The 121,896-nt window shown below is 41.8% G+C and overlaps 9 protein-coding genes across 13 annotated transcripts; 4 read left to right on the top strand and 5 right to left on the bottom strand.

Moving 5' to 3' along the window:
* Positions 1–5,620: 5,620 nt before the first annotated feature.
* Positions 5,621–43,236, bottom strand: traf4a (tnf receptor-associated factor 4a). The gene is made up of 7 exons (XM_041941328.1): positions 42,715–43,236; positions 16,709–16,760; positions 13,138–13,242; positions 12,807–12,968; positions 11,756–11,917; positions 10,249–10,404; positions 5,621–8,938 (listed from the first exon to the last, which is right to left on the bottom strand). The coding sequence occupies exons 1-7, from the start codon at positions 42,855–42,857 to the stop codon at positions 8,306–8,308; spliced, it is 1,413 nt and encodes a 470-aa protein (XP_041797262.1). The 5' UTR covers positions 42,858–43,236; the 3' UTR covers positions 5,621–8,305.
* A 594-nt stretch (positions 43,237–43,830) lies between these two features.
* On the bottom strand, positions 43,831–57,727 carry nek8 (NIMA-related kinase 8). 2 transcript variants are annotated; one of them, XM_041941120.1, is made up of 15 exons: positions 57,657–57,727; positions 55,961–56,166; positions 54,671–54,903; positions 54,427–54,558; positions 53,762–53,970; positions 53,545–53,624; positions 53,263–53,447; positions 52,492–52,639; positions 51,973–52,049; positions 51,077–51,194; positions 50,806–50,956; positions 50,028–50,191; positions 49,517–49,669; positions 47,652–47,810; positions 43,831–45,850 (listed from the first exon to the last, which is right to left on the bottom strand). In XM_041941120.1, exons 1-15 carry the CDS (start codon positions 57,701–57,703, stop codon positions 45,822–45,824), a joined length of 2,091 nt encoding a protein of 696 aa, XP_041797054.1. In that variant the 5' UTR covers positions 57,704–57,727; the 3' UTR covers positions 43,831–45,821. The 2 variants fall into 2 exon arrangements, with proteins under 2 accessions (XP_041797054.1, XP_041797055.1); XM_041941121.1 differs by lacking the exon at positions 43,831–45,850 and having other exon boundaries at positions 47,728–47,810; positions 49,517–49,665.
* Positions 57,728–62,161: 4,434 nt separating this feature from the next.
* Positions 62,162–70,692, top strand: tlcd1 (TLC domain containing 1). Its single transcript, XM_041941234.1, has 4 exons — positions 62,162–62,703; positions 63,819–63,901; positions 66,063–66,145; positions 67,363–70,692. Exons 1-4 carry the CDS (start codon positions 62,498–62,500, stop codon positions 67,765–67,767), a joined length of 777 nt encoding a protein of 258 aa, XP_041797168.1. The 5' UTR covers positions 62,162–62,497; the 3' UTR covers positions 67,768–70,692.
* A 1,506-nt stretch (positions 70,693–72,198) lies between these two features.
* Positions 72,199–78,125, top strand: rab34a (RAB34, member RAS oncogene family a). 3 transcript variants are annotated; one of them, XM_041940395.1, is made up of 11 exons: positions 72,199–72,374; positions 73,722–73,800; positions 73,877–73,968; positions 74,065–74,133; positions 74,743–74,844; positions 74,921–74,985; positions 75,113–75,164; positions 75,252–75,333; positions 76,213–76,303; positions 77,215–77,322; positions 77,404–78,125. In XM_041940395.1, exons 2-11 carry the CDS (start codon positions 73,726–73,728, stop codon positions 77,469–77,471), a joined length of 804 nt encoding a protein of 267 aa, XP_041796329.1. In that variant the 5' UTR covers positions 72,199–72,374; positions 73,722–73,725; the 3' UTR covers positions 77,472–78,125. The 3 variants fall into 3 exon arrangements, with proteins under 3 accessions (XP_041796329.1, XP_041796330.1, XP_041796332.1); XM_041940396.1 differs by having other exon boundaries at positions 74,068–74,133; XM_041940398.1 differs by having other exon boundaries at positions 73,745–73,800.
* On the bottom strand, positions 77,494–80,506 carry zgc:174895 (uncharacterized protein LOC100126024 homolog). Its single transcript, XM_041940875.1, has 6 exons — positions 80,384–80,506; positions 80,105–80,198; positions 79,648–79,794; positions 78,660–78,755; positions 78,444–78,572; positions 77,494–77,699 (listed from the first exon to the last, which is right to left on the bottom strand). Exons 1-6 carry the CDS (start codon positions 80,504–80,506, stop codon positions 77,494–77,496), a joined length of 795 nt encoding a protein of 264 aa, XP_041796809.1.
* Positions 80,507–92,975: 12,469 nt separating this feature from the next.
* LOC121609465 (dehydrogenase/reductase SDR family member 11-like) lies at positions 92,976–96,420 on the bottom strand. The gene is made up of 7 exons (XM_041941109.1): positions 96,267–96,420; positions 95,371–95,580; positions 94,701–94,795; positions 94,277–94,406; positions 93,993–94,085; positions 93,846–93,911; positions 92,976–93,699 (listed from the first exon to the last, which is right to left on the bottom strand). Exons 1-7 carry the CDS (start codon positions 96,396–96,398, stop codon positions 93,658–93,660), a joined length of 768 nt encoding a protein of 255 aa, XP_041797043.1. The 5' UTR covers positions 96,399–96,420; the 3' UTR covers positions 92,976–93,657.
* A 2,844-nt stretch (positions 96,421–99,264) lies between these two features.
* Positions 99,265–103,859, top strand: ca4b (carbonic anhydrase IV b). The gene is made up of 8 exons (XM_041941236.1): positions 99,265–99,346; positions 99,667–99,711; positions 99,798–99,962; positions 100,365–100,510; positions 100,605–100,697; positions 102,561–102,627; positions 102,907–103,070; positions 103,674–103,859. Exons 1-8 carry the CDS (start codon positions 99,286–99,288, stop codon positions 103,857–103,859), a joined length of 927 nt encoding a protein of 308 aa, XP_041797170.1. The 5' UTR covers positions 99,265–99,285.
* A 3,610-nt stretch (positions 103,860–107,469) lies between these two features.
* Positions 107,470–109,907, bottom strand: si:ch211-105f12.2 (RIMS-binding protein 2-like). 2 transcript variants are annotated; one of them, XR_006006989.1, is made up of 6 exons: positions 109,533–109,907; positions 109,013–109,169; positions 108,630–108,751; positions 108,415–108,486; positions 108,209–108,325; positions 107,470–108,120 (listed from the first exon to the last, which is right to left on the bottom strand). XR_006006989.1 is itself a non-coding variant. In XM_041941078.1 (5 exons), the coding sequence occupies exons 1-5, from the start codon at positions 109,752–109,754 to the stop codon at positions 108,260–108,262; spliced, it is 639 nt and encodes a 212-aa protein (XP_041797012.1). In that variant the 5' UTR covers positions 109,755–109,907; the 3' UTR covers positions 107,470–108,259. The 2 variants fall into 2 exon arrangements, 1 of the variants encoding a protein (XP_041797012.1); XM_041941078.1 differs by having other exon boundaries at positions 107,470–108,325.
* A 3,343-nt stretch (positions 109,908–113,250) lies between these two features.
* Positions 113,251–120,147, top strand: ywhag2 (3-monooxygenase/tryptophan 5-monooxygenase activation protein, gamma polypeptide 2). Its single transcript, XM_041940537.1, has 2 exons — positions 113,251–113,466; positions 116,841–120,147. The coding sequence occupies exons 1-2, from the start codon at positions 113,380–113,382 to the stop codon at positions 117,495–117,497; spliced, it is 744 nt and encodes a 247-aa protein (XP_041796471.1). The 5' UTR covers positions 113,251–113,379; the 3' UTR covers positions 117,498–120,147.
* Positions 120,148–121,896: the final 1,749 nt, after the last annotated feature.

Genomic DNA, 121,896 nt, shown 5'->3' on the forward strand with positions numbered 1-121,896 from the left:
GGTCTCCACCAACCTCTGGGGGAAATATCCATCTTTTTAGCTGCTAAATGCTCCACTGCGTTCACCAGCTAGTTGCTAACTGTGTCTGTTGCTGAGAAGGTAGTGTACATGGGTTTTTTTAGAGCCTTTTTTAGAGCTGAAACAGCTGCCTGCTGCGGTCAACAACTTTGTTATGAGAGTGGTGAGAGTGAGCCGAAAAAGTTAAAGTATGAGCTGAAAGTCTCTGTAAAGCTCCCCAAAGCTGAGGGGAGCTGCAGACCCAGGTGATAATTCTTCATCACTATGAAACCAATTGTTTGCACATAATAATAATAACCTGAAAATTTGGTCTATTCAACTCTTTAAAAAAGTATTTCAGTGCGTCTTCCCCACTCCAAATAAGATCACTGTGAGAATAACTTGAGAACAAGAATAAGAGAATAAAATGACAAAAATATTGGCCTAGTTTAGGTCAAGATTCAAACAGAGGGGTTTCCTTTTCACTTTGGATATGACAAACTGAAGATCCGCTTGGGTGGTTGGGGAATTTGAAAAATAATGTAGAGGATAGAGAGCCACAGGGACACACTGTACAGTCAGAGTGACATTCTTCATCTGAGGTTTTGATGTGGATGACCAGGAAGCCTCCAGAGGTTCACACGCTGCTGGGATGATTTGTCATCATGAATGTCGACTCATGTAAGCAGCGGTCAGTGAAGGGCCCTTTCAGGTTCACCGACTCAATCCGCAAACCTCCTGCATGCACTCTGTGCACATGACCATGAAAGTTAAACATGCACTGTTGTATCTAACGAGGTGCTCATTAAAATGCCAAACCCTGGGAGTGAGTTTCATTCTGATGTACAAAATAGGTGAAAAAAAAAAGATTTCACACGCTTCATGGAGGTCATCTAATGCAGTGGGTGACACTGAATGTTTGGCAATGCAAGGGGTAAATGTGCGACCTCTGTTTCGCTTTTTTCATACAAAATATTCCTGCACAGTGCATTGTGCCACACACTTCGCTCGCTGCAATAGTTTGCGAAATGCAGTCAGGGAGAAATACTGTAGCTGGACATCAGGGATTAAAATATCAGGCTCATTAAAAGATGCAAAAAGTTTTTAGCAGTGGAGAACCACCTCTGCAGAAAAGTGATTTGCTGTTTTGGCCTTCAGGCTGCATTAGTGAGCAAACATCACACGCACACCTTACAGTTTCTGTGTTGATCTGTGTAGAGTTGAGGAATCAAGAGAAATCAAGAAACCACGTCTCAAAAGACACTCTCCTGGTTTACAGACAGCTCTCGACAGACTCTCACACCTCTCTGGATGTTTGTATCAGAGCTGTCGGAGGATCCTCGCAGAGGTGTCAAATACTGTCTGTTTTTGCAGTGTGTTCTTAGAAACTGCTGAAAATATCAATGATGAGCAGGGTTGAGTCTGAAATGATTTTGCAGGAGCTTGCAATGTGTCCATGTGCAGTACATCTGTGTGTTTTTAGTGTTTTTTCTTGAACAAGTGAGCCCATTGAACATTAGCCTCGATCCGTATTTCCAGTCGAGGTGAGAACAAATTTGATGTAATAATGCAGCACAGTTTGTCACAGAGTGATGACCCCCTCCCCAGCTTTACCTGACAGAGACTCAGCCTCTCTGGGAGGCTCTTTTTATACCCAATCATGTTACGAACCTGTTGCCAGTTAACCTAATTAGCTGTTGATGTCCCACCAGGTGTTTTCTTTTATCCCAACTTTCTTGAAATGTGTTGCTGGCATCAAATTCTAAATGAGGATATCAGTTTCACAAAACAGAGAAATTTCTGAGTGTCAACATTTGATATGTTTGTGCTATATTCAGTTAAATATGGGATTTTGGTGTTTTGCAAATCAACATATTCTGTTTCTATTTGTGTTTTCATCAGTGTACCAACTTTTTTGGAAATGGGGTTGTGATTTTCCTGTGGTGTGTGTTCTTGTTAATCAGGATTATGTGGGAGTGGATGTTACAGGAACCAATCACATGTTGGATCACTAAAACTAATGTTGAAATTTGGGGAGAAATCATAAAACAGCAGCTGGAGTCTTATGTGTGCTTGAGGTTTCAGCATCTGTGTCTGAATAGTAACAACAAAGCAAATAATATTCCATATTTTACATTATGTTTGAACTTTTGTTGCTGAATTTACTCTGCCCCATAATCCTGTTTAGTGGAATCAACCAGGCAGTATTTGTAGCACATTTATTGTGATCAATCAGAGATTTGTTTGATGTGTATGGGCTAGTTTATGACCTGTGAATGCCTCCAGTTTTCTTCTCCAGGGGTTGGTGTATTATTCCAGTCATCCAGGCCAGTAATTGATCCAGGCCCAGCAGCATGGTACTGCTGGCAGGTCGCCACAACGGGTCTGCCTGACCTTTGGCCCCAGGACACTGCTGCTGGTCTTACTCGACTGGTTTTCAAAAGAGATGAAAACTATCAATCACTCGCTGGGTGGATGCACATCAGAGGGAATGCATAAATCAATACACAGGAGAGGTCTTTTTCTTTCCAAATAACAAGTCATCCTGCTGTACTTTGCCTCTTTTTTTTTGTATTCAGTCCAACTGTTGCATCAGAGAAGCCAGCTGGGTCTGTGAGGACAGTGTGGTCAGACAACCTTATCATAAACAGTCGTGGTCCACAACTCTGTGTCATCCAGGCTGCGATCCAGGAGAAAGGTGCTTGGGAACATTTTGACAGGAGTTTATGGAGAATTAAGAGAAATCAAGCCTCGGGTTATTTGTAATATCTGTAGTCTACAAGCTTTTAATCAAAATAAACACAATGTCTCACGTGGAAAATAACATTTACTGCAGCAGTAGATGCTGCTCAGTGAGAGTATCACACAGTCCTATCATTAAATCAGATGACTCATACATAGCTACGGTCTCAGCTGAGCATTTCAGATATTTTTAATGATTTATGTATGAGATGTGCTTTCAGTACATCCTCTGCACGTCACAATACTCACAAATGATGTACAATCATTTTACACCTTTGCAGCTGCACCAGTTTGTTGCAGATAAGTGGAATTATATCAGTGACTCACAGCTAATGCCTTTTGGTTTGGAGGGATGGGTGGGGTGGAGCTGCCTGTGACTAATGGAAGATTAGATTTTGGATAATCCAAGAGAGAACGTGCAAGAAGGTCATATTTCTTGATAAGGTGATTCTCAAACCTGTCAGATTTCAGTTCACATTCAAAGTGCAACCAGTTCAAATGTGTTATGGATATCATACTTCCTGCATACCTGCAGAGAAAAAAACATGTTCTGTAAGGCAAGAGGTTAGAAGATCAGGAGATAATAACTTTGTAAGACGACCTGCTCACTCTGTAGATACAAAGACCTCAATCTAAGGTAGCAAAAGCACAACGATTCTTACTTTCAGATGATTATAGGCTGATGAAAACATAGCAGTGAATATTGTATTACATTTCTGCCAATAGATCTGCCTAAATCCTACACACTGGACCTTTAACTCAAGCAAGCTTTCAATCACTTCTCAGTCTGTGATTCTTTTGTTGTTTCCAAGGTTAATGCTCAACCAGCGAGCTTCTTTTCCGATGATTTGTCCAACTCATGAGTGAACTCCTGCTGGTTCCCACTCCTGAGAGCTTTTCTCTCTCGCGTTAAGTTCCTGCACTGCGAGGCAGAATTGTTTGACTCCAGCATGGGGGACGACAGCATGGCACCGCTTCACAAACCGCAGCTCCTCTTTGATGTGTTATTTTTTTTATTTTGATGTGTTATTTTTTTTTATGGGAGAGGAAAGCCTCATGGGTGGGGCCTTTCTCCGCCTTCGCAACCACCTCCTCCTCCTCCTTTAACCCAGCTGGCATCTGACTTTCAGCATACACTGACCAAAGGTTGGGTGAGCTCACCAAGCAGGAACTGCTCTGATGTGTGCGCAGTGTGTACAAGAGCGTGGTTGTACCTGCAAATCATTTACAGAGCGAGTGGAGGGCCGAAAGAGAGCAAAGCCAAAGGGCAGCCCTGTACGCCGAGCTGCACGTGACTCCACTCTGCATGGGAAACATGGAGCTTGCTAACATGTAATTAGCTGTTACTATTTTCACTCTGCGTTGCCCTGAAGCAGCACGGGGCTGTTGGTTGTGCACCTCGTGCCAGGAAAGTTTGAGGCTCTCTCCAAACTTCAGCTATGTACTCTCTGTATTGGTCTGGGGAAAGACAGAGGGGACTGTCCTGGACCTGACCAGAGGACCCCTCCCTGAAATGAATGAATGATCACTGTGGGGAAACTTAAAAACAGCTATCCTGAATGAAAAATACGTTCCCTCATGAGGTTTTTTTTTTTCCCAAGGATATTAGCAATATCCTCGAAAAGGAAGATGTTGTACAGAGGTAAAGAAAAGTCAGGCTGTATTCCTAAAACAGATGTTGTTTTCATTCTAAAGAGAAAAAAAAAATAGACTGAGAGAGTCAAGATTATACGTTTTAGGAAGACGTTGGCCAGCTATTGTAAAGTAAGTGGAAAACAGGACTGTCCTCCTGAGGGACCTCTCAGTGACTTTCACGTTAAAAGCTCATTTTCTTCTTCCCTAAATCCTGCTGCACTGAACATCATCCAAACTGCAAGCTAATGCAAACCCCTGGCACGGCTTCAAAGCAAGGCTGGTGTCTGCCTCACTTCCTCTGCCCCCTTCCCTCTGCTCCTTTGCCGCCCTCCATCTCGAGCAGTGTCGGAGCAAAGACTACAAAAAAAAAAAAAGGGCAGGACAGAAACTGCTTTCACCTCTAACCTACATCACTGAGTAGGAGTTGAGATGGAAACAAATTGGCTTCCGAGGATTGTGCAGAAGCAGCGCCTCTTTTTGGACTCACAGCTCTCAGAAATGTTTTTCACTTTTAATAGTCACTACAACAGCACAAACTTCTGCACATCCGACAGGAAAACTGAGTGGATTATTAAGGTGGACTGTGAAGCTGCTTAACAAAACCCTATACATGCTACTACTGACCTAAAGAAGGCAAACAAACACTTTAAAGTAATAACTTGGCTACTCCGCTGGACTGAGCTGAATGTGAATGTTCAGATGAGCTTAATAGCCTTCCAGCATCATTAAGAATTAATCTTGATAATATATTTCATGAATAATTCAATGGTTTTAAGTCCATGCTCATGTTTAAAATGCACTCGGTACTGTCTGAGTGGTCAGTGATGTAGCTAATTCCAGCAACCATGTCTCCTAGAAATTACATTTATATATTGAAAGATGTTAATTTATCAGGCATGAGGGGACGAAAAGACGAAAGAAAGACCATGGGAAACTGCATCATGGGAAGTGTAGGATCCAGGCTTTTTGAATGTTGACTCATTCTAGGGACTAAAAGTCAAGATGTCTCAGTTTTTGCTTTGATTTTGATGACTTTTTTACCTCTTATTCTATGAAACTGGAAAACGTCTGCAGTGATTGGTGTTTTTTTTTCCAGGTCAGATGAACGAATATAAAGCTGGTGCTGCTGTATGAATTTTATGAAGTTTTGGGTATTTAAAAAAGTGAGGACAAGTAACCAACAGTGTGCTGATTTTCTGGCTTCTTTAGAGTCTGCCCTGTGTAAAACACCAAATGTTAAAACAACTATAATATATGGTATTTTATTTCAATTAAGAAATTGACAAGCACTCATCAATCAACATATTAAAACATTTGTGCCGTCTATGCAAACTCACATGACGGCTCCTTAAAATAAATACTTTTAAGAGGAAATAATACAGACAGAGTATGTGAGGCTCAAACCACAAGTACAAACAAATTATCCAAATGTCCAAGAGACGAAAGGGTCTGAAAATTCCCAAAGTCAACCCCGATTCTCCAACGAAAAGTGTTTGTATAAAACAGCTAAGTATTTTTAAAAATACAGAATCTTACAAAAAAGTTTTATCTTCTCACTTCTTTAAATCACTGTAAAATATCAGCTGGTATTATGACAAGAAATCGTGAATTTTTCCATGTATATAACAATAAAAAGACAGAATGTGCTTCTGCATTTTTACATTAGTATTCACATACATCATGAGTGTACTGCATCATCAAAGTCCTCCACCCCTCTGATGGTGCTGCGATGGAGACAGGTGTATCACACCCCTCCAAGTGCTCCTTGTCGCCACATTGTGTGCCGAGCTGAAGATAGACACCGGTGACCATGGTAACAACAAAGGTGCAGTCAGTCCCGAGACACCCACATATTTGCAGGGACCTTGTCATTAACCATCCTTTCAAACAGTACACTGTCCATGCCCAGGCTATGTAAAACAATACACTTCACAGCCAAGTGTTCATTGTCTTTATAGGTTATATTACAGCGTTCACATTTTCTGTATATAAAACAAAACAAAACAAAAAAACGTATAAACGTATTCTTTTCGACAATTTGTCAACTTTCAAATGGTCCAAAAAAAGAGACAAAGTAGCCATCAACAGGAGAGGATTTCAAGAATACAGGTTACAGTACAAAAATGTGGTCCAGGTGGTAGCACATGAAGCATGCAGGTGTTATGTTGCCCTGCTCACCCCTAAAACCCTCATGCGAAGACATACTGTATAAAAAGGCCACATGGCTTTTCCTTCACTATTAAATGGGCGTGCACTCTGACAACTGGCCTCTTTGTCTGCTCTGCTCATCCAACGAAAGACCAAAAAGGTGCTTTTTCTTCCTATTGGTGGACAATCGACACAAAGCCTCATAGGGTCACTATGAGGTGTGTGTTTGGTACATCTGCAGGCTCCTGAAGCTTTTTACGACTGCGTCAAACTACTGATAAACACAAGCTACAGACGGCTCCTGTGACGGGAGCCGTTAGCTGGAAGAGACAGATCTGAAACTACAATGTTTTTTAATGCGGTCTTAAAATCCCAAAAGTTAAGGAATAGCTTGGCATTTTGGGAAATACGCTTATTCCCTTTTTTTTGCTTACAGAGAGAGCTTAGATGAGAATACGGAAACCACTCTCATATCTTTCCATTCAGTGCAAGGCTAGAGCCAGCAGCTAGTTAGCTTAGCCTAGCAAAAAGACTTTAAAAGCATATGCTCACACAGACACAAGTGCTATCCATCTTCTCATCTGACTCTTGGTAAGAAAGCGACAAAGTGTGTTTCCTAATCACATATAACAGTTCTTTTCAACACGAAGCTACAACCAGTTAGCTTAGCCTAGCATAAAGAAAGGAAACAGAAGGAAACATCTAGCCTGGCTCTACCCAAAGGTTAAAATATTGCCGTCCAGCACCTGTAAAGCTCACTAATTAAAAAGTTATACTTCGAATGGTTAATCCGCACAAAAGAAATGTTACAATTAGCCATTTTGGAGCCTGGCAACCAATGAGACTCCAGGAAGTTATAACCACAAAAATCCAGGTACATAACTCTCCTAAAAACAGCAAATTGTCATTAAAAAAAAATTAAACAAAAAAAAAAAAAGATAAAAGGATTTAATTAGTGAACTACAGACGTAATCTTCTACCAGTGAAGGCTAGCTGTTTCCTCCTCTTCTAGCCTGGATTCAAAGCTAAGCTAACAGGCTGCTGTTTGTAGCTTCACATTGATTGGACAGACATGAGAGTCGTATCGATCTTCTCACTGGACTGAACCAAAAACTACTCCCTTAAAACATGAAAATCACTGCGACTTTCTCAATTGAAAACATCGATTTCATGTGTGTACACAAGCCTCACAAGCAGTATCCCACCAAGGGCTCTGTGTTTGTTAAGGGATCAACGGGAGTATACTGTTTGAGCGTGTAAACAAAAGGCAGTTGGGCTTGAGCTTGAGTCTGCTGAGCTCCCCCTTCTTCAGATCACCCCAACGGGACGTCTCTAACCAGCCTCTAACTTTCTGCTCTAAGTGCAGGGGCTTAGCGAAGCCCTTCACCCCTAATTTTATATCTTTTCCATAATCTTTAACATCTGTACTGCAGAAATAACAACAAAAATATAACTTAGGATAAACTCTCTAGGCACTGTTTGATTTCCAAGGCTTTTTGTTGTAGACTGTGATAAAAGGTCAGCAAACAGATAAAAAAATTAATAAAAAGAAACACCAGAGAGTGATGGTTCTGCAGACCAAACACTTTCTCCTCTGTGATATATCAAGGTCCTCCGAGTCAGCTCACACAGCCAAACAGACTCGCTTCAAGCTCTGTGGTGGAGAGGCTGTCAGGGCAGAAAGTATCTAAAGGGTAAGTGAGTAGAAGTTTTCAAGGTTCAGTATCAGTTCCAGTCTTAAACCTATCTTTCTCCTTCATTAAAAGAAAACGAAGGTCGGATCTTAAGCCATTATCTTCTGGGGAATCTCTATAGAAGCCTTGATGAAGATGCAGTTGTCTCGGATGTAGTTCCTCTTCTTGATCTCCTCGTGAGAGATGAACTTGGGGTAGCCGAAGCCCAGGGTGCTCTCGTCCAGCGAGTTGCGGCTGCTGCAGGGCTTCTGGAAGTTCTTCCAGTTGGGGTCAGGGTTGAAGGTCTCGGTGATGTGCTGGGGTTTGGAGAGCGACGGGTCGCTCTGGTCCAGGATGGAGAAAGTCACCTTGTAGGAGAAGGGCCACTCCAGCAGGCTGTCGTACTCTCCCGGCAGCACGCGGATGTAGACGGACAGGTGGGAGCCTTCGCCGCTGCCGTTCCCGTTGAGGAAGGCCGACACCTGCAGCTTGTAGCCGTATCGGTGAGTGTAGAAGGGCGGGCTGAAGAACTCGTGGTTGCTTCGGAGTTTGGCCTCCTGGAGCTTGCGGGAGTAGTCGTTGAGCTTCCAGATGAGGACGCCGTCGTGACTAACGGACAGCTCCTCCATCTCCCTCCGCAGCTCCAGGATCTCCTGCCGCTGACGCCCTACCAGGTTGCACATCATAGTCAGGTGAGACTTAGTGGTGTCTTCCAGGTGACGACCGATAGCCAGTTTGGGGCACTGCCACAGAAACAGCAAAATGGTTTTTTATATAAAAGCTGCCGCACAGTGAGTAAGTACATTTCACACATACACAGCTCCATAAAGTAATGCAAACCTACTATCTGTTTAGATTTATTTCACACAACACTGCATATTTGCTGAATCTAGATTGCTTAACGTAATGTCAAATTGTTTCTGCAACCATTTATACTTATCATATGTCTATGTTGAAGTATAACTGGTCATAAACAGAAAACCATTAACATGTACCTAAATTAATTACATAGTAAACTGGAAAACTGGAGCTAAAAATCTATGTAACAGTTAATGGTCCAGGTGGAAATGAACAGTGTAAATAATGGAAAATACAATTGAATTGGGACATATTGCATGATCTTCCTTGAAAAGCTGGAGTTTTGTCTATAATGGAAGGAGGTCTCTGAATGTAAAGCTGGAGAGACAAAAGCTCTTGCAGCCATTTTGCATGCACTTTTGCGACGATCCCTAACTTCGGCTCCTCAGATACTGTTAAGTCGCACACAGTGCCAGGCTTCAGTATCGGATCATGAGATAAAAATAACATCTGTGCAACATCAGTTTCATCCTCCACTGCATAAATAATCTGGTGAAGACTGATGAAAGTTACAGAGGATTAACCTCTGAATAATATCTGAATACTGACCTTAAAATTGAAAAAAAATCTTTGTGTTCATATTTGGGCACAATGGAAAGTCATGCTGGAAAAATGTGCAATAAATGTGGATGCTGTCCATATCTGTTCAGTTCAGAGCGCATTATCTGGTCATGCATCCCCAGGCTGACAACTGAACCACAGATCAACTTCTATTTATGGGTCTGCCACACGCTGAACATGATAAAGATGCAGACATTAGATTATTATATTTAATGGTCACTCTGCTGTTCTTTCTGCTTTGCATCAGGCCATTTGTAAATGTTACACATCAAGCTTTCCAGATGCTTTGTGACTCTCAACAGAGCGAGGAGTCGACAACGCGGAGCACGATGCTCTTCCTCGAGTGTGTCCACATTTTCTTAAATTGACGTCAGTTTCAAAAATAGACAGAAATGCGCTGTCAGAATATAGAAGTGTTGCTCTCATTAAAATAGACCCTACAGGCAGGCGCAGTACTGTATGTTCAGAATATCATTAGTTTGGACACAGTGGGCAAGGATATGAAGGAAATATCATGAAAACAAGCATGTAAACAAACAAGTAAATTAAAATATATCAGCAGCAGTGTTAACAGAAAGGTTCCTCCTGAGGCAGAACTAGTCTCTTACGGTTGAATCATGCAGGTCAGTCTTACCCTGTGTTTGCAGCCGGCGTCTTTGAAGGGGCAGAGAACGAGTGCGCTGCCGCAGTTGTCCTTCACATGGTTGGCCAGATCCTCTCGGGCGATGTTGGGTGTGCCGCACTGGTTTGGGCACTGGACAGGAAACCGAGGGCAGTGGTACTGGTGGTTCTGCAGAGGAGTCAGGGACAGTGTTACTATGAGTGGTAAGAACACATGCTGCACAGCGGGGTCGCAAATTAATGGTTGCACAGGGAAAAAATGTCCTTGAAAGTTTCAAAAAATACGTGCGGTATTAAAAATGAGCCAGTAAAAATAGACGAGGCCATGAAATAGAAAACAACTAATCGTGCAGCCTGAAGCCACAAATGTTGGGACCAAACTGCCAACAACACACACAAATCAATGCAACTACGCAAATCTTTCAATCAATATAATGAAATACTCAATAACTGAGTGGTAGAAAACAGACTGAAAAATTAAATAATGGACAAATAATCTGATAACTGATTAATTGCTTACGTCACTTTTTGTGGTTTGTTGGTTGCGTTTCCTTTTGTTAAATTCCAGCAGAGTGAATTTCTTTGGGTTTTTGTTTGTTTTTGTTGGTTGGACAACAGAGCCAATATAAAGAAGGTCGGCTTGGGCAATTGAATAAATAAAATGAAAAGATAAAACAGGGCAGGAACTAAGGATTTTTTGAATTATAGCTTAATCTTTTTTTGACTCATCATGTAATCAAATTGTCTATAAAAGTCAGACAATTCTGAAAAATATCCATTCCAGTCTAAGATCATGTTCACAGGTCTTGTTTTGCTGGACCAACAGTCCAAAACCCAGATATATTAAATTTACAATGATATAAAACAGAGAAAAAGATCTAAAATATTTGCTGATAAAGCATTTTTTTTTGCACATTGACTTGAAAATGACCTAAGTAATTATTTTATTATCAAGATATTTCAATTATTTTTTTAACAATCGCTTGATTGACCAAACATTGCAGCTCTCAATAAAAATAACCATCAGTTGCAGCCCTATGAAGAAAGTGACAAGAATGAAATCTGTGTTTATTTACCATCATGCAATGCAAATTATGATCTCATACATTAATAAATCATAAAGAATCCCTTAAGATCATATCATCACCGTCAAACTGAGCAAAGATAAAATGATGAATGGGGAAAAAAAGCAAGCTTGGGTTATTCCATCTTTGCCCCAGAACATGGGGGAGTGGAGCATGACTTTTCAGCCTCTGGCCAGATGTGTTCAGAAGCAGGTGCTTCCACATAAAAGCCCAGACAGCAGCTCGCACTACCATCCAGCTGCCACAGGACAGAGACACCATGGATGACAACATGGAAACCTCCAGTGAGCCACATGCAGGACAGATGACAGGCGCAACGACACTGACAGGAGTCACAATCTGAGAGAAAATATGTCCCGACACAGGCTCCATCACGCCGAATATAAGCCAGTTAGTAACATGTATGTCTGACAGTAAAGAGTGTGTGAAACCGACCTGGATTGTGTCAAAGACAAACTCCTTGCCGCAGTACTTGCAGGGCTGTGTGCGCTTGGGACACTCGGCCATGCCGTGCTGGGACAGCAGGCGACGCATCATCCTCGCCCCACACTTGTTCTCACAGTAAACACTCTCCTGTGGACACACACCCTGGTGGTTCTGGGATAGAAAGGGGACACGTGATTACCATTCAGAGCTGGGTTATTAAATCAACGAAGTGTATATACTGCAGAGTTCATCGTTTGAAAGGGCCTTTAAATAAACAAACTACATAGTTTTTGTGAAAGCATGAGGCTGAGCTGCTGCTGGGAATATAAAGCAAGTAACCGAAAAAAAAAACACCTCCTGATAAGAAAACTGTATTAATAGATTCAAACAAACATTAAAACAAAGCCAGCACGACAAAGGAAATGCCACGTATCAATCTTTTTAACACACCTCTCATCATGTTTTCAAGTTTGATTTGAAATCTTACTGTACAGTTGTTTTATGCTGTAGTTTTTTTAAGGAATGACACTTTTAGTAGAAGATGTATTTATACTGCAAAAAGTAAAGCGTTAACAACAGCATCACTTCAGTGTTGGTATTGAAACTCAAGCAGTGGTGGAAGAATGATACACAGTTCAAACACGACTGTATAATTCCAGTGTGAGAGCCAAAAGGTGGATTAATGCCCCTGTAACTGTGTGCAGAGGGGGGACCATGTGGGCCAGAGTAAACAGAGGGGGCAGCGTGGTAGAGGAGGTGTTAGTGAGGAGACTCTGAGGTCCATCAGCCCGCTCGCTGAGCAAAACACATGGAGTATGAAAGACCCAGTCAAGGCTTTTTCCTTCTGCCAACACACGTGTTATTTCAAACAGACCAACGCGCTCTGAAGCCCGTGCAACACGTGCATCAGTCTCCCCTGCTGCTTCTCACAAAGACGTCTTTCATATATGGGTGGAAATTACGAGGCGGCACTTTGGGTTGTTTACGTCAAGCTCCCGCCGTGTTGCAACAGCAGGAAAAAAAGAAAAGTCATGAAAACAGGTGTGGAGGTGGTGTTTACCTCGTAGGCTTCACCGGTGAACTCGCTGCCACAGAACTCGCACTTGACCTTGCGCTTGGGGCAGTCATGCTGCAGGTGGTCGGGCAAGTCGCGGCGCGTCAGCTTGACGGAGCAGCGGTTGGGGCAGGGTATCACATTGAAGGCGCAGGTGGAGAAGTGGCCCTGAGGGAGGCACGGCGACGGAGAGGCATTAGACACACACACCCACATGTTGGGCGGCCAGCCAGGCCGCTGCCAGACAACAACAAAAGGTGAGGGAGGGCGGCAGCAGGCGCCAGGAGGAGATACAGGAGGAGAGAGTTTGATAGAGAGAGAAGAGCCAGCTTCTCACCTGCAGCTGCTTCATCTGGCCGGTCCAGCGGCAGCCCTCCTCGCTGTGGATGCAGCGGATGGGCAGCGCCAGGATCTGCTGCTCCAGCTCCGGGTCCGGGTAGATCTGAAGAAGAAAAGCAGGACGAGGTCACGAGGTGTTAGACAAGAGGACATGCTGTTATACGCCACTTTCATACAGGACACTGTCCAATGACAACCATGCATCTCCAAGTTTGGTGATTTGGAATTTTTCAGATAAAAATGCAACTCAACTCCTTAAACTAAATAAACCACAAAAAAACTCAGTGGATTATCTGAAAAAAGCAACATTATGAACCTGAGACTACCAATCAGGTTGACCAATCAAGAAGTAGTTTTATATGTCAGCCGGCCAACGATGAGCTGATTCTACTAACAGACTGTGCAACGAAACCCTGATACATCCTCCACACACATTTTTTTCATGAACACAGGAGCTGTACAGACTTTACGGGAGAAAATAGTCCCCAACAAAGACACTCTTCACTCCTGTTTGTGTTAAAACCACAGCTGCTTTAGGAAGTTAATTAGCTTTTTAAGAAAATATATATGATGTATTTGTGAGCTGTTTTTAAAGATGTTAGTCTTCAGTAAATGGACTCGGGGCTGAGAGTCACAAACAGCAGGGAAGTCGGGCTGACTAATGGATTTTTGGTTTTATTCTTTGCATGGGATCCACTGACAATAACAAAAATGGAGCATATCACCAGTCGTATCTTGTAAGTTCTCTCTGTATCACTTGCCTACCAGCTCAAATTGCTTCTGTCCCTTTCCTGCCTTCTCTCAGTCTCTCACATTTTTTAGGAAATGCTTTGATATTTTTGCTTAATGAAAGGAAATGAGTGGGCACCCTGCTTGGGAGGAGGGTCACAGACCTACGACAACACAAGACTGAATGTTGAGCTGTATGAAAAATCCACACACAAACACACACACACACACACCACACACACACCACACACACACACACACACACACACACACACACACACACACACACACACACACAGACAGACAGTCACGCTGATTGTGTTAGAAATCTGCAGCAGTGAGTCGACTCAGCCACTGCAGTGATAATGAGTTAGTTTATGGGTTTCTGGGACCTTTGAGAGACACGCAGAGAGAGAGAGAGATGGCGAGCAGAGGAAAAGATTTATTTTTCCTCGGTCACTGAGAGATGGAGATGAGTCAGTTTTCTGCCCAAAGACCCCAAATCCTCCCCTACAGTATGCATCCTGAGGATTTACAGCTCTGCTCTGCATCTCCATCCCCCCATGCTGTCGCACGAGCAGAGCACTGGTCAAACAAGAAAAGCCACTTCCTCAGAATGTCACAACAGCCCTCTAAACAAATAACAGCTCAGTAACAGCCCGACTGCGCTCACGTGCCTCTGCACAGAAACATGGGAGCCATTTGGAAAATCATCTGCAATAAAACGCGTCCGGTCGTCTCACTCATTGTTCCTAGCTGCTGTGCTGGGAGACAGATAAATAAGTGTATTAAAGCATAACCTTAACCTGTTAAATGTGCTCTGCAGAAGCACACATATATCTAACATTAAAACACATGCTTGACTTGCTGCACTTAAACAGTAGAAGCAGACGTGATTTTTTGGGGGTTTTTTTGCTGCCATGATCACATTCTTTCAGGAGAAGCAAAGAAGGAAAAATCCTCTGAAGCAGACTGAAACACTCTCTCATTGTTCCAGTCTTGGAATCTGCAGGGAGACGGCAATGATGACCTTTTAATAACTTAGTCCCAGGCAGATCGGTGGGGGGGGGGTTAAGCTCCTTGGAGCTCCAACTTGGGGGTTTATTCCGTCTGCTTTAGCCATTGTTAGTCCCACACTACTACTACTACTACAGCAGCACAATCCTTTAATGACTGCAACACTCTTTCTCTGCTGGTTGTGTTTGTGCACGTTTTTGAAGGACAGTCTGCAGCGAGCATTACAATAACCATGACAGTAGACCACCAGGACGGGGTAATTTGCAGGCGACCGGGAGCCTGTGAGGGTAAATAACAACGTCTGACAGGTGTGCCATGAGCACATCCTTCCCGTGGGGAGTCCCTGCTATTACAGGCGCCCTCATCGCTCTCAGCACAGCATGCAGACCTGCACTGCTGCCCCGCTGATCCTGCTGCAGCCGGGTTAATGGCTCGATGGCTAATTCAGGTTAATGCTAACTAACTGCATGGAAACGTTACATACAGTGGTCTACTTTCATTCTATGCTAAAAGCTGCTCAGAAACAGGGGCAATCATTTACTGCTCTCCCATGCATAGCTCAGAATTAAACCCTTATCCTCACTTTACAACAGAGGCATCACGTGGGAGCGAGACATCCTCTGACTTTGAATACAGTTAGTCACTATCTTTCTCCCCTCCGGGCACAATCTGATTAACCGCCTTTAAAAAACAAAGAGAAGAAGAGCTCAGTTGAAATTAAGACACAGCTCTCCTTTTCTGGACTGGGATGGATTTATCTGAGGAAAAAAACGGATTGGTTCAGATCATCTGAGCGCTCTGCTTTCCCACTGTAATGAAAGGAAATGCAACCTCTAAGTCTGGGTTAATTATTATTGCTTATATGCTATCCAGAGATTCACCAGTACAAATGTTCAGTTTTTTATAGTAACATTTTAAAGTCAAAATCACCATCCTGAATGTGCTTTCCTCTTCAAATCTGCCAGTGTGCACCTCATATCTCAGCCACATCTAGATGTTATGTAGCAGGATTATATTTATATCAGCGTCTGAGCTGCTTGTCTCCTCTGATTTGCATTTTTTTCTGGTTGGACCAGTGCACACACACTATTACTATTTACATTTCTGCAGCACCTGTAGTTTGACTATTTTTCATTCTTATATCACTTTTCATCAGATTTCTTTTCCCCTTCTTACAGCGTTTTTGGGTTTTATTTTGTACTTTGCTTCTCATTTGTTTTATATTTTAGCATTTTCAGTCAGGCTAGTGGGTGGATTGCCATAAGATTTTCTCAGACATTCACGATCCCCAGAGGCTGAATCCTACTGACACTGCTATGAAATTTGGTAAAGATATTCACATACTCTTTAAGATTGAGTGCAATAACTTTGCCTTTTGATCTAGCTTCACCATCAGGTCAAAGTTTTAATTTGGTTTATGATTAAATACCTGAAAAGCGAAGTTCAGCTGTACTTTGTGTTTCGCACTAACAGGCAAATGTTTGCATGCTAAAATGCTAAGCTAAGATGCTGATCGTAGCAAGCACCATATCTGCATCACATCAGCAAATTAGCATTGTAATTATGAGTATGTTAGCATGCCGACATTAGCATTTAGCTCAAAACACTGCTGTGCTGAAGTACAGCCTGCTGGCTGTATCATTGTTTACTCTGTTGTTTTACTGTTGTGCACTTTGTAACTCTGTTAGAAAAGTGCTTTATAAATAGGTTTATTATTATCTTATTATAGGAGTAAATGATTGAATTATAGCGCTACTCTAAAGTGACCTATTCTTCAGTTCATGAGGAGTGAATGAAAGTGTGTCATGCGGTGTAACTCATACCTTGGCATAGTCCAGCGGCAGCTGATCCTCCGGACACTTGAAGACACCCTCACTGCAACAAAAGAGCAGAAACGTTTTATTATCGGTGGAATCACTCAGAATAAAAGACAAAAACTGTTTACAAGCATCTCAACCGGGAGAATTGGCCATTTTTAAATCACATTCAGCGTTCAGTGAGATTACCAACTGTGACCCTGAGCGAGAGCAACCCGAGCTAAAAGGCACTTCTTTGACAGTCTGTGAGAGCAGCGCTGCTTTGCCCTCAGTTTTATTCTGTCTCTTCAAACACTCTTAATATGAGAAGTTCTCTGACTCATCACATTGTATGACGTACAAACACACACTCAGATACACGCACACGGCACAATAAAGTCAGATCTTTGAGACACTGGCTTTGAGATAGATTTTTATTACTGCAGAGGACAAAACTACACGTTGGAGCCGGATTTATTTATAATACATAAAGGGATGATTGATGATCCGCTTCCCAGCTGCTTTTTCTGCTTCTCTCACAGCTTAGAGTGAGTGTTTAATTTTTGCTCTTGTTTCGCAGGTAATGTGCTAGTTTCAACAGGCTTCTGTTTCCCTGAGAATAAAGCAGTGCAAACTTCGCCTTCCTGCTCGAGGCTCTTCTTCGATTCGCTGCTTTGCTGGTGCGAGAGTGGGTTTTTGTTCTTTTCCTCCCTTAAGCAGTTTAACCCAAAATAAGACTTGAACTCTCGTTTTACGACAGGCCCCCGCGCAGTTTCTGCGGCGCCACGGAGGAGCCCTCACTGGCCTATTTTAGGGCCAGATGAGCGAGTGCCACAGCTCATTAAGGCAGCCCCCCTCACAACGTCCCTACCCTGATGTCATCATGAAATATTCACACTTGTAAATAATGGAGGCAGCAGCCACTGGAGGTGAACTGCTACACACAGTCGCGCCGCAAACTCATCCGGACGCACAAAGGTTACTTCAAAAAACAGAAAAGGCAATCTGTGGCTGATCTCTCGAGACGTCAGCGGTGTCACGTCTGTCTCGAGCTCCCCTGCTGTGTCTGGATCAGCGATATTCTCATAGACTGTCTTCATTTCCAGGGCTATCATGGATTCTCATTGGTTCCAGGTAATCTGCAGCTTCACTGATACTGAAAATAAGCCCTAACCATCAATATTTACTTTGTTTTTCCACATGAAATCTACTGCTACAGACAACGGGGATGCACAAAAATGTGTTTTGTTCAAACATCACATGCCCTGAAGCTTGATCTGACCTCCCATGCCAAGAGGCCTCTCATACCCCCACCATGCCTGAATTATGTTTAAACTAATTAAGGGACAACAGTGTGCAAACAGTAACTGTTTGCCCCTTGGTGCCTTAATATGTTTGGCTGCAGTGTCACCTGACCGCGGCTCCCAGAGGCACAGGGACATGTGACAGGACGGGAGTGCATGTGCACTTCGTCCCGTCTACCCAGCTGCTATGAAACCAGGGAGTGTGCTGAAGGGGGGGATGGGAGCAGAGGTTAGGCCTGAGAGGGAGGGAGGGTTGATGAAAGGGGGGTGGAGGAGGGAGGTTAATGCATGACGAGACAGCAGTAATTCTCCTCCATTAGGGTCACTGTGTCAGCAGGGAGCTGGAGACCAATTAACAAGCCACAGTGGGCTGTAAAGAGGGTCAATTGATTAGAGGCTAGGAGGACCCAGTCAGCATCTCATGTGCAGTGTGAAGTCATTTACCGTCCTCATCGCCATCGCCGAGGAATCATCTCACGCTGTGGAGGGAGAGGCACAGCGAGCACTGCCTGTCCTACAACCACGCGGCGAGAGGAGATGGGAAGCGACATGCTCTCAGCTCCGGACAGGGGACAGCCAGAGGCCCCCGTCTAGCTCGGGCCCCGTATCTGACGCACAGAGAGGCAGACAGGCGAAAACAGCCTAGTCACAGACTGTCAGGACGATTCCTGCCCTGGTCGCAGAGAAGCTCCCGCAGCCACACATTCATGTGTTCGGCCCCACTGCTGATAATACCGCTCGACTCTCTTGGTCGCCCGTGAGACGAACTCGCTGCCGCTTTGTGACAACGCATTAGCAGTGAAAGGTGGAGCCGATGTGAAGCACAGCTCCTCTTCAGTTTCATCCAGCTTCTGCGACTACCAATTCCTCTGACTACTTTCGAGTTGAAACAAGAGAACAGCAATTGATTGTTTGTACTGAAAGAAAATGTCAGGAATGAGCAGAAAATGCTATTACAGCATCCCAGACCCTCAGGATTCAAATGCCTTGTTTTATCTGACCGATAGTTCAAATGATAAACTACAATTACCGCCTTAAGGTTGTTTGTCTTCGCCAACCAGTCAAGCTGCAGTTTACATCCATGCCAAACTCATAATGCCAAAGGAACTCAATTAAAGGTATTTTGGTAAAATGGAAGTTATGACTATATTGGTATGTATGATTCCAGTATAAACCTGCTGTCTTCACTTAGAGACTATTTTTACAGAGCAGTACAGAGGACTGATAGAGAGCTTCATCACATGGCGCGACTACAATCACCTGAAGCTCAATATCAGCAGAATCAATGAGCTTGTGGTGGAATACAGTGCTTCACACATGGACACTGCTGCAATGAAGCTACAACTTCACAACAACAACTTGTTTAACCCGGCAGAAGGAAAGATGCATGCAATCAGGACAGTTTCAAGGTGGACGCCAAAGAATAGTGTCACCAATTCAGTATCTGACCAAATGGGAAAAATGGTCACAGTCTCCCCTTCTGTTCCCGAGTTATGGTGCTGAATAACGCCCAGAAAAGTGTTTCTGCTGAACATTATGATGTCACAGTGAAGTTGACCTTTTGGATGCAAAATGCCACCACTTCATCATTTTATCCTCTGAGGCATTTGTGTACAATGTTGTAATAATTACCATATGAATTCTTGAGCTGTGTGTGGTCCCATTGACCTTTGACCACCGAAATGAAATCAGTTCACCCTTGAATCCAAGTGAACATTCGCGCCAAGTTTGAAGAAATTCCCTCAAGGCTGTCGTGAGAAATGACATTCACGAGTCAGATTCTGAAAAGTGAGGATTTCCTCTTCAATATGACACAACAAGCACCTGAAGATGTCACCTTGGGCTCTGGATTAATCGTAAGAATAATAGAGAAGTTAATCAGTGGGCATTAATCATTAGTTTGCAGCCCTGATGCAGTCATTAAAGGATAAGCATAACTGTTTCACTAAGCCCAAAGGGAAAACTCCTTTGTTTGCATCATTGCAAGTGGGAACTTGCGCCTCACATTCAGGTTCTTTTAAAACAAGTTTCACACAAATGTTTGTCTACCACTGATCTCTGACCACAGTTCACACCCTCGTCAACGAACATCCGGGCGGAGAGGCTGAAAAACAAGTGTTGCAGAGGAGCAGCTTAAAGACTGGACAGCGTACGGCAGAGTACAACCACCTCATTAAAATTTCATTGCCTCCTTCTGTGAGAGCAGTGGAGGCTCTACAGCTGCTCTGCTGCAGAGACGCTCGTGTCTAAATCACCTCAAATTCACAAAGCTATCACATTGTGTTAGCTTGTGGAAAACATACCCCCCCTAACTAGTCAAACCCATCATCGCCTTGGAGTCTCTCTCGCCTCTTATTGCCCCCTCTCTTCCCTCAAATCTTCTTTTCAGGCTCAGATTAAACAGCCAACCATTCATGCAGCAGATACCACGAGGACCGCCGTCACAACATGCTTCGTCACTCTGCGCACGGCTCCTGACAGGCAGACGGTGAGACTACAAATCCCTCAGGTTTAATCTCACCGGCACGGAGCAGAGGGGTGTTTGTCGAGCGACAGCGAAGGGCCTGCAGGCCGCGCGGAGGGCACATGTTGGTGACGGACACCACAGCGTTACCTTGAAGCCTGCTCTAACTAACACAGACACTAAACAAACCTTCCAGTGCTTGCCACTGTAGCGGGCAGGGCTGTCCAGACACACGGAGCAAACTCAATCTCAAGCACGAGGAGAGTACAAATCTGTGGCACATTAACACTTTAAACAGACCTCTGTCACACGAGGTATTTTCTCATTGGCTCAGATAGCATCGGGAGCCTTGACTGAACTTATCTCCTGCTGGAGCTCAGCGCCAGCTTTCATGTTCATCCTCGCGCTAAACCCTTTGTGTCTTTTCAAGTTATAACCAGGATCAACGTTTATATACACAAACAAAACCTTAGATTCCACCGGTGCCCTCCGTGCAGGCGTTTGGTCTCACAGCTGAAACCGAACTCCCTGCCTCTCCTCTCAGGAAGTTAGAAGAAAACAGGAATTTTGTTTTATCTCAGATTGAGTTCCTATAATCTCCCAAATCCATCTGGATTTGAGTTTGTGTGTATAAGACTGTGTGCAGTCATGACTTCTTTCTTCTGAGCCTCCTATTGTGAACAATAATTAGTACAGTGTGTGACTAATAGTCAATAGTCAATCTGCAACAATTTCATGATTGATCAATCATAAAAATGTACAAATTATCTGCAGATTTTTCCTCAAACATGCAAAGTTTAACTTCTTAATTAGAGGTGTGGATTTTGTTTTGGCAGAGTCAGGCTAGCTGTTTCCCTCCATTTCCAGTCTTTGTGCTAAGCTAAGCTCACAAGCTGTTGGCTGTAGCTTTATATTCACGGTAAAGACATCAATCTTCTTGTCTAACCCTCTGCAAGACAGAAAATGAGCAAGTTTCCTGAAATGTCAAACTATTTCTTTAATGATAATCTTTTGTTGGTGCCTTAAACTACACAGAACCAAAGTATGACTGTCCTGCAAAGAGGAGATGAAGTACTGTGGCTCCACTGCGTTCACTAAATGACATATGATTAAGAGGCAAAGCTGATTAATCAAATCAAACTGAATGCAACTGTGGAAACAGATCTTTGACAGCAGTGTAACCAATTCCACATTTTACTAATACTAAAAAAATACTGCATAAACCCATACTGAATGTTTAAGTATAGTGTATTTAGTCTAGAGGAAATCAACTTAGTAGTTTTGTGCTGACTTTAACATTATGTGTGACTTTGGACGGTTCTTGCACTTTAATTATGGAAACTTCACAAAGAGAAAGCAAAATGTTTTTCCAAAGATTTAATAGTTTATTTTTATGTTTTCCCAGCTGTCTCCGGAGCTGTCTCACCACAACCCACAATTTGTTTTCATTTCTTCCAAATGAGAATTGAGGAACTGCCTGTGAGTAGCACAACATTTCTGGTGCTCAAGCAATTTGGAACAATGGCGCATACCCACTCCAGAATAAAGCTAATTTAGTATGTGTGCTGTCATCTTTCTGTGTAGTTAATTTTGCACAGTATGAACAGACTAAATACTGAAAAACTTGAATTAGTTCTTATGGAATTGGGGCGCAGCTTAAAGGTGTAGCAACCCCTCCCAGCAGCCCCTGCAGGCTCTCAAACCGCCTGACAATCCCTCTTCAAAACAACTTGCTCTCACTGCCTCAACCATGACGCTGCAGAAGGTGTTTGGCCTGCAGGAGCTCTTTCTCTCATCCTCACGACGAGCTGGATTAACTCTAATGTGAGCAGTCGGAGCTGACTAAAGTGGCCTCTAAATGAGGTCGAGTGACGGGGGCTGAGGCTGGGTGGCGTTTCCACCTGTGCAACCCGATACACCGTGAGCGCAGAGCTCCCGTCGCCCACGGCTGCTTCGCCTTTCAGTCGAGGCCTCTGTTTGTCTGAAAAGGGAGGAGCAGCTCCTACTTTCACAGGAGTGTGATGACACACGAGCCCACAGGTGGATTGACTGCGCCGTCACAGGCTTTCTGTGTGGGACATCCACGCAGAGTGATGCTGTGACAGCTTCTTGTGTGGGATTTAATACTGACAAGATAAGCTGTCCATACCTGGGGTTTGCTATATGTGCATAAACCCTCTCTGACGTTTGTAGTGACATTGTCTTCTGCTACTAATAATAGGAAGGCAAAGCTAATGTCTATATATCTAAAATGTCTACATCAGCGTGTTAGCATTAGCGAGTAATGGCGTAAGAGGTTTTTTAAGTATATAAAATACTAATCCAGAGTTGAAACTGGTTGCTATCGCTGTCATCTGTTGATTCACAAAAACTAAAGCAAGTAGGATGCAAACTCTTGCAGGATAACACTTCTTGTATAGCTTATTACTGCCCTTCCTGCACTCTGCAAAGCCTTTCAGCCAGTTAAGCGGCGGATACTTAACTCTTTAGAAAGAGAGGCTGAAAAGAGGATATTATTTTTTATTTTATGGGACTGGTACAACCTGACATCCTCCTGTAATTTTATGAAATATAATAAAGGTCATCTGTTGGCTTAATCTTGTTCCAACGTGCTCTGTCCTTACTTTGTAAAGTCATTAATTACTGACCATATTTCAACAAACACAAGGTCATCTGATGAATATTAGTCCAGTGTGATTTAGTATTTCAGTAATTAGGTCTTTTTTTCATGAGCGGCAAATAGAGCAATTCATTTGATGAAGGAGTATTCAGAAAGTCAGTAAATCTGAGTGAAACCCTCAAATATGACTTTTTATTTATCACATTAATTATCAGAAAAGCACAGAGATGAATTCTGACCTGTTAATTCTACTCTGCTGCAAATGGCACATTCCTCCCGTAAATGCATTTCTACAGTAAAGTTTCTGATTGATTTCAGGAACCTGTTTGTTGAGTTTGGCAGACACCCGTCCATAATATGACACCTGTAAAATACCGTCTGACTTCCTCTGCTCGTCACTAACAACCACTGACAGCTGTTTCATATTAGGTAACAATGGCTGACAGAGTGCAGGTCATGGTCGTCAACAAGACAGAAATAAATTACATCTGACTCAGTGTCAGACAACCTTAAAAAGAAAATTAAACAGCTTCCTGTGGCGATCACACACAAGCCTATTCATACAAATCAAGCAAAACTTTTAGGCGTAGTTTAAAATCTCTGCTTTATGCTTCCTCATCCAGACGAATACTATTTTTTATTGTGTTGCTTTGCCAAAGCAGCAAGAAAAAAAATGATGCAAGTAGAAGAAAGGCACTACTATGAGAGTGTATACTGTGAGTGTGTGTGTGTGTGGGTGGATGTCTGGCCTCTTTCCCTGGCTTCATCTCCAGCACCCCATGTAACACACTCACTGGGACCAAATGTGGACCAAGATAGAAAAACCATTAAAATGATGCTTTTAGTGTGATCCACGCTGACACTACCTACAAAACGTGAACAAAAGAAAGCAGGTCCTGATGCTGCCGGGATTTTGTTTCCTCTCCTTTGTAATGTTCCTACGCAGAGATAACTCTACAACCGCGCAAACACACGCTGCAGATCCTGACTGTCAGGACACCTGAGGCCATCCCCGCTCATGCCATCATCGCTTATGTAATGATATTCATTTCTCCTTGCAGTTCACCTCACCGCGCTGACATTTGTGAGCACAAGCCATCTGCGAGCGAGTTCACGCAGCTATAAAGCTTCCAAACGTTAACAAATTCTCAGTTTGTTTTTCTTAAATGTCAGCTTTGCACAAGCACTGGCAGCAGATAAAGAGTAATATGACTGTGTGCTGTATGTTGTTTAAGAACTCTGATGGAGCTGATTTAGTCCTTTATTTTTACAGGATGGCGAGAGATTGTTGAAGAGATCCTGAAAATATTCGAAACAGAAGTTGATTCATTCGTCAAATTATACCTACAAAATCCCTTATAATCTTCTGGCGCAGGACGAATATCTCTTTTAAACACTTTTGGCTGCCAGCACAAAAGCCATCACACAGACATGGCTGCAGGCAAACCCTGACAACACAGAAAGACTGGACTGTTGTCAATGAAACGCATACTAAATACTGCATTTAGACTAAAATACGAACATTACACTGCAAAAAATGCAAGTGAAAGATGTAACCTATGCCATTGAAATACCCTGTTCCTGTACAAATACTGTGCTGCTCCAAATGACTGTCATGTTTTTGTGCTATGAGTTTATTAAGATCTTTCCGTAAAGCAGACCTACATCTCCTGGATGGAAATATTTGCTTGTGTGAGTATAAAAGTATCTCTGAGAAAACGCTGAAGCAAATCAGTTTGAATTTGTGAGCAATTAGACGACGAGTCATCACATCGCCAGAGGTGCGGCACCGTGGAAAGAGCCACCTGCCAGAGGACGAGCTACAAAAACAGAGTAGTAGGAGGAGAGGGGGGAGAGGAAGGAAGGAAGGATGGATGAATAGGTGGAGGGAGGGTCAGAGGGAGGAGGAGCAGCCATCTGTAGGCTGAGAGCAAGCCTGTGAGATGCCATAATCCATCCTTAAGTGTGTGAGGAGGGGAGGCAGCGCTTGGAAGTATTTATAATCCCCTCGCACTGTCTCCTTCCATCAGTGTGATCGGGTTTTGACACACAGTCCTTATCAGACAGGGGAGGGTTATAACATGAAATGCTAATCCAGCTCATCTTAGTTTGTTTCTGTTGCCTTTAGGAATTTGCAGCCTTTATGAATTCAGCTTGTTTATGATATTCTAAATTCAGAGGAATAATTTGCTGTTTGCTGTGTGTCAGGGTGTTCGATGAGAAGATTGACGCCAGTCCTGTGTCTGGAAACTGCTAACCTGGCACTATCTGAGGTTGTTTGTGCAGCTTAAACAAACAAGTTAATTAATTATCTTTAAATAGAGAGAGGCTAGCCGTTTCCCCCGATTCAAGTCTTTGTGCTAAGCTAACTGCCTGCAGGCTGTAGCTTTATATTTGGAAGAGATAGCCTATAGAGTCTAAAAGTCTGAAGGAAAGTTATTAACAAAATGTGCACGTGCGATGTTAAGAGTGTAGCTGAATATTTAGAGAAAGACTGCCAGCAGCCAATTACCTTTGCTATGACTGCTTAATTAGCTTAGCATAAAGCACCCCCAAGAAATAATCAGCCCCCTTTTTTCTTTTTCTTTTCTTTTGCTATGTTTTAATACATTAGTTTTTGTACAATTTAAATACAAATATATATAATAGGTTAATTAGTGAGCTTTAAAGGCTAGCTGCTTCCCCCTGTTTCCAGACTTTGTGCTAAGCTAAGCTAAGTGACTGTTAGCTTTACAGTACCATACAGACATGAGAGTGGTGTCAATCTTCACATCAAACTTTGGGTAAGAGAGAAAGCGCATATTTCCTAAAATGTCAAAGTACCTACCAGCCTGCTGAAAGAACTGATTAAAATTATCTGGCTTTCAGCCCCAGTTATGCAGGTTCATACCGATACAGATGTTTTTTTACTGCGCTTGGCTGGCATCAAATAAATAAAACTGCAAATGTAATAGATTGCTGTAGGATCTTTTGTTTTCCTGGTCGATTTCAACCCCCAGATTATACGCCGTGTGCAGGAGGTACAGGAAAATCAATCCACTTTCATTAACTGCTGCTGATCTGGGCACAGGGTGGGGGTTGACAGAAATACGTCTGTCCCATCAGTGGTACTGGGGGCTGAGCTCATGCATGCATGAGTGCAGCCACCCTCACCCACGCAGTACACAGCGAAAAAAAAGGAGACCACCATAACGGAGGCGTAGCCACACGCACGAGGGCCCGCACCGCGTACATGAAAGGAAAGGAGGGCTTGAAAGGAGATGCTTTACGTTTGATCTGGTTGAAGGGCGGTTTGTGGAGGGGCGGGGTGGGTGGAGTACTGCGCCGGAGATCAATGAAAGTCCTGAGCTTTAACATGTCGCACATGTGAGAAGGACCTACTGCTCTGTGGAGAAGTGCTAAAAGCTGCTGTCAAGGTTGCACTAGGTGCGAAATACCCCGCTCTCCATTTTACTACGCACTGTCGCACATTTGTGAAGACCGAAATGATGCCAAAGAACAAGAGAGTGATCAACTGCTATTCACCAACTCAGCCCAAATGGAAGCAGTTACAGGCCGTAAATTTCTCCGGACACGTGTGAATTTTAGCTGTTTTAATCGCAGATGGCTGCTCTAATTTTAGCTCAGCTTCAGAGGGCAGATTTCTGCTCAAAAGGGCGATCTGCAGCGATGGCGGCCGGCTTCGAGGAGCTGCCACACTAATCCTGTGGAATGCCTGCACTGGACGGAGGGGCTCTGAGATTGCCAAGGCATAGCCTGGCCTATTAAAAGGAGAGCGGCCTGCCAACGGCATGCATATGGCATTGGAAAAGGAGTACCAGACACAGTCGCCTTCAAACAGCATTAATGAATCAGCTATTGGAGCCACAATCATCAAGAAGCGCAGCATGAAATCGCAGCACTAATACAGATTAAGTGTGGAAGCAGCGTGCGCTTCGGGCTATTGTACAAGCTGTCTATCAAAAAAAGAGAAAATGGATGTTAGGCATTTTCAATCAGGATGTGAATGCCGCAATAATAAGGTGTGTCATCCAGAAAACAGAAACTTGCTAATGTGCAGGTGTTCAGTTTGAGGTGGTTTCTGTTTCTGTCAGCTCCGAGTTTACACAATTCCTTGCCACTAATTTTCCTTGGTGTCTCATATATGTCTGCTAAATATGAAGCAACAGCCGTCTCGCTGAATTATCTGAACAGCTAGCCTGGCGTCGCCCAATTGTGCTAAAACTTCAATTCCAAAGAAGCTGGGATGCTGTGCAAAGTGTAAAAACAGAATGCAATAATTTGGAAATGAACTGTGTTTAATCCAGTCAAAAAACAGTTTCCAGTCTTTATGCTAAACTAAGAGAAGCTAACCAGCTGCTGCCTGTAACATTAGCTTCATATGTAGCGACAGATATGGAAAAAGTATCTTGGCAATTTTCAATGTTTTTATGAACTTCTGACTGAACTAAAGCATTGTCGATGGCCAGAATATAACAAATGATTGATAGTGAGGTGAGTTTAATGCCCTGAAAGTAGCAGATAAATCATTTCTTTATGTGAGATTCCCACAAGATTTATAAGTCAGGAAAGTTGCTGTTCAAGCATCCACCCTTGCAATATGAAACCTCCATCAGTCAGGATGGGATCTTAATGGAGTCTTTCTACTATCCTCCCTCACAGTACTAATACAGATACAAAAAAATCAACCCCGACACAAAATCCCACAAGGCATTTGTGCTAAAAAGCCATTAAAATCTAAAAAAGGATTTGATATCCTGGGGTTTCATGCTCCTTTAACCAATTAAGACGCTGTGTACGAGGTCATCCCATAGTAGGATCATTCACAAGACGCTGCCTAAACTTTCGAGGTGTGGATTTCAGTGTGGATTATGCCTCAAAATGTTTATTTTTTTGTCAAGACAGTCTTAACTCCTGTGGAAGAATGAAGAGGAATGTGCCAATGGCTTGTTAGCTGGTCCTAACGACTCATTATTCCTGCGTAACGACCTCCTTTTGCTCTCCGTGGGGTTTGTTTTATGAGTTCCAAAACCACCAAGATCTGTTTCGCCCAGCCCAGAAGCCAAGAGGGACAGTTTCTCTTTAAAGGGAATTTACTCCACTCTTGGCCACCAGAGGCAAGGCATCAATCACAGGCCACTTAGAGGTAAAGTTTCACGATTTAGCAGCACCTATAGACGCATGATCTCACGGCACCAGCGGAGGGAAAGGCGAGCTGCTGCTTTGCTTGCTCTCATCGTGAATCACATTTTATAGCAATTCGTACGCGGACTGCTTCACTTCACTTGTTTATGAGAGTCTTCTCTCAGTGCCAAAGCCAACAGCAGACAAAGAAGGCAGTTGTTTTTAATGCATGCAGATCTGCTGTGCACCCCCAAGGGAAAGAGCCTCAGAGCAACACAGCTCTCGTCACCCTTCAATTATGGCTATTCTTTTATTGCTGAGTGACTGTCACTCCTTTGAAAATATGTGGAGCAAAAGTGAGTTGTAAACAAGCTGAGAGGGAAAACAACACAATGTCTGCAACCGTGCTTGAATTCTGCAGGGAAAACGGACCACAATAGCTTCTCATATCACAACCAAGAGGGGAATGAGCAGATTATCTCACCTCATTTCTGCACCGTCTCCACCGCGACCAACAGCAGCAGGTGGGCAGTGCAGATAATCCCTCCGCCCAGTCACATCGTGTGGGCAACAGATCTAATTAACCTGCACCTGCTCACCCCGTGCACCGGAAAAGGAAATGAAAAACAAAAGATCTGCGGTCCTGACTACAATTTGTGATTTTAACTGTGCTGCATCATGTGCTGCATCTTTGTGTTTCCATCTGTATGAGAAAAGGATCGTCCATCGTCGTTTCCCCGCAGTGGGTCACAGCCGCCGCTGGTTTGGTGCTTTGAACACGAACTTATCAAACTGCTGGTAACACCTAACACCAAGAGCAGCTCTGCAGTCATTAACCAGCTGTCTTTTTCTTCACTGTCCTTCAAAGATAAGCACTACACACACACAAGCACACACACACACAAACACACACACACACCTCTCGAGCTGACCTGTTATGTGTGCACGAGATAGCAGGTGTGGGTAAATCATTATCAGCTTTGCCGTGCGAGGGAGTTATTTTAGTCCGATCCCACAAGAACACCTTCAGAAAAAAAATGTGCAATGCCCTCTGTGACACACCCATTAATTAGCTGGAGGTGGAGGTGAGTCCGATTGTGCAAAATGTTTTCTATGTGTCGACGCAGTGACTCAACCTCATTGATTGTTGGATTCAAATGCTGTGAAACTGATAAGCAGCATTAGTTTCTGCATCACTTGGACTCTGCCAGAGGGTGTCTGAGGCCACGGTGAAGTGAAGACGGTGCAGAATGGAGATAGGATAATGATTTGGATTTTCCCTTGTCAAAGTCTGTGACCTGCCTCGCTGTGATTCACCGTTATCACAGCGGCGTGCGGGAAGCACAGCCACGAGTCTGATGTGTCATGAGTCACTTGTGTTCCTCTCCGGCAGAAAGCTGCAAACTTTTGTTCCTCTCAGCCTCGTCTTAACTTTCTTCCTCGACGCTGCTTACCTTCAGAAAGTTGTCAAATTGGTGCCTCGCTTTCCCCTCAGATACCCAAAAAGAAAACTGCGTTATATAATGTGAGTCGCGGCTTCCGGCTCATTTGCATTTCCATTGAACTGCGAGCCGAAAAGCTCCTTTTCCTGATTTGTCAGTTTGTGAGGTGTGCACATCATTGGCAGTGACAATTTTAGGTCCTGTGCTTTTGTGTCCATGGTAACTGGGAGGGAAGGTGAGGGCTTTTTCGGTGTGTGTGTGTGAGGGAGCAGTTGGCAGACAATGAGCATACACAGACACATGCACTAATTCACAAAAAACAAACAATCACTGCTTGCTGCTTCTATTATCAGCCCCTATAATCACATCTCAGACATGCTCTGGCTCCTGTTTTCTCTTATCAGTCTGAATCTGTGAAGAGTACAAATAGATAACATCCAAAACAATACAGAAACCCGCCCCCGGCCTGTACGAGCCCTCCTCTGACTGACTGTGAGCCAGCTCAGAGCCGCGCCTCCTGCAGTTGTCCACTTCTCTGCTCCGTGGAGGCAATTTCTTTGTTCGGAGAGGCGAGGTGCTGACGTCAAATCGCCTCCTTTGTTTCAAAACGCCTCAGCTGCATTGTTCGTCTAGCGTGAATTCTTCAACCTGCCCCTGTAGCTTGGAGCAACAATGAGATACACGACAAGATTTTTCAATCAGCGCATAAAAGAGCAGCAGAGGAGCAAAGATGAAAATACAAAGAGGAATTGGCAATTCCCATTCCACCCATTCCTCTGTTAGCTAAATTATATGCAATGCTTAAAGCTGCAATGAGTACCACTCAGCTGCTTCTGTCTTTAGAGTTGTATTCTGCAACAAGTTGTCTAAATAAGCAGAGGTGTTCCTGAAGGGCTGCAATCAACCACATTTATATTGTTATTTATTGAGTAATCAATGGCAAAAATGTACTTTTTTTTACTATTTTCGGATATTTTCAAGGCCAAACACTTAAGTGATTAATTGGGATAGTCATCTGCACATTAATCCACAATTAAAATAATCATTAGTTGCCAAGTGAGGTGTCCCACTTGTTAATCTACCACCACAAGCAGTCAATCCAGTGCCATTTCCATGGTTGGTGGGCTTAGAAAGTCTAGGAAACAAGCGCTCCTTCATCCTGAAGAGGTTGACTGAATGATCCATCCGGACGCGCACCTGACAGAGCGACTTCCTGCACGGCTCCCTTTCACGGGATCAATGGTTTGCTTGTGCAGAGGGAGGAAGACGGAGGTGCAGAGCATTAACGCTGTGTTGACATATCTGAGAATGAGCTGCGAGCGAGAGCGCGAGACACAACACAAGAGAGTTAGTGTACTTGACGGGTCATTGAGCTGTTTGGTTAAAGGACCACCACAGTAAACAGACCAGCTGATGAGAGGAAGAGTCTTGGCAGGAAGGAAGCCCTCCTCGCTGGAGGGAGGGGGGCGGAAAGGCTGAGGGGCAACTGGGCAATGACCTTAACACTGATGCGGCCCCTGTGGATAAATGAGTATAATTCAGAGTGTGTTTGCTTCAAGTGAAGGGCTTAACTGCTCTACGACACCTGTTCAGCTCTACAGAGGAGCCTTTCACTGGGGACAGGTGTCTCGGCAGCGAGCCGCCCACTTCCCCGCGCTCTCTGCCCCACTCCCAGCTGCTCTCCTTTCAGACCTCAGACACAGATTCCTCACATGCCTGCATGTCAGCTCAGCAACCACTGCAGCGGCCACTCAGCCGCATGCTACGATGAAGACAACGCCGCCACAAGGCCTGTGTCGGAGCATCACAGGGGCATCTCACCTCAGTCGGCTAACACCGCTAATATGTTGGTATATGCTGCATATGTAGTGTTAAAGCGCTTTTCTCATTCTGTGCAACGGCAGACAAGCTCCTGAAAAGTACGTGTATGCTTTCTACACGAATATTAACATTACTTCTGTTACAATCATCAATTTGACTCAGATGCTTGCTGATTGCAAGATATTTCCTGACTTCATTTTCTATATTTATTTCCTAACTGGCAAATTGCATGAGATAATCGTGGGAAGGGTTGCAGCTAACAACTATTTTCACTATTTTATTAATTAAATGAATCCGCCTATTAGTAAATGTCAGAAAATAGTGAAACATGTCTGTTGCAAATAGCTTGTTTTGTCCGACCAACAGTCCAAAACCCAAAGATCAGATCAGATGAGACAAAGAAAAGCAAGTTTACTGATTAGCAAAATAGCTGCCCGTTCATTTGAGACTAATCAACTAATGGGCCCTAATGTGGGCTTGATGGTGTCTGACTCTGCATTCTTCAGACAGGAGCTCATTTAACACCCGGTTTTGGAAATTCAGTTCTGCACACTATGCACACACACACACACACACACACACACACACACAAACACACAACATTTGATGCAAATCAGAAAAACAAAGATCATCCTGCTGGAATAATTTCTGTGGGAGTCTGAACACGTGTGTTGCTGCATGCATATGCACACTGGGTCTGTCGGCTTTCTAGCTGGTTCAGTGACCTGTGTACTGGGCGGCGGAGGGGGGTCAGTTAATAAAATAGGGAGCACAATGCTGATGAAGCCAGACTAAGCACTGACATGGTTTTGAACTTTAAAAAAAACCCTTCAAATATCTGCTGTTTAACACCCCAGCTACAAACCCTCATTACAAGCCTCTGGAGGGGCTCACACAGCAGTGGGAACAGGCAGCAGAGCATGAATGTGTTCTGATAAATATACCTTTATCTGAGCTCTTTCACATAGCATGCATACCCAGGCACATGTAAGCACTAGCCATGCTGTTCAGATCTGGGCCAACTGGCTGGAGTCCAGCAGCAGCAGCAGGGCTGGGTTTGGTGGCTTGGTCCCAGCATGCTCGCTGCGTGAGGGGCAAGGTACTTCGCCGCATAGCTGGAATGTTTTCCGTCTTTGTTTGGCCCAAAAGGCCGGGAGATTCATTTTAAAGGAGCTCTTATAGAGGAGGGCAAGTTGAGGCATGTCTGTAACTGGCTCTTAAAGGGCAGCATCCACACTGCTGCTGCTCATTTGATTCAGGAATATGAATAAAAATCACATTAATACCAAGAAAGTTATACATACACCAGATCCAACACACACACCTGAGATCTTCACAGATACATTCCAGTTCGTTACCACTTTGGCCATCAGTCCTACGTACTCTTGGTTATAATAACACTGAGCTCACTAAGTTAACAGCTGTGATCTGGGAACACAGCAGCATCATTAAAAAGAGGCTTAGACATGAAAAACGAACCTCCTGAATAGTTCAACTTATTTGGAAGAGAAAACGAAGCTAAACGGTTAAATTATTCCCCAAACTGTCTGCTGTTAACGTCAACAGGCTGATTTTCTTTCTCAAACTTGACCCACTGTACTTGCCGTAGCTGACAACCTAACTTGAATGTTTCGTCTGTCCACTAAAATCTTAGAGGACTCAAAGAAAACAGCAGGAAACAGTGATTTTTTTGGTACTTCTACTTAAAAGATGACTTAAGATGAGACTGTGTGACTTCTGAAAGAGGAAATAACACATTTTTCCTTAGAAATGAAAAGTTGCTCAATTCTACATGGTTTTGTACAACCTTGACTAGTAACTTGGCATAGATGCAGCTGAACTAGCGGACAGCAGTGAGTCTTTTCGCTGACTTGATAACTCTTCTCTTCCTGTGCTTCGCTGTTATCTTGTTTGATCATTTGATCTCTCCTGTTGCTTTAGCAACCGTAGCCGTGTTCCCAGATCTTAGCAGCTAACATGTTAAGTGAAACGTCATCATAAGCACTAGAAATAAAGGCAACAAAACACAACACCCAAGTTTTTACAAACCACCTTTGTGGTTTTGATGGTGCCAATCAAGTCTCAAATCCTCATCCTGAATAGCCGAAGTTTAACCTACCACACAAATATCTGGTCTGCAATTTTTTTTGGCTTCTTTTTGACAGGAAGCAACGAAAGCCCGCAGATAAAATGCTCCATTCACAACCAAAGCACCTGCTCTTCACGCAACATGAAGTCAAACAGCAATTGCAGCCGTTTGAAGTCGTTCTCTGCGAGCGCACTCAGGTGTGTGGAGGTTGAGTCACGGCTTGAACACTTTCTGTAAACCACTAATTGCCTTCGTCTAAACGTTCACATCGTCGTCGACCGCGCAGGAGCGATAGGTGACGCGCTGTGCGGTCACTGATTTGGACAAGCAGGCGCGGTTCACGTTGAAGTCAGAGTGCTCAGAAATGAACAAGTATTTAGGATGTGTTCTCGTCTGAAGCGGCGGCAGGCTGAGCTCTCAAGGCTGTTTTGCTTGTGCGGATCAAATCAAATCACTTTCAAGAGTCTTTCAAAAGAGGTGAATTATGCTTGAACTGGCTGCCACTAATAAACGCCCTCACAGCAGACGGATGACCTGAAAGCGGCACGTGGCGAGCCGCAGCATCACGACAAGAGGCCGGAACAGCTCAACGAGAAAATCCACCCCAGGTGCGCCTCCAACTTCTGAGAGTCTCATCCTGACACAAGTGCCTTCTCTCGCTTCTTTACATTCACGCAAACAGCTGTCAGTATACATCCAGAGCCGCGTGGTAACACGGCTCGTCCGCGGCGGGGGGGATCTCTGCAGCTGTGTGAAACGGTCAGGGCACTTTCTCTCAGCGATGTCATCATCACAGCTGCATCTCTGAAGCCTCTCAGCTTCCTCCCAGGAGATTCGCCGCGATTACTTTGTCCTGAAAGCGGCCGGCTAACATCTGTCTGCCTGCCTCTGGGTGACAGAGCTCGGTGGAGAGGAAACCTTTCGGAGAGAATTCGCAAACTGACAACAGCGAGGGTATTGCGTGAAGCAAGTTTCCCCTGCAAGTGTCACCGTGTCCATCAAAGCCACAGAGAAGCAGCATGCTGCACTTTGTTTTCTTTACGTCAAACCACCGTGGGAAAGAAGGTCACATGGGCTCACACGTCACTTGTCCTGGTGGTAGTAAGAAAAGCTGAAATATTTGCCTGCCATAATCTACCAGCTCTGGTGTTTATTCAAAGTGAGCAGACTCATTTTAAAGCAGGTTGCGGGTGAAAACTGCAGTTTGACTTCATTTTTTTTCATGCTTGCTTTTCTAAACATGGGTAATTACCAGCTATTGAATGTCAACATCCATTTCCTTACACCCATGAAACACTGTGATTTAGGGTCATTTCCTGTTGTTTGTTTGGATTACACTCTCAGGCTTTCATTTTCAGCTTAGCGCAGTTACTTAAATGTGCATTCAAACTCAAATGTCATCCTTCATACTAGAACTGGCACAAATTTTACTAAATTTTTGGATGACTGATTAATCGTTGACTGGTTGACTAGTCACTCAAATCTGAGAATTTGCTGCTTTTCTCTGTTTGATATATTTTGTAAACTCGTTATTTTTGGGTTTTAGACTGTTTTTGAATGAAACAAGCTAAATGAATATCATTTTAAACCATTTTCTGTTTATAGATAAAATGATTCACAGATTCACTAAAAAAACACAGGAATTGGCAGATTAATCAGCCATCAAAATAGGTGTTGGCTTCATCTGTCGTTCATAATGCCTAAACTTAACCAAACTCCATGAGCCAAAGTCCACATTTTGAATAAAACATGTCAGACAGGTGTTTCTAATTCAGAAAGTAGTATGTTTGAGGCAGCAGGAAGTAAACATCCATGTTAAACTTTAAAGATCAGTGAGTCATTAGTTTCAAAGTCCACGAGTGTGATGACGTGTTGCGTTCAAGAACATTTAGAAACTAAACAGTGCTGCTAGAATAAGAGACGCGAGTGGGCGGCACAACTTGATTGTCTCTTGACTTTTGCAGGTACGGCACATCATGGCAGTGTAGGTCCATTTAGAGTATAGAGCACTGACTGTTCTCTTCCCAGGCAAATGCAGCTGTATCTCGCAGCATTTCTTTTCTCTGCACGTGTCTCTCTTGTCCGAGTGAGCGGCTCCTTCTATGCATTGATGTGTTAAGATTTACTGGGCTCTTTCCAGCTCCGTCACCCCGAATACATCAGCTGACAGCGGCCTCAGAGGAGGCCTTCACAGCAGCGCAGAGCGGAGGCCCGAGGGCTTTCACTCAGCTAAACACAGCATCTCTGTGTGTGCAGCTCACTGACCACCGTTGTCGTCAGAGAAGGATAGGACAGCAGAGTCCCCCTGAACTCTCCGGATCTGGACCCAGGATGCCTGCGCAGCCCTCAGACACCTGCGGGGGACTGTGAATGTCTCTGTCATGGGACTGAGGGACGGGGATGGTAATGAACACACAGTCATTCATCAGCCATCCATGGCACTGCTCCCATTCAGATACAGATACCCACTGAGACACAAAGCCCCAGCTGCCTCAAGTGGCAGACTTACACACAGCATTGGGCACCAATGCAACACAGCTCCATTTAGCCCGTTAAGAAACGCCCCATCAGAGCGGCCAAAGTGCCTCTCTATACATCCCTCTGCATGGCTGCACGCACAATGGACAGAAGTGGATTCATCGTGCGTTTAAAGGGGAGAAGTGGCCTAGATTACCACATGTTGACACATCTGTTGTTTGAGCTTTACAGTCAGTTATCAGCCGTTAATCAAAGCAACTCTTGGTTTGCAAGGTCGTGAAAGATTCCTCTGGCAGGTCTTTATCCTCCAGCAGGACACTGGAAAGACTGATACCACTCTCATGTCTGCACGTTGAATATGAATCTAAAGACAGCTAGCTTAGCTTAGCATAAAAACTGGAAGCAGGGGGAGGCAGCTAGCCTGGCTCAAAACTCAAACCTTACTAACATGTGTAACTGCAGAGTTCATGACTTATAGATTACAACATTTATAAGCACGCTATTACAGAAAGGACCAACACCAGACAGAGGGATTTCACACAACCTGGCAACCTAAATGCTGGCTTTTTACACAGATCTAACTGATTTGTGGCTCATTCGTAAATGCATTTTTAATGGAACTCTGAAACATGCTGAAATTAGCCGATTAAGTTGTTTATCTTGCAGCAATACTTGATCCTTGTGAGTATTTGCTGCTTTTCTCAGTTCCATTTAAATTTGAAATTGAATATCTTTGGTTTTTGGTGCTTTGTGAGAGTGAAAGGTGATTGTGACAGGCCACCTTTACTCTTTTCTGACATTTTGTCGACTACAAAGTTAGTTAACAATGAAAATAATCGATAGCTGCAGCCCTAACTAATTGATTTATGAACAGTTAACACAGCCATCAGTTACACCCTATAAACCCTTCATGTAAAGTGACTTATCAGAAAAGTGGTGTCGATTTATGCCTGCCCATATATTCAAATAAGACAGACAGTTGCTGGTGGAAGAACAGTAAAAGAGGGAAGAGGCGTCTGACTGTGGTGCTTATGATGCTGGTGATTGTTCATCGGGGCATTCAGACTACGAAAGCGTGGGAGAGCACAGCAGAAAAAGTGAGTATCACCTACATCAATGAGGAGGGAAAAACTGCACTGCACACTGAAGATGTGTCAAAGTTACAATGAATCACAGCCCATTTAAAACACACACACACACACACAAAAAAAACACTCCCCTGGCTTTTGGACAGTGAATAATCGAGCCTTGAAAAATTCTCATATTAGCCCACTTTGGTGTTCCTCGTGACTCTGGGTAAGTCAGCAGCACGACACGACTGCGTGGAGGCCTGTAGGAAGACGCTCCCGAGCCGAACAAACCAATTACACCCCTGTCAAGGCCGTGGCACAGCGCTGCATCATCCCCACGGAGACACCGCTGTCACATTGCACGGCATCGCTGTGGCTCAGAGGACCCCGGACTGTTGGGCCACGAGACCAGGCATGTGTTGCACAGCCATAAGCCCTGCCATTAAGTGTTGATTCTGCTTTATTTAAGAGGCAGTGTTGCTAAAACAAAGGCCTGCCCCGGACAGCACACACTGAGCTGCTGAAGCATGTGACTCACATTTGATTGCAGTGAGTGTTAAAGCTGCAGGGCCGGGCTGCGTTCACCCCGTGACTCTCCCTCGGAGCTGGGGCAGCCTCCAGGACTGCTGCTGCCGTTAAGTATTTACGCATTCCTCCCGGGGCGGAAACAGGGCCCATTAGCATCACATGCTAACATGCCTGTGGACACGGAGGAGGAGGACACCGGCTCTTTTCAGCGTGCAGAGACACGGCGAAGCAAGAACAATTCATGTGTTTCCTCGAGTGCCTCTCAAGGAAGTTCCACTTCAAGTGGAGTGCAGGCACAAACACAAATACACATTTAACCCTTTTCAAACTAACTGAGAACTGGGTAGCATTTATTAGCAGTATATAAACTAAATAAATGGTTTGTAACACACTGTCATGCAGATATAAGGATTTATTCATGTCCTCCTGTGAAGCACCTGTAAGTAGACGCTGGTGTCTGACAGGTAATAAATATATATAATGTAAAATAGTTGTAATAACAATAAATCTTTGAAGGAGAAGATAGAATTGTTGACACTAACACAACACATTAATAAACACTTAGAGAAGAAGCTTATATCTGTTTACATCTACATTATAAAGTTTTTAAAAGACATACTGTATATTATTACAACCTTTAGAATGACTTATTAACATTTATACCTGCAGACCTGAGGACTAAAACCATTTATTAGCAAGTTATTAACATTTATACGTGCAGACCTGAGGACTAAAACCATTTATTAACAAGTTATTAACATTTATACGTGCAGACCTGAGGATTAAAACCATTAATTAATGACTTACTAACATTTATAACTGCAGACCTGATGATTAAAACTATTTAATAATGACTTACTGGTGTATAAACAGATAATAACATGACAATTTATTGTAAAACACAACAGTCGTAATAATATAAAATATTATAATAATATAAAATATGTAATAATATAAAATATGTCTACATAGGAAAAGTAGAGAACATTCAAAAACACTTAAATCTGCTTACAACTATACTACAGTGTGTTGCAACCCGTTTATTAGTTATTTATATAGTACTTATAAATCTAAATAGGGGGAGTTAAAGTTAAGTGTTACCAGTAAGGTAATAATTGAAATACTATTGAGAAAGGATGATTAACTGTGATGCAATGCCATGCAGCAGCATTCTTGGGCGGCTTGTTGCAACAGCGCAGCGACGGACGTCGAAAGAACTGTCAGAGCCGCAGAAGAGGGCAGAGTTGGCTGGCAAGCCCGGACTGGATGTTACACAACCTTCAATAATTAGAGAAAAAGGATCAACCTTGTTGCACAATGCGCGAAGCATTAGCTAACTACTGTCCGTCAGCCTCAATAAACTCGAGCCCTCCTCACAAAAGACGCATGCGCTCGATGGCCAAGAGAGCTGAAACTGGCACACTTTGTTCATTAAAGAGGTGAATATGCAGCCGGTCGCCTCAGCAGTGGCTTTGTTTAGAGCCAGTGAGAGAAAGAGCTGCTGAAATATCATCTGCTGCTGATATAAAGGTTTATTTAGGCTTTATTCTAACTGATAAGTAAACCAGGAACTCGTATCTTAACTGGGAGACCATGTGATTGCTGACATCAAGCGACAGAAACATTCGGACTGTCTGAAAAACAGGACTGATTGAAACGACTTGTTCGGACATTTCAGCACCACAATCTGATGTAAAATCTGTTATATGATAACGAGGCACCGCTTTTTAATAAGGCACTCTTTATGAAAAGTCTACAGGCTGTAGCTAATGGTTAATAAATCATTTTATACGACATTGTGAGAAAAACTCTCAGGTTGCCAGGTTGTGAAAAATCTCATTAGCTGCTGTTTTCCTTTCCATTTGGTAATAATGCAGTCATAAAAATGCAGTCATAGAAATGATAATAAGCAACTAATGAAGGGTTTTAATCATGAGAAGTTGTAAATAAACTGATTTTGACCCAGATTTATCTGTCTAATTAGAACTACTTCTCAGACTTGCAGATTTGTGCACTCGTTGCATAAAGGGTGAGCAGATCATGCAGGCGAGACAGCGACGAGTCAGATTCATATCTGCACTCACATCCCAATTACACAGAAACAGTAACTCAACAAAAACTTTGTGGAACTTTTTAAATTCAGTCTGTGGGAGTAAAAAAAAAAAAAAAAAAAAAAAAAAAAGAGCGTAACCTGGAGGACGAAGGCGGAGGCAGGCAGGATGAGGCAGACAAAGCGTCGGGCCAAACTCATTGATCAGCGGCGAGCACTGCTCCTCCCTCGCTCTCTTTGTTCATCCGAGCTTCTGCTTTTCAACCAGATGCAATTTGCTGCTGTTTAGTGAGCCGGAGGAGGCTTCCTGATGACTCAAGGTGCAAACTAGGAGCTCACGACGGCGCAGTTAATGTATTCAGAGCATGAATTCACATCTCCACGACTATCCTGTCAACTAGTAGACTGTCTTTCTGACACAAGGAGGTTTTGAAAAGCATAAAAAGCTGAAAGACGACATGTTAGGATTAGATTAGATATCCCTCTATCCTGATAGCGAATGTTGTTTTATTTGCTTCTTCATATTTCATCAAGTCAAACTGAAGATCTTTCTAAGCACTCGTTGCAGTTAAATAACAGCAGGACCAATTTTGTAACTAATATAAAAGTAGAGACCAGTCAAATTGAGTTGATTTCTCACTAGAAATACAGCACACCAAGAAACCGCAGCATCTTTACGGGCTGTAAAACGGACTTTAACAATCAAAAAGCTAAATTTAACTAGTAGAGCTTGAAGGCGTCTCCGCCGAGAGTGTCTCAAACAAAAATGAGCAAACAGCAAGTTTCTGTTTTGTCTTTCTCTGTTTATCTTTCATCAGTGAGGCTCAGATTTGATTCACACAACACATCAGCATCGGTGTTAATCTGCAGCTCGAAGGCTGCTCCTCTCTATCAGCTAGATATGACTCAACGACAGCATGGCCGCCCTGCGAGTGTGAAGGAAGGACGTTCACTTTCATTCACAACATATGAAAGGCTGAATTAAAGAAGCCTTTACTATTTTGGCATGTGTGCAAGTATGGACACTACAATGAACTCATGTAAGTCACAGTGCTACGTGTACATTTACAATCAATACTACAAAAAAGTCTGCAGGATAAATGCAAATAAAAAGATGCTTTTGAGACAAAGTCAGTGCTGCAACGGACGATTACTTTCTCAATTAACTGTTTAGTCTATAAAATATCCAAGAATAGTGAAATGTCTATCAGAGTTTCCACACAGAGTGCAAGGCGACATATTTGAACATCTTGTTTCAACACTCCAAAACCTTAAGATATTCAGTTTACAACGACATAACACAGAAAAAGGCAGGAAATCTTTATATCCGAGAGCCTGAAATCAGCATTTTTTGTCACTTTGGCTTGAAAATTGTAAAATGGAAATGGTTTGTTGAATATGAAAATAGTTGCAGATTATTTTATGTGACTTTGATGATCCGCACACCAGATTATTTCAGTGTCAACCATTTCATGCAAAATTACCTCCCTTAAATCATCATCGCTCGTACTAGAGCTAAAAAAGATGATCAATTAATCGGTTAACAGCAAACTAATCTGCAGCTATTCTGGTTATTAATTGATGGCTTGCTTAATTTGCTGACATCCTCTGGTTCCAGCTTCTACAATGAGAGGGTCTTTGTTTTGTATCATCATTAACTGAATATCTCAGACTTTTGGTTGAAGAAAACAAGATATTTTTGTTGACTGATGAACATTTTTGATACTTTCTGAGATTTTATTGATAAAATAAGTAATAATATAACTAACTGATTAATCAAGGAAATAATCATCAGGACAATCAATGATAATCATTAGCTGCAGCCCCAGTTTGTGCAAATGCAACACGACTCTTTCCACTTAAACCAAATCAGTCAATCTGTTTTCCGTCTGAACATTTCTCCAGTTCTGTTCTGTGCAGCTAAAGAGCTTTGACTTCCACATAAATGAGATATGAATCATTTTTCTTCAAAGTTCAATTAAAGTACAAAATGTTCATGTGCACAGACGGAACTTCCTCAAAGATGGAACAGAGCTCCTTTGCACATGGAGAAAAAAACAGCGTGATTGTCTCTTCACAAACACCACACACAGACCGGTACGTCAACTCTGCTCCATCTTACAGAAGTTTACTTACTGACAAGGTGACACTTTGCAGGTAAGCTGCTGTTGGAACTAAAACTGAGATTCAGCGCATCACATGAGCTTCCTCTGATAACTATGGACTGCTTCAGGACAGTGGACCTACAGTTAAAACAAAGACTTTCTTTCTGCAGTTCTTCACACTGACTTCAATGTTCAGCAGATTAGGAGGTGAGGAGGGGGGGCACACACACACACACACACAAACACACACACACACACCCTCAACCTCATCACCCTCAACCCATGCAGACTCAGCCACCTCAGGGCAAAAACACAGACAGGGTGAGGAGACAGGGGCCCTCTGCAGGACACAACCACCACAACATGAAAGATATTGACACTAAATCACTTTATCCTGAAGATTTAATTAGCTAAAAATAAATAAAATCTGCAAATGCACAATCTAAATAGTAATTTGCATCATTGCTAGCCTCATTTTTTTTGACTCATGGGTGATGCAGCCATAACAAAAACCAGCTCCTTTGTCAGAACAATGATAACATCCTCTACTTGCCCTGTCCTAAAAGATACCCGCATGACTGACTGAAAAAAAAAAAAAAAAAAACACACGGGCCCCTAGGTTGTGCTTATGTTGACACAGTGACTCATAACTGCATTAAATCCTTGCATTTGAGGAGAGGAGAAACAACACCTGCAACTGCACGGAGGGGAGTTCAGTGCAGGCGCTGTTTACCAGGCCCCATGTACTGTCATGTCATTGTGTGGCGACATAATAGACTTCAAATTAATGCAAAAGCCTGCTGGGGAAAGGTGAGCAAGACACACCTACACATCCTTTATTTACTGTTGCTCGACCGAAACTAGACGAGGCTGCACTCTCCAGTATCGCCTGCAGAGAGGTGGATCTCTCTGTGTCTGCCCTGCACACACAACCGTACCTTAGAAATTCTTGCAGACAGGTGTCACAGAACCGATGTCCACAGGTAGACACTTGGACCGGCTCCCGCATCGCCTTGCTGCAGAGCGGACACTGGAACCGTCTCTTTGGCTTTTCCAGAAACTTGTAATCAAACCCGGGCATTGCTACAGGTTCCGTCGATATCTCTCGGCCTTCAGCTGCAGGTTAAAGGTATAAATGTCCTCTTTGATCCTCGGTGAACCCCCACCCCCCTGAAAACGGGGCTATTTAGCTGCACTGCCGTTTAAGCCGATGAGGGGTTCATATCACGTCCCTTCCGCCACCGACCGATCGGGCTTTAAAGGAGGCGAGTCCTGCCCAGCTTCTCCTCCTGCAGCCCGGGGATTGATGGCAACAAAGGAGCGGCACGGTCCGCGGAAAGGCTGCAGGGATGATCACAGATTCGTCCTCTTGTTTGTTAGTCTGTGTGTGTGTGTGTGCAGGTCTGCAGCTCAGGGTTAATGTGGCCGTGTGTGGCCCACTCGCCTCGCTCCTCACTGGATGCAGCACTGACACACTGAGCTCAATGCACAACCCCTCCGTCTGTTTAGGTGCACCGAGTCCCGCCTCCTCCTCCACGCAGGAGGAGTCAAGAAGCTGAGACACTGTTTTACACCATTTTATCCCTCTCATCTCTCTTTATGGATCTTTAGTCGGGCTTTTGTCTGTTTGCATCGGCCTCTAATGAAATGCACTACTTGTTTTTCATGCTCTTATTTCATATTTATTATCTGTTTTGCAGATATAAGCCTGTATACCTTAATATGTGGACACAAACTGGTCATGCCTTTAGAAAAAACATATATATATATATAGTTATAAATATCAAAGTCAGAGGCGAGGAGGGTTTTGTTGTTAAGGTTTAAGTCAAATATAAACTGACCTACTATAGAAGCCTACAGTGGAGTCAGAGGTGACAGGTGCCCTCTGGTGGTGGAGCAAAAACACAAAAAGAGAAAAAGAAATACAAGATTCCCCCCCCCCCCATATTTAAAATGTTAAAATGTTGCCTTAATACATAAAAATAAAACACAACTTAAATCGTCACACTGATTAAAAACAAACAAAAGAACACACATCATTGTAGGGCAGTAGAAATAAAGAGCAACATCCACATATTTAGATCATTTTTCACCTGCTGTATTGCCACCGGATTACATCATCATTACATCATCATATGAGACAACAATAGTAAACGATCCATGTCCTCAGAAAAGGTCTAAAAACATCTTCAGTACAGAGAAATGACTTCAAAAGCGTAATTATATTTGGAAAAATATCTGACATCTTACTAGAATCTTGATTTAAAAATGCATTTTAATGTGCAGTTTAACAGGAAATACAACAACAGTTACAATAATCATATCAACTGATACCAGCTCTGTGGACATTACACAGATTAATGTGTGACTGGGTGATTAATGTGAGAATAATGGGGACTGTGTAGGCAGAATAAAGCAAAGCCTGTCACTGAGAAATTTGGCATCATACTTGAAGTTACTTATTAATCTAAAACTGCTCATGTACAACTTGTTTTATTTTAAAGTCCACCTTCCCGGTCATGATGAGGATGTTTAACTCTTTGTTTCCAGACTAGCATTAGCAGCGACTAACATCATGTTCTCTGACAGAGCAGATAACAGACAGATTCTGTCTGAAGACTCTCAGATCCTTCTTCTCCTTTTAATCATGACAACGAAAGCTTTGACAGCAGAAAATGTCATGGTAACTGGTAATATAAAAACACTTCATGTACTACAAAATCGCTAGTGGTGGAAGGCGACTGAGTCCATTTACTCATTTTGAGGTATTTGCATTTTATGGCAGTTTAACCTTCTACTCCACTTCATTTATTTGATTCCTTTACTTACTAGTTACTTTGCAGATTCAAGGTTATGAATACAAAACATCACCAACTAATAAACTGTGATGTATTATGATAGAATAGGGCATGGGACAGTACATTAAGTACTTAAAATTAGCTCCACCTTTACCAGCAGCAATGTCAGTGACATTTACACATGAATGCATCAATAACTAGTACTTCTTTCACCACTGATAGGCACATTTTGTTTTCTCAACAGTCTAGGATCATCCTATTAATACAGTTTGCATAATACATATACCATTTCATAAAAAAAACCACAAAGGCTGTGTCTGAAATCGCTCCATTATATGTGAGTGACATTTATACTTTATATTTCTATATTTATGGCCTCAAAGATTCCTACAATGGAACAAAAACAGTAGCATACATGGTGCGTGCACCGGTCTCTGCTAGCAGTGCCACAATGGAACAGATGTCAGTGATGAAGCAAAACGAAGATGACTCATATGTGGCTGAAATCTTGCTTCACTGCACACTTTAAACTATTGATTGTGTATTATATGGGCTGTAGTGAATGAGTGAACAAGGGAGTGATTTCAGACGCAGTCATTAAGTTCAGCTGGACCGTAAACAACACATCGTTATCTGGTTTGACCTCTGCTGTTCAGTTACAAATGTATTCGAGGACTAATCCAATAAAGCACAATGTGACCACTGACGACGTCGTCGAGATTAATGTGTTTGGGTCATTTGACTGATGACTTACTAAACACTGAAGTGGCTTTCATTTTTTTCGTTTGTGTGTATTGGATCATCTCATTCACCAGTGTCTTAAAAGAGCTCAAACCAGTTTGACTTTAACTGGTCTTTATCATGCTAAGCCTGCACGTGAGACAGGACAAAAGTTCACCACATGACAGCTGCCTAATGACTTCCTGTTATCCAGCTTCAGAAACATTCCTTTAACAAACCTGTTGTTAGACACACCTGCTGCAGCACACAGGTTCTGACCTTTTTCTGTGCTCCATGGTGTTAATCCACCAAATGAAACAAACATTCATTCTTGAATGAGGAAAAAAGAAAGGCTCGATAGAGAGGAAGACCGAGAGAAAGTGTGAGGCCGCAGCTGCAGCATGAAAGGGAATCTTTCAAATGCAGCACAGATGGGCCTCTGGGAGGCGTTATTCAAAGGAAGCTGTCCTTCACCTCATACCACTGCAGGGCTTCATGACCAATGTGGGCTCCCTTTTAGGACAAAATCATCTCGGGACAGGTTCCTCAAGCAAAGCTGGAACAAGAGGGTCAAAGGGACAAGAGTAAAACATCAGTACGGCTGATTTGCTGATCGAAAGAATTCATTGGCAGTTTTTTTGATAATGTCAGTGGTTCCATCTTGTAATTGTCTAATTGTGGGGATCTGTTGTTTTTCTTTGTCATATATGGTAGGAAACCAAATATCTCTGGGGGCTGATGGTCCGATAAAACAATAAAGTTAAAGGTGCCATCTTAGGCTCTGGAACATTTTTCACAATTTCCTGACATTTCTCAGAAAAAAGTATTTTTTTATTTTTAATTGAGAAAAAATAATCTGCATTTTAATCAATAATGAAACGAATCATTAGTTGCAGCCCTAAATGTCAGAACACAGCTTCTCTTGTGACTGATAAATCAATTTGCCAATAATGAGGCCGATAGTGGCTGATGGCTAATTAAATATCAATACAAACTCGTCATGTTTGTTCAATATGAAACAGGAACCTCCTAATTTTATGGCTGCAGAGTTAAACCTGCCTGCACAAGACACAGTTAAATGCTTCCCGTGAAGTTATCACAATGTTTGTGATAATAAAACTGTCATTTAACTGTTTTGAACTCCTGGGCCAGAAAGATGTCTGTGTTTTTGCATCCAGGTTGTACAGTTACACCTGCAATACCAGTACATTTCTGATGTTTTTGTGAGATTTAGTACTTGAATTCAAATATTCAAATTCAAAGTCAAAGCATTTTGGACTCAAATCAGCGTCACCACCTCTGTATAATTATTTGGTTTGTTAGTCAGCTTTAAACAAGCCCTGCCAACAGAGGGGGCTCTGTAAATAAAATAACAGAAGCTCGAAAGTAGATCGAAGTGTTTTTGGATGCATTTGCTGAGTTTTAATTGTGTTCTTTCCTTCCAAAGACATGACTCACTCCCTGTCCGTTCATCATCCAGGAAGCATTTAATTTAGTAAAATGACAGTGTTTGTGGGTTTCTGTGTTCAAATACACTGCTTTTAATCCTCTAACCTTTACAAAAGCATCATTATGCATGAAAACATGCATCAACACTGTCATCTGGACTGTTTTAGTAAGATGCTGTATTATCAGTTCCTGGTCTGGTCCGATCTGTATCACAGTTATTATATAGACCCTGCCAGTGACCTCTATGGGTATTGGTCCATGTAGGTCTCAATGTCCTTGTCACATGGTGCAGGTCAAAGAAACATTTAAACAGCAGCCCTGCAGCCAGGATTACTATCATCTCTGTTACTTATTAAATAGTGATGCAGTTTAATCTTCTCTAAATCTGCAGCTATTTTCAATTTGCAGTGTGGAGGGCCGATTTAATCCCACCTTCCCTGTTCTTCAGTTTTCATCTGAATCTGTGGCTTTGGCACCATCACTGCTGGGAAAAACGGGTCTACAGTCATGCCATTCAGCTCAGTCTAAAATCAACAGCCACAATGAAACATTGGACTGAATTATCAGTTTTGGCAGGCAGACAGAAAGGTTGTGATTGAGTTTGCAGGGTATAGCTCAAAGGAAGTTGTTTGTTAACGTAAACAGAGCGGCTTGACATGCCGCCTGTGTATAACTGTATGCAACAAAGCTATAGTCATGTCTTTAGCCGGTGAGCTTTCAAACTTACAAATGAGCCCTTTCACAGTTTTGCGTGGAAAAACACGGGTCTCTGTCCACATAATCAAGAGAAGCTTGTCTCAAGTTCAGCCTCTACTTCATCTGGGGATTAGTACTCTCTCAGTTAGATTTCACCACATCCCAACATCTCACAGTGTTTGTTAACAAAGAGGTAATAAGCGAAATATTACGTTTCACTGCCAGCAGAGTGTTGCCATGACAACAAGCCACTGATGTCACCACAAATGGGTGACTCTCGTCGAGCTGCACCGCCTTCGGTATCCCAGAATCCTCCTCTTTTCTGCCGAGGCGGCCGCGGGCCCCCTTTCCCCAGGTGTACGCCTCCCCCTCTGTATAAAGACAGGAAGGAGCCGGTCACTGTTTGTCCAAATTCTCAGCACAAACCTCAGGATGCAGTAATTCACACAAATCTTTAACTGACAGTGCTGCCTCTCCTGCAGCGGCAGCATAACGGCTTTATCTGTAGGAAGTCAAAGATGAACAAAGACGTCTCCTAACAAAGGAAACCTACTGGCATGACTGGCACTGCTGGCTTTCTCCCTAGGGAGCCAATCTCTGGAACAATATGACTATTAACATTTTACCCTCAGATTTCACAACAAAACACATATACAGACACACACACACATCTGTTACCTGTCTGTTAATCCATGTGTTTAAAGAACCATATCAAAGGTTTTGTGTGTTTAGGCCCTTAGCTGAAAACCCTGTGTAGCTTACATCACTGTTACCCTTTTTCCATGCAACAACAAGTTTCAACAACAAGACATGAAAACAAACATGCAAAGCCTTGAAACTTTTTCAAATGACAAAACCCATCACAGTGAACATTTAATCATTATTTAAAGTTACACTACTGTTGTGTGATCACAGAGCTGCTCACACTGTTTGAAACTGGGTGACTCTTGTTAAAATGCATCACCCTCAGTATCCCACAAGCCTCATCTTTTCTTCCAAAGCAGCTAAACCACAGATATCTGAACAATGCTGTCTCAGTTCAGAGCTGAGGTGAACCCTGTTATGTTTGGTTGTGCTTACTCCTACTCAAACGTACCGCTAAACAACTTAATGTTAAGGGGTGAAGGGGTAAATCATCAGGGAAAAATTGATTGTTGGAAACTGCTATCTCAAGTCCGAAGCAGAACAGCAACAATTTCATGCATAAACATAAAATTCACATTATCTTTTTTAGAATATATGCATGTGTGCTATTATTTCAACAGCTCACTGTTAAGTTTCAAATCAGTCCTTGCATGCAACAGCAATAACATGCAGTGACAAGACAATTCACCCATTTTAAAGGTCCTGCACACCTATGCTACATATACACAGGTGATTTCACCTACTCCAGCTCATTAGACCTCTTCTAATGGTGAAGTCAGACCGAATGTCACTTTTCGTTGGTTTCTATGCAGAACAGGGTGAGACATATTTGGTCGTCAAATACCCCACCTCCTTCATTTCATCTAGTTCATTTTGATTGAACTGTGATCAGCAAAATGGCAAAGCTGTCTGAATACCAGCTGGTTTTGAGAGAGGAGGTTAGACTGAGCTGTCAGTCAGGAAATATTGTTTATATTCTTGTTTTGTCACTGCATGGTGAAATAATCCAAGCAGCAGAGAAGGAAGGGGTGCTCTGTGGCTGCAGTGAGTGTGACAGAGATTAATGTCAGTGAAATGTTTGAGAAAATGCTGGCTGGACGGCTGAATTACTGAGCCCACAGTATTTCCTGTCCCTCCTGCTTTTGGCCACACCACACGAGTACTGTAAATTTAGCCATATGGATTTCAGTCTGACTGCAGCCTCAGGTCTGCGTGTGTGCAGACTGTACTTGACTAATACCTCTCCTGTTAGCTTTGTTGTACCAGCTATGTGGGACAAATAAGACCTTCATCATTCTTATTGGTTCAAGATCTCATGTATTTCCCTGCCCATCTTCAACCAGAGCGAATTAACTGAAAACACCTGTGGAGACGTGCGGCGCCTTTTAAAACAGAAAAGATCAAAATATCCCATATAATTCCTTCTACTCACCAGATCCAATAGCTAAGGTGAAGGCGTCTCCACAGGCAGCCATGGTGATGCCCTGCAGCCCGGGGACCAGGTAGGGTACACGGCTGCTACGACGGGAACTACAGCCCATCTGGCCATGCTGGTTGCTGCCGAAGGTAAAACACTGACCCCTTTCTGGACAAGGAAAATGTGGCTGAAAGTACTGATGCTAGGTTTTAATATCAATCCAAGTATCAAGACTTTAAGACAATAAATGAGAGAATGTTTGATTTCATAAAGGTTTTGCATAACAAGATTGCACTTAACATATGTATTTAGGTTTAGCACTTTAGCTGCATTTAAGAATTTAACATGTTGAAAGTGGTTGTTCCATGTAGCCTCTCATTTAATTCTGTGCTGCAAGAACCTTGAAAACTAGTTTGGCTAGTGTTAAATGATGATGATGTTCTCTTATTAATACCATTCTGGAGGCAGTCATACAGAAATGCATACAAAAATGTGATTTGATTGATTATTACTGGGGAGATTTTACCTGTAACAGCAACCGAATGGGCTGTCCCAATGTCAATGTAAACAATCTTCTCACTGGTCAGTGGCGCTGATTGGACAGGAGTGTAAGAATGAACTTCTTCCACCTGATTCGAGGGATTTGGTTCATCTCCGGCTGCTATTTTATCCAGCCCGAGCTTGTTGAACCTGACCACGACAAAAACAAAAAAAAATCAAGGTATGTATAACAGGTATAGAGAAACACTGCATTTATTCTATTGTTTTAAACCACTCCTTCAATATACAATGTATGTTCATCACAAAGCTTTTAAATATTTTCTATTTCTGTCTTTGTCTGCTGCAGATAGCTGAGCAGCAGGTATCTGAACAATGCTGCTCTGACCTGAAATGAACGCTGTTGTGTTTACTGTTGCTTATCCGACTCACACAAAGCTCTGCATCCTGTCCAAAACCTCTCTGAGATAGAGGGATTAACAATGAGAGAAAAGTGTTTGTCATTTTAGGAGAATGCTGCCTCACAAGTTGTGCAACATGAAAGTATCTCTGTGCACCATGGCATCTCCTTTAATCTTACACCACCCCATGCACATGAGCAAGTTTATTGCATAAGCCCATGGGAGGTAAAAGAGAAGATCACTTTCACAAAATGTACCAAAATGTATCATTTATGGAAAACATAGTGTCTTCTCATTAAATGTGAAATGAGATGTTTCCCTGGCTGATCATTAGCTCATTCCAGTCAGTGACATGTATACTGAGACTAATGGCCGTAGTTTTGTGAAGGAAAACAGAATAATTACCTGTTGCTTCCACATGCCACAATGCTGTACTGGGTGCTAATAATCATGGAGCAGTCAATTCCACACACCACTCTCTGGGCCTCAAATTCCACAGGTAAACACACCTGCTGTGGAGAGTTGTGGGTGTCTTGGGTGCCTAGCCCGAGGCGACCTTCCAGACACAGGAATAGTGCACTGCTGTCATAAATCAGTTGTATAAAAAGCAAATAACAAAAGATGAATACTTAGAGAGACTGAGTAAGTTTGAAAACAACTGGTTCATTTATTATACCATTGTCTCCCCTTCCCCAGGCAAATACTTCTCTTTCATTGGTCACAGCGAGTACGTGGGAAGCACCACATGACACCTGAACCAGCTCATAGCCGAGGAGTGCCTCAACTATCTTAGGCTGAGCACAAAAACAAGAGAGAGAGCAAAGAAAGGTCATCACTGTGTTTATATTACAGATTACAGATTTTTAAAACTTGGAACTAGTTGTCCACCAGTGTCCTGGTGGAATACCTTCAATAGGTACAACCTAACTTCATCATCCATGTTTCGTTGCATGTCATACCCCTCTACTTCTCTCACTTGTCTCTCTACAATCAATGGTCCAGTAAATGTTAATATGCCCCTAAAAATGTATCGGGAGCACAAATGTCTTTTTTACTGAACATTTTTTGTTCTGCAATATCTGTAAAAAAAAACATTTTAAAGCATGTCTTCCTTAATTTGGTGCTTTACCTTATCTATTTTGACACATCATGTGAGATTTATATTATCTGCTTCTGAGGCACATACAGTATGAAGCACAAATCTCTAGTAAATAAAACCTGTCACTTTGCTAAACACATGGATGCATTAATGCACATTATGTTGGATTAACAAAGATGCTGATGTTTTGAACTGAATGGAATCCAGATGGTGACATGACTTCATGTACTTTAAATCACAAAGTGCTGTAAGTAATGATTAACACTGTAGATCTGTTTACATAGTGGAGAAATACCAGAAATATACACTCAGCTGCCGGTTCTTAGGTACACCTAGTTAAAATCAATAGCAATAGCCATAATAACAGTCCTGCAATAAATCCTGCTTTAAAGCATGTTATACTGTTTTGTTGAAACTCAACATTGTGTACATTTGAGTGTGACAATATTTTCCTTTAAATGGTGGACACATACCTGTGTTACATCATTGAAGTTACCGTGTCCTAGACAGCCATTGCTCCCACTTCCAAATGTCATGATAATGCCCCTGTCTGCAAATTGAAAATAAAGAGAAGGGATTAAAGACACTATTAGTTGATGAGGGTAGGTGTATTCTTATGTGGACCAACAGAGTGCTTCTAATCCCTATCTAGGAAAAGCTAATCTGCGTCACTACAGTGAAAAGTGATGAAAGAGAGGCAACTGAACTGAGAGGATGTGTTATGTGTATATAATGTTTCGTATAGTGTTATCTGCTTTACAATGCTGGACGGACTGATGACAGCCTCCACTGGTTGGAGGGTTGACTGTATCCACTATTTCATATGTACGCTGAAAATGCTGTTTGTCAGTGTTTTGCAGCCGTGTGGTGCAGTGTGAGGGCAGAAAACAGAGAATAAACGCTGATCTTTTTTAACTGAGCTCCCTGCTAGGCTGACTGGGCATGGATGTGATGATTCTGATTAGTTATATAAAGTGGAACAGCCCACCGACCTGTCATGCAGGTGGTAAAAAGATCCCCACAGGACACAGACTTGATGGTGACTCCAGATTGTCCCTCAAGGAAACGTGAAATGAACTGAGGCTGCATCTGTTCCACCACACCGGGCAGACTGGCTTCACCAGACCCGACTGATGGGGCCTGCGACAACAAATGATCAATAGTCTTAATGGGTGCAAATGAGTGAGAATGTAACTCTTTCATGGAAAACATAAGTAACTAAAAATGTTAAAGAAAAAAATCCACCCTCTGATGCACCATTAGGGATCTGATCATCAGTCTGTGATGTTCAATTCTCTCCAGCAGTTGTTTTATTATTAAATACCCAAATTCCCCAGGCAGCCTCATTTAACTCTACATTTCCTGGAAAAAAACAATTAAAAAACAAGTTGCTTTCAGCAGTTTGTGGTGGCTGTTTGTACTGAAGCAGCTGCTGCTGTCGAATTTCAGATCTGTGCCTCTCCAACACTGGATCTTCCAGTCTAAGGTGGTCCTTCAATCTACTAAGAAGCTCTCTGAAGGGTTGACACCAAAACTGGATTTTTAATAGCTGAAAAAATTGAACTGCATTATAGTTGTTAAAAATATATTGATGTGACAGCTTCCAAAGTGTTTTTGGCAAGAGAATAAGAAAGGATACAACAACTGTAGATCACAGCTGTCAGTGTTATAGGGAGGGGTTTTCCTTTATAGTGCATTACTTCAGTGAATCATAAAAGCATCTTTGTAAACAAGTCAGAAATATATAAAATATTTGCACAGACCTCCCATGTAATCAGACGGCCGGACTTGGTCACTCCCATCTTCTGAGTGCGGCCCAGAGACACTTGCAGCACCTCAGTGTTGAGCATCGGCAGGCGGAGGGGAGCCGAGATTCCACTTCCCCACGTATACACCGAGGACAGCGGGAGGGAATGCACCTTCCCTGACCCTAAACCAATCGATCCATCTGTTTAGGAACAAGAAATATCACATTTGTTATTTAAGCACTGTGATCAACCTGGTACAGCTAGTTCTGCTGTATAATAATGGAATATGTCCCTGACCTCTGGACCTGTTGGTAGGAACTCTGCCTCCTGGTCTTCCTTGAGGACCAGTTTGCACAGTAGACAGTGGTTTCTCAATCCTGGAAAAAGCCAGAGGAGGTGATTTATTTCATAGAACAAAGCAGAAGAAAGAACTCAGACAAAACATGGGAAATCTTAATCTTAAATATGCGTGTAAACCATCTGTGTAGTCATCAGTAATGCATTAAGGCACTACCTGCGCATTTTGACGTTGCCTATATCTGTGTAGAGGTTAAGCAGGGGCCTGATGCATATGGGGAGAGCCATTATTTCATTAAGTTGAGGCCGTTTGGATGGGTCCAGATTGAGCATGTTGAGGATGAGTTGGCGGAGTTCAGGGCTGTACCGGTCTGAAATCGGAGCAAATGTTCCACTCATGATCTTCAAAACGAGGGCGGGTAGATTCTGAAAGCAAAATTGAGTTATAGAGTAAAATTACAAAATGCATTAAAATGTGTGGAGAAGCATAAATCCTCTACCCAAGATCCCTACCAAAAAAAAAGATTATCACATCAGGACCTCACTGTAGGAACTGATAGTGAAGACAGATTCAAGGGCAAACAAACCTTATCTGAAATGTTGTTAAATTATTGATCTGTGTTCAAGTCAAAAGCCCCAGTAATCTGCTTTTGAGTTAAACACGGAATAACCTGGGGTTGTCAAACGAAATGTTTTGAGAAATGGTAAGAATCCATCTCCCATGGTGTACATAGTGTTGCTCTGACGGTTGTTATGTTTCATTGCCTTTGTGTACAGCAATCTTTCATGCATTACACATTGAATTAAAGTGATAATACTTCAAACGCTGACACAAACACACAATATTTGAATCAGTTTTTGTAAAGAAAAAGCTTTATGTACAGCAGCCTCGAATGCTCTCTTAAGGCTTGCCAGCTCATAGAGCACGCAGCCCAAAGCCCAGATGTCACTCTTTTGGTTATATGGCTTTCCCTCACACAGCTCTGGGGAGATGTAGCATGGAGTCCCGACCACCTGCAGAGTGAAAATAGGAGGCATTGATTTGTGCCAGCACATGGATACAACATTTAGGGAAATGTATGTTGCTTAAGTAATTACAGCTCCAAGCTAAAAGCAATCTACTCACCGTGTAAGCTTTGCTCTTGCTGACAAGGATTTTGGAGATGCCAAAATCTCCAATTTTGACGATCATCTGGTGCTTGTCCAGAAGAATATTCTGCGTCTTGAGGTCTCTGTGCAAGATAAGTTTGTTGTGGACGTGGTACAGGGCAAGTAAGATCTGTACAAAGAAGTGAAGGATGGTGTCCTCATCCAGTAGAGAATTACAGCGCTTCTGTATGTAATCAGCCAGTGTTCCACCTGCATGATGAAAACATTGAGGAAAAAATAAACAATAAAGATGATTTCCATTTTTAAAACCATAATTACTTCAAAATCGATTAAGTTACTAACTAAGTTTAGTTCATAGCAGTGTGATGATATCAAAGCTGGCTTTGAGAACATAACAGGTGTCCCCATCAACAAAAAAGGGATCCACCACATAATAATCTACTGGAATATCACTAAATATTATATTTATCTTTTTAGCTGCTACAATGAAGGACTGTGTCTTCGGATCTCAGGCTAATACGCAATTCCAGCTTCAAGGTCAGAACAAACTGAACTAAACTCTACAACCTCCATCAGTGATTTCCCCTGATGTCAGGAAACTGGACCTATTAAACCATTTTTAGCAAAGCTAGGCATGTAATACTGCACATTTTTCTGTAACATTTTTGTCCTTTTCCCCAATTCACTTTAATTCAGTTTAGTTTGGTTTAGTTTGGTTTAGTTTAGTTGAGATTCTGAGGTAATAAAGAGGACATTAAATTAAAGACGACTCCAAGATGTAAAGATGGCACAATAAAATCTGAGACAAAGTGATGAAAATAAAAAGTTTATAAAACCACCAAGTTGCTTTAACTTTTTGTATTTCACATTCATATATTAAACCAATATCAATATATCAGTCTTATCAATGTGTAGCAGTTTCACAGAGACAAGACAATGTAATTTAGAGAGAGTCCAGACCTTTAGGAGCCTTGACAGCAAAGGTCTGTGCTTTAACCCAAACACAGGATGAGCTAATACATTTCTCATCTGAGGATTTCAGGCTGAATACTGGCTCTGGGTCCTGCAACAGAATTTTGAATCGATCTACCTTCTTTACGTTATACCTTGCAATATTACAGAAACATTATCTGATCACATTGTCCCACAAAACACCACCATACAGACTGATGTGAGGTGTTCTCATTAGGCCTGACATGGGAACCAGAAAATGTACGGTGCCCTAAAGCACTAAACCATGGGAAAAGTGAAACATTAGATATGAACAAAAGGGGGGTCATGTAACAAGATATTACAGTAAGCTTACCTGGTGCATACTCCATAGCTATCATGAGGGCCTTGTCCTCCAGGAAGTTCTCATAATATTCTATGATATTTGGATGGTTGAGCAGTTTCAGGACCTGACACTCGTTCTGAGCAGCCAGGCGCTCATCTCGTGACATCTGTTCCACTGGGATCTCCTTCAGGATGACAAAGGCCCCGTCGCTGCGCCTGCGGCACAGGTGAACGATCCTGACAGGGGAGGAAAACGAAGAAAAATCAAATGTACATTTTGTTTCATAAACAACATAGTGGGATGTTCTTTGGTAGTTTAGATCTGGTGTGCCAGTGTTACTGAGCATTGGTGCTTGTTTTGTTCTTGATCAACAAGCATTTTGTGAGGTTAGAGGAGAGAAAATATGTCATAGGGCTGCAACTAACAATTATTTTCATTGTCGATTAGTCTGTCAAATATTTCCTCGATTAATCAATTAGCTGTTTGGTCAATAGAATGTCAGAAAATGGTAAAAAAAAAAAATTTGATCAGTGTTTCCCAAAGTCCAAGATCATTTCAGTTCTATTATGTAAAGACGTAGACAAGTTAGTCAGTGGTGCAAAAATACTTTCACTACAATGCAATATTGTACCAATAAAATAAATACATTAAAAAAAAAATACCTTTTGGATCACACAAGAATGTTTCAACTTACGGGGCTTTATCATTGTTGTGTTACTACTGTACTGTATTTTAATGATGTATGTAACCTAATAATTCCACACATTGCTGGTTTTGGTAAACTTGAAAAGGTGGAAATAATGCAAAAGGACTCACAAACATGTTGCTTCCATTTGTGTGTGAAAGATCACCAGACATTAAGCAAAGATAAATATGTAATATACAAATTTCTGTCACATAGGCTCATTAAAACTCATTTACGGGATGTTGTGAGTCTACCTCATGATTGTTTAATCTAAAGTTTTAATTTACAGAGTAACTGCTGCAACTTCTAATACATTTAGTTGTGTACAAAGTACAAATTTACCCTCTGAAATGCTGTAGTATATCCATTGATGTACCATGTATATACTGCATGTACAGTTGTACAGTGCAGGACCTGAGTAAATATGCCTCATGGCTTTCCATTTCTACTGAATATTTCCTTAAAATAGTTTTAGGTAAATTATAAAATGAGCAGCGTAGTCTTCAAAGGCTTTTTATAAACCCAGTTACAGTTGACTGTTTGATGTATTCTGTTGTCTCATGTTGCAGACATTCTCCAGCAACTCGTTATCTTCTAACAACAACTTTGTCTTTCAAATGTCAAGTACAGCCAGTGGCAGTACAAAGGCATTTGAATGCAACAGCTAACTACCTAACGTTGCCTTATGGTGTAACCGGCCTAGCTAGTTACAAACTAAAAAACTGTTGAAAAGCCACACAAACGGTAATTGACAAAACCTGTAAAGTTTGCTTACATATTAGAAACACAGAGCGGCTTTATCACGCAGCTAGCCGCCACATACTTTGAAAATAACAATTTTTATAAACTCTCTTCAGTATTTTTCTAGACGTGTCTCCGGGGCGGCGCACATTTGACGCGTCCCGTTACATTTTGGGGGAAAAACTTTGGCCTTACGGACTTCTCGCTTTCTAAGTTTAAGCTTTGACAACGTCGTATTTTCGAGCATACAGCAGAAATGACAGCTCTGTGTAACTAAGTGTAAGGAAACTCAGAGTTTACCCGAAAGCTCCTCTTCCGACAACTTTGATTTTCTCATACTTCTCCATCGCTGCCCCAAACGTCTCCGTCGTCTCCAGGCAACCCGTCCCTACCACTACAGGAAGCAACGAGGGACAAAACAGGCGAAGGGAAATCTTCTTCCATACCATGTACCATACACGTCAAACAGATAAAACAATACAATGAATGCTGTTAAATACATGTTTTCAGTCACTAAGAAATAAATGTAGTGTCCACACCCTTTATTTTCTGTCAACCTTTCTATTCTCACTATGTGCTTTAGAAGCAGAGTACATGTTAATACTAGGCCTACCACACGTGTTAGTGACATTACCGATGGCTCAGCAATTCAAATGTTTCAATAAGTGAGGACTCTGAAACTGAGGCAGCTAAATTGAATTCATCCATTCATTATTTACACCTGTGCTATTACAGTGAAGTCAAAATGTCTGCTTTGAAAAAGGCCTATGAAAACGTAGTCCTTTCTTCTTGTGCCAGTAACTTTGAGTGGGCTCTAAATGTTTCTTTAATCATCAGAAATTGTATAGTTGTGCACTGAACAAGGCAAAAAAAATTATTTTGTAAAATCCACTTTTTTTCCACCAACAGTAATCTTGTCTGAGGCCTGTCCTAGATTTTGTAGTCATGATAAAGGAAAGATCACATCCAAATAATATATGTCTCTTTTATGTAAGGCGACTCGGTATTTGAGATACCAAACCAAATTACTGCTTTTGTTCAAGTACAGTGTTGTCTAAGAACTGTGCCAGGAAACAAATTAAGTGAAGTGAAAACTGAAATGGAGACAGCGAGAGAAACAATGAGACAGATGTGATTAGTGTAGCGTCTTCAGCACGGACCTCAGATACTGCAGTCTTACATTCAGACGCCTGATGATTATGAAGCGTCTTCCCCTTGTCTGAGATAAGCAGGAAGGAGGCTATATGAGCACTGTTTCCCCTCTCTGCCACTAATGGGGATAATAAATGCTTTGTGCCGTGACAAAGCCTCCTCTCTGTTGTGCTGAAGTACATACCTCCACTATTATCATCAATCTGAAATAATGAGATATCACCACAAACAGTGATCTTCTTGTAATTGAAACTTTTCTCTACAATTTGCAGTTTTTTAAATGAAGTTAGGTGGGGGGAAGATAGGTGAGTAGGTGGTTTTACAAACAATAGTTTGCTCTTTCTCAGGGATATAATATCTCAACAAAGGAGCGCCTAAAGGAGCCTTACAGCATATACGCTACTCCACAGACCAGCTTAGCGACATATTTGGCCTGTCGTCTGTCAGCAGGAGATCTGTCTCAAGATGTCAGTGACCAGGAATGTGCTGTGATGGATAGTGAAACTGATGCTAAACCTCAGGTATGAACCCGTGCATGAGGAACCATTATTCTCTGGAGATTTCTCAAGACATGACAGGAAGTTGTGGGTGATGCTGTTTCATCACAGTGATAATTTCACCTTTTACCATCACCTGTAACCGAGAGGCCTGCTTCACACTAGACATTATGGTGTGTCATTGTGGGAAAAGCACAGGTGTGAATGATACAATTAATTGAATCATTAATGTTATAAGAAACTATTAAGTAACTAATAATATATGTGTTTTTCTCTCCTTCTATATTGCAATAATTCCCATTTTTGATGGTTACAGTTCTCACAATAGCATCTCGAACACTTAAAACATGACAATTTGGGGGTTATAAACACAGCAGGTCTATTTAATGTCAACAAAGTATTTTAAGAGAAATTTCATAAATTATCACAAACCCACATTTTTCTAGAATCTGCAATGAAAAAGAACTATTTTACTGGCCGAGAAGGAAACTGAATCTTCCTCTCCTCGAGACAGTCCTATTTTTGTTTGGCTATTTACGATGCACTTGCTGGAAATCAATTAACCCCTAGATTTTCTCTCTATTGGCTGCTTGCAGAGTCTCCACAGCAGCCGTTTCTCAACAGCCCCTCAGGGGAAAGAAAAATCACCCAAAGATCAATATGGTTCAGTGCTGAGCCAGGCACAAAGAGTCCCATCTCAAACACCAATACATGATACCGGGAGACCTCCTTGCCTGGCTGCAACAACCACAGTATGAAACCTTTTCTTCGGTCACAAATCCTGAGCTGTTTCTTTGGAAACCTGAAGCTGTGAGGAACTACAGGTTTCTGCGATGAAACTATGAAAGCAACAGCCTCTCATTCTCTCACACCACGACTGAACAACTACAATGAGGCAACCAGGAAACATGAGAAATGGTATTGAGTTACATTTCTCTCTCTAACCTCGGGTGTTTTTTGTAACCAAGAGGCCTGTGCTCAATGGTAGATTAATACTCAGATTAGATTAATTATATGGTTCATGTTTCACAGTTGAAGTTTCAAAGAAGAAAAAGAAGAATTAGACCTTACACATTCAGTCTTCTCTTCCTTTTTTGATTCTCTCTCTCTCAGACACATGAAATTAATTACATTTGTATTTATTTGCAATTATTAATGGAGAGCTGTACAACTTCACATGAAGGGAATTGCAGCCATAATGAATCACAGGGAATTTTCTAGCACATCTGAACAATCAATTCCTCATCGTGGGGAGTCCTCCTAGGGTTTTCGTTTTTTTAGAGAGAGAGACGCCCCCAAGTGGTCTGATGAAGAATTGCGAGCCACTGAGCTGAAAAACAGAATCTGCTCCTCAGAGGTGTTTGTTCTTCACATGAGGTTTTGCTGCCATCTGGTTGTGTCTTTTTATACTGTAGCTTGTGCTCTTTATGATTTGAGAGGTTGAACAGAGAGTCGAGAGGTAACAGGAAATAAGGGGAGAGAGGGGTTTGGGTAACTTGCAACAAAAGTCCCGTATTATAACAATCTGTGCCAAAGATATGCTAAAACTACAATTGCAGGCATCATAAAATGAAGGGCACGGTGGAAATGCAGTGAGTACGCTGTAAGGCAACAAAGATTTTTTTTCAACATTGCATAAGTTTGACTCAATGTTTCAGTAGTACATCTTCAGAACAGACACAGTTTTTTTTCTGATTTAGGGGCAACATTTTAATTTATCTGTTTGTTTGTTTTTCTATGTGAAATCAATCAGTAAATGTGGAACAGATGTGAAAAAGCAGCATATGAGCAAAAGATATTTAATTTCAGAGGAAAGAAGAAAAGCAGACATAAATTATGAATAAGAAAGAGCTGGAAAATAAACAAGGGATCAAAATAAAAATGTGCAAATAAGATTAAAAAACACATGAGTTGTGAATGAACACAACAAACGTCTGGCATGTAAAGACAAGTGAACGCCTTGTATGGGTTCATATTTCTCACAGACAGCTGTGGTGCAGGTGGTCATGAAGGGTCTTAGCTCCTCGCTTCCTTTTTCCCCACCGGGCAGCAGAGAGGCCCTGCTGTGGGGAACGAGAGCCACGCTGTGTTTATGGAAAGAGTTATGGCCAAGAGACGAGGGTGTTACTGTTCGGCTGCCTGTTTAACATGCCAGATTTATATTGTTGTTCTCCAAACATAACAAAGATGTATATGGTTATATTACCATCATCATATTTACAGAAACATTGCTTACTGCTGGCATTGCCACCAATTTAAATAAAATAAAAAATCCAATTCTGTACTTGATCACTATGTGGATCTAAAGTACCACTTTATGCTAATATTCACTTAATGATCATTTATGGTGGAGTATCACATTCTTCCATCACGCTCTCTCCATTTGTCTTCAATGCATAATCTTGTCTCTTAGATAGTAACACAGAGGAGAGTAACAAAGTACTTTTTTACTCAAGTACTGTATAGTACAGATTACATGTATTATGTCCAATTTATACAACGTATATACACCTACTTCAGTACATTACAGAAGCATTTTTCTTTACTTCACTACGTTTATTTCACAGCTGCATTCAGTTTCTTTGAGGATTAAGTCTTTTAAAAAAAAAAAAAAAAAAAAAGCTTCACCTCACGCATTACTTTTACTTGACATGGGGTATTTTGCCGTTGTGGTATTCCTACTGTTAATTAAAGGATCTGTATACTTCCACTACCGCTGGAACAGCGTAAACAGATTGTCCAAATACCGAAACTGTGAATGTGGCTTGTAAATGACTAGTTCCTGTATAGTCCTTCAGGCTAATAACGAATGGAGCCCAACCTGGCTTGGGCAAAATTATTGGAGCCTGTATTTTTGTTATTATTAATACACTTAAAGCATGACGCAGGGAAACTCGGCCTTTACGCACGGTGCGTTAACGCTGGTGGCCATAAGAGTTACAGTGCAGCCATTTGACATTGGTATATGCCTTTCACGACATTCTTAACCAAAATCACGCCTCAACTCTGCTCTGTGATTTTATTCCTTGCGTAACTTGATCGCAGTGTCTGCCCCTCCTTGTTTCTATGGTTAAAGGGTGCAGCAACGGCAGCACCACCCACCCCGCTCCCTCTCCACCACTCCCCCCTTCAGTCTGCTCAGACAGGCGGGCTGAGCGCGGCAGCACATAACATTACAAGGCGTGAAGACAAACGCCGTCGCAGTGGAATGAGCTGCGACGGGAATCCCCGGCAAGCCTTCCTGTTTAAGCCCTGAACGCTGAAAGCGTGAGAAGAAAAAGTCTCCAGCATCAGTCGGACACTGGCTTTGCACTTGAGAAAAGACTTGGAAAAAATAAAAACAGAGGATCATCTCTCTGCAGACCCCTTTCCTGGAGAACATCAGACACCGTCCATCAACAGGAGACGTTGTCAGGAGCGCGATACAGCCAAAGGACGAAGGGAAGTAGAGAGTAAGCGCCCAGACACAGAGGGCGAGCAAGGGTCGGGAGGATGGACGCCCTGCTTCCTGTGCTGAAGAGTCACCCAGGCCCGTCAGTGCTGGTGTTCTCTCTGCTTTTCAGGGTGGTGCACCGGTTGCTGCAAAGCCTGCCAGTGCCCAAAGTGGTTAAGCAGAATGACCTCCACTCCTGGAAGTGGAGGAACCTCTCTGTCTCAATGGTGCACTCCCTGCTGACTGGGACATGGGCCCTGACCTGGTGAGTCGCCATCCAAACATCTGTCTGTCCACACTGGGACACCATTGTCTATTCACAGTCCACATGATGTGTTGTGTGTGCGGCTGTGGGTGTGCAGTGACAGTCTGTGGCAGCCAGGAGAAGAAGGGCATGTTCAGACAGGGTGAGGGATGGGGGAGACAATGGCATTTGTAAGTGGGGAGGGAAATGCCACTGTACACCACGAACCACACAAGGCTGTTATTGCCGTTTGCCTGTGCTGGTGAATTTGTGTCAGTCTCTGAGATTTGTAAAAAAAACAAAACAAAAACAAAAAACAAACAAATATTTTCAGTCCCACATTCAGGGAGCAGTCAGGGCAGCTCAAGCAACAGCCAACAGATATATCAACTGGAAAAACCTGCTGGCGAAAGGATTCTTGTGAAAGCATCGTGAGAAACTATTTTTCGGGGTGGGGACGGTGCTTGTGACTCATCTTTAACATCAAGAAGTGCAACCTAGGCCACATTTTTCAAAGCTGTCTGCACCTTCTGTGTGTTTTGCACTTAATATGTGACAGTATGATATGTAACGACTGAGAGGTGAAAGAAGCAAAGTTTTCACATTCAAAAGGAGGTTTTTGTAGTGGCAAGGAGACATGCTGAACAGCACACTGCTTTAGATTTTGCAGGTCTTTAAGTCATTTATTAACAATAATTATGTCATGGTGTGTTTATACAGGGAGGGGACACAGAGAAACCTTTGCTATTGGAGGTGTGCCTCTTGTGCCAAATGGCAGCATGACATTTACATTCACTTTGCCTGGTCTGACAAAAGACAGTACTCAGTAAAGAAGTAACAAATAATTTTGCAAAATCAGAGGCTGTTTTAGAGAAAAACAGTGGCAGAATTATAGAAATAATGGTATTAGTTTAGATATATAGACAGAGATAGAAACTAGACTGTCAATAGTATTAAAATGAACTTTTTCTACAACTACTAAAAGGAGGGGTATCTCTTGGTAAGGGAGTTAAAAAAGCTAAAACACCTGATATTAATGTCTCTGCTTAGTCAGGCTTCTCTCCAGGAGTGAGCCCATGTATGTGTGACTGAGGTGAATACAGCCCCATCTACCCATAACATGTGTCCCTCTCCAGTGTGGTGGTTTGGCCTGAGACGTTGAGCAACATCCACTCTTACCACACCCCTCTGTCCTACCTGCTGGTCTGCGTTTCAACAGGTCAGTGCACGCACGGTGGAAAAGGAACTCGTTTTTTTGCATGTTTTTGTGGATTTTAGGAATGCTGCAGTCTAAAGAGAAATGTCCTTGCTCGTAATGTGAGGCTGCAACAAAGGATTATTTTCACGAGTGATTCATCTGGCAGTTATTGTGTCTGACAAAGAAAAGAAGCAAATCTTTACATTTGAGAAGGTGAAACCAACAAATGTTGCAAATGTTTACTTGGAAATACGGTAAAACAATTAATCAGTTCTCAAAATAGCTGCAGACTCATTTTCTGTCAGTTGATTGATTGACTACGTGTTACAGCTCTAGTTTAACAAATGAGGAGGAAAAGTGGCAGGTGTTAATTGACAGAATTTTCACATCCACTCTTCATCTGAACTAAACCCCCCTGTCCTGAGGGCACAAAACTCCCACCTTTCCAGTTTCGGCTTTTCAAAGAAACAACAGAAAGGTCCGCCCCTCTCACCTGATTCTCAGAACAGACGAATGGGCGTCTCCTCCCAATCACCATGGACACCAAAGACAATCCACCAAGGACTCGGTGGTCTGGTTGAGCTGTGCTGAATGTGGCTGGGTCTTATGTGTATCTCTGTGTTACCATGAAGATGCAAATCTGTGGAGATCTGCCCTAACAACCGCAAACAGCTATTAGCTCCACTGAGGCCAAAGCCAGCCAGATACCAGAGGTCATGTTCTTTAACACTGGGGCCGATTGTGTAGCCACAGCTTGCCAGTCATACAGAGGCTTGTGGGGGCTCGTATTCACTTAAATACTTCCAGCTAAATGAGATTTAACCATGGATATGTTGTGAATTGTTCTGCTGGCATCTTCTTAAAACAAGGAGGAATAATTAACTCTGCCGTCAGAGTAGTTCAACAAACATTGACTCTTAATGCCTCTTGATGATCTCCTGGTGGACAACAAGTAACACAAGGGAAATCTTGCATTGTAATGTCAGATATATTCAACATGGTCACGTAAAAAGTTAGTAACAAAAACAAAACGTGTGATGACTGAATGGTCTGGTGGTGATACTCAACTGATGCAAATAATAGGTAACAAAAAGTTAATGTTTGCACATTAACTTTTATATAAAAACCCTCCTGTGAATTCAAAGCTGCTCTTATTTTGGACAAAACAGGAAACAAGTTGAAAGTCATCATATCTAAGAGATTATTTTATCCGTGTTTTGTCTCTTTTAGATGAAATCCCTCGTTTTTCAATGATTTCTTACTTGTTCCATTTTTATGGTGGAGTCAAGTGAAGCGTGAAAACAAGACAGCCGTTGCTTGGACAGCCACACATTTGTTTGGTTTATCAAGTCACACCTGCACACACACCTCTTAACTGAACACCTCAGCCAACATGACATTTACATTCACTTTGCCTGGTCGGCTGATGTGACAAAAGACAGTACTCAGTAATCAGCAGTACTGTACAAACACATGAATGGCTTCTCTACCATCTTTGCTTTCCATTTTCAGGCTGCACTTGAACCACTTCAACCAGCCTAAAATCATGCACACAGATTTAACATGAAAGTCAAGCGAAACTGGCAAAAAAAAGAAAAATGCCTCCAAACTCATAAACATTTCATACGCAAACGAAGAACCTTTATGCAGCCAAAGGCGCTCAGTTTACACAGGCTCAGGGGACATCAGTTACAGCACATACAGAAGCAAGAGGAAACAAAAGGAAAGCAAATACATGCTGCCGTGCTCATATGTGTCAAAACATATGTCAGATAACAAATTCAGCATGCAGTGTTGTCATATGTTGATGATAAGCAACGGAAACTGTAAAATAAAGACCCTGCATGTACAAATAGTCTGTGTCCATATGTCAGACCGACAGACTGGGATGTCCTGCAAACATTTTCAGGAAAAGTTTAACTTGCAAATATAAACTGGATTTTATTCTCATCTACATCTCCTTCCTGTCATCATCCTGCACTTGTGAATGGATGACACCTGTAAAGACTGTTACTGATATCTATGTATCTATATTTGTATCACCTGAATCTGGGCCCATCTTCAGCAGCAGCTACATGATACTGGCTTCACTATCAGCAGTCCAGATAAAAGTATTTAGCTGATTCACCCTGCATGATTCATAGCACTGACAGAGACAATGTCCTTTTCTCTTCCCTCTTAGGGTACTTTGTGCAAGATGCAGGTGATATTATCCTGACAGGACACGCAAGAGGATCATGGGAATTCTTAGTCCATCATGCACTGGTAAGACAGCATGCCTGGAGGCATGTTTTCTTTTTTAAATCTAGAAAGGTTGCATTTCTGCTTCAGGTGACTTTGTCAGGTTCAGCAACTCAACAAGAGAATACATGCAGGTGATACATGCAGGTGATTTGTTTCAGATGTGTGTAAAAGATGAATAGAGAAGAAGAGAAAGTGAGGTGTTATTTTGAGAAAAAACTTAAAGGCTTAAAGATTTCTTTTTTATGCTGCTATGCTGCCGATTAATTATTAATCAAGTTTCCACTGAACAAACAAATCCAGAGTGGAGAGAATGATTACAGGGCTGAGCTGAGCTGAATGAGGCATGTTGCCACCGAGCAGAAGATCATTGTGACTGTACTGAAAGAGCCAATATAGTCTCTTCGTGCACATGGACACAAATCCTCCATTTCTTTTGTGACACTTCCAAACTAATGTATTTCAATTGGAAGTATTTTTCGTGCAATAAGTTAGCAATAATAAATATGCAATGTCCGGCAAGACTTTCAAAATAAAGTTTGCAGAGAAACATGAATTAATAGAATAATTACGGTTTGGGTTAAAACAACTATTTCCTTTCTGGACTATTTCAAAAACTTCCCTGATACTGGGATGAAAGAGCAAACCAAAAACCAAAGCTAATGCTAATCTTAACTCACAAGCAATGCCATAATGTACATTTTTAACTCTTTGATTATGCTTTCCATACCTACAGTTCTAGATCCGAACAGTGGCTTAAACCTGCACTGACATGAAACTAGAATAAAGCTCTCTGTATATTTTCCATCCAACAACAGCTTATTTACTGCCATTTAATCAGCTTAACACTCAAAGAACGACCAAGACGACGCTCAGTTTCATTAAAGCTTATTGTGCTGCTTAAAAGGGTTGACTGCTGATGATTAAACACAAGCCCAACTTTTATCGGTTCTTAAAAGTCGACTTCAAATGTATCTGCAGTTGAACAAGTCTTTACACCCAAGTCTGCAAAAGGGGAAGCGCTCATACACAAACTAATTTTGACATTCAAATGACTCCTTTTTCTTGGAGGTGTCATGAATATTTTTGAAAGATTTTGGATGAGAGCATGCAAAGGGTTACATGTCAAACTTTATTTGTGTTGCAATTTTCTTAACAAAGTTGTTAGTTAACAAAGTGCTTTAAAAGGGAAAAGAGGTAACTGAGCAAGAAAAACCAGTCTGTGTCTGTCTCCTCTTCAGGTGATCGGGTGTTTCCTCTACGCCCTCTTCACTCAGCTGTATGTAGCCGGTGCCGTGATAGCCCTCTTTGTAGAGGTCAACAGCGTCACCCTGCACCTGAGGCTGATGCTGAAGCTGGCGGGAGCTCAGTCCTCCACCATGTACCACATCAACAAGTTCGCCAACATCTTAACCTACGTCACATTTCGCCTGAGCACACAGTTCTACCTCACCTGGTACATCATGCACAATTACTCCTGGCTGGATAACGGTGGATACTTTCTCTTCTCCATGATAGTAATGAATATCATGATCCTGATCTATTTCTACCGCCTGCTGCGTGCTGACTTCTTCTCCTGGAGTAAGAGCTCGGTGCGACCGAACTGGATACATAACAACAACTCCAGAAAGTTTCTCAGTGATTGATGGAGGAAGGTGTATAGGACTATTTTATTATGTTTTCATTCAGGGTGGGTGGTTACACATTTTGTCTTTCTCCAGACCATTCCTTGTGATGTCAGGTTATTGTGTCTCACTGCCAAAAACATACCCCACAAAACATCTGTTGGTGGCACAAGCTGTAGCCTTGTTCAGGAGCAGTGTTCCAGAGATGTTGAAAATTAAGGGTTGCAAGGGGGAAAAAACAATGCAACAGTGCTGTAATTGATACAAAATTCTGAGTTAAATTCAATGTTTCTCAAACCCTTGAGATGTTACCAAGCATTATGTAATCTCAAAGGAACAAGTAGACGTTTTGGAAAATACACCTAGTGGCTTTCTTGGGAAGCGTTAGATGAAGAGACTGATACCGCCCTCATGTTGGTATGGTAAGCATGAGGCTACACTTAACAGCTAGTTAGCTTAGCTTAGCTTAGCGCAAAGACTGAAAACAGCTTGCCTGGCACTGTGCAATGATGAGAATAAATGTTCCACTTGTTTTTGTACAATTCATCAATCAATATGCAGTATATAACATTTAGGCTATGTTAAGCTAAGCTAACAGGTCATGACTGTAGCCTTATATTCTTATAATCAGAGTACAGATATAAGAGTGATATTAATCTCTTCCGCTAACTCTCAGCAATTTCCCAAAATGTCAACCACATTTCAGCATCATGGAACCTTTAAGTAATCGTCTGACATTTTGTGAAGTATGTTGATTCACTTTCTTGATTTATACCACTCTATACAGTGAACATCTATAGCCGCCAGCTAGCTTAGCTTAGCTTAAAGATTGAAAACAGGGGGAAACAGATGGTTTTGTTCTGTTCAAGGTCCAAGGTACTTACCAGCAAACTCAACAAGAGAGTTTGTTGGTAGGTAAAGGTCTTTGCCGTTGCACAGAGCCAGGCTAGTGTATCCCTTTGTTTTCAGTCTTTTTTGCTAAGCTAAGCTAACTGGCTACTGGGCGTAGCTTTAGTGCAGTGCTACAAGAGCGGTGTCAATTTTCTCATCTAAATCTCGGCAAGAAAACAGATAAGCGTACATCCCAAAAATGTCAAACTAGACCTGTGGTCTGACACAGAATATTATCTGACAACCTGGCTAGCCTGTATGTTGCCTTATCTTTAAAATTTGCAAAAGGAGCAGTGTTTTTATGTGGTAACAACCTGCCAGCTGGTATTTTCTGACAGCGATCTTTGAATTTTAGCAGCCACATTTTAATATTCGCCAGTGTGTATGTACAGTATGTCCTCTCTCTGTCTCTATGATGCCATTCGTGGCTGAAGAGACACTGAGCTGGTACATAAGACACACTGCTGTGTCTGATAACACACGAGAATGCAGGACAATTTATGGTCCTCTAAAGGTTCTCATATGAAATCTGTTGATATTTAACACAAGCAGGGTTGAAGCTGGATCTTCCTGTAATCTAATAGCCGGATACCTGAGCTCATGAAGGAGTGGGCATCATGAGAAACCCTTCATAATAAGAGCAGACAGCAGCACAATCATTACTGATATTTCATCTGCAGCGTGAAAGAAAATGTTGTATTTGGTCTACTTGTGCCCTCCCAAGGAAAGCTGTCTGGAGACTTTGTGCTAGATCTGCTTCATGCCCAAGTGTAGTCATTCAAGATTGTGCATGCTCAGGTGATTGGCTCTTCATACCTAAAACAAGGAGCTATGCTCATCCACGTCCCCCAGCTCACGGTGCAGGCGTCTTCAGGTCGCCATCAACACATTCCTCTAACAGGGGACGGTCTGCCCCGCAAAGTCTAGAGGACGGCACATCTTATCACCTTTGTCGCCTCAGCAACGTGGCTTCTCTCCCTATCCGAAGGGCGCCAATCTCCCTAAACAACCCAACAGCTGCATTGTACTCCAGCAGAGCAAAACAGACCCGTCCTTTCACCTGGATCCCGAGCTGGCCCGAAGACGACCCCTTTGCCTGACCACGACCCTGAGGCCCCCACTAGGTGTAGTCAAGTGACAGAAAATTCCATCACAGGCGGTAGTTAGACTTGATGTGAAGTAATAGTAGAGTACCTTATTTGCTTCTTTGCAAAATAATAACTCTTTTAACAGAATAGATCCATTGTTTTAGGCGATTAAATGACGACCCTCAGATGAAGATACGTTTCCTCTTCCTCCTCTTTCCTCAAAAATTTATGTTTTGTAAATAATGTCCCCAAATGCGCATTCTGATTTGATAGATCTCAAATGATAATACAAGTAAACAACATTAGTGGACTTTAAATGCTTCCTAATCACGCCATGAATCATAAGTGTCATTTAAAAACTTCGTGATCGGTACATTTCATTTTCTATCTCAGCCAACGGTGAGAAAGTCCAGAGTCGAGAAGTGTCCGACCTGTGCTTCAGTGCCTTTACCGCAGTGCCTTTTGAAAAACAAGAACAGAGCACAGATGAAGATCATGGAAGTGTAGATATAGGTCTGAATGATATCTGTGTGCTTTTGTAAAAGCTCGGCCAAGAACAGAGATTTATGAGACAAGCATCATGTGAATTCATTTGACTATCTGGCCACAATAATGTATCTCGTGCTACAGTGACAACTGTTTTTCAGGAGCCCCTTATTTTGGATGGTTGAGTGATACCATGAATTAAAAGATTATTTAAAATCACTGGGATGTTGTTGTATATTTTCATAATTATACACTGATAAGGGAAGGTTTTGTGCATTTTTCCTCTGTTTTACATCCATGTCGTCACTTTTAAAAGATACAGTCAGATGCTGCATTGCCAGATAATAGAGTAGTACATGTACAACAATGTAAAAATACTGCATTACAAGTAAAGGTCCTTCATTCAAGATCCTGCTTATTGGCAAAATATACTTTAAGTAGCAAAAGCGGCTGATATTATAAGAGATTATTGTTGATACTGATGCACAATTTGTAAGTAGCATTTTACTGTTGTATTTGGTCATTTTGACTAGATACAGTCAGGTACTTTTCACCTCTAAAAGGTCACATGATAAATCTGAGGGGCCATGAGATAATAAATGGAAGAGAAAAGAAGGACTTTTTTTCCCCTAATCTTTGCTTTATTTGTGAAGTATTGGCTAATTTGACCTCTGTGAGCCACAAGCAGTTACCAAAGTAAACCTTCTGAGACGTTCAGAGGGGAAACATCCCTCATAGACATCTGGAAAACGTGGCAAGAAGTCACAACTAAATACTGCTTTTCTGTCAGGGGTCAGAAGACAAAAATGTTGGAAACTGCTGGTTTAAAGGATGTCGTCATGCGACGGGGTAAAATCCTCAAATTCCTGTTTCTGTGTCCAAATCTGTTTTAAAGTTGAGCTAATAATATAAATTCGTATTAGACTGGACTAACCCAGACTGAAGGAGCCTTGTGAGAGGGACCAAAAACTCCCTCACTGTGTATGCAGTCAGTGGCCACTTTATTAGGCACATATGTGCCATCTAATGCAAGCCAAACCAACTGTTCTGCCATCAAATCTACTTCAAAATGAATGGCTATGACTGTTTAGATAATCACTTCATCATTCCAGTTTCACAAATACGAGGATTTGCTGTTTTTTTAATACATTTATTTTGACTTAATTAATCTTTAATTTAATTATCAAACAGTTTAATAGATAACAGTGTAGCAGTCACAGGAAACCTTTTCTGCTTTGATTAGTTTTACCTTTGATACTTTAAGTACATTTTCATGGTTATACTTAAATACAGGGCTTTTGCTTGCAATGGAGTGCTTTTATAGTGTGGTATAATTACTCTGACTCCATCCACCACTGACTACCAGACAGATGGACACAGACTTGGTGTTTTATAACCAGGCAGGAATCAGTCAGAAGAGGCTTAGAGCGCTCTCTATAGTCGACATATTTAATTGGACAGGAAACGCTCAAAAACGGTTGCAGTAATTTCGGGGAGGGGATTTTGCCTTTCATGCAAACACAAGCACATACAGACGCACGAAGACGCATGCAAATAAGGCTCGCGTCGTGTAGAAACAGTAATATAATGAAGTTTTCCTAAGAATTACTCTCAGTCTTTTCTTTACTCTTTTTGCTTTACAAACACAGCACAATAAACAGGCAAAAAATGATGTTAGAGAAGAATATATATATATATATATATATATATATATATATATATATATATATATATATATATATATATATATATATATATATATATATATATATATATATATATATATATATTCTGGACTGAAGTATAAGATACATATAACAAAAAGAATAAAAAAAAACAGTATAAATCCTATACATTTGTTTTACACTTTCAGGTATAGATAGATGTGTTTTCTCTGTTATTGCTCATTTCCTCCAGCAGGGGCCCGAGCAGAGAAAATGTGGGAGGAAAGAGGGAAAAAAAATCCCGGGGACTGAGTCAGCGCGGCGGCGGGTCCAGTCTGCTGCTCCCCCTCAACTTCCGCGGACCGACTTCAGCTCTGCGCACCGCAAACTCAACGCTTCAACACTCAGCCGTGAGCTCGGATGGGTCTAAATCACAGCAAGAAGGCGCAAGACTGAAGAGAGAAGAGCAAACCTGAGCGGACCATCCTGTCTCGTTGAGGTATCGCAGTTTTAAACGCGCTGTTTTCCAAAGTTTGTATCTGGTTATGTGTGCGTAAAACTCCTCTGAACGTGGAACTTCGCCGAGATGATGAGATGCTTTAGCTGCTGCTTGGACGGAAAGTTGAGTTTTAAAGTTTCAGTTTTATGGTGAAGCAAACCAGATCTAGTAAATTAGAGCTCTTCTTTACCAGGAGCTTTGATGAACAATGGGATTAAAACAGATCTGCACAGTAAGTGGATCAACTCTGATTACAGTTGTCTGGCCGGACTCTGTTTGTGGTCATGTAGCTGCACAATGGATAACAAATATTTTCTCTCATCACAGTGTTGTTTGACTTGGGCCTTTGCCTGGATGTGTCTATTTCTACACTGTGACTGACAGGGTGTGTGTGTGTGTGTGTGCGTGTGCATTTTAAGGGTGCAGTCTATGTTCTGGTTGCCTGGGAAAATGAAGTGAATGTAAAGCCTGAGGCAAAGATGGCAGAGGAAGAGAACATGAGCCAGTTTATTTACCCAAACTTAATAGGAACAAATACAGTTTGTTTCACTGAAAAGTGCTTCCTCAGTTTCTTTGTGCTAGTTTGGAACAAATCTTTTACATATGAGGCGGTGATCAATATCTCTGTTATGGCAACTCGCTCCAGTTCAGCTGAGATCTTTATTGTCCCACAAGAGGAGATTGTTTCTGCCTCAAGGCAACATAAAAACAAACCATAAACATGTGTGACAACAGAGCTTTAACCAGTGATCATTGTCATTATTGATTCACCTCATAATGTAATATAATATAATTTTTTGGTTAAATGTTTTGTGAAAATGCTGATCCTAGTTTCCCAGAAAGTTAATGTCTTCTGATTGTCCGTTTTGTTCAGCCTGTAGTTTAAAACTTAGTTTGCTATGACAGAGTGACAGAAACAATCAATCAATTCTCCAAATAGTTGAGAGTATCTAAGACACTCTTAGAATTACATCAATATAATGATATAAAACAGAGAAAAGCAGCATTGCTGAAGAAGTTTGTTTTTGCTTAAAAAATCAGTCAAGCACTTAATTGGCCATCAGAACAGTTTGTTGCATAATTGTCTGTTGATTGAACAACTTATTAATTGCTTGATCGTTTCAGCACTACAGGATCCAAATTAAATCCTGGACTGGAACAAGAAATACCGGCAGAAATAAATTTTTGTTTATTTTTATCTCTTCATGTTTGGAAGTTAGAAATAGGCCTGAAAATCAGTCGCTGCAGTCTGGATATTATGAAGAAGCAGCTTTAAGTAGTTGGACTGTCAGATTGTTGATGCTGCTCTCTTTCTCTCTCCACAAATGCTGAACGTTTACGGTGAAGCTTCATGTCTGTCCGAGTTTCAGCCATGAGTGTTCTTCCTCCTGTCCGAAGGGACCGCATCATCGCTCAGCTCCCTCCGGTAAGATCACCTACCATCATAGCCTCGCTGCCTCCCTAAAGCCGTGCACGGCCTCACGCATCGTCTTCTCTTGTAGTACTTCAGGAAAGAGGCAGCTCTGCACACGAAGGAGGATTTCAGCAACAAAGTGAAGACTGCCTGCCAGGAGCAGCGCACCGGCACTGTGGGGTGAGCACAGCGACCGCAGGCCGGATGACGCCGGAGGTGGGGTGTTGTTTTAGCACTTATTTACCCGCTGCTTCTTCTTCTTTTAAAATCTCTCAGCAGATTTAAGATCTCTAAGGTCATCGTGGTGGGTGACCTGGCTGTGGGGAAAACCTGTCTGATTAATAGGTAAGCTCAATTGCAGTCGCTCACCGTGTGAACGCAGGCTGAGGTGCAGTTCTGGGAAATAAATAACTTCAGGAAAGACGTCAGAGAACATGTTGCTCCTACAAGAAGCTGATCTTTTACTTTAATACTTTCATTTGATTCTCCAATGTGGTATTGCTGCTTTTACTGAAGTAAAAGAACTACTGAGATGCATGTGGCAAAGCTTGTTTAATGAGATCAATTCAGCAGTTCATGAGAAAATTACAAATGAACTACCTTTGTAATCTCACAGTCCTTTAAAGGGTCAGTTCACCCTAATTAAAAAGACATATTTTCTTACTTACTTCCGTGATGTAGCCATCTCTAAAATGTCTTTTTCCAACACAGTACATTAAGGTTGAATAGAGCTTTTTTTTTATGGTGCGCAAAGCACTGGATGCTCACAACTGATTCATGTGTGGATGTGAAAATGAATGGCGGTTTTTCAGGACATCTTGACAAACGAATTGTGTCAAATACATAACTTCCTTCATTGAGGTTATTACTATCAAACAATTACAGACCTACTGTGATATACCACGCACCTGTCTAGTTCCTGGATTGGTTTGAAGACATTTTGTATGTTTCCAGATTTTGCAAAGATGCTTTTGATAAGAACTACAAGGCAACGATCGGTGTCGACTTCGAGATGGAGCGCTTCGAGGTGCTGGGTGTTCCTTTCAGCCTACAGCTGTAAGTCTGCGCTATGATACGTAAAACAAAGTCTGCCTGATGTGTCATTGCTCATCAGTCTCTCTCTGTGTTACAGGTGGGACACTGCAGGCCAAGAGAGGTTCAAGTGCATTGCTTCTACATACTACAGAGGAGCTCAGGGTGAGAGATTAAAGTGTTTTAGAGCAGCAAACCAATGAACTCTTTCTACACACAAAATGCTAACATGCTAAAACAACACATTTTAGTAGCATTTTCATTGCTGTCATGTTTTCTGTTCTTCTTCCAGTTGTCATTATCGTGTTTGATGTAAATGATGTGGCCTCTTTGGGCCACGTGAGGTAAGCTTCTGCATTATGAGCAGCTTGTTGTTGGTGCTTTTTTTTTTCCCGGCTGGAGGGCTTAAAGTCGCGTTTGTCTGCCTGCAGGCAGTGGCTGGAAGACGCCTTGAGAGAGAACGACCCCACCGCTGTTCAGCTGTTCATCGTCGGCACAAAGAAAGACCTGAGTGTAAGTCTTTGTGCTGTTTGAAGTGGACATGCCTGTGAACATTTCTGTGTCTTCTGCCGGAGTCAAATGTCAGTTGTTTGGATTGGTGCCAGCCCCACAAAGCGTTTGTGTGCTGGCTCAGACCTCAAGAATGCAGTTTCCTCATCCTCTATTCATTCTAAGATGTTACTGGCTGTGTTTAATCAATGGAGGGGAGAGAGCAGCATTTTTGTTCACTGGGGTTACCTCGGCTACTTTTAATTTCAGTAAGTTTGTAATTCGTCTTGAATTTTTTGAAGTATCTCTCCTATTATGAAAGGCTACTTACACAACATATCCAAATTGTGTTGCATCATGGGTAATGTAGTCCCCATGTTGTCGTTTTTTTAATTGTGAGTCTGATAGTGTTATAAGAGTCCATGGAGTACTTTTTTAACTTCTATTTTAATTGAATTTGACTTTATTCTCATTTTTACAGAGATGGGGTGAGTACGCTGAGATGTGGTTTAGCTAATTTCTTTCATGTGATTTTAGTAATCCTCAAAAAAACAACAAATTAGATTACCGGAATAAGTGATTTCCTATTTTATAATTTTAAGAAGGTTACTCTCTTCAATCAACAATTTTATTAGTTGATTTTTTGAGGATTTGCTGTTTTTCTTTGTTTTATGTGACAGAAAACTGTTTATCTTTGAGTTGTAGACCAGGACAGGTAATGTGAAGGCCTCACGCTGCCACTTTATAGACCAAACAAATTGTCTGTTGAGCAAGAAAATAATTGTCAGATTAATGGATCATGAAAGGTCAGTCAGTTGCAGAGTATGTCTAGTGTAAAGATTCCTCTTGTGTTTGACTTGATAACGTTTTATTGAACTTGGTCTCCTCTGGTTTCTCTGACAGTCTCCTGCTCAGTACTCTCAGATTGAACAAGATGCCCTGAAACTAGCACAAGAGATCAGAGCTGAATACTGGGCGGTGTCGTCACTGACAGGTGGGTGTTCATGCCCAGGATTCATGTTTTATTTCATCACTTTCTTGTGGGAATTATTCAGAAGCCAAAAACAAGATTTCATAGTTCTATCAAAATAAAAGCATGCCTTTTGTGCACACCATCAATCATACAGGTGGTAGTTAGGTTGAACATTACCTCTATGAAGCCCCTTCACTTAATTGATGCATCCATGCATTATAACAGAACTGCAGTGCAGTTACATGTGCTGTGTCTCACAGAGCTGCGAAGTGCGAGGAGCCGAGCGTCCCATTCATTTTTCCCATAGACAGTATTATGTGACTCACTGTCGGAGAGCTAGAAAATATCTGGTTGTTTGGATAAAAAGTAGAAGGTGCAAGCTGGAGTATGTTGAGATTTTGGAGGTGAAGCTAACTACGACTCCCAATGTGCACTTTGACAAGAAGTGGATTTTATAATCTGCAGTTTAAATCAGTTCAAGTCTGCAGCGACTACTACAACTGTTAAATTCACTACTGCTCTGATTAGCACCTGTGGGTGGACTCTTCTCCACAGCATCAGCACCAGAGGCTCATGGGTATTGTAGTATTTAGAGCCACCTGCCATGCCTATATAATGGATAAATCATGATTTCTCAGAAACACAGTTGAAATAATTGACACTGGTGGCACTGACGTAAATCTAAATGATCAGATTATCCATTTAAATTATTAACTTTATTATTATTGTTCCATTTACGTTTTAATCTTTGCAGTAAAATTATTGTTGCATTAACATTTGAATATTTAAATCAGGTCTGAGTAGAGAAATGAGGGAGGAAGCTGTGGCAGTCAAAGGGAGCATCAAAAGCTGCATCACATTAGCTTCAGCTGCCCTCCCCCACCCTGTTCATTTTCACACAGTCCCTTACCGATCTCTACTTCATGCTGCAGGGGAAAACGTCAAAGAGTTTTTCTTTCGAGTTGCATCTTTGGCATTTGAGACAAACGTTCTCGCTGAGCTGGAGAAAAGTGGATCGAGGCAAATTGGGGACGTTGTCCGTGAGTATCCACACACGTCTCCCTGTAATCATGAGAGCGCTTGTCACGTAGTTTTAACACCCAGCCGTCCATTTGTTTCAGGGATCAGCAGCACTTCAAACAATGTGTACGCTTCATCGAAGAAGAAACAGCCAAACTGCTGTCAGTAAGGATGGAAGCAGGAGTTTAAAGTCAAAGGTGCAGACTGAAAGTGAGGATTTTTCTCAGTGGAAAAAGACTGTGGCTGCTCTCCAGCTCATGGGAGGGATTTTCTGTGGTCAGAGCTGGAGGAGGGACGCCGGAGTAGAACTTCCTGACATCTTTGAGTTCAGTTTTTCCTGGCCTGGAGAGAGTTTTCCTCTGTGGGATGTGGATTCTTGTGGTGTTGCTCAGTTTAACTGGTCTGGAGTTACAGGGTGACACAGCAATTACACAAAAATGACCCTTCTGGTACTGCAGAGATGCCAAAGAATGACTGTGGATGTTTTTAACGTGATGCATGTGTGGACGCTTACCTTAGGGCTTGAATCAAATACTCTGTCTTGCTGCTGTAGTTTCTCTCGTTACTTCTCTAGAATACTCTGGTTTACCTTCAAGTCTGCTGGTTTAAATGACTGTTTTTACTATTTTCATTATACTGTAGAACGAGGTTCTCAACCTTCCTGAAACTTTTGCAGTAAATCCCAAGAAATGCATTCCGTTAGTCATCTCACGGCCCCTCAGATTTATCTGGTGGGGGCTTGACCTCCTGGTTGGGAACCATTCTTGTAGATGCAAGCCTTTTTTCTTGTTTGTTTTATTTACAGCATCATTACTGCTCCATTGGTACTTTTCTTTTTTTTTTTTTTTGCATTTTTACATCAAAAAGTGAAATATTGTTTCTGAATATTTTATCATTTATTTTCTTTGAAATTTCCCATGGTATGTTTTTAAATGTAATAAAAATATATATATAAAAAGGAAAAATACATTTCACAGTGTTTTGAAAATAACAAACATGTATTTTAAAGACGTTATTCAAGAACAAAACTACAATGTCTATGCAGATAAAATTATTTCTTGACCATCTCAGCCTTCGAAAATATCGCTATTCCCCTTTTCTTCTTCGCTGGAGTTGCAAGAAATCACATTTCCTTGCTCACTTTTGAGGGACTCGAGACACTTCTGGTCAATGTGGCTCTGGAGCTCCTCTGGGATGCAGTGAGAGAATTTGTAATTTTCTTTAAGCCACTTTCCTCCTTCGGTGTTCTCGATGGCCACGGCTGCTACACCTGCAGGAAACACAGGGCGATATTTACATTCAGATGCTGAGGATCGTTGAATTTTGGCGTTATAAACCTTGAACCATCTTGGCTGACCTACAACAGTGGCTCCCAGCCTCTCCAGCAGCTGGACGGCAGCCTTCATTGTGCCTCCAGTCTCTATCCATTGGTCCACTAGCAGCACCCTCATACCTTCAGGAAGGAGACATGTCAATATTTATATGAATTTTTTTTTTAAAGCAAACATTAAAAACATGAAATTTTAAACGAGGAAAAGTTCAGATAATACACGACACAAACACAAATCATCTGTTTTTACATATCACTGTCATGACAAATAAATCAAAAATGTTTGTTTTCTGGCAGGACCAGGTTGATCTTTGGTGTATTACAGATGATAAAAAGTGAATCTAGCTCCAAACAGGCCCTCTGTTATGACATCAAAGATACTTCTCCAAATCTTAGAGCAACATCTGGAGAGTTGCTTCACACATTAACACCAGAGGGTGCTGTGCTGCAGGGAATAAATGGGCATAAAGGGAAAGAGCCTGTCAGGTATTGCTGAGGGTTAGGTTGATTTTAGAGCGACAATAATAAGTCAATCAACAGGAGCCGCAACTGTTTTCATTATCAATTAAACATTTTAGTCATTTGTTTAAACACACATATATATTTATTTTCACTATTGTCTGACATTTTAGACAAACTGATTCACAAAACACTTTGATTTGCTGGATTTTCACTATGCAAGAAATAACTATGTTATAGCATGGTCCAAGTTATGCATTTATGTTTAAATTCTGCTTCTTATTTGACTTGTACACTGCAGAGGTACAGCTGTGCATTGAAGCCTAAAACAGCTTTCAGTGCAGAGCTTTGGTGCCAGATGACGAGCTTAGTAAACATGCAAACATTTTGCATTGAAATTATGAAGTTAAAAGAGTGAATAATTTACAAAAACCACAAATAACATACGTCTAAACTTACAACCCTGAGGTGTCCATATTGCCAGCTGGGTAAACATTCATCTTCTCAATAGAAATAACTGACATGGTTGAAGGGTAGGAAGCAAAGGAAGATTAACCTGGTTTTAGCAGATCCACTCTTACTTCCATAGTCTTTTCTGTGCCTGTGTAGTCGGAGTAGTTTTGGCTTTGGGTTGCGACACATAGGTGTCCTGCTTTGCGGACAGCCAGGAAACCTTTTCCCAGGGTGGTGGCAACAGACGCCCCTGAAAAAACATTAAAACATTCATCCACACTGACGGAAGGATATTTCAGAAATAATCGCCTTGTGTTACCCAGTTTAAGAATGCTTTCACACATTGTCATGTGCCATGCGGCAGGGTTCAGGGGAGTTGAAATATCTAAATTTAGTAACATGTTGTGGGGTTAGGTTTCCTGACCAATGCACTAGCAGTGGAACTGCCGCTTAAAATAAAATTAGTGAGAGACACCATGTGCGATTGCTCGTCACCTACTATACATTTCCCTTCCCATGCTTATTTTCCCTTCTTTCGATGAACTGGTTTGTTTCCTTACCAAGAATGAATCCCATTGCATCTATCCCAGCAACCAGGTCAATGGTGTCGTTGTGGAATGGACTGAGAAGGTCTTTGACGCAGTCTGCAAGAGCCTGAATCAAGCGTGAAGACAGTAAATGCACAATATGCAAAGTGTACAAAATACACACATAACTTGTAAATTTCTGTTAGGAATTAGTTTTATACTGTCGTCCGTGAGAGTGGAAGACAGTAGAAACAGTATGAACAGCTCAACAACCTGCTGAGTAACTAGAAATAATCCTTTTTCCCATCATACCTGTGAGTTGCAGTAAAGTCTGGACGGGTCCAGCCAGGCAAACGTTGGTCCTTTTGTGTTGGGTGCCATTAGAGAAAGGTACCATCCTTTACGTCTGTCTGCAGGAACAGCCAACACGTCCATTTGAAAAATAACGCTCGCGTCTGCGCTGTTCCAGGGAGAAACTTGGGTGAATGAACTGAACTGTGAATGAGAGAGAGAGTCCCCCATATCAGATTCTAGGGGGGTGAGTGGTGGGTGGGAGGTGGCTGTTAATAACACTGAACTGACTTATTTTATGTGCAGTGCCCGATTTCTAATTCAAAATCAGCTAATGATTCAGCTAATTTTATGACGACCTCGTCAACCAAGTTCTGACACTGTTCTTTATGACCGAAAGATGATAAATTTGCTGCAAAGGAGATACGTGTCACATTTTTCCATCACTGTTTTTTGCTTCCAGCACCTCTTTGTTTTACAGTAGTGTCTGGTTGCTTTGCCATTAAAGAGCCACGCTATTGTTTTGCACGATTTAGATCATTTCCTACAAACCCTGCACACTTTATATCACTGCCAAATGCAGGCACACCAGAGCGTTTTATTTCTATTAATGCATTTTCTTGCATTCCAGGCAGTCATTACTTTCCTTTCATGTCACTACAGTGCAGGAATATAAACTTATAGAGACTTAAAGCTTTCAGGAGTTATTGTTGCTAATTGTCACATGACAAGCAGTTTGCAATTAATTGTGCATAATAAACAGCCATCTTTCACATGGGGCCAGTGTTGCACATCTCTTTAGATGCTCATATGTGGAATACCTTTTCAAGTTCCTAACTAAAATCACAATTAAAACATAGTTACATACAACTGATTTCCATATCTGTGATTGGTGTTGACACTACTACTCTCCCAAATCCCAAATAAATCTACTTGGATTGCAAATAGGAAAACTGCAGGTGATGAAACGTAGATCTTCAAGGTGCGTCTGTGAAGACTGTGCACCGAAAACAAATCCAACACTTGATAATAATTTAATATCAACCATAGACTGGAGAACCTGTGACTTATGATCTTCTACAACTGCCTCAGGTTATTGTTCTAAATGCTGCTTGGATCTGCAGTCTACAGGCGTTTGCCTACAGGTGTTCGGAATCACCAGAGGATCGGTGTCTAAGTAAGCTCAGGTTGTGATTTTATTCACTGCCGGAGCAACAAAATCCATCCTCATACTGTATTGACAGTATATTTTCATGTTCTCAGACTTGAAAGGTCCTTACAGTTATTAAATAAATAGATCTGAAATTTCACCCTGGTTTGGTGCAACAGAGTTCAAGCTGAGTATTCACCTTTGTGCCAACAGTAACTGTACTTTCCCACAGTTTTGTCTTATGTGTATCTTGCACCACATGAACTTACTGTAAATGTGACACTGGAATGTTCACATGACTTCTTTTGCACATTGTTTGCACACGATTTACAAGGTAATACTTATGAGCAAATATAAACATATGAGCATGTCTGACTGATAGTGCTTTAAATACGTAGAATATATTCTGGCAAATGCATAAACCTGCAGTAACAGATTTTTGCCACTTGGGGGCAGCGTAAACAAGCTTTAAACAACATTAGCACATAATATTATCAATTCTTTACAAGTAGTTGCTCATTAACACACCCCGCGATTACAGAGCAACTTTATTATTTATTCTGAGTCATATTTTTGTCCACCTGGTGAATATAAGTCCAACATTTACTCTCTTTTTCTGTCCGTGTTTGGTACAAAATGCTCCGCTACGATAACCAGCTAGCAGCTAACATCCATTGTCTGCTGTCTGGTGCTGAGCGGGTAGAGTACTGTTGGCTTTTAGAGGTTTTTAGCTGACACAGCTGCTGAGTCCAGAAATGAGCAGATCAGAGCAGTGAGACTAAACCAAAACACTGAGCTGAAAGACACTTCCAGGAAAAAACCTTCACATTGACGTTGGCTGATTTTGACACCAGGACACTGTAGATGTATCACCAGTTGTAAGTAAGTAAGTAGTAATTTTACTCAAATATTGTACTTAGGTACAATTTTTCATGTACTTTACTTGAGTATTTCCATTTTAAATGCACCGTATGTCACTTCTCCTGCTAGGGGTCTCTCACTCAAAACAATAATAAAAGACGTAGTTTGATGACATCAAAGTTGAGTTGTTGGTAAAGAGGATGTGACAGCAATGGCAGGCGACCAGATGAAAAGCACCTTTACCTTGAAGAAAATGACAGATTTCTCTGGGTTTGAACATTGTTGGAAACATTTGGGGTAATGTAAGAACACAACTCTTTAATTCTACATTTAACCTACTTTATACTTCAGCTTCATTACGTGTCACAGATCAGATAACGATGCAGTCATGACTTCTTCACTGGACATCGTACTGTAAAGTTTATGGCTTTCATTTTAATTTAACAGCTTCTATAGCAGGAAACTTGTCAAAAAGTTAAATGATTTACTTTTTACTTTACTTCAGTTGAGTTTTTCAAAAGTAATATTTTATTGCTGTGATCACCACAATCAAAAACCCTTCCCCCTCCATTATATTGTGTTGGCAGCAGAGCTCAAAAGCTCAGCAGCCAAAACTATCTGCACAGATCCAACTACGGTAAGAAACGATGTTTGACTTTTGATTTTTGGCCAGCTTCAAGAGAAGAACACATTTTACTTAATGCATGTTAAATATACCTACTTCTAGCACACCTGATACAAATGAACACCATTTATACTGATGAGGTAATCGTTAGGCATCGCAGAGAAGTGTCCTTCAGTCAGGCACAGACTCCTCAACTCCTGAAGGGGGCGCTGTTCTGCAGCTGGCCTCTCTGTGGATGAGAGTATATGAAAAGAGCCTTACCCAGCAAGAGACTGTACAGTACATATTTGACCAAGTGTCACCTTTCTGTTAGTTGACTCCAAATCCTTCCTGGAGGACAGCAGGATTATTTCCCTCATATTGCTCCAAATCCCTCCTGCAGTGACCACTTCAATTCATGAGAAACTTTTTTTCTTCTTCTCCCCTCCCTCAAGATCTGGTCGAATGTTGCCTCTGGTGATTTTACATCATTTTTCTCCGCCTTCCAACAATCCGATTTCAGTGCCTTGAGTAGGCTGGATCCCCGCCTCTAGAGCTCCCTCTAAGACCAACCATGTGACGAAACACTGTGCTGATTAGAAACCAGAGCTGACAAGAGGTTTTTCTTTTCTCTGGGAATGGCCACTTGCTCACAGATGCAGAGGACTCTGCATTGCATCACGCATAGGTCAGATGGGTATTGATCAAACACAGATCTGAGCTGATGTGATAAACTGCAACACTGCAGCTGCAGATAATGACTGAATGAATTCAGGTTTTTGTTACTTTGTCATACGTCCAGTGTGCATGAGCATACAGGATCCAAGATGCTGCACATTTTCAAACATCACTGCAAAAGTCAACAAATAAATAAATTAATACATTTTCAAGACGAAGTGAAATCAGAAAAAAATGCAAATTAAACAATCCACCTTGGCTTCTCCTTTGAGTTAGCAAACTTAAACACAATTATGTTAAACAAATGAGCTCCCCTTTATTATAGTTATTATATATATTTCATTTTCTCCCAAAGTCACACAACCCACCCAATCTTGGCCAACATCAGTTAGAGGAAAAATACCAGCTCTCAACTGCACAATACAGATGTTTGGCTTCAAGATAAGACACAAGTAACATATGAACATGTGATTCATGTCATTTTATTCAATATGATTGGATAAAATTTGATGTATTTGACTGTCAGGGAATTATTGTGCGTTTAATGTGATAGACAGAGAGGCTTAATGGATATAACAGTTTATCACAGTTTAACATGATGAAATCTTAGAAGTAATAGCTTTTAGTGACACACATCACCATGAGGCAATCTGAAGCATCCATCCATCAGTTCAGCCTCACTCTCGTGGGCCGCCGAGGCCCTTCAGTCAGTGGGGCTTGCGTGCGACAGCGCCAACCTTTCTCCACATTCCACAATGAAAGAGTTTTGTCCCTACATTGTGATTTAGGTCATCACCAATTCAGTGCCTGTTTTGTGGCATTTGAAAGATGTCCAATCTCCTGGGTTGGTACAATCACCCCATGCCTGTTACCATGGAAAGCGGGGTGAACTAGAACCTCCTCCGTGCGTGTTCCCAAAGTAAATCTCCACTTTCTAGGAGCTGAGGGGGTTGGGAGGTAACTTGCGGTCATTTCTCTCTCTCTCTCTCTCTCTCTCTCTCTCTCTCTCTCTCTCTCTGCAGTGAAAGATGCTTGAGGTTCATGCTCTACACACCCACAAATTAACCATCTCCTCTCCTGCATGTTCGAATGCAGCGAGGTAACATACTGGTGGTGATATCTGCCCTCAGAGTGCATCAGCGCTCTCATGTACAAAGGTATTCTACCCAGGCTGGAAAACTAGAGAGGTTAATTCGGCTGACTCCTCCCAGCGTTGCCATTTATCGTATTAATAATCACACCACTTCAGCTTCGCCTTAAAAGTGGGAGGGCTGCGCGAGAGCGCCGGAAAACGGCGAGGAGCTGTCTCCGTTACGCGTGGTGCTGAAAGTGCCACTCGCCGCATCATGTGGTCGGTCTTCTTTGTCTTTCTGTCTTATCTGGACAGAAACTTCGTCATGGGCGACTTCCTGAGCCGCGCTTTGGACGCAGACAAGGAGAGCAAAGAAATGTTCTCCATGCTTAACGGCACCTTTTGCGCAAAAATGTCAACCGTCGGGGAGAATTTCCTCTACCAGGTGTCGGACGGGGCCGAGGTGGTGCGCTCCGTCGTCAGCCCCGCCGGGAGGCTTGTGAACTGCTCGGTCATTGTGAACCAGATGCAGGTGAAATCGTTCATGCATGAGTGCAGGTTGGGTCTGAAAGAGCAGAGAGCCGGGTGGCAACTGGAGACGCGTTTTGCGCGCATGGATGAAGCCAAACTGATGTGCCGGGAGCTCAAAGAGAGGTCGGGGCGCAGCGGCAGGGTGAAAACGAGTAACAGTGATGACTCTGAGCTGCGGGAGAAGGTTTTAAAAAGATCAAGGAGAGGCTTTACGTATCCCGGGACCTTGTGGTGTGGGGCTGGAAACATGGCTGATCATTACGACCAGCTGGGTAGGTTATACAATATCTTTAAGCAAATTAAGTTAATTATGTGTGTGATTGTGTGCCAAGTGTCAACCGGTTTCATAATTCTGACCTTCATGCTGCAGGAGAATTTGCAGAGACCGACAGCTGCTGCCGTATTCACGACCACTGTCCCCACGTCGTCCACCCCTTCTCCTCAAAATATGGCCACACTAATTTCAAGTGGCACTCCATCTGTCATTGTGACTGTGATAATACGTGAGTATTAACAAAAAAAAACTACACTATTGATTGCATTCTCACATTAAGTCTCACCTCAGTGTATGGGACAAAAAAGCCCCTGTCAAGTCACTGTTAACTGGACCCTTGTTGAGTTTTGAAGCGTATGTCCAAACATTCCTGTGTTTAAGATACTCTTTAGATGAACTGCATACAGACAGACTTTTGAAAAGTGTTGCTCACTGAGTTGTAAATGACGCATGAGTATAACAGGATACGTGAAACAATGGATACGACCTATTTTCATAAAAAGCTTTGCATCATTATGCAATAGAATGTTAACAAATCAGGGGTTTTAAGAAGGTCCTTCTGAGACAGAAGTCAGAACATATCAGGAGGACTTACTTGTAAATGTTGACCAAAGGACAAAAATAAAGCAAGAACTGCATAATAATGTTGCAATGATCAGCTGAATACGGTGCCTGATTTGACACCTAAAAACTGAGATTATGGGTTAATGCAAAATTTTTAACTCAAGTTTGGAACAGCTTGGCACTGTAGATACCTTGCAAATGCATTATATTCCAGGATCTATGTTGGTATGTTTATCATTAAATCAGCTGCACGCTGCACTTAGAGCAGTGAGCATCTAAGTGGAATCATAGCAACAAGTCAAACATGCCAAATATGCCTATATGTCCGTTTTTGGAGTTACTCTACTGCTAGAGGTCAATGATTCCCCCAAAGAGGCGACTGGAAATGAGCCTGAATGTTTGCTCTGGCTGACACTCTCTGCAGGTTGAAAGACTGTCTGAGGAAAGTCAACGACACGTCTTCCAGGATCGTTGGTCAGGCGTTCTTCAATGTCATCGGTGTGCCTTGCTTTGACTTCGTATATGAGGAGCAGTGTGTAGAGCGGCATTGGTACGGCATGTAAGTATCACTGTACTCCGGTGTTAAACTTTTAAGTAGATTTGGAACACGGTGAGCTGTATTACTCTCTAAAACCACCACACACAACCCCCCTTACTTTGCTCTCTCGTAGGTGTAAACGATATGAGAAGCTTCCCATTGCTGTGCTGCAAGAGGCGGTGCCGTATGACTTTGGTGGTATTGACGTCATTGACGAGCTGCCGCTGCCCTCTCACAAGAAGACAGATTCCAAGAAAAGCGAGAAGGAAGACACCCCAGAGAGTACAACACAGTCTACGATGTCAGGCCCCGAAGAGCCGTCACTCAGAAATGTTGTCACCGCTGCCGAGGACTTCATCAAGGTCCTCGCGACTGTCTCCACCTCCCAAAGCTCCAACAACGACTCCGATAAAGGTGAGACGCAGAGCTCAGAGAAGAAGAAGAGGAAGAACACAGGGAAGAAGAAGAAACCCAACAAAAAGCAGAAAGGAAAAGGAAAGGGGAGGAAGAGGAAGCAGAAAGCAGAGGCAGGGGTTAAAATCGAGGAAGGAGCTGCAGTTTCGACCTCTGGCACCAAAGCAGAAGAAGTCATCGCTCTAAGTAACTTCATCAGCGAGTCACACAAACACGACCAGCCGAGCAGAAACACAAACCGAGCCGGCGGCAGTGAATACGAGCTCGGAGGAAAGGAAGGGCCCTCCAATGAAGTCATGAAAGATGAACCGGTGATGGATAAGGAGGCTGTTTCTGTCACGCCAGTCCAGGAGAAACCAGAAGAAATCACTCTTTCTGCATCAACGAACACAACCACTGCAGCTCCACAGAGAGCAAAAACCAGAGGGTTAAGAAAGGGGGAGAGAAAGAAGAGCAAGACAGTCCCTCTTTCTTCTTCTGAAAAGCTTGCAATGAACACAACAGATGTTTCGGTCCCCACCGTCATTACAATATCCCCAGCGGCACGGCCCGAGCAACAAAGCTTAAGCAGCGCCACTGAAAAGCGACCTGCTGACAGCACTGCCAGGACCCCCGTCAAAGTCAAAAGGAACAGGTCAAAGGAGAGAGGAGAGAGACAGGGGAGGAAAAAAAGGAGGAAAGAGTGCTCGGCTTCTCCCATTGTGGCCACTCCCTGTGAAAATTCCCCTGCCGACAATCTGAAAGTGATCCCTCTCGCCGGGGCTCCCACCGTACCGTTGGTGCCCACCACAGGGCGGCAGGTTTCACACAGGCCGGACATTCATGGAGGGAAGACGATCGGTCAAGTTACGTCTCTGAACTCCACCTTTAGTGTTTTGAAAAGGCAAAGGTCTCGAGAGAGAGGACTGAGAAACAGGAGGAGGAAAACAGTTCTGCCTCTTTCAAGTGAAAATCCACTTTTTCACAGCAGCTTCGAAAACGCGCTTCCTGTTCTTCCAACTCCAGAGCCGAGCGATGCACTGAGCGGCCCTGCAACTGCTGCTGCAGTCAGTCCCACAGAGGCAACAGAAGCTCACAGTGAATGGAGGCTTTTTACCACTGTCACAGCATCGTCCATCATCACAAAAAAACACAGGCAGACAAGCAGACAGCAGAGAAAACCGAGAAAGAAAGCCGTACCTCTCAGTGATGGCGTTTCCGTCCGCAAACTAAGTGAACAAACACCAATGACATTTGTAACCACGCCACCCAAAGTCGCCACTACTGAGGAGCCCGATCTACAGAGATCTGAGAGGACCTCCACCACCACTTCAGCGGCTCCCGTCATGAGTCCAATTCAGTTATCTATCGAGAAGGCAAAAGCACAATTCAGCAGGAAGAAGAGGAGGAAAGCAGCAACTAGACAGCAGTGAGCCACATGGTGCAAGCTTAGCAGGATAGGCTCAAAGACAAGGCACATTAGCTGGCCAGGCTCACTTGTTCATGAGTGGAATACATGAAAAATATTCAAAGTATAATCTCTTCTGGTTCAGCATTTAAATCACAGAAATGGACACAAGTCAAATCTGATCGTAATGTGAGAATCATGTTTTAAAACACTGTATTCTGCACGTCTATAATAAAATTTCTGAATGATTATGAACATATCTGAGTGCCTCAATTTCTATTCAGTGATGAAATAAACTAAAGCAACATTCTTCATTTTTAGTTTGGCATTTCGGGAAATACGTTTTGTTGTTTTGTTAGATGAGGATATTGATGCTACTTTCATACCTGTATGCTAAGTATGAAGCTACCACCTGCGGCCGCTTGCTTAAAACGACAACATGTCGTATGATTACACTTTGGTTTTTGCACAAATCAAACAAACTACATCTGAAGTGTTAATTAGTCAGCTTTAGAGATGGTGATAGGTGGATTTTGTCTCCTTTGCACAGAGCCAGGCTAACTGTTTCCCCCTGTTTAAAGTCTCTGAGCTAAGCTAAGCTAAGCGCCGCTAGCTGTAGCTTTACATTTACCATTAAGACATGAGTGAATTCTCTGCACAAGGTCAAACAACACCTTTTAATGCTGTAAATATCTGAAATGATAATAAGGCTATTTAGGTCAAATATGACAATATTGTGAGCAGAGAGAGCTATATAGATAGCGAGATGGATAGAAATGACCTTTTAAAAACCCATCTGTGTGCACATTCTCTTGTTAGCTCAGGTGGAAATATTTAATCAAAAGGAGTAAATTGGAAATCTAAAACGCAGAGGCTTAGCACTAACCTGCTTACCCTGCTTTTAATTTTTCATGAACCTTTCTTTCCATACTGCACGGAAACCATGCCAAGAAAATTCAGGGAGTTTATGGACTGTGTTCCTTTGTTCACTGGGACTTTGGACCTTAGTTACCCCCCCTGTGTGGTTTAAAGCAGGGTCACATTCTCTATACAGATTAGGTGCTCACTTCGCACTTTACTTTCACCTCTCAACCCATGAGGGCTGTCGCAGGCTGACATCCTCCAGGTCAGCTGATTCTCACATGCTTGCACAAGAGGAATTTATCTGGATGAGTTTGAAAGGGTGAGATGTCCACATTAGATCGCCATCACATCTGACACTGGCATATTTAGGAAGTATTTTACTGTGCAGCGTCTAATTATCTCGCGTATAAAGAGTGGGAATGAGGCAACAATGCCGACTTTCACGATACAGCTCAAGTTTCCAGATTTTTTGGAAGCCACCCAAGCATTCAGAGCTTTCACAGTCAGTCATAAGCTGACATGGCAGAATGATGAACACAGTTGGATCTGTGATAAAAACCATTTCTCACAGCGGGGGAAGAAAAAGTGGCTGGAATTTTCCATTTCATTTGGGTTCATGTTTGGGCTTTTTATGTTTAAGTTCAAAAACCCAACATCTACATGCTGATTAAAAGTCTAGGTTGGGATTATGAAACCAAATGATTATGAAGCTCTGCAATACCTGAATACTCTGAATACCCCCTGTTTGTTGCTTAAAAGCCCAAAGGACACCCAATATATAGGATATTGTTATTCCACACAGGTATTACTCATGCTTCCACATAAACAACTTTCATTTACATAAGAAACAAAACACTGAAAAAAAGTGTGTGCGTGCAGCTTGTGTTTGTAAGGCTACTTTGGTCTCTCCAAATCAGATTTATATGAGGATAAAGAATGATTAACACACTTACAGAGGTCAACACACACTCACACACACACACAGGCTAATGGTTGAACAGAGTATGCCCATGCAATGTTTTGTTGAATGCGTGATTGATATTTAGTAAAAGTTTAATTTTACGAATGTATTGTAATTGACTTTTAGTCACTTGGGGGCAGCAGAAACAAACCATGAACGTAAAATTGACATGCAGTTACATCTTTAGATAATTTGGCAAAATTGCTAGCAGTTGCTGAGGGCAACTAAGAGTGTTTTTGGCCTCCTAATGGATCTAGGTCCAATATTCTCTCTCTTTTAGCTCCGTTATTGATCTCCACCAACTCCTGGAGGAAAGATCTGTGTCTTTTGCTGTTAAATACTCTGCTGGGTTCACAAGTGAGTCACTAAGTGTGTCTGTGAGCTGGTGATGCAGTTTCAGGCTGGACGGCTATATGATGAGCCAACCCCCGCCACCCCACAAAACATTGGCTGGATGCCCACTGGGCAGGGGTCGTGTGAGGGTTTTGACCCCGGCCCATTACTGCACATGGCTTTGAAATACATGAGAGATCGTATTAGGAGGCGCACTCTGGTCAGGCAGAAAAACACACAAAGGGACATACATGTGCGACAATGAGAGGAGATCACGGCCTGTGGCGTCCTATTAGGTGAAGAATCCAATAATCCATTATATTCACCAACTCAGAGAGAGTTTATTGATCTATAGAAACTAACCTGTAGTGGTTTAATTGACTGGTGTCGCACTGATGGATGAGGGAGAGAGGTCTTCTGAAACAGGAAACAACACCACTCTGCAATTACCGACAATCCTGCGATCCTGCAGGGCTGCAAAGTGCTTCACAGACACTGAAAAGCATTTGAGTATTTAAATCAAAGACAAGCTACGTTTTAACAGAATAAGAACAAAAAAGGAAAAGAAAGCTTTAATAAAAGTCACCCTTAAACCAGTGAAACCTTTGCTGACTGCGGTAATAATTCTGGCTCTGTGTCTTCATATCTTAAGATGATGCCTAAAAATTCAACCCTGTCAAACATTATTAGCCAATCTAGGCGTTATTGGACACAATAAATGCTCAGCAGTCCTGAGCATTTATTGTGTCCAATAACGCCTTAATTCCCTTTTATGCTGTAGGACAATGCAATGTTTCTGTGATGGTTTTCAATAAAGCTGCATGAAAAAGTTAACTCTGTTGCTTTACACCGACTGGATCAGGTACTGACATTAAACTGAGAGCCTCATCCTATCACACACAAAATCAAAATGGAAACATCCTTCACCTGTTAATAAAATAGGAAATCTGCAGTCCAGGAGGCAACATATTTACTCACCTGCTCATTGAGTCTGTGCAACAGCTTTGTGACTGTGAAGGACTTCATGCAATTTAAGAAATCAGCATTACAGGTCAATTCAACAAATCTTTTTTTTTTATTAAATTTCATGTAATCAGAAAATTTGAAATCATCAAACATTGACAATACCAGACAGCAACTTGCCTTTTTCTGCTTATATACAAGCCCAGTAATGATGCTTTGCTCCTGGCAGGTGATGGCGGCAAAGTCTTGCCCCATTTCTCTGACACATATTTTCTGTTTGGGTGCCAGGGGTTGTCCAGCTGGCCAAAGCCATTGAGCCAAGTGCTTTGCCAACATTTGTGTATGTATTCAATAGGCTCTGTGTAAATGGGTGTTCATTAACATCAGAAAGACGGTGGGTGGTGGTTGGCAGTCGCCCGCTAACCTTGGCTTTCCTCAGAACTGCAAACTGAGCAGCTCTGATGAATCTGGCAGCAGGTTTCTCTGTCAGCAGGAGCTCCTCGTGGTCTGTTACCCACTAAAACAGCAGCTGGTGACTTTAAGGGAACAGCATGTTAGGGTTAAACAAATGACCTCTACAGTCTCTACACTCCCCATCACAGGCGCTAGATCAGATTTTACACATCAGATATAAAAACACTGACTTTACGCCGCTGCTAATGACCCATGTTATTCATACATTACTCCCTTTTTGTCACAAACATTGCATTTTTAAAAATATTTGTGAGGAGGCTCCACTCAGGCATGTCAGTTTTTGAGTTCTGACCATGAGGTCAATATTGTGGAGGAGGTGTGTAACACTGTGCTTGTGACCTCTAGTGGGCAAAGCCTGCAAGAGCTTCAGTGTTTAATTCTATCATTTTCTGTCATCTTGTAATGTCAGAGGTTTTGGCACTGGGGGGAGTCAAAGTGTCAGCAAAGTCTGCAGATCGTAATTAAGTAACTACAATATCAACACCTGCCTCCAGTCTCCCATTATTTATATATTATGGTCTTACTCCTATGAAATTACTTCTTGTTGCTTAGAAAGGCCAAGTAAGTACCCTGAAAAGACAATACATTTTTATCATTTAGGTAATATTTAATTGATTTATTGCATCGTTGGTTTGTGAGGCCTTGTTTTCATGACGTTCAGGAAGTTATGCTTCCTGGTAACTACATAACAGGAGCAATAAGAGGAGAATTTCTGCTGTTAGGGATAAGATGACAAGTGAGAGCCCTGCCCTACACACACCTCCAGAATTACAGCAGGCTATCTGCATTAGCAAACATGCACATGGGCAAAGTCTTGTACCTGCCAACTTTATGCCTTAAGTATTGGAAGGAAGTCCCTTATCTACAGGACAGATAATCTAATGAGACCACACCTGTCTGAATAGGATGATATACGGCTGGACTTAGTGTTCAATGAATGCTGAAATGGATCTGATTAACAGGTGAGACACAGGCATGACACCTGCTGTTGTGCACAGAAGCCTAACTGAACTGAAATATTTTTAACAGCTTTATTTCACATACCATAATAGAGGCAGATCATATTGTCATATTTTCACATTTCATTTACTTATATATGTTTTCATTCATGTATTTGTGAACTGACCGTAAACGAACTACTGAAGCCAAACTGAGGCCTCTGTGAGGCTGTCGTTGGCACAATAGGACTGTGAGCTGAATGCTAACATCAGGATGCTAACATGCTGAAGTGTTTGCCATGGTCACAAGGATTTTTCTATATACTATATGTATATATAATTGTGTGTCTGTATATTGTCCTGATATATTTTTTTACCACTATTCTATTTTACCATTTTTTCCTGATACTGTAATATTTTTTCTTTTCCTTTCACCATTTTTGACATCCTTGATATCGTTATTGTGTATTTTATGATTAAAAATGCATACAGTATGTATTTTTGACATTCTGATGAAAACAGCAGAGAAAAATGTGCCATTCTTGTTTGTTGTCATTGCATCCGTGTGGTCTGCTGTATGTGTTTACCGCCTGGCTAAAATAATAAAGCTGAAGTGGACCAATTTTCACCTTTTTATTCTGTAAGTGAAAAAGTACAACCCAGCGCATCAGCTGTCACATGGAGCAACACTACGACATCTGCTCCACAGGCCGCATGTGAACATCTCCGATCTGAAAGAAAAGATACAGCACGAGGAGGTTGTCTCGTTATCAGTAAACTATTAATTCCACCAATAAAAGAGCAAAGGTTGAAAATAAGTGTGCTACGTCGCCATAAAAAGCACTATAATATGTAAATGAGAGAGGAAATCACATACCTGCACATGTGGAGGGGCACTTAGGACGTATGTAACCGAATTTGCAATATCTATTGCATCCAAAGGCTGTCAGAGAAGTGAAAAGTGAAATTATACGCACTGCTGCTATGACACTTTTTTTATTCCATGCTGGAATAGCACTTCTACCTTAAATTTGGCGTACACAGCAGCAGCTTGATCAGCGTTGTCGATGAAGAGCCGATGAGCAAATTCTGTCTCCACTATACCGGGGGAAATACTCTGCAGAAAGAACGAATATCAGACATGAGGAAACTTCTGTGCACTTGTCTTTTAATACCTATCAATGGTGTGAATGGTGCTTGTGGTCTTGAGGTTCAGATTGGCATCAACTATGTTAATTGTTTAATAAAGCGATGAAGAGTTGAATGAATATGTCGAGCAAATGCACGCGGACGGCGACGAAGCCTTACCGTGGCTCTGATGTGGGTGTTCGCCTCACGCAGCTCCTGCCTCAGGCCCTCCGTCAGGGCCGTCACAGCGTACTTGGTGGCGCTGTAGAAATGCGTGGAAGCCCAGGGAACGACACGATGTCCGCTCATGCTGTGAACGATTGAGACCATACATTTAATCAGGACCATAAACAGATTATCTATTATTTTGCTTCCTACATGTTGTAATCACAATGTGATTATAAAGTCTTGAGCTCCACTGAGTGGTTGCCGCTGGACCTCCACAGTAGAAATTTGAATGGTGACGATAATGATGGAAATTTCAGCGTCAAAGAAACAGATTTTTGGGTGAAAGTGTTTTGCAAACTGCTGGCCAGCCCATGAAATATTAAAATCAACAGATCTGTGCTGCATCATTGTACGTCACCAGCGAATAAGACTGTACCTGTTTATGTTTATGATGTGCCCGTCGTCAACATTTCTCTCTTTCATTGACTGATACGCTTCACGTGTGCAAATGCACAACGCAAGAACGTTCACCTGCAAGACACCAAGCAGGAAAGACCAAAAGTAAAGACGCACTCTGGCATTAATACCTGATAATACAGAAATGACCTGTAGACTGACAGGGATTGACAACAGAGCCCCAGAGGAAACAAAGTCTGCTGGATATTCGACTAAGATTTGTGGGATATTTTTTTTGTTTATTCATATTTTGGATAATTTACTATCATTTTCATAATATTTTTCAGCTATTTATATTTATCTACACAGAAATACAATAACTCATTACAAACTTGACACTTTTTGTACTTTTTTTTTAGCCCAAACTATAAATGAGTGATCTAAAAGAATGTGACATTTAACTCTTTTTGACTTAGTGGGAAAAACACATTATTAATTCCATTAATGATGGCTCTGTTCCATTCCAGTGTCCCAGTAAGCTGACAGGCCCTGCAGGAAGCTATAACCAGCATGCACAATACCAGGACCCTGAAACCAAAGCAGCTAAATGGAAATCCATCCATCATTACTCTAATGATTTACAAGTTTTACAAGAACACCCTAATTTAACAAGACAGACAAACTAGAGGCCAAAAACGCTAAGCTCTTACATCCAGCATGTTCTTCCAGCCGCTGGTTTTGCCACTTAACAGCGACTCCGGATGAGCCAAACCGGCGTTGTTGATGCACACATCCACACCTTTGTGCTGCGCTTTGATGGCGGCAAACATGGACAGAATCTCCTCCTCGTTGCTCAGGTCACACTTGAAAGGCACCAAAACCCCACTGTGGCCTGCACTCTGACACTCTGCTGCCAGTTTCTGAAATCAAAAGAAGACGCCAGAGGACTCAGTGTTAAAATCATTTTTTAAATACGTTAAATAAATCTTTTCTCAGCTGTTAACACAATCCACCCACTGAATATTCAGAGGTTTTTGGTAGGATGGAAGAAAAGCTTGGAAATCCACTATTTGATATTTATGTTTGATTCCTTTTACCCATTGTTGTGCTTTTATTTTCTTACTTTGAGGAGATGATTATGGCTTTTTCAGAATTCATTTTAAACATTTTAAGACAGCAAACTTCTCACTTGAGGGAAACTTGAGTGAACTCTGGGTCTTTAACAGGTTATCTACCAGGAAATTGTCCAGCTGAGTTAGAAGACAGGTCAACTGCCCCCGCCCAGCCTCTCTACCTTACATAAGACTGACACAGCTGAACCTTATTTGTGGAACATGAACGCACCTTTAGACATCAATATTTATTTTGTGACTGAGCAGCTTGAGGTTTTTTGCAGCCAACAAAAAGCTTTAATAAGCATTCATCAGCCAATAACATGAGAAAGACATCAAAAACATAAAGTTCATTCAATTTATCTACGACTGCCACTTGTCTACTTTCACTTTGTCATTTCTGTGGTAGTGTCACGTAGTTTGTGCTCCTTGCTTGTCTTTTACTCATTCTATCGAGGGCAAAGTGCAGAAATTAAGTGTCGTTCAGAGCGCACCTGTATTTTTTCGACGTCCCTTGCACAGCCCACCACCTTCATGCCATGCCGGACCAGCTCCTTTGCTACGGCCGCCCCGATCCCGACCGAGGCTCCGGTCACCAGAGCCACTCTGCCCCGCCAGCGGTCCATCACGAGCGGAACACCGGTACCCTGCTCTTCATACAAAACCCCTCACAGTAACGAGGAGGCGGACAGCGGGACTAGCAGCAGAGCTACAGTTACGTACCCCTGAACGCAGCACAGTGAACGTGTTTCATTTCCCTAATGTCGCTACGTCACAAGGTTGCGTTCATATCAACGGAGAACTGTAGGATATGTCAGGCGCTGTTACAGTTACAGCAGTTAGACAGGCGTTTGCTTAAACTAACATTCATTTAACCGTTCTTTGAGCTATCATATATTCTTCTCTAAACACACCAGAACCAGTTATGCAAAACAAACATATGTCAAGAAGTTCTTATGTTTGTGGAGGATGGTCTGAGACCATTCTCCTGAGAAAGCGTGCATGACGGTGACCCTTTTGACTTATTCAGGATAACTCTATCATGTATGGTGGTGGCAAATAGCCAGTAATGAAACTGCTGAATGAATAAAAAAAAAACTCACAGCAATTATTCATCATTTTCCACTTATGCATTGATTAAATTTAAGCCTTGATAATTTAAGCTTGATATTCTCTGGTTTTGCAGCATGTAGTTATTATTGGCCTAGCTGCCTCTTTAACATGATTCATGAGGCTGTCAGTGTTGTGGGTGATGATGACCTGGGAGATTCAGAGAATGGCATTTGAGAGAGTCTTCTTTTCGATTGTGCTTAGTCTGGCTGCCTTGTATTGCATTGTAAATATATGCAGACAAATAGCAAGCAAAAAACAACAACAATGGTGGCTCCTAAAGAGGCTAGCATTGATGCTATTATAACATGAGATTATTCCCTTCGTTTGTACCAAAGATCCATTGAAAAGAATTACATCATTTGCAAACGTAACATTAGTCGCCTACATATAGTAGTCGTGTTTAAACAGTTTCCTACGTGCATCCTACTATGTACTGTATATTGACACACAAAACAATCCCTCTGGATGAATAAAGCTCTATCTTGTCTCATTGTTGTCTATCTTATCAAACAGTACATTCATAGTTCACCTGCATTATTTTCTTAAAAAAATCAATATCCAGCCCTTGTGACAGATGCTCAGAAATGCAAATAATGTATTCATTAAAGACATCTTTTAAATCCTTTTTAAATCCATTAGTTGTCTTGTTTTTCCTGCTGCCTTTGGTGAACAACATGTGATAAATCACTAGCTCTATGACATAATACCAGTCCATGTTTGGCTCTCATCAAGGCAAGACCCTTGTGATTTTGCATGAATGGTTGTTCTGCTTTAAGAGCTCTAACCCAAATAAACTTAATGTTGAAACTACATCTACTGTATATTACGTACTATATGGTCCTGACATAATCTGAAAATTAGCCCAAAGTAATTTTTCAGTAGAAAATTTTCTTGTGATTTCCTCAACTAGAAAAGCACTGCAGTTGATAACATGACATGACTCAGTAAAGGTTAATGCAAGTGTTGTGAAATAGGTCACTGAGGAATATTAAGTACAGTATAAGTACTATTTTGAGCAGTATAGTTATATAAGTGCTAATGTTAATATTTGCACAGCATGAAAGAGGAGAGTAACATCAGGAACTAGAGACACAGAACAATTTGCAAGTTAAAATGTAAACAGATATGTATTAAGGCGGAACCCCTCTGGGGGTTGGGCAGGAGGCGAGTGGCAGGACAGTGGGACCTCCATGGTGCTGTGTAGTGGTGAGGATGAGGAGCTGGCCAAGCAAAGATACAGACTGGAGGCTAGCTGACTCAATGCTAAACCCAGCATCAGAGTTGCTGGGTGAGGAATGGCTGCAAGCTTTTCCTGATCTGAAGTTCTCAGCCATGAATGGAAAGTCCCAAAGCCTGGGCAGTGGACAAAGCTATTTCCTACATCAGCTCCTATACAGATAGCCTGCACTTAATGTTCATGGACCCTTCAATGAATAAGCACAATTTCTCAAGAGTGGAGCACACCTCCTAAAGCTCCTTCAAGAGAAATCTAGAGTCTGCTGGGTCCATATTGAGGCCAGATTGCACTGTCATAACTCATAAGCATGATAACAGGAATACAGAGAAAGGACCTACATGCAAATGACTGAGGGAGCTCTGGTCCAGTTCAGCAACCTAATAATACAAACTGAGGTATGTAGACTTGCACAGTGAGTGAGGCAGACCAGGGTCAAAACCAGGAAGCAGTCCAACACAACCAAACAATTCCAACAAGTGGCAGGCAAGAATCCAAAGTGCAATAAAGAGGGAAAAGGGCATACAATGAAGTCAGGCAACACAAGGGCATGAATCTGACTGGAAGTCCGGCAACTGCAGGGCAGATGAGGGAGGTGGGAGTCAGGTGATGATGGAAGGAGAGAAGGTCTGAGGGCATCTAGTGGATAAGTGGAGAATAACACTGAAGGGCCTGATGTGGCTGAAGAGGAGGAACAGGGAGACAGACTGTGACTGTACAAGAAATAGTGCTAAAATACATGTAGCCCAGCAGTATTACTCATGAAAACAGAAGCAGTAATAGAATAGAACAGTAGTAGTACAAAGTACTATTATTGTCTGTCAATTACTGATAAGTCTGCCTCTGGAAGTCAATAAAAAGAGAAAATAAATTTTGCATCTAATTACCGCATCTGATCAGGTGGGGATTTTTCTGTCATAGAAATCATTCAAGCTTTGAGGCCAAACGCTGTGAATAAGGATCCATTCACTGTCTTGTGAATATCAGTCTTCAGATATCAGTGTTGGATCTGGATCAGAAGTCACAGGAACAGGGAGCCATAAAACATGTGTGGGCGGTAATGATAATTGGACCTGTCTTATAACAGGCCAGTTGAACTCTGTTTCTGGCATCATCTTCGTAAACCTTCGATTCAGGCAGACTCGGACGGATACGGTACATTCACAATGCTGCTTGCACCTGTTTTATTTTTGTTTGTCTCTTCCATGAAGATGGTCTCAGGGGCAGGTACGTCCTCAGAGGAATAAAAACAAACCATTGGATTGAAATTCTGTAAAATGAGACAAATTTGAAAAATGTGTTCGGTGACAGACATTTTATTATCCTTGTGTCTTTTCCTGTTTGTGAGTACGTTTCAAGATTTTAAATATCATTCAACTAATGGCAACAGGGTTTGCACTTGCTACAGTGAAGAAATTTCTCATATTTGTTTCTCATAATTTGCTCTACAGATGAATTATTCCTGAGCTTCCTGCTTGTATTTTTTCCTTTTCATGTTGTTTTTTTTATGTTATATTGAATGACTTATTTCCAACTTGTTCTTGTAGATTGGTGCTACCAGTCCCAAGTTACGTGCAATCACACCTGCACAGGTAAACCTCAAGACACGTCAGTGACATGAACAGTTTCAACATAAGAAGGCAATATGTAGCATGGAGTTGCTTTTATTCGTCCACAGGTCCAGAGGAATGGGGAGCGATTTCACAGCACTGCAGCGGCAGAGTTCAGTCTCCAGTTAACATCGTTACCAGGAAACTGAAACGAGATGAACGCCTCACTCCTTTTGAATTCACTGGCTATCAAGAAACTTTTCACGGTCGGCTTATAAACAATGGTCACAGTGGTACGTCTTTGCGATAAATGCACTTTAATTTTATACAGATGATTTGGTAAAAAGAAAATAGGTCAGTGTGCTTCTGAGTGGTATAAATCAGCTCGACAAGTGTGAGCAGGATATGAAAAACCATAATGCCAGTTCCCCACTCATAAACCACTGAGGTAATGATTTATAAGAAGCAACCTGGATATGAAAATTAAACAAAGCTCTGCATCCCCATGTCCTCTGGGATAATAAGGAAATTACCCTTCAAAGTATTAAACATGCCAAAGCCTCGATATTCAAGTTGCAGAAGCTGCAAAACACTGATAATATTTGACATTTTCCACTGACTCAATAAGGCCCTTTGCAATCATCATGTTTTATCTTCTCATTTTTTGTCTGAATTTTAAATGAATGTTTTTCTAGTTCAACTGGATTTGCCCCCCAGTATAAAGATCAAAGACGCAAATCTGACTGCAACATACAAGGCCCTTCAACTTCACCTGCACTGGGGCAAAGATGGAGGACCGGGGTCGGAACATACAATTGATGGAGAACGACTTCCAGGGGAGGTATGAAATATGGGGATGTTACAATCAGCACTACATATGATAAAGCCACTTTGTGTATTGAAACCGATATTGAATTATTTTATGCCATCTACAGATGCATATTGTCCACATAAAAGAAGAATACGACTCTTTGGCCGAGGCTTCAAAAGACAGCATGGGCGTGGCTGTTCTTGGATTTTTCTTTCAGGTGATTTTATTTCTTTATTTCACAATAAAGATTTAAATCATCTTAAAATTAAAATTGAGGAAATATGGGTCCAAAGGGTCCAAAATGACCACTTCATTACTGAGAAAATAAAGGTAAAGGTAAAGCATCAGTTAAAAAAAGCAACATATGATACATAAGTAAACAATATGTTTAGTGAAACAAGGCAATGGTTGAGCTTGCATAATTACACATAGGGAATATTGATTTTGCACAGTTTCATATCGACTGATGTTGCACATGAGTGAATTTCTCAGTGTTGGTGTGTGTGGTCTGCTGGGAGCAGTGTTTGTGATTGTAAAGTCTGACAGCAGCAGGAAGGAAGGACCTACAGTATCTCCCTCACACATCGCGGGTGAAGCAGCCTGTCACTGAAGGAGCTGCCCAGTGCTGTCAGAGTGTCCTGCATGGGGTGGGACATGTTCTCCATCCAGCTTAGCCATCATCTTTCTTTCTCCCACCACCTCCACTGGGTCAAGGGGGCATCCCAGAACAGAGCTGGCCTTCTTCACCACTCTGTTACGTCTCTTCTTGTCATTAGTTAAGATGCCTTTACCCCAACAGACCATCAGCAGATCACAGGCCATCTGGCCAGATGACTGGTCCTCAGGAGTTCCCCCTGAACTCCAAATCTCCTCAGCAGATTCAGCCTGCTCTGGCCTTTCTTATTTACTGCATTTGTCTAGTCAGTTCAGAACAGTTTATTATTCATGTGGACATCCAGGTACATTAAGAGTCCACCATTTAAATATCCATTCTCTGGAGGTTCACTTGTGTAGGAGGAGACTAGAGGGTGAAGAGGAAGGGATCCAGGACTGTCCCCTGCCAGGCCCAATTGATGCAAACAATCATGTCAGACTCACAGTCCTGTATCCTCACATACTGTAGTCAGTTGTTCAGGTAGTCCATGATCCATGGGTTGAGGTGGTGGTTCGCCCCTGTGTGCTCCAGTTTGTCCCTCAGAAGCATGAGCTGTATGTTATTAAAGGCACTGGAGAAATCAAAGAACATTCATGATTCTCACGGTGCTCTGAGCCTTTCTAGGTGAGAGGTGGATCTATGCAGGAGGTAGATGACAGCGTCATCCACATGGGCGCTAGGTTGATTTACGAACTGTAGCGGGTCCATAAATGGGATCGCCGAGGGGCGAAGATGGAGCCTCTCCAGGGTCTTCATCAGGTGTGGCGTCAGTGCAACTGGCTTGTAGGTGTTGAGGTCCTTGGGGTGTGGAGGCTTTGGCAGTAGCACCATGCAGGATGTTTTCCACAGCTGTGGCACTCTCACCAGCTTCAGGCTCAACACTTGTGAAGGAAGATAGAGGATTTTATAAATATTCTTGCAGAGGTGGTAAATCATATTTAATTAGAGCTGAATGGAGGTAATGGACTTATAATTGAAATTTTCCAGAGATGACATCAACAATGATCACCATTTTGTCAAAAAAAAAGCAGAAGTATATGGCAGTTTTAATGTTGTGGTCATTGAGAAAAAGACGTTCTCAAACCCTTTGTAGGTCAGAAGCAACAGAGAATCATAAACCTTTAACAAGGTTAGTGTCTAAAACCAAATATATTTTTATCTATTAAGAAAAAGTCTGAAAGTTATAGGATGGCAATATAAATCCTTCACTAATCTTTATTGTTCCAGTTTTGGAGAACTGTCTCTGTCATCATCATAGAATCGGTTTACCATCCAGAGCCTTCTGTATTTTTCATATTTCCAGTGCTGTGATTTCACCTCCAGAATGTGTTTAAACTAAATCATTTAGTGTCTGTTGTCCCAAGTTTTAGAAAAACTTGATTTCAGCTTGCCACGTAACTTGAACATTTTGTTTTTTCGTTCCAGGAGTCCAAGTCTGCAAATAAGAAATATGATCCCCTTATAAATGCTCTCAAAAACATCACAGAGCCCAGTAAGTCATATCTGCTGATGTAGAAAAACAAGATCATTTTTGCTGCATTATCTTCCAGCCACAGTCCTGCAGTAAATATGCTGCTGATTGTTGCAGCATTAAATTGTTTGCGGCTAAAGTGCAACTGTTAGGAGATAACACAATGTCATACAAGATGTACTCCTACAATTCAACGATAAAAAAGTTTAGAGCAATCAAGTTGTCACCTTGAACCTACTTATTGTTAAACAATGGATTTTTTGCTTACTTCATGGTCTTGTTAATATTTTACAAACCCAGACAACAGCACAGAACTGAGGGGCGTGTCCCTGGAAATGCTCACTCTTCCTCAGAAGAATATGACCAAGTACTTTCGCTATGATGGTTCCCTCACTACACCTGACTGTGCTGAAGCTGTCGTCTGGACCCTGTTCGAAGACACTATTCCTCTCAGCATGAAGCAGGTAAATGCTGTCTCAATACTGTAGCATCTACCCAGAAGAAGAAAGTGACTGTATTTACATTGAACATGAGACAAACTCACTGTATCCCTAAACTGTTCCAGAAGCATGGCAGAATGGAAGAATATGTAATCCTTCATCTGATCTGAAAGGATGAAAATCCCCCCAGAACTGAAGATAGGATAATTATCACCATATTTATTCCATACAAAGTTGGTAACATCCTGCAGACACTGAGCAGCTGAAACACTCATTTGGTGAACCTGGTGAATCCAAATCCAATATCTAGTCCTGTTTTAGCTCCGTATCTGATAAATGTTGCACTATGCTCACCAGCTATTTGCCAGCTTTTTCCAAAACAATGTGCTGAAAGATGCTAAAATCCTCTACGTGGAGCTGACTTCTCTGCAGATTCATCACTATGAGCAACACTTTTCATGTTCCCTGTAGTCATGTGATCCATTACTAAGATGATTAGAGAAGCTTTAAGTAAATATTTTGAGTAGTCTACCTCCTCTTCCACTTATTGCATTGATAGATTTCAGCATTTTATCACCCTGCAGAGTTGTTTTCAGCTCTTTTGTTGTGATTTCATCTTTGTTACAGCTGACTGCATTCTCCCAGCTTCTGTTCTCTGATCAAAAGCAGATGGTCAATACCTACAGACCAGTGCAACCCTTGAATGGACGGCAGGTGTATTACTCCGGAGGCCATGTTGCTCTGGTTAGCACCGGGCTACTCATCATGTCAGTGCTGGTGTCCAATGCACTCTCCCTGCACACCACAGGATGAGCTGTTTAATTTTATCTTTATTGATAAATACTGCTGTCTGCATCCACTGACGATGTCAAATAAATGACATATTATGAACTGTATATTTAGAAGTAAATTATGTAAATCTGCTCTATGCACTGTGTGATTTTAAAGGCACAAAGACAAACTCATTCTTGTGTGTCATAAGCACTTTCTCTGTTGTAGATTCTGCATCTCAACAGCTCATAATTTATGTCTTTTTAATATCTAAAACAAACTGCACTGAAGTTGACTGATCAATCGTTTTTACTGTGATTCCCATGAGGGATGACAGAAGAAGTTACAAACAAGGGGACTATTACTTATTATTGTTAAACTCTCCGTTGGGATGTGTTATCAGGATGCATTTGCTTTGGAATATTTGAACTCTGAACTGTACTTGTTTCTCATAGTTCAGCCTCTTGCTGATTAATCATCTAAATGATGGCACGTGACCTCTCTGCTGTGTGTGAAACATTACACAGTTAATCAATAAATAAGTAAAGTACACATTTGATTCCTGCTTTGTGTTCTCTTTAGTTCCAGATACAAAGATGATGGTGATGTTACTTTTATTTCCACCTGGATTACTTTAATTTACGCAGGTACTGAACTTATATTCATCCATCAGTCATTGTCAGCATAGTAAAGATTTAAATTCAGTCAACAAATCAAGCTGGTTTCAACAAAAGCGAGTCCTACGTCCTTTTTCACATTTCCTTGGCTGGACTAGTGATCCAAATAAAGAATTAACAATATTCACTTTTAAAGAGGCATCATATCTGTCACACTTTTATTTTGAAAGTTTTCTCCTCTTCAGACCATAGATGGAAGTGTCACCTCCACTAACTTCCACTATGTGGCAGCACTGAACAAGTCTGAAGTCTGGATTTTTCTTGCATGAAACTCTGGGCAGCAGTCGCATACTGTACGTGCAGGATTAAAAAAAAAGTGCAGAACTTTCATCACACTTTTTATTTCTGTCTGCTGGAGTCCTGCAGGAGTTTCATCACTCATTTGGTGACTTCCTAACAAACCCACAATGTTAAGAGAAAGTTAGAGGTTTGATCCTTCAGAAAGAGGAATGGTGGCTTTTTGTGGTAGATTCAGTTTCCAGCTGCTGTCCATGATTGTAATTACTCAAACATGGTTCACTTAAATACCCTTAATGATATTTTTTGATTAAATAAAAACAAAGGTACACACACAACTATTACACAACAGAAGACTGACTCCTTGTCTGAGGTCAGTCATCACAGGTAAAACATAATTCAATCAGTCCTAAGCAGTGACCAGGGAGGATAATACCTACTGTGTCATTAGATGCTACGCTTGTTTTTGGCAACCTGACGCTATCTATATCACCTTAAGTACTGGAGGAGATCACTTTGGATATAATCCCATGTTGCACAGGAATAGATGTCTGATGCAAGCACATCCTCTAGCGCAACAGTGCTGAGATAATCTGCAGGATGCACAGTCATGCTGGCCTGCTGCAGAGTTTTCTTGGACGAGGAACATGTGGGCTCTGTATTACAAACAGTGTGTGTGTGTAGATGTGTTGATACTTTTAGTATCTGAATCATTGCAGCAAATGAAACGTTTTGTCGAGTCCTGCGTGTGCAAGCTGTTTTTTCCATCTGCTACATTACTGTCTGCCTGTCTTTTCTTCTTTTTTCTCACAAGGACATCTTCTCTCGCGTTTTGTGTGCCGCCCATCCCCCACTTCCTCTTATTTCACTTGGTGTGACTCTGAGGTTTGTGTTGTCGTGACAACAGAGGACACAGGCCTGTCTCTATTCTATTTGCGAAGTTTCTGTTGTTGCAAGCATGTTGCACATTTGCTGCTGGGATAGGGAAGAGTCTTGCACCACCATCCCCCACCCACACCTTGTGAGAAACATGCAGGCGTGAATGAGTTCTCAGAAATATGAACGAGATATGAATCTCTTCCTGTCATCTATACAGATTTTGGACTTGCATGGTTGTAGAATATGACACATTTGAGGACAGTGCTGAGGGGCACTGTACACTGTTTGCTAACAGAAACATTTAGCTCCAGCATCTCTAAAATGAGCTCACTCAGCCAATAAGTTATAATATTTGATTTTCTTTGATCTTTCATCATTATGTTGATATTTCAGTGTAAGCCTCAACGCTGCATTGTTGAAGCACATTTTGACCCGAGATAACTGATACAAATCCACATAAATTATTACTGAGATCAATATCCATCTGCTTTAGTGTCCTCTGACTTCTCTTTTAAAAGCAGGTGTTTCCTCTCGCTGTATGTCCTTAAAAGGGTTTGAGCTCCCAGCAGTGGCAGCAGTGGTGCACTTTGCCAGGCTTCACAGGCACGGGCTTGGAATTTGTATGCATGCGTGTGTGTGTGTGTGCGTGTGTGCGTCTGTGTCTGTGCAGATGTGGAAAGTGCACTTCCTATAAGAGTTAAATTCCGATGTAGAGTTACTCTGACAATTTCTAGATTGTGAAACGTTTTGCCACTGAATTACATTTATCTGATGGCTGCATCAGACTGTATGTGAAAAAAAATACTGTATTGTTAGAATCGCCACCCAAAAGCAATCCAGTAGTCATAGTTATAGTTAAAGTTACCACCTGGAGCAGCTACAGGTGCATGCATACATATTAATATATTGACTTATTAGATAAAGAGTTACTGCCAGAAACATTTTCCATTTTTCACAACAAATAATGTTATTTAACTGAAGGGACTTGTTCACATACATAAGTGCCTATTTTAGATACTACTCCCCACAACTCTGCGTGCACATATGCACACACTACTATGCACGTATGGTTTGTGTGCGTGCGCGCGTGTGTGTGACAGCTCTTCCTGTGTTAACCACGTGGCTCAGACGGGGGGAATAAAAAGATCACGTTCACTTCTGGGTTTTCTTTCTTCTTCGGAGTCCAAACGCTGGTAAGATCCTCACAGCAAGTGACTTTATTTAAAAACATCACGGTTGCTGCTTTTATTTGTCGCATCTCTCCAATTACAATGCACTAAAACATGCAGGACTTTCTACTTTATGTGTCATTAATGTGTAACATCAGCATCATTTTAAGCAGCATTATGTCAAATACTGGAGGTGTAACTGATGACAAACTGTTTTCATGTTTCTCAGCTATAAAATGATGTTAGAGAATGATGTTGTGTCACATTTTACTTGAGAAAACTTGCTTTTACTCGACCCGTCATGCCTTCAGTGTTTGCCGAGGAGCGACCAGAAACTACTGATGTACAGTATTGTCACCCATAAAGTAGAAAGCACTACTAAACGTCACTACACAGTGTAGTGTTTCCTACTTTATGGATGAGTATACTGTTGGCTGCAGAGAAATGCAAAAGAAGAAACCAGTGGACTCCTTGTGTGGACAATTTTAAAACATGTGGCCCTGTCATATTGCTCGTGTCATGTAATGTGTCTCGTGCTCATTTATGACAAACTGATAAATTGATAATATGATGGTGAGTGTGAAAACATGTCAGAGTATGATATGAGCTAAATTAATGTAGTAAAATCATATATCAGGAAAAAGCAAGTATAGCTGAGGTCTGTAGTTAGACAGAAGGCAGGTGTTGTACAAATTCAATTTATTTTCAGTGTCTGCTTTACAGTTCTTAGATCGATAACATGATCACGTTAATCCCTTCATTTATACAAAGTTTCTGTTGTGGATTTTTTAACATAAAAATTGCTGCAAAACTCAAAAACTAAAAAACATTTTCTCCTAATTTCTCCATATGAAAAAACTATGAGCCAGTTTTAGAAAATATATAAACAGGATATAAGGCAAATATGGACGTACTATATGAATACACGCTGGTCTGCAAAAACTCAGACTAAATGTGTATTATTAAGGCTACAGTAATGTATCCATTGCCATCAGCTGAAACTGAGAATAATTATAATTTGTTGATATCGTCATACACTTACTTATAGTACATATCATTTCCTTTTTGTAAATTCAACCATTGGCTCATGTTCTTGTAAAAGTGCAGCAAGTAGAAGCGAAGTGAACGTGGACAGAAAAATATGTATGATTTGTAATTTTCATGTATTTTTCAACAAGTGGTTCTTAAATTATGCTGACATTTTTCAATAAAGGATTTATCTGACAATTGTTTGATGAGAACTTTTTCACTTTGTAGCATCCTGAGCAATGCTGGATTAATTAGATGCTTATCTGCGTAGACTCTTGCTGATTTGCAATCTAAAGCAGGTGCAGTGCCATCCTACAATAAAAAAAATAAAAAACTTTTTTTGACACATAAAATGTCCATTTAACAATTTTTTTCTTAATAAAAACTGCTGATTTCTCACTGTGTCTGAGAGTTGGCATCTGTAGCAAATATCCTAGCGTAGCGTTTTCTTCTAATTCCAGGGCAGCGGCTGCAGAAAGTTTGATGGAACCAGGCCTCGCCGTCCGTGCAGATCCCCCTGCAATTGAGATGAGAGTTAAACTCTAAACACTAAAAGTGTGCAAGTCGACATGAAAACTAGTGAGGAGCCATTGCATTGACACTCACATAGTAAAATCCGTCTTGATCCATGTCACCTAACACGTATATGATGTCTCCTGAACGAAATCCGAGTTCAACCTTTGAGAGGAAAAAAGAGGAAAAGCTATGATGTTTTGAGACATAACCACAAACCACTTTGTTGTGTTTGAAACAAGAGATAAGCTGAGTTCGTAGATAGTGGTGAAAACATAACGTAGTTCATGTGCCATTATGGTGCTTACTTCACTGTCCATGTTGGGTGAACTTTCCCATGGATCATAGTCAAATAAGGCCACCATTCGTCGAACAACCACATCATCGGGGATGCTGGCAACGTCGCTCAGATCTGGCGTTAAAGACATACCTGTGGACCAAAATACTTTAATGCCAAAATAGAATCAAGGTGTCAGTGAAAGCATCACACCTTTGAGCAAGCACACATTTTTGCAGTTTACATTCAGGATTTCTGAATTACTTTTACTTCTTCTTATTTGGTGTAGTATCTTTTTTTAACTCTAGAAACTTCCTACAGTTACAAACAATGACCCCCAGGGAGCGGCTCAATGCAAACCGCCTGCTGCAGTGTGTTACAGCACAGTGTCCTGCAGAAACTGAGGGCTGATACCTGTGTGGTCCACAGGGAGGAATCCCTGCTGCATGAGTAGATGCTTCAAGTACTCATCATCCACCGGGACTTCAGCCACCATGTTGCTTGGCACATAACCAGAGAGGCCACCGGACTCACCGTGATAGAAACCATCAGAGTCTTTGTCCCCCATCACCTAATAAATGCAGAGACATTCAGTTTTATTGGCTTATTTTAAGTTTTAGAAGAAGTGAAAAAACTGTATGTACATATTTTCTTGTTGCAGCGGTAAACACATGAAGTGTACAGGCACAAGACCACATCAATCAGCTGGAAATGGTGACAGGAAATCAAGAAAGAAAAGCTCATCTGTGTGCACACTCAGCTGCCCTAAATCTAGCACAAACAGGAAACACCACCTTGCTTCAAAGAAGCTTTTCAACTGGCAAAGTGAAGAAATCTTACTCAGACATGTGAGTTATACATGCAAGAGCACCGTAAAAATATTGTACATTTTACCTGCACAGCTTTTACATTAAGTTGCAAAAGTGGTTTTCACCTTGATTATCTGGCCTGGAACAAAAGGCAGCTCCTCTGCAGCCGTCTCATAGTTGGGAGACATCGCAGCAGGGTTGTAGGGATAAAGGGCCACAAAGAGTCGCACGGTGGGCACAGACACCTGGCTCGCAGTCTCTAGTTCCCATTCACGGAGCTCGTCCGGAGTAGCAATCCTCACTTCATCTGGGAATATCAAAACATCCAGCTCCAGCCTTGTCTCCATTTAGAGCTGCGTGAGCGCTCGACTGTCCACAGACAGATGGCCGCTGTAGACAGCAGACCTCTCCTTACCCTTATCCTAATTTGAGGTAACTAAGCTAAGCAGAAGGAGCAGTAATCCTCTTTGAAGCAAGCGGAGAGATTCATTAGTCCAGCACTACCTGTTGCACAGTAAGATTGTGCAATGCAAAGTAATGGGGTTTTTTAAAAGCTGCAAAACACAAGTTCCACTGAAACGTTATCTGAGTCAGAGGGCAGCATTTAGTTCTGTGAGGCTGCTCCTCATTTACTAGATATGGCAACTGAGAGATCTCAAATATTATTAAAGAGTATATATTAAATACTTTTCTGAGAAAATACAGAACATATAGATAACATATAAAGAATATAAAGATAGAGTCAAGAGTTATAAACCCTCCATTTTCTCAAAATAAGTGTTATTAATCCTCTTAGACAACAGTTAAGTTGAAGCATAACTGTGAGAATGCAGTAAAATTAGACTTATTTTGCATAGGATCTGATCTAGGATCTTTTCTATGGTCAAACTGTGAACCCACACAGTGTCAATACAATACAAACAAAATGAATAAAACTCTATTTCCTTCTATAGTTCAAGACTTATTAGCACAATATTGATATTTTTGACGCGTCAAGCAAGGGTTTTCGTGTGAAGAGGCAGTATTATCTTTTGTCTTGACGTCTTCTGCTCCTACTTTGACCCAGTTTACACTTCACTGAAAGTCAACACTTCCTCCCTTCACCTCTGGCCAGGTCAGCAGGTGATAATCTCCTCCTGCGCAGGAAGGGAAGCTTTAACAATTCTGTGTGTGTGTGTGTGTGTGTGTGTGTGTGTGTGTGTGTGTGTGTGTGTGTGTGTGCATGCGTGTGTGTGTGTGTGTGAGAGAGAGAGACAGGATGAAGAGATGTAGGTGAGAAAAACACTGAAAGGTGGAAATTTGGGCTGTCTGACAACACTGCATGCTTTGGGCTTTTTTCTGTGTTTTCGGTTTAGACACCAAACAAATGGAGCTGGTGGTTTCATTACATCCATTTCACACTTTATTTACTTTAACCCCTCGGCCTTCACATTTTAGACTGAATATGTTTTTAACTAATAAGCACCAGAGCAGGAAACCACACCAACACATCTTCAAATACAGTCTCATCTTTGAAAAATACATTTGGCAACATGGAAATTTTATAAAAATGTGAGATATTGATAAAACTGAACCATTGAACATTTCCATTTACTTACATTGATTCGTTTTTGATTAGTTATTGATTAGTTTTTCGAATGTCATCTGTTTCATTTGCTCATGGTTGGTCATTTACTGTATGGTTTGGAGGCTGGTTTTCTCATGTAAAGTTGACTTTTTAGAGATGCGTGGTTCTCACAGGACAGCTGTACTACAACCATAAAATGGTCTCATAGCATGTGATTGATTGATTGATGTAGCTTAAACTACCTAACAGTATATAAAATAGTTAAAATGTGTTCACTCTACAGCAGTATGATGACATTAATGCAGCATTAGTGCTAATCCAAAAACATCAAATATAAAGAAAAACACTTTCTGCTTATTGTACTTTTGATAGTTTTAGTAAATTTTATTGATAATACATACATACTTTTGCTTAACTGATGTTTTGAATACAAAAGTATTTTCACAGTGTGGTATTACTACCTTCATTTTAAAGGATGTGAATACTTCTTCCACCACTGTGGGTCTGTATGTATCTATAAACTGCTGACCTGAGAACATTTTAATTCATGCAGGACTCTGTGTTTTATTATCATTAATAATATTTGTATTATTTCTCACAAGAACACCAACAAAATCGTTTTACTTTCAACCGACTCGCTGCAGAACGTGATGGTTCACCGACAGACACGTTCATTTCCATTTATGGCCAGAAGAGGGAGCTGTGGACAGCTGTCTCCTCATCTGCTTCCAGCTGCTCATATTGCTTGTCAGCCAAGGACTCCACACATAAAGCAAGGGTGAAATAATTTACAATCAATCGAACAAGGGACTGTAAGTGTGTGGTGCTGAATTTAAAGATGCTGTGATTGAAAACTGCTGCTTTTGATAAGCATGCTGTGCTCTCCGGCAGAGTTTGCCCTGTGCATCACTCAGTAGCGTTTGGCCTTGAGGACAGGAAATGGTGGGATCTCAGATTACAGTTCAGCGACGCCTTGCGTGCTGCCCTGCAGAAATGAAAACGTCATGTTTTTTAAAAAAATGTAGAGAATTTATGAGGAAAATGTGGGATGCAGAGCAAACCTCGCTTTACCAAAATAAAGAAAGTCTGATAGGATGCTGGTTCAGTTTGGTGGGTCTGACCAGCTGTTTCACTGTAAACTATGGACACTGGTCTTCTGCTTTCCCACTCTGCTCATCCTCTAGTGCACTTCTTCAACCTGGGCTCCTGCCAAGTGATGGAAAGTAACTAAATACATTTACTCAGGTACTATCCTGGATTAAACTACCCATACTGTAAATATAGGAGTTAAAAAAGCTCCACCAGCAGCAGCTACATCAGTGAAATACTGCAAACTGACGTATCAGTATCATTAGCACATTTAAGTATATTCACTTTGAACTTAAGTACACTTCTGAGGTACCTGTATTAATGCGAATGTTTCCATTTCATGCCACTTTATACTTTTTACTTCACTCCATCTATTTAAGAGCCACAGTTAGTGCTTACTTTTCAGATTAAGATTTTACATCCTCAACATATAATCAGTATATTAAATATGATCCCTTTTTACAGATTAAAGTACCAAAAGACCGACTACAAAATTAAAGCACAGCTTACATATTAATACATCAATAATATTAGCGAATAATATAACACAGGAAGGACATGTTTTCTGATACTTGAAGTACATTTTGTTGCCAGTACTTCTGTACTTTTATTTGAACGCCTGACTTGGAATGGAGTATCTTTATGCTGCAGTATTCCTACTTTTACTTGAGTAAATTATTTGAATATTTCTTACATCGCTGGGTTTGGGGTGCACTGACTTATTGTTCAGATTCTGGATTAAACTGTTCGCTCCAGACCAGACCAGAAGGCTTTATGTGAAACAAGGACTTTGTCCTGATAAGACCCCCTCACCTCGATATGGACCCTGTCCAGAACCCACCCTGTCCAAATACCCACATCCAGATGCCCCATTAGCAGGCCCTACAGTGAGATGCTGTGTCACACCTAGACACCACCCACCACCGCCACCATCATCAATCAGCGAGTACCCGCCTCTTCCTCCACAGGACACCATTTCCCACAAGGCCTTTCGCGCAGCTGCTCCCATCCATCCATCCCCTATACGCCTAGCCCGGTTCCCATGTATGGAGTGTTACATCATTGGCACAGACACCCACCTTTCTGAGTGATGACGCAGCCCGGGGAGAGTGTGTGAGGAGGAGGAGGAGGAGGGGTGAGGGAGGGAAGAGAGGAGAGGGTGTCCCGTCTGCACGGAGGAACAGACAGACAGCAGGGAACAGCTGCAGCATTAGGTTCGAGTAGGATTTCACTGCATTGCGATTTCAAATATCAGTCATTTCATCCCCAAAAGCGGCGCAGAGCAGCTCGACGCAGCAACCAAATATCATTGAACAATGGTTGATCGCGAGCAGCTGGTGCAGAAAGCCAGGCTGGCTGAGCAGGCTGAGAGATACGATGATATGGCAGCTGCTATGAAATCGGTAAGTCCATTCAAGAGCAGATAATAATGATGATGGCTTGGATGTGTGTGATTGCTTTTTTTTTTTTTTTTTTTTTTTTTTTTTTTTTCCGCTGCTCGCTCTGCGCAGAGGCGCGTCCCGCAGTGTCGGCTCGGTTTTAGCGCACCACAATTAGACATCAGGGAGGAAAAAGATAAAAAAGGATCAGTTGTATTGTCTTTCTCGTCTTTTGGCCAATGCATCTGCGGCGTTTTCTGAGTCAAGTCCAAATCGTCTGCTCCTTGGGCGGTGCCTTTCTGTCGGCCGCGCCGTTCAATGAGGGGACGTTACAATGAAGCGCACCCAGGCCCCAGCTCCATCTCTCGCCTAACGGGAGCCTCGGATCTCATAACTGCAATTGATTTTTTTTTCTCCCCCTTTTTCTCCACCTCCCCTCCCTCCTTTATGCCGAATTTCTAAAAGCTGCTGCTGCTGGGAGCCATGTGAGGTTGCTCGGAAAAAGCCCATCTTACACTGCTGCTGCCCCCTCCTCCTCCTCCTCCTCCTCTTCCTCCTCTCTTTGTCACAATAATTAAAATAATACACATGAGCATTTTGCATGTTAGTTTAAAAGGCTTTGAAGCATATTTGAAGCATGATTGGTGCCTAGAAAATGCTCCACACAGAGGCTTTAAACTGCTCTTTCCTCTATACAAACGTAGGAGGCAGTAGAATCTCTCTAGAATATTCTTTGTCATATTGCAGTGAGTCATTATGATCAGATTTGATTGTGGGCTTTGTTTTCTCCCCTCTGGTCCACCTTATTCCCAATGCGTGTGCCGTTTCTGTGACGAGGCAGATTCCTCCTCATATCCGCCAGCAATTTGAAGTCATTTTGGGTTAATGACCCTGATTTAATGCTGTAATGTTTGATGCAGCGAGGATGACATGGGTGGCCTGCCTCGCAGGAGCTTTCTCAGCTCTCATTGGCCACTGTTGTGGACAGAGCCTTTGTCTGCTTTTCTTTTTCTTTTCTTTTCTTTAAGAAATTCTGGGAACTGGATTCACCGGTGGGTTAAAACAAACAAACCAACAAACCAAAAAAAAACAAAAACTGCTGTGTCACACCAGCTCACACTGGAACCAGCAGCATCCAGAGGGTCTCAGCCGGGCCTGCATGAGCTCCCCCATAGATTAAAACTGTCATTCGTGCTTTAAAAGGAGGAACATTTTGTCTCGTGTCCCTCAGGGGAGATGGAGGAGCCCCCCGTGGATCGTTTGTCATGCAGGGTTTCTGGTTGCAGGAGGTGGGATGATGTGTGAGCAGGGAGGGATTCCTTTCCCTTTAAACAATCTGCCGTGTCAGTGCGGTCCAAACTGGGCCCTTTTGCAGGGGTGTGTACTCACACTCTCTAATCAAAGGGAATCCCTTGCCATTGCAGCCAGAAATGACAAACGACAACCGATCGCCTTCATGTTCCTCATGAAAAATACATTTGGTTTATTCTCACGCCAACAGCCTTTTATGCAGCTTTTCAGACCAGATTTTTATGGTTATGCTTCGACGCCGACTAACAGTTATTTACATCCCGTTTAACAGACTGATCAGACAAATACGGAAAAAATATTTTCTACCAACACATCTGAAAATAATTCCTAAACAGTCCAAAACCCAAATTTATTTAGTTTACTGTCATCAAAGACAAAAAAATCAGAAAATGTTCACAATTGTGTAGCTGAAACGAGTTAATTTTTGTCATTTTTGGTTCAGACTATTTAAAAAGAGCCATCAATTATAAAATTCGTAGTCAAGTGCTTGATTACATGAATGTTGGTGGGGGGGTTAGCTCTAAATGAGGATCTTGGTAGTTGTCATGGACTCTTGATTAATGTCAGCATCAGTCAGACATAATTTTTAATATATCTCAGTAATCCAGTTGACACAGTAGTAAGCATCAAACAGCAATGCATTACAGTTAGCATGATTTTCCTTTAAAAAAAAAAAACAAGGAGAAATCTGCATCGTTCGACTGTAGATCTCCTGGTTGTCCTTTGAGTGTGTAGGTTTGCGTTGCAGGCAGAATGAAGGCGCCTCCGTCTCTATAGGTCGAGCCACGCTCTCCATCCACTCACAGTTTGTGTGACGTCGGCAGTCCTGCGCCATCTTTGTGCTCCTCTGCCTGCGCAGGGAATGTCAAAACTGAGAAATGAGAAATGTTAGCACACCGAGGAGGAGCTCTGCACATAAAGACCCATTGAAACCTGAGCCACACACTTCTTTACATACACATATATAAATATATACGTCTTTTTTCCCCTTTTTTTCAGTTCCCGTGCAGTTATTGATCTGACAGAAGCCATGTTCCAGCACAAGGTTGCTTTACCAAGCAAATAACCCTGAGTAATGCAGCCTTTTTATAGTAACACAGCCTCTTTGACAACCACCCAACTATCAAACTGATCCGTCAAAATCTAAATTTAACAGTGTAGCTCAGAGTGATGTCACGGCGTGGTGTTTTAGACAGGTAAAAAGGTCAGTTTGAGCCGGAGAGAAGGTCACTGGGACACGTGAACCGCCTGTGCAGTGATGGTTTTCACTTACAGTGCAGCTGCCCCGGAGTGCTCGTGGGAACACTTCTTCTCCTTCTGCCTTCCCCTCTTTTCCTTTCCTTTCCTTTCCTTTCCTTTCCTTTCCTTTCCTTTCCTTTCCCAACCCCCCACTGCCTCCAATCTAGAATATTTTTCTCGCTAACCAGCATTCGCTGTCCACGTGGCAGCTGGAGCTACTGGTGCACTAAATGAGTGGATTGGATAGAAACTGGGAATTGCACATGACAAGTGAAATATGGCTCATCTTCTGTGATGTGAGCTGAACTGTTCGTCCAGGGTGGTTTATAATAATTAGGGCCGCAACTAATGATTATTTCTATCATCAATTAATCCGTCCATTATTTTTTTGATTAATAATTAATTGAGCCTAAGATTTCTCATTTTTAAAGAATATTTTCTTCAGATTTTTACACGTTTATTACACACAGTAGTAAAGAGATGGCAGGAAAGACAGATCCCCAGCTGGGGTTGATCCGGGACACTGCAGTCCATGGTCGGTGTGTTAGCCACAGTGGTGCCCCCCAATGTGACATGTTGAAATTGCCACTCTTTCAAACCAATAATCCAGAATTAAAAGTTATTCAATTTACGGTGATATAAAACTAGAAACAGAAGAAAATCCTCTCTTTTGAGATGCTGGAACCATAAAATGAGGAGATGTCAGTTCCACTTATAATGCTATATTTTCATGGATGATATGTTCTTGTGTTCTTTTTCGTGTAATGTTTATGCAGTCTGATGCTGTAGATCAAGGCTTGTTCTCATGAGCAGGTGATAAATGGTCCGTTTTCTTCTTCTTCTTCCAGGTAACAGAGCTGAATGAGGCCCTGTCCAACGAGGAGAGGAACCTTCTGTCTGTTGCCTACAAGAACGTGGTCGGGGCCCGCCGCTCCTCCTGGAGGGTGATCTCCAGCATCGAGCAGAAGACCTCGGCCGACGGCAATGAGAAGAAGATTGAGATGGTCAGGGCCTACCGGGAGAAGATTGAGAAGGAGCTGGAGGCCGTGTGCCAGGATGTGCTCAACCTTCTGGACAACTTCCTGATCAAGAACTGCAGCGAGACGCAGCACGAGAGCAAGGTGTTCTACCTGAAGATGAAGGGCGACTACTACCGGTACCTGGCCGAGGTGGCCACGGGGGAGAAGAGGGCCACCGTGGTGGAGTCGTCGGAGAAGGCCTACAACGAGGCCCACGAGATCAGCAAGGAGCACATGCAGCCCACCCACCCCATCCGCCTGGGCTTGGCTCTCAACTACTCTGTGTTTTACTACGAGATCCAGAACGCCCCGGAGCAGGCCTGTCATCTGGCCAAGACCGCCTTCGACGACGCCATCGCCGAGCTCGACACCCTCAACGAGGACTCCTACAAAGACTCCACTCTCATCATGCAGCTGCTCCGAGACAACTTGACACTGTGGACAAGTGACCAGCAGGATGACGAGGGCGGGGAGGGCAACAATTAAAGAGAAACCACACTTCGAAAAAAAATATATGAAGGGCCGGTGGACTTTGGCAGCCGCTTTTGCCGATGATACTACCGCAGCAGCAGTTCTTTATTTTTCCATGTGTTAAAAGAAAAGAATCAAAAGAGAGGTGAGAGTGGAGGTTAAATCTTAGTTTAAATATATATAGAAATATATATACAGTTGAAAGGGGCCTCCGTCTTCTTGATTTTCTCTTTGACATTTGCCAAAACCACTGATATGTCAGTCAATCAGCCTGAAGTGGTTGTTGTTGGATTGAAATGGCAGCCTCACACTGGCATAGGAACTGATCTTGTTCTGTCAAGATAAGCTGCTTAGTTAGGTTTTTGCGTGATAGAGATGCTTTTGAGTCACTTGAGAGAGAAAATGCTTGAATGGGAATGCCTCACAAATCTAGTTTGCATTGGTTCCAGCAGTAGTCTATATACGAGAAAGGGCCCTGAAAGCCATTGACGTTAAACCCACACACAAAAACGAGAAAAAGAAAGTTTTGAACTGATTAATCCCCCCCTAAAATTTACTGGACAGTAAAATTGATTCCCCTCCTTCTGTCTGAAGTGTATTTGGCATCTCACAGATTAGTCTGTTGTGTCACTGGAACCATAGATTCTTTTGGAGGTGAAGATTATTAAAGGCAGAGACTTAACGATACAAAACAAAACAAAAAAAAAGACTAAAACAATAAATAAAAGCAGCTTCAGAGTTTGTGGTTTACTTCTGTGTTTGTTTTATTAAATGCACTTGCCTACTATACTGTTTCTTCAGTGTAAGATGATGACAACAATAATATCGATTATTCAATATTGTGCATGCTGGTGATGTATTTATATACAGTAGCTTGACTTTATTAACTTATACTGTGGGTGTTAAGTATTCATATGATTGAGAAAAACAGGCTTTGTCTGATGTTGATTTCTAATTTCTAATTTATTTCGTTTTGTTATGGGTTTTTGATTTGCTATACCAAAATGGTGATCGTAAAAATTGACCTGTAATGGGCGTTGCTATAGTGACATGCAATATGTGTTTTTAATTTGTTAATGAAAGAAAAAAAAAAAGGAAGATAAAAACTCACCAGTGATCACTTAACCTTACCTGCTGGTGTTCGTCACATTGAAGTATGATTATGATATATTTTGACAGTATTTAAGTACTTTTTTTTCATGTCATGCTATCCAGTTTTAATAATGGTGAATTTTTCAGGCTCAATGTTTCTGTTATGAATTCACAAACATGGACCATATTTTATTTCTGACAGTATACTTTTTTTTTTGTTCGTTTGTTTTTATACATTTTAGCTGTTCCTGAGTGACAAAATATCTTGAATGTGAGTCATTATGTAGCAGTTGCACAAGAACCGAAATAATAGCTATGATAATAAAAAAGAATATGACTAAATTACACATGCACCATTTCCGTGGTGGTCCAGTGTATTGTTGTATCGTCACCCATAAGAAAAGTTTGATTTGAAGCAAAATCATGTTTTGACACTTTGTTTTGTGGCCAGAGTACGGTATGTGCTTTCTTTTTGTGCCTGTATCATTATTTGATATGCCTCATTTGCAAGCAAACGATATAGAAAAAAAAGGATTTATCTGCCAGTATTTGAAGTTCCTGCAAGCATGTGTGCAAGCTGTAATATTTCCCCCTTCCTCACTTTTACGTGTGTCCGACGGTACTGCTCTCTGTACAGCACATAGGTACGAATATTCAACACCGATGCACGAACAGAGTCACGGGGAAAGCGTAGGCAGTTCAGTAGAATTGGTTATTGACTAGCAAATGTGAGAATTCACGTCTTCAGAACAAACTTTAGACACCAGGAAGCTGCTTGAGAGCACAGAAAGCTGCTGAATGGATAATGCTGCTAGTTCTATAGAGTATTACATTAATATATTCATACAGATGGCAGGTTTGGGGACTTTATTTTTACTAATAGATGGCAGTTTTGGGGTTATTATTATTATTTTATATCTCAGATGTGATGGCATGGCTTAAGAGAGAAACCAAAAGCCTTAAGGTCAGTCACACAACCTCGTTCATGTATGCCAATTATGTCACCGTCATGAGTCAGCCTCCACGAGCTCGCACTGTATGTCACAGCTGCTTTGATTTATTTTTAACGTAGTATAAAGTTGACGAAGGCTCGGCAGACAAATAGCATGAAATCGTAATGCCAATCTGCAACAAGGCTCACGTGGCTTATGAATATCACAATCCTACACTTTCATTTTGAAGTTTGTCTGTTCAAATAGTGGAAACTGATTTATTTATTTTATTTTATTTTTTTGATAAAACAGACTGAGAGACTTTCACTCATTGCCAAGAATACATGCATTGTGTTCCTCTTTAATTCATTTGTGTTTTTATTTTCCTCTGTGGTTTGTGTTTTTACTTTTGAGTTTGCATTATTTCGGATGTTGATCCTTGTTTCTGTGACATGAAAACATACAAGAACAAGAAATGAGGAGACAAGATTTTGATTTTAATCACAAATGAGATTAAAAAAGAGCTGACCTACTGGAAATTAGGGGGGAGGGGCAATAGCTGAAAATGGGATATAAACTGTATGCTCTGAGGAATTTTTGGTTGCCATCTGTTGCCCATTAAAGTTATTTGTTTATCGGTATTATTCTTTATTTTCATTTCTCTCTGTAACGTCATCTACAGTCACACCACAGCTCATTCCTTTTCATTCTGTAAGTTCATTACTGAACAGATTTTCAACATTTCCATTGATTTTACAACCTACGCATTGATACAGGAAGTTATTATGACCTCAGGTAACCCTTTGGGTCGCATATTAGGTGTGTGTGGTACGTTTGTGTGCATCCATATGTGGACGGCGTGTGCCTGCACCATTGCATGTGTTGAGTGTTTCTGGGTGGACGTATGACATGGAGTCTGTATTAGCTGCAGTGCAGAGACACTGCCGGCTCACACAACAACTACAGAATGTCTTAGAAGAGGTCTTTTCAAGGCCGCTTTGCGAATCATTAACTAAATTAGGGCACAGACCAAAAAATAATGCCTCAAAAGACAACAGGTTTTATAATCGCAGCAGAGGAGCGCTGCAGTGGAATAGAATCCTACATCTCATGATGGACAAAGGTGGGAGGATCTGCATCTCTTTTAAATGTACATGCAAGTAGTATTTTTCCACCCAAAGCTCGAGTTTATCTGAGTAATCGTGCATATCTGCGCGCTTCAAACTGGGAGTCGAGCCCTTCACGCTGATTGATAAGCTGAAGTGACAAACTGCTGGATCGCCCACCCTCAGACTGCAGCCTCTCGCTGCAGCCTGCTGCACTGAACCTTTCATGAGATGAAATTCTGTGCTTTGAGCGGTCCTCCTCGGCAGCCAATAGCTGACAGGCTCACTCTCCGCAGCCACCAATCCCGTTCCTGTTGCTAGGGCTATAATAAGTATCCTGCTATTAGCCAGCTCCTTGCTGCACTGCACAGACACCTATTGCATCCTGTAAAAAATGAAAGCTAAAGCACACAGGAGGCATTAGGATTCAGCACCAACCCATCTTCCAGCCTGTGTTTTAATGCACTGCTACACTGTCAGGGACATTGGTGTCATCATTATTGGTAAATGTTGGTGACATTAGATCCCCCCAAAAAAACACTGGGGACCACTGATGGACAAGAAATTTAATCTCCAGCAGCTACAAATTCAATCAAGCACTTTAATGGCAAATTATATCAAATTAAAGAAAAACTGAATACATGTCCGTCATAGAATGCTGTATTCACGCTGTTTATATTAAACATACATATCTATTCATATCAGTTAATTTAATTGGTGTAATCTGCATCCCTGGAGAAGATTATTTTTTAAAGGTCACATCTACAGGATGCATACAAGACAGCACATTTTTCTGCCATGCTTCAATCCCACTTACACAATAACTCCTCTCTCTGATCACGTTCATCACATGAACTGTTATTTGCCTGAGGGGAGGCCAGGATGACAAGGCGCAAGTGATCATTGAGCCATAATGATGTCACACAAAGGCGAACGGCCTCCAAACCACCGGATCGAATTCCTCGTTAGCATCAGCGGACGTTCACTGTGATGCCACCTTTAACGGCGTCTTATTGAAAAGGTGCTGACGATATAAAAGAATCCAGGTCTGTGATGGTGGATTAAAAATAAACTGTGGAAGCCAGGTGTATCTTGAAGATGGTACAGGTTATTTTTGTCTTTTCTGAATTTCACCAGTTCTTTCAAGTTTGTGGGAAGGCGTGTACACACACATCCCCTCCTCTTCTTCAGTCAGTTGCAGGATTACAGACTCAATGAAGGGAAAATGGAGATTGGATTTAAAGAAATAGTTTGACATTTTGGAAAACACGCTTATTTGCTTTC

This window comes from Chelmon rostratus, chromosome 7, assembly GCF_017976325.1.
Source record: "Chelmon rostratus isolate fCheRos1 chromosome 7, fCheRos1.pri, whole genome shotgun sequence".
Taxonomy (NCBI): domain Eukaryota; kingdom Metazoa; phylum Chordata; class Actinopteri; order Chaetodontiformes; family Chaetodontidae; genus Chelmon; species Chelmon rostratus.

Coding starts and splice junctions, on each gene's coding strand:
- traf4a (XM_041941328.1), bottom strand. CDS start 42,857: ATGCCCGGGTTTGATTACAAGTTTCTGGAAAAGCCAAAGAGACGGTTC. Junction 13,243..16,708: donor TGCCGCTGGACTATGCCAAG/GTATGAGTTACA, acceptor TTTCTTCTTCAG/ATCTACCCGGACCCGGAGCT. Junction 11,918..12,806: donor TCACCGGTGAAGCCTACGAG/GTAAACACCACC, acceptor TTTCTATCCCAG/AACCACCAGGGTGTGTGTCC.
- nek8 (XM_041941120.1), bottom strand. CDS start 57,703: ATGGAGAAGTATGAGAAAATCAAAGTTGTCGGAAGAGGAGCTTTCGG. Junction 54,904..55,960: donor AGCTATGGAGTATGCACCAG/GTAAGCTTACTG, acceptor TTCATCATGCAG/GTGGAACACTGGCTGATTAC. Junction 52,050..52,491: donor TTTTACCACCTGCATGACAG/GTCGGTGGGCTG, acceptor TTCAATTTGCAG/ACAGGGGCATTATCATGACA.
- tlcd1 (XM_041941234.1), top strand. CDS start 62,498: ATGGACGCCCTGCTTCCTGTGCTGAAGAGTCACCCAGGCCCGTCAGTG. Junction 62,704..63,818: donor GGGACATGGGCCCTGACCTG/GTGAGTCGCCAT, acceptor GTCCCTCTCCAG/TGTGGTGGTTTGGCCTGAGA. Junction 66,146..67,362: donor TCTTAGTCCATCATGCACTG/GTAAGACAGCAT, acceptor TCTCCTCTTCAG/GTGATCGGGTGTTTCCTCTA.
- rab34a (XM_041940395.1), top strand. CDS start 73,726: ATGTCTGTCCGAGTTTCAGCCATGAGTGTTCTTCCTCCTGTCCGAAGG. Junction 73,969..74,064: donor CAGCGCACCGGCACTGTGGG/GTGAGCACAGCG, acceptor AAAATCTCTCAG/CAGATTTAAGATCTCTAAGG. Junction 76,304..77,214: donor GGCGGTGTCGTCACTGACAG/GTGGGTGTTCAT, acceptor TTCATGCTGCAG/GGGAAAACGTCAAAGAGTTT.
- zgc:174895 (XM_041940875.1), bottom strand. CDS start 80,506: ATGGACGTGTTGGCTGTTCCTGCAGACAGACGTAAAGGATGGTACCTT. Junction 80,199..80,383: donor GACTTTACTGCAACTCACAG/GTATGATGGGAA, acceptor CGCTTGATTCAG/GCTCTTGCAGACTGCGTCAA. Junction 78,756..79,647: donor AGTGGATCTGCTAAAACCAG/GTTAATCTTCCT, acceptor TCCTTCCTGAAG/GTATGAGGGTGCTGCTAGTG.
- LOC121609465 (XM_041941109.1), bottom strand. CDS start 96,398: ATGGACCGCTGGCGGGGCAGAGTGGCTCTGGTGACCGGAGCCTCGGTC. Junction 94,796..95,370: donor GCTGGAAGAACATGCTGGAT/GTAAGAGCTTAG, acceptor GGTGTCTTGCAG/GTGAACGTTCTTGCGTTGTG. Junction 94,086..94,276: donor ACACCCACATCAGAGCCACG/GTAAGGCTTCGT, acceptor TTCTTTCTGCAG/AGTATTTCCCCCGGTATAGT.
- ca4b (XM_041941236.1), top strand. CDS start 99,286: ATGCTGCTTGCACCTGTTTTATTTTTGTTTGTCTCTTCCATGAAGATG. Junction 99,347..99,666: donor GAAGATGGTCTCAGGGGCAG/GTACGTCCTCAG, acceptor TTGTTCTTGTAG/ATTGGTGCTACCAGTCCCAA. Junction 99,963..100,364: donor TATAAACAATGGTCACAGTG/GTACGTCTTTGC, acceptor ATGTTTTTCTAG/TTCAACTGGATTTGCCCCCC.
- si:ch211-105f12.2 (XM_041941078.1), bottom strand. CDS start 109,754: ATGGAGACAAGGCTGGAGCTGGATGTTTTGATATTCCCAGATGAAGTG. Junction 109,170..109,532: donor TTCCAGGCCAGATAATCAAG/GTGAAAACCACT, acceptor TGCATTTATTAG/GTGATGGGGGACAAAGACTC. Junction 108,752..109,012: donor CCTCCCTGTGGACCACACAG/GTATCAGCCCTC, acceptor TTTGGTCCACAG/GTATGTCTTTAACGCCAGAT.
- ywhag2 (XM_041940537.1), top strand. CDS start 113,380: ATGGTTGATCGCGAGCAGCTGGTGCAGAAAGCCAGGCTGGCTGAGCAG. Junction 113,467..116,840: donor TGGCAGCTGCTATGAAATCG/GTAAGTCCATTC, acceptor TTCTTCTTCCAG/GTAACAGAGCTGAATGAGGC.